The sequence below is a fragment of the Rhinoderma darwinii genome, chromosome 4 (assembly GCF_050947455.1).
Source record: "Rhinoderma darwinii isolate aRhiDar2 chromosome 4, aRhiDar2.hap1, whole genome shotgun sequence".
Classification (NCBI taxonomy): domain Eukaryota; kingdom Metazoa; phylum Chordata; class Amphibia; order Anura; family Rhinodermatidae; genus Rhinoderma; species Rhinoderma darwinii.
The window spans coordinates 134,760,950-134,882,845 of NC_134690.1; the positions used below are offsets into that span (position 1 = coordinate 134,760,950).

Here is a 121,896-nt window from a genome sequence, read left to right on the forward strand (position 1 = left end):
CTTCCTAGCGGGAAGCCATCTTTCCTGAGAGTCCTAAGAGACATCTCCTCGGGTGCGAAGGAAGATACTGAACAACATAGTGATGATGATGACTTGTTTTCCGCAAGTCAGCCAACAGAGTGTGTTGCGGCGGTGGTGGAGGTGGAAGTGGTGTCCGAGACGCATAGCTGCGGTAGTGGGGGTGTTGGTGGTGGTAGCCGTGGTGGCAGACGCAGTAATGAGGGGGGGCATGGAGCCCGCCACGATGTCACATCACATTCACAACACAGTGACAGAAGTGGCGGGGATGATGAGGAAGGCTATGATGATGATGTTGTTTTAGACAGGACGTGGGAACCAGATGACAAGGTGATGACGGCGTCAGAGGAGGAGGGTAGTAGTGGCGGCACTGGCCGTGATAAACAGCCAAGCCGAGGTAGGGGCAGAAGTCAATCTGCAAAACGTTGCAGCGGTAGGGTCAGCTCAGGAGCCGGTGACGGCGACACTGATGCTGGTGTAGGCTCCCGAAAAAAGCCTGCCAGACAAGAGGCAAGCTCGGGTGGTGGTGGTGGTGGACGTGGTACTACCTCTTTACGGTACTCTGCCGTGTGGCAATATTTCTGTACCTTCCCGGAGGACGAAAACATGGCACAGTGCCGTATCTGCAAGCAGAAAGTAAGGCGTGGGCAGGGCAGCAATGTAGGAACTACCGCTCTACATAAACACATGGAGCGGCATCACAAGGCCATGTGGGACAATCGACATGCCCCACCATCATCATGTACATCTAATGAAGACCCCTCTGCAGCTGCTGCTGCTGCTCCGAGTCCCTGTCATCTAAGTAGTAGCCAGGCCTTATCCACCATGTCGTTGTCATCATCATCATCACTGTCATCTAGTGCTCCTCCTACGTCCCGTCAGTTATCCATTACGGAATCGTTGTCCAATAAGCAACAATATATACCCAGTCATCCACTTGTCGTGCGGCTTAATTCACACCTGGCTAAGTTGTTGGTGGTGCAGTCGCTGCCGTTCCACCTGGTCGACTCCGCCGGCTTCAAGCAATTGATGGCGTGCGCTCAGCCTAGGTGGCGAATACCTAGCCGACATTACTTCTCCAAAACAGCTGTCCCTGCCTTGCACAAGCATTTGGAGGAAAAGGTGTGCCAGTCCTTGCAATTATCCGCGTGCAGCAGGGTACATGCCACCGTCGACACGTGGAGTAGCAACTATGGGCAGGGACAGTACATGTCTTTCACGGCCCACTGGGTCAATATTTTGCAGTCCGATGCACCACCGCAGCAATGCCAGGCATTACCACCTCCACGCTTGTATCTTTCTGGTTCAATTCCGGACACAGGCGCCTACCATCCTCCTCCTCCTACTCCTCCTCTTCCTCCTTGCCTTCCACCTTGGAGGTCTTCCCGTCCCCGACAAGACACAGCGTATCTTCCACTCCTCCTCCCTCCTCTTTTCATAGGTGCAAGGTGAAGCGCCACAACGCTGTCTTACACCTGCTGAGCCTGGGCGAGAAAAGCCACACAGGGCAGGAGCTGCTGCTGTGCATCAAGGAGGAAATCGCACGCTGGCTGTCTCCTCTGAAACTCACACTGGGCAATGTTGTCTCTGATAACGGCAAGAACGTTGTGGCTGCACTGCGTCTAGGTCACCTGACACACGCTCCTTGCATGGCACATGTGATCAATCTGGTCATAACACGCTTCTTAAAGTCATATGTTGGTTTGAAGGGTGTGCTGGCCATGTCCAGGAGGGTTTGCGTTCGCTTTAGACGTTCGTATGCATTTAAGCACGCCCTCCTGGACTTGCAGCGTCAAAACAATCTCCCAGAACACAGCCTGATTTGCGACGTTCCAACACGCTGGAATTCCACCCTGCACATGTTGGACCGTCTGTACGAACAGCGGAAAGCCGTGAATGATTTCCTGATGCAGCAGACGGGCAGCGTTTGGAGCCAGTGTAATTTCGAGCTCAGGCACTGGCAGCTGGTTAGAGACGCATGTCGCGTTTTGAGGCCCTTTGAAGAGGCTACACGATTTGTGAGCCGTGACGCTAGCGGAATGAACGATGTTATGCCGCTGATATTCATTATGGAGCAAACGCTCACAGCGATGATTCAGCAAAGGATGGAGGAAGGATCACATCTGGCTATGGATGTTGAGGAGGAGGAGGAGGAGGATGAGGATGAGGAAACAGGACCTGAAGAGGAGCTGGATTTGGAGATGGAATCACAGGAAGGGATATGGGACGAGGCAGCCGCACAACATGGCAGTGATGGTGGTGATGACGAGTCTGACGACGACCTTGATGATGGACCACCATGGCAGTATGGGGCGGAGATGGAACCAACCGGGCCCTCTGAAGCGCTGGCCAGGATGGCGAGCTGTATGCTTCGTTACTTGCGCGCTGATTGTCGTATTGTTAGCAATGCATGAAGCAAAGAGATGAGTACTGGATAGCCACACTTTTAGACCCTCGGTATAAAGCCAGAATGGGGGAGTTTTTTGCGCTTTCCGAGAGGGAGGCAAAATTGGCTTATTTGGCTTATTTGTCCTGTGACTGTCGTCCAGTCTCTTTTTTTAATGTGCTGCTGCTACTACTACTAGCACCCTTGCTGTCTGTGTTGGCTACCTCTACTACCACCAATACACCTCCACTGCCACCCGTCTGCTACAAGCAGGCCTGCCCCACCACAGGGCTTTGTCCTGTGACTGTTGTCCAGTCTCTTTTTTTAATGCGCTGCTACTACTACTACCAGTCTACCACCCTTGCTGTCTGTGTTGGCTACCTCTACTACCACATATATAATCTCCACTGCCGCCCGTCTGCTACAAGCAGGCCTGAGACTTGCCCCACCACAGGGCTTTGTCCTGTGACTGTCCAGTGTCGTTTAATGTGCTGCTAATACTCACCCTTGCCAATAAAAAGGGTCAATTTTTGGAGGGCTTGTGAAAAGCCATTGCTTGTTGGCTTGTTGCTTATACATCCATGTATGGAAGAACCCCGGCAGGCATCTGCCAAAAAAAAGGGTCAATTTTTGGAGGGCTTGTGAAAAGCCATTGCTTGTTGGCTTGTTGCTTTTACATCCATGTATGGAAGAACCCCGGCAGGCATCTGCCAATAAAAAGGGTCAATTTTTGGAGGGCTTGTCAAAAACCATTGCTTGTTGCTTTTACATCCATGTATGGAAGAACCCCCGGCAGGCATCTGCCAAAAAAAAGGGTCAATTTTTGGAGGGCTTGTGAAAAGCCATTGCTTGTTGCTTTTACATCCATGTATGGAAGAACCCCGGCAGGCATCTGCCAATAAAAGGGTAAATTTTTGGAGGGCTTGTCAAAAGCCATTGCTTGTTGCTTTTACATCCATGTATGGAAGAACCCCGGCAGGCATCTGCCAAAAAAAAAGGGTCAATTTTTGGAGGGCTTGTGAAAAGCCATTGCTTGTTGCTTTTACATCCATGTATGGAAGAACCCCGGCAGGCATCTGCCAATAAAAAGGGTCAATTTTTGGAGGGCTTATCAAAAGCCATTGCTTGTTGCTTTTACATCCATGTATGGAAGAACCCCGGCAGGCATCTGCCAAAAAAAAAGGTCAATTTTTGGAGGGCTTGTGAAAAGCGATTGCTTGTTGGCTTGTTGCTTTTACATCCATGTATGGAAGAACCCCGGCAGGCATCTGCCAATAAAAAGGGTCAATTTTTGGAGGGCTTGTGAAAAGCCATTGCTTGTTGCTTTTACATCCATATATGGACGAACCCCGGCAGGCATTTGCCAAAAAAAAAGGGTCAATTTTTGGAGGGCTTGTGAAAAGCCATTGCTTGTTGCTTTTACATCCATGTATGGAATAACCCCGGCAGGCATCTGCCAATAAAAAGGGTCAATTTTTGTAGGGCTTGTGAAAAGCCATTGCTTGTTGCTTTTACATCCATGTATGGAAGAACCCCGGCAGGCATCTGCCAATAAAAAGGGTACATTTTTGGAGGGCTTGTGAAAAGCCATTGCTTGTTGCTTTTACATCCATGTATGGAAGAACCCCAGCAGGCATCTGCCAAAAAAAGGTCAATTTTTGGAGGGCTTGTGAAAAGCCATTGCTTGTTGGCTTGTTGCTTTTACATCCATGTATGGAAGAACCCCGGCAGGCATCTGCCAATAAAAAGGGTCAATTTTTGGAGGGCTTGTCAAAAGCCATTGCTTGTTGCTTTTACATCCATGTATGGAAGAACCCCGGCAGGCATCTGCCAATAAAAAGGGTCAATTTTTGGAGGGCTTGTCAAAAGCCATTGCTTGTTGCTTTTACATCCATGTATGGAAGAACCCCGGCAGGCATCTGCCACCATAAAGGGTAAATTTTTTGAGGGCTTGTCAAAAGCCATTGCTTCTTCTTTTACCACCTTATATGTATGAACCCTGGCAGGCATCTGCCGCCAAATTTTTTTAATTGTTGTACCTTTTTTAACAATGCATTAAGCATACAACATGCACGAGTGCAGTGGTTTCTGTTAGTTATCACCGTCTCCCATCCGTTTTCCTATAGCCATACATGTTGGCGTAACTTTGACACTAACTTTGCCTTAAAGACAGCTCAAAAGTACTTGGATACACTCATGGGTGACCTAAGAGTGTTATGCAGGGCTTCTAGGGCTTTTAAACAGTGTCATACACGATTTTTAGGGGCTTTCTTGTATTACAGGTTCGGTCAGAACTAGTTCGGTCCGAATCGAACTTTTTCACGAAATTCGGCGAACCTGCCGAACCGAACTTTTCATAAGTTCGCTCATCTCTAATGCTGTTATTTTGTCTATGATCTACAAGCGCACCCAGATCCTTCTCAACAAGTGACTCCCCCAGTGTAGCTCCCCCTAGGACATATGATGCATGCAGGTTGTTGGTAGCCAGATGCATAACTTTACATTTATCTACATCAAACCTCATTTACCAAGTGGATGCCCAAACGCTCAGTGTGTCCAAATCAGCTTGCAATTTATGAACATCTTCCATGTACTGAACTATACTACATAGCTTAGTGTCATCTGCACAAATAGATACAATGCTATTATTCCTATCCTCTATATCAGGGGTCTCAAGCACGCGGCCCGCGGGCCGCATGCGGCCCCTGGGGCTGACATCTGCGGCCCGCGGGACACAGAGCCGCTAGTATCGGCTCTGCTCCGAGACTCTGGAATTCCCTGACATCGCTGTCCACATATGAACAGCGATGTCTGGGGCTTCCCCAGAGCCGGAGTCCTGGGCAGAGCGCTAGTACAGGCTCTGCTCCGGGACTCTGTGGAATTCCCTGACATCGCTGCCCATATATGGACAGTGTGTCAGGGTCTTGCCCAGAGCGGAGCAGAGCGCTGGTGTCGGCTCTGCTCCGGGACTCTGTGGAATTCCCTGACATCGCTGTCCACATATGAACAGCGATGTCTGGGGCTTCCCCAGAGCCGGAGTACCGAGCAGAGCGCTGGTGTCGGCTCTGCTCCGGGACTCTGTGGAATTCCCTGACATCGCTGCCCATATATGGACAGTGTGTCAGGGTCTTGCCCAGAGTGGAGCAGAGCGCTGGTGTCGGCTCTGCTGCTGGACTCTGTGGAATTCCCTGACATCGCTGTCCACATATGAACAGCGATGTCTGGGGCTTCCCCAGAGCCGGAATCCCGAGCAGAGCGCTGGTGTCGGCTCTGCTCCGGGACTCTGTGGAATTCCCTGACATATCTGCCCATATATGGACAGTGTGTCAGGGTCTTCCCCAGAGCGGAGTCCCGGGCAGAGCGCTATTATCGGCTCTGCTCCGGGACTCTGGGGAGCCTCTGACATCGCTGTCCATACATCGACAATGATGTCAGGGGCTTCCCCAGAGCAGGAGTCCCAGTGATGTCAGGAGCACAGCTGGAGTCCCGGGAGGAGGCTACTAATGCTCTGCCTGGGACTCCAGCTCTGGGGTTGCCCCTGACATCTCTGTCCATATATGGACAGTGATGTCAGGAGCAGAGCTGGAATCCCAGGCAGAGTGCCAGAAGCGGCTCTGCTCCGGGACTCCAGCTCTGGGCAAGCCCCTGACATCACTGTGGCAGCATCTGCAGAGGGCACTGTGGCAGCATCTACAGAGGGCACTGTGGGAGAATGTACAGAGGGCACTGTGGCAGAATGTACAGAGGGCACTGTGGCAGCCTCTACAGAGGGCACTGTGGCAGCCTCTACAGAGGGCACTGTGGCATTATCTACAAGTGGGTGTGTGGCAGTATCTGAAGAGGACACTGGCATTATCTAGGGGTGTGTTGAATTATCTACAGAGGGCAGTGTGGCCTTATCTACAGATGGCACTGTGGCCTTATCTACAGAGGGCACTGTGGCCTTATCTACAGAGGACACTGTGGCCTTATCTAGGGGTGTGTTGCATTATCTACAGAGGGCACTGTGGCCTTATCTACAGAGGTCAATGTGGCCTTATCTACAGAGGGCACTGTGGCCTTATCTAGGGGTGTGTTGCATTATCTACAGAGGGCACTGCGGCAGCATCCACAGAGGGCACTGCGGCAGCATCCACAGAGGGCACTGCGGCACTATCTAAAAAGGGGCTGCCCAATCTTGACATGTGTGCTAACTGAGCCGCCGGACTGCATTTAGCGACACTTAAACTGGAAAGCTGGATTGTTGAAATAAGCACGTGGAGAAATATCTCAAATTTTAAACCTAGCGCTATTATTATAGTAATGTAGTATTATTATTCTAGTAATATAGTGTTATAGTAGTTCAAATAACTAATTGATTAACAATAATTTTGTATTGTATCAAATTTGAAAGTAATGCGGCCCATCAACTTCCCATTTTTTCTATATGCGGCCCACTTACCCGGCCGAGTTTGAGACCCCTGCTCTATATCATGAATAAATAAGTTGAATAATAGTGGTCCCAGCACTGAACCCTGGGGTACACCACTTATAACCGGGGAGCATTCAGAGTAGGAATCATTGACCACAACTCTCTGGATACGGTCCTTGAGCCAATTCTCAATCCAATTGCAAACTATACTTTCTAAACCTATAGTCCTTAATTTACCCATTAGACGTCTGTGAGGGACAGTGTCAAATGCCTTTGCAAAGTCCAAAAACAGTATATCCACAGCGGCCACTCTGTCTAGGCTTCTACTCACCTCTTAATAAAAAGAAATCCGGTTGGTTTGACACTTCTGTCCTTCGCAAATCTGTGCTGGCTGTCACTTATAATACAATTTTTTTAATCACATACTCCTATATATAGCCCCTCAAACATTTTTACCATGATGGATATTAAGCTTACTGATCTATAATTACCCGAGGAAAACTTAAAGCCCTTTTTGAAAATAGGCACCATATTTGCCATTTGCCAGTCCTTTGGTACTATACCTGTCACTAGAGAATCTCTGAATATTATTAAGAGGGGAAAATAAATAACTGGACTAAACACTTTAAGAACTCTAGGGTGTAACAATTCTGGTTCCGGAGCCTGGTGCACATTATTTTATTTAACTTAGCTTGGACCATATCTACACTTAGCCAATTCAGTATATTAATTGATGTATTAACAGCACTGGCACCGGCTAAATCAGCTTCTCTTTCTTCTGTTGTATATACAGAGCTAAAGAACCCATTTAGTAACTCTGCCTTCTCTTGATCCCCTGTGACCAACTCCCCATTATCACTATTTAGGGGTCTTACATGTTCAGACCTTGGCTTTTTTGCATTTATATATAGTGCTTGAATAATTTTTGGGGATTTGTTTTGCAATCTTTGGCCACCTGCCTTTCATTTTGTATTTTTGCTGATTTTATTACTTTTTTGCAGATTTTATTAAACTCTTTGTAATTTACAAAGGCTACAGCTGTACCCTCAGATTAGTATTTTTCAAATGCCCTTTTTTTTGTCATGTATTGCCTTTATTACAGAAAGTGTAAGCCACATGAGGTTTCATTTTAGTCACTTAATACTTTTTACCTTTGGGAATAAATTTTGTACTATAAGTATCCAAAGTGGATTTTAACCCCTTCAGGACCCAGCCTGTTTTGGCCTTCAGGACACAGCTGATTTTTTTCAAATCGGACATATGTTCATTTATGTGGTAATAACATCAGAATGCTTTTACCTATCCAAGCGATTCTGATATTGTTTTCTCGTGACATGTTGTACTTTATGTTAATGAAAAAATTTGGTCGATAATTTCGGTATTTATTTCTGAAAAACACCAAAAAATAGCAAAAATTTACATTTTTCTAAATTTAAACATATCTGCTTGTAAAACAGATAGTAATACCACGCAAAATAGTTACTAGTTAATATTTCCCATATGTCTACTTTATGTTTGCATAGTTTTTTGAACGTTCTTTTATTTTTCTAGGATGTTACAAGGATTAAAACTTTAGCAGCAATTTCTCATATTTTAAAGAAAATTTCAAAAGGCCATTTTTTCAGGGACCAGTTCAGTTCTGAAGTGGCTTTGAGGGCCTTATATATTAGAAAATCCCCAGAAGTCACCCTATTTTGAAAACGACACCCCTCAAGGTATTCGAATCAGCATTCACAAAGTGTTTTAACCCTTTAGGCGTTTCACAGGAATTAAAGCAAAGTAGAGGTGAAATTTACAAATTCTATTTTTTTTGCCAAAATTCTTTTCTAATACACTTTTTTTTTTCATAACACAGAAGGTTTTACCCGAGAAATGCAACTCAAAATTCTATTCTGCAGTTTTTAGAAATATCCCACATGTGGCCCTAGTGCGCTAATGGACTGAAACACAGGCCTCAAAAGCAAAGGAGCACCCAGTGGATTTTGGGCCCCCTTTTTTTAGAATATATTTTAGGCACCATGTCAGGTTTGAAGAGGTCTTGCGGTGCCAAATCAGTGGAAACACCCCAAAAGTGACCCCATTTTCTAAACACTACACCTCTCAAGGAATTTATCTAGGGGTATAGTTAGCATTTTGACCACACAGGTTTTTCGTTAAATATATTGGAATTAGTCTGTAAAAATGAAAATCTACTTTTTCTGAAAAACCTAGAAATTTTTAATATTTACAAGGAATAACGAAGAAAATTCACCCCAACATTTGTAAAGCAATGTCTCCCAATTACGGCAATACCCCATATGTGGTAATAAACTGCTGATTGGACCCACAGCAGGGCTCAGAAGGGAAGGAGCGCCATTTGGATTTTGGAGCACAGATTTTGCTGGAATGGTTTTCGGTGCCATATCGCATTTGCAACGCCCTGGAGGGACCAAAACAGTGGAAACCCCCAAAGTTACCCCATTTTGGAAACACACCTCAAGGAATTTTTCTAGGTGTATAGTGAGCATTTAGACCCCACGGGTCTTTTGCAGAACTTATTCGAATTAGGCCGCGAAAATTAATATCACTATGTTTTTTCCACTAAAATGTTGAATTTTCTCATTTTCACAAGGTATAAAGGAGAAAAAAAACAACCAATTTTTGTAAAGCATTTTCTCCCGAGTACGGAAATACCCCACATCGGGTCATAATTTTTTTTTATTAGAAATGAATTAACCCTTTCAGGACTGACTAATTTTTTGCTTTCTTATTTTAATTTTTCACTCCCCACGTTCTTAGAGCCATAACTTTTTTATTTTTCCGTCAATAGAGCGGTGTGAGGGCTTATTTCTTGCGGGAGGAGCTGTCGTTTCTATTGACACCATTTAAAGTGGCATAAAATGTACTAGGAAACTGAAAAAAAAAATATTTGCAAGCTGATTTGGAAAAAAAATCTGATTCCACTTTTAGTTTTTACAGCTTTCGCCGTGCGGTAAAAATGAAAACTTTTCTTTATTCTGTGGCTCAAAACAATTACGGTGATACCAAATTTATATAGTTTTTTTTTCATATTATACTACTTTTACAAAGAAAAATCTAATTGTTGAAATAAAAATTGTCTTGTTTCACCACATTCTGAGAGCCGTAACTTTTTTATTTTTCGGTTGATTGAGCGGTGGGAGGTCTTATTTTTTGCTGGACGAGCTGTAGTTTTTATTGGTAATATTTTTTCGTACATAAAAAGTGATCAAAAAGTTGCATTTTTGTATATTGTTATTTTTACAGGCTTCTGTAACCGCACGATCGCTGTTCCTGTCCGTTAGTCTCGGGTGTCAGCTGTAATACACAGCTGACACCCGCAGCGTATGGAGCGGGCTCAGCATGTGAGCCCGCTCCATACATCAGCCCCCGCACCATGATGTGCTATTAAGTCATAGTGCGCAATGGGGTTAATGCACAGCAGATGGTGTGAATATTGCAATTTTCCACTGTTGTGCCATATTAGTGCATAATATGTCGTGCCCAGTTTGTGCCACTGAAGACAAATACCTCATAAAACGTTAAGCGGGTTCTCCCGGGTATGGTGATGCCATATATGTGGGCGCAAACTGCTGTTTCAGCACTCTGCAGGGCTCAGAAGGGAGGGAGCGCCATTTTGCTTTTGGAGCGCAGATTTTGCTTGGTAGTTTTTCTGTTTGGGGTTTCGCTGGTATTTCAGTTTATAATGTGGGGGCATATGTAGGCTGTGCGGGGTACATCAGGGCATAATAAGAGGGTATAATAATGCAGTAAATAAATAATAATTCATAGATATGTGGCCGGTGTCGCACTGATAGATGGCGTCCGATCTTATCCGATTTTGGAACACAGCACATTTTGCATCGCCATATTCAGAGAGCCAGAACTTCTTTATTTTTTCACCACCGGAGCTGTGTAGGGGCTTATTTGTCACTTTTAATTCAATTTTTTGAAAGCCGGGTGACCAAAAACAAGCAATTCTGACAATGTTTTTTTAGTTTATATTTTTGTGGCGTTGACCGTGTGCTATAAATGACCATTTTACTTTATTTGCGGGTCGGTACGATTATGGCGATACCATATGTATATAGGTTTCTTTATGTTTTGCAGCGTTTGCGCAATAAAATCACTTTTTTATCAAATAATTTATTTTCTGTGTCACCATATTCTGAGAGCCATAACTTTTTTATTTTTTAGTCAAAAAAGCTGTGTAAGGGCTTGTTTTTTGCGGGACAGGTTGTAGTTTTTATCGGTACTATTTTCGGGTAGATGCTACTTTTTGATCACTTTTTATTCTCTATTTTGGGAGGGGTGGTGACCAAAAAATAGCGATTCTGGTGTAGTTTTTTATTGATTTTTTTTGGGGGTGTTCATCGTGCGGGAAAATTAACATTATAGTTGGGGTCGTTATGAACGCGGCGATACCAAATATGTGTACTTTTTTTAATGTGTTCATTTTTTTCCTATAATGAAAGTCTTAATTATAGGGAAAAAAGCTTTTTTTGTTTATAGAACTTCTAACTTTTATTTTTACACTTTTTTTAAAAACATTTTGATTACTTTTCTTTTACTTTTTTTACTTGTCCCACTAAGGGACATTTAGACTTGCAGCTTTGATCGCTGCTAGAGTACATTACACTACCTACGTAGTGTAATATATTCTAACTGTCATTGTGACGTGACAGTCACACTGACAGGAAGCCTCGGAGGACCGGCCGGAGGCTTCTCCTCTGAGGCTTCCGTACATGGCAACCCAGAGGACATTGTATGGCCTCCGATTGCCACGACAAGCATCGGCAGTCCCCACAATCACTAATAATAATGCTGGTCTCCGTTTTATAAGGCTTCCATTGCTTTTTGGTAAGAATAGCAAAGCCTGCATCATGCTATTCCTACCTTTAAAAAAAAAACATGATGAAAAAGAATATGGCTGTGTTGCCACCTGCAGGTGGGTGCAAATACGACACACCAGTCGCAAGAAATATATAAAGTTTGGATTTCTTGCGACTGTCATATCAGTCGCAGAAACCTGCTGTATCGCGCTGCCTGTGATTGAAGCATAACAGACCGCGATATTTGTCCATGCAACCTGTGTTGCAGCCGAATTCGCGGTGTAACCCTAACCTAAGTGGTGCAAAGTTACAGTCACACTTGGGCAGTCTATCACATAACATGACCGCAATACTATAAGCTGAAATCGGTATTTCAAGGGAGGGGCCCGTACACATTTTCAATCTGGGGCCAGAAGCTTCAAGCTTTACCTCTGAAGTGAAGGCAGTCTTTATTTAAAGTGTAACTAAACTTTCAACATGTCATAGTGACATGTCAGAAGTTTTGATAGGTGGGGGTCCGAGCACTGAGACCCCCACTGATCGCTAAACCAAAGTGGCAGAAGCGCTCGGGTGAGCACTGAGCCGCTTGGTTTCAAATCTGCTTTTTTCTGAAAGCTGCTGTAGCGGTGTACGGGTCCCTAGACTTTCTATTGAGTCCGTACACCGTAACATCGACATTCCGAGAAAAGCAGATCAGAAACCAAGTGGCTCAGCGCTCACCCGAGCACTTCTGTGCCCGTTTTTGCGATCATTGGATTTCTTAGTGCTCGGACATGTCAGAAGTTTGTTAAAAGTTTAGTTACCCTTTAATATTGACTAAAAGAATTTCACTATAATGGTGTTAGTCTGTTAATGATTAGATAGGTATACTGGAGTTATGGTGGACCTTACACAGTAGGTATAGTCTTATTGTAGATTCTTATATTATTAGGGATATGATATCGTTATTAAAAGTACATTTATACGTAAGGATACCGTTCAAAGCGGTCATCTGCAAATTCTCCAAAAACGGTCTATATTAGCCTGTGTTCATATCTGCGCTACAATTTCTATTATTCAGTGAGAGCAACAGAATAACTGAAAAACGGAAGCACCAGAAATGTTGTATGATGGAAACCAATGGTGCCCAATGAAACACATTGACAAATCCTTTCATGGTTTCCATTCTTTTGCTGGATGTAATACCGCTGCATTCCACACTATTTTATCCAGCAAAAATGATGGAATCTGCGACGGGGGCTCCCAACGAATCCGACACATATGTGAACAAGGCCATATCAAGATTTTGTATTTATTTATGTGCAAAGAAATATACTTTAGGTTGTTTGTGTATTGAAGTATAGTGTAACAGATTGAATACAATATAAACATTCAACTCATTATTATTAATATAATCAGTATTCTGTTGACCCGTAGCATTTACAGTTTATAACTAAAGATAAAAGTCCAGGTGGAGGCGGTTTGAAAATTCCTCCCATGCTGTTTGCACCATCTGTCCACAAAGGACACCTTTTTTTATTTTGTTTTTAATATTTTTCTGTTCTTTTAATATTGGCAACACAAAAAGCAGTATGCCATTTGGTAGAAGATTTGTATAAAAAAAAATAAAAAAAATCATAATTAGCCCCTTGTATTCTCAACTCTGATATGATCTTCTTTAAATATATAAAGCCGTTTACAGTACTAGTGCTACCCTTAACGGTCTAGATTGGGACTTCAGGAAACAACGTTTTTCTTTATTATGATGATGATTATTATTACTATTTTATTTGTTTACGTTTTTGCCTCACCGCATCCCGAGAGCCGGAACACCCCCGGTCTCAAAAGGGTTGAAGTGTAAAAAAAAATTATTTTCCAAATAGATGTATAGTGCAAAAATGCCTTTAATTTATTATTTCAATTTTGGACAAAAAGTTGTCTAAACACTTCATGTGAACATCAGCACCACATGTATTAAAGACAGCTCTGCTATTTGTTACATTCATAAACCGCATGAGGCTCCATTAAATACTATTTTCAAAGAAACAATATTAAAGTAAATTATATTAAAAATAAATATCAACAGGTACATAATAAAGTGATGTTTGTAGAATCCCTACCTATGTGAAATTGTGATTTAGCAATACATATTTCCTGAAGCAGCATCCTCAAATAAAAAATAATAACCCAGTTGTAAATTCATTTTCTTTATACGTTATCAGACTTCATAGTAATAGTTCAGGCATGTATAAAATATGTTTGTGCCTACCACTTTTGTTTTATTAAAAAAAGACGCAAAATTTGTCAAAAGCGTTTCATATTTTCAAAATTGTCTCAGGGATTTATAAAAATTAAGTGTAAGTACTAGAATTTGGTGTAAGGGTATGTTCACACAACCAAGTTTCAGACGTAATTCGGGCGTTTTATGCCCGAATTACATCTGAAAAAACGGCTCCATTACACCGACAAACATCTGCCCTTTACTTTCAATGGGTTTTACGATGTACTGTGCCGACGACGCGTAAAAAAGACGGCTCGTCAGATGTAATTGGAGCCGTTTTTCATTGACTCCATTGAAAAACAACTCAAATTACGACCGTAAGGGACGCTGCGAAAAACGCGAGCAATTACATTTGAAATTCAGGAGCTGTTTCCGCCTGAAAACAGCTCCGTAATTTCAGACGTATTTTGCGCTGTCATGTGAACATACCCGAAGTATTAATTTACAAATGTATGTATGACCAGCCATAGACTGACAGTCTTTGCCATGCAAAATGTTGTACTTGCTTGGATGAATTTGGCCTATTGTATTATAAATGAGAAAAACATACACACTCTATAACTAGTTCGCAAGTAAGGCCTAGTAGAAACTAGGTATTTTATTCACCATTGACGGAGTTTTCCTTATAATAGGCCATCAATGTGTGATCGTTGGGCTAACCCCTAGTACCTCCACAGATCAGCAAAACTGTAATGTCCTATCACTTCATTTGAATGGGGCTGAGCTTCAGTACCAGACAAAGATGTAGCCACATCAGCGGCGCTGTATCGAGTACTACAATGGTTTCAGCATTCCAGCACGTCCCTCTAAGAAAAAAATTGGAATAAAAAAAAGGCAATCCTCCAAGACATGGTAGACCACCAAAATTATTAATTAGTATCAATCGCCTCTCAGAGAAAATCACTACATTCTGATGGGAGTTTTCACACATACACTTCATTTATAATATGTAAGGTCTTACTCCCAATTGGTTTTACCATCATGTTTTGTTTTTATATGTACTGTAACCAAAAAATGTAAAGTAACAAATCCATAAACCATTTATTTCTATGTGTATGAAATCCCTTTTCCAGAATCTGTGTTTGTCAGACTAAGGCTCCATGCACACGAACGTGTTAAACGTCCGTGGGACGGCCGTTGAAACAGCGGCCGTCCCACAGACCTATGTAATTCAATGTGGCCATTCACACAGCCGTTGTTTCAGCGGACCGTGTGAAGGGTCCGTGGGAAAATAGGACATGTCCTAATTTTTTTTAACGCATCTCTCCATAGACTCTCATCAATGGGGGATGCGTGACATCACGTCCCGCAGCGCTGAGCACGAATGCACCTCAGACCTAAAAAACTGCAGTTTTTCACGTCCGAGATGCGCAGCACTCGTGTGAATCAGGCCTAAGGGTTGATCCATACACAGTGTAAATAAACACTGCAGAATTTCCATCCTGAATTTCCATGCGAAAATTGAAATGCTGCAGATTGAGAATCCACAGCGCAGGTCGATGTCCTCAGGTGTTTTCTGCTTGATTTTTCTGCAGCGCCTGGATCCACTTTGCTGTTACTGTAATACACTGCAGTGTTTACGCTGTCTGTACCTACCCTAAGGGCACGTTCAGATGTGGTGGGTTTGCTGTGGACAGGCCGCAGTGGTAATCTGTAGCAGACTTTTTTCCTTTGATTTCTATAGCTTTTTAGGTAACTTAGTGTGGACGTTGCAAAAGCCAGCCTGGTGAACTATTGCAGAAAAAATTTATATAGATTGATTTATTCTGTTTTTAAAATTAAATGAACTGATTTGATGTACATATTATGTTAGCTTTTCAATCCCATTTTTAATTTTTCAGTTCCTTTTAATGGTAAAAATAAAATGATAGAAAATATACAATTTATGTGAATCAATAAAAAAATAAGTAAAAAAAATAGAGAGTACCCCAGAAATGCAAGTCTAAATTCATCTTAAATTAATTCTGCAAAATAAATGAAACAAGTCAAAGTAGTCAGGTTTATGTTTAATATACAGTATAACAGAAGACAGACATGGTTGTCACACTCGTCAAGGGCTCTGTACACCATTCAGAATGTGCTACTTTTCTATTATCCTTGTGGTTTTCTTGTTTCGCTTTATCTTGAGTTCTTGAAACTTTCTCTCATTTAGTTGTTTTGCTTCTACTTCACGTTCCAATATTTCTCTTGGGAAGAGGCTTCCCTCATCAAATACGGCTTTCAGGGCTACAATAGTGATAGAATCACATTTACATTATTCATGTGACTGGCAAGAACCCAAAAAGTCTTTATTAACACCAATGACTGCTCAACTGACCCAGTTTCACATTATTATCCGGTCTCTTATGAGAGACAAGGTGACATTTTTTATATGACCAATGGCAGAGGCAATCCAAAGTGAAGAACTTGTTTCCGTAAATACAGTACATGCCATTAGCGGGTTCCTGCCGTCTTTCCACACACACATTTCAGAGTATATTACAAATAAACTCTAATCTTCGGGATTATCCTTTTAGCAAGACATAGTTTGTCTTTGCTATAAATATACAAGGTGGATTTTCACTTTGTTCTAATAACAAGTGGAGATAAATATGGAATTTAAACCTCGCCCCATATCAACTCTATTCGCATCTCCTCCCGCACAAAATTTTAATACATTTCTATCCTCATCCAACTGTAGAGAGCCCGAAAGTTTTCCCTCTACCTCTATTCGGCAGCCAAGGACAATGAATCCAATTTACCAGTATTGTCACTGGAAACAGTTTTCAGGTCCCTATTCCTCCACTTGATAACTCGCAATACATTGGTGAATCCACCTCATCAGACTACAAACCTGGTATCCACAGAGAATGGAGTTTATTTTGGGTAGATCAGGGGCAGAGTGTCAGGACATCCTATTACTTTATTTGATAATGCTGGCAATGATGCCCATCAACATGGTAACAGGCTCTGCCAGTATTGTTTGGATAGAAGAGTCTGTAATAACTGGAGGGAATATGAAACTACCTGAAAAGCTACGGGGTAATATTATAGTGCTACCCAGGGGTGGACAGAGTAATCTGGGCCTCCAGACAATAGAGGTCGTAAGACACTTACCGGAAACAAAGCTGGGATACACTTGGGTTGTTAATTATTTAATTGAAAAGTCAATCATTTTATATATGAAGTATAACACAGTAAATGCTATATTATGGTTTAGGTATGATTACTTACTTTCAGTGAAGGTAGGGAATTGTACAATATTAGAAGTTTTTTCTTCTACATTCTCTCCAAAGTATTTGTCAGGATTTACAACGAAATCGGGTTTGCTCATTTCAGCAGTTTCCTGCAGAGAACCTATGCTTAACAAGCCGAACGTACCTGCCACGAGTCACACAGAACAATCATTAAACTTACTACGTACGGGTTTACCAAGCTTCATATTAATCACTACAGCAAATGTCCAATCAAATATACCCTATCACAGAAAAGATTTACATTCAATTTATTCTACTAAAATGAAATAATTACAAAATCATACAGGTACAGTGATAAATGAAGGTGTACCTCTTGTTTTACATTTGTGGTGAAGCTATAGGTGTTGTATAGATGGGGCCTGAACTCAAGTACTAACACTTGGGGTCCCTTATGCCAAACTGCCATAACTTGGAAAGGCCATCAATATCTGATCGGTTGGGGTCCGACTCTCAGCGCCCTCACCAATAAGTTGTAAGAACAGGCCACGGAACTGCAGCAAACCTAGCTTCCCCTTTATCGCTTACGCTGCTCCATACTGTCAAATGCCATCACACTTGTAGTGGTGGTTCACAGTATTATAGCCTTTTCCCATTCACTTGAACTGCTGAATCTGAGGGAAGGCCAAGAAATCTATTTAAGAGGTTATCCAGGATTAGCAAAGCATGGTTGCTTTCTTCCAAAAACACCATCACAGCTCTCCATGGGTTGTGTCTGGTTTCGCAGCTCTGCTCTATTGAAGTGAATAAGGGGTGAGCTGCAATACCATACACAACCTGCAGACAGGTGGGGCACTGTTGTTGGAAGAAGGCATCCACACCTGTCCACAGGTTCTAATCCTGGACAATCCCTTTAAAATTAGGCAAAGCGTATCTAGTTATGAAACTCTTTAATATGGCTGGTTTAGATTTAAATGTTTTTGCACCAAGGGTGCAGGGTTACTTTGTGGAATGTACTTACTTCAATAGGAGATAGAGGAACCAGTGCTGCAGATTTTAAAAAATCAACGCAGTCAGAACCCGGCTCCTCCACTCCACTGAAGCCCAAGTTGCATTCATTTCTCATATCTCCAATGTCGATTCCTCCCTCTCCCGTACATCCTGTATGTATATGGAACGCGGATAGCCTTAAATCACTTTTTCACCTAATTAGGTAAGCGATTATATTATGTTTCCTGTATGCATACAAACAGGAAGTGGGATGAGTTACATAACTTGGTGAGCTTTGCCTAAGGGCTTGTCCACATGTAGCGGAATTGCTGCGTATTTTCTGTCCGGAATTGTGAACGGTAATTATGCAGCAGAATACAGTAGCAGCAAAGTGGGTGAGATCTAACAAATCTCATCCACATGCGGCAAAAAATTTCCGCCCTGAAATTCATCTGCGGCGCGTTTTTTTTCGTACCGCAGTAGGTCTATTCCTGCGGCAGGAAGTGGACTGAATTGCTGCGATTTTCAGAGGAGATGTCACCATCTCGAAAACTTGACAAAAACGCAGCAAAATCCGCACCATTTTCTTCAGTAAAAAACACCGGAAATGGTGCGGTTTTTCCGCAGCGGAATGTCTGCTAGTTTTAGCAGAATTGCTGCAGAAATTTTCTGCAGCAATTCCGTTACGTGTAGACAAGCCCTAAGTTATAGTTTTTGCAAAATAAGATATGATTTAAGCATATATCAATCCACATAGAAACATAACACTTAAAATGCAAATAAACAATTCTAATGTCAAATGAAATAATTGCGATTTATACCGTATTTCTCCTCTATTTATAGGAAAAAAATACTGCACTCTTCTATGGTTTGTTAACACATTTTAGTGTAGCTGACAATATTGTCGCCTATACTTTATGCATACATTAGCAGCTTAGATTTGCACAAATACTACCGGAGTCTCATGAAACTGTTGATGTGAAATGTATTCTTTAAATATGTATCTAACTTTCCCTACATACTACAGTGTATGTATAAAACAAGTTCTGAGCTAGGTTTGACCTGTCACATACTTTAGTTCTATATCATATAATACTGTCTGCAATCATAAATATGTTGCACCACTAAAGACGGAGGCTATGTTCACACGCTAAAGTAAAAATGGCTGTAAAATACGGAGCTGTTTTCAAGGGAAAGCAGGCTCTGATTTCAGCCGTTTTTAATGTATCAAACGTTTTTTGATGCATTATTTTGTGCCGTTTTTGGAGCTGTTTTTCTATTGACACAATGAAAAAAGGCTCCAAAAACGTCTCAGGAAGTAACATGCACTTATTTTCTTGAGGTGTTTTCTTACGTGCCATTTTTTTTCAAACGGCCGCGTAAAAAAATAACGCCCTGTCTGAACGAAACATAATTTTTCCCATTGAAAATCAATAGGCAGATGTTTGGAAAGCGTTCAGCTTCCGTTTTTTCAGGTGTTTTTTGAGTCGAAAACAGCTGAAAACACAGCGTGTGAACATACCCTGATAATCCACGCCCTGTTACGTCACTTTGAAAATAAAAGGTGGTTTAGTTCTCATAGTCAGATTCAGGCCTCATTCAGACAAGCGTATTTTATCAGTATTCTGCATCCATTTTTTTCAAGCAAATCGGAAACACTGTAAAAATATACTAAAAACATTTCCAAAACTTCTCTATTTGGCATCCGTTTTAAAAAACGGATGCAGAATACTGATAAAATATGCCCGTCTGAATGAGACCTAAGGGCATGACCACACGTGGCGGATTTCCTCCGCAACTGTCCGCATCAATGCCGCACAGAACCTGCGTTGCAGATTCTGCTGCGGATCTGCACAAAATGTGCAGTAAATTGATGCGGACTAGCTGCTGCGGACTGCGGGAAAAGTGCTTCCCTTCTCCCTATCAGTGCAGGATAGAGAGAAGGGACAGCACTTTCCCTTGTGAAAGTCAAAGAAATTCATACTTACCGCCCGTTGTCTTGGTGACGCGTCCCTCCTTCGGCATCCAGCCCGATCTCCCTGGATGACGCGGCAGTCCATGTGACCGCTGCAGCCTGTTATTAGCCTGTGATTGGCTGCAGCCGTCACTTAGACTGAAACGTCATCCTGGGAGGCCGGACTGGAGACAGAAGCAGGGAGTTCTCGGTAAGTATGAACTTCATTTTTTTTTACAGATACATGTATTTTGGGATCGGTAGTCACTGTCCCGGGTGCAGAAACAGTTACTGCTGATCGCTTAACTCTTTCAGCACCCTGGACAGTGACTATTTACAGACGTCTCCTAGCAACGCTCCCGTCATTACGGGAGCCCCATTGACTTCCTCAGTCTGGCTGTAGACCTAGAAATACATAGGTCCAGCCAGAATGAAGAAATGTCAAGTTAAAAAAGCAAGACGGATCCGCAGCACACATAACATGTGCATGACAGCTGCGGACTTCATTGCGGAATTTAGAATCTCCATTGAAGTCAATGGAGAAATTCCGCCATGAGTCCGCCACTGCTCCGCAACAGACAGAGCATGCTGCGGACACCAAATTCCGCTCCGCAGCCTATGCTCCGCAGCGGAATTTTACGCCTCGTCTAAACGAACACTGCTAAATTAAAGTGTAAGTCAATGGACAAACGGCTCCGCTGCGGATTAACGCTGCGGAGTGTCCGCAGCGGAATTTAAGTGAAATTCCGCCACGTGTGAACCCAGCCTAAGGCTACATTCACACATGCGTTTTGATGCAGTTTTCAGAGCCAAACAAAAGATCCAAAAGGAAGGGAAGGAATGGCAGCGTTTGCAACAAATTCGGCGCAAAATCTGCATGTTTTACGGCATGCAGATTTTGATCTGGATTGGCCACTAACTATTGTAGATTTCATCCTTTGCAATGCAAAGGTTGAAATCTTCTGTAAAACATGTGGATTTGGCGGCGGTCTCACTGTAGACCAATTTGTTGCATAAAATTATACTTTTCCACTCCGTTGTATCCACTATTGGCTTTGGTTTAAAAACTGCATCAAGATTGAATTCAGCCTTAGAAGCCCTAACACGTAACGGAAATTCTGCATATTTTCCATCCGGAATTGCGGACGGAAAATACGCAGCGGAATACAGTACCAACAAAGTGAGATTTAACAAATCTCATCCACGCGCTGCATTAAATTTGTGTCCCCAAAATCACCGGCGGTGCTTAAAATCCGCACCATTTTCTGCGGTAAAAAAATGCAGGAAATGGTGCGGTTTTTCCACAGTGGAATGTCATCTAGTTTTAGCAGAAATGCGGCAGAAATTTTCTGCAGCAATTCCGTTACGTGTGGACAAGCCCTTAAAGGCTATGTTTACCTCTTCTATCTGCCCCCTACTTCTTGCTAACCTCCTGAATGTACAGTACAGTACATTAGCATAAAGATGGGAGCAGATGGAAGGGAGTATGACTGCAGGATTCGACTGCACAAGGTTTGTTTGTTGTCTGTTACTATAGAGCTGTACACACAAAACAATAGAAACATTTTAATTCAAACTTGTTGCAAAGTTGCTTCATGTTTCTTTAGATGCTTCGGAACGACAACAAAAAATTGGCTGCGAAGTTAGACATAGCCTTTAAACATTCTCATAAGATAAGTGTGAGGCACACCACCAACATTAGTTCTAAGGACCCTCTTGCATCAGTTAGAACGCTATGGCACTCTAGTACAGGTGCCCATATGTGGTTTCACTGACTGATTGAAGTACTTGTCTAGAAGGAACAGCCAAATAAGAAGTTTATATGGCTTGCAGCATGGGGCTGGATTCACAAGAGCATGTTCGGTCCGTAAAGGATGGAACGTATTTCGGCCGCAAAGTCCCGGGCCGAACACAGTGCAGGGAGCCGGGCTCCTAGCATCATAGTTATGTACGATGATAGGAGTCCCTGCCTCGCTGCGGGACCACTGTCCCGTACTATAATCATGTTTTCAGTACGGGACAGTAGTTCCATGGAGAGGCAGGGACTCCTAGCGTCGTACATAACTATGATGCTAGGAGCCCGGCTCCCTGCACTGTGTTCAGTCTGGGACTTGCGGCCGAAATACGTTCCGTCCTTTACGGATCGAACATGCTCGTGTGAATCCCACCTTATGAGGTTGCTCAGTACCACCTCAGTGGGAGATCCAACTCCACCAGCTCAACAATTTACCCTCTGCTTTCATTCTGTAAGGGCAAAGCCACACGTGGCGGAATTGCTCTTGAATTACGCTGCGGACACTCCGCAGCGTTAATCCGCAGCGGAGCCGTTTCTCCATTGACTTCCACTTCTATTTAGTAGGGTTCGTTTAGACGATGCGGAAAATTCCGCTGCGGAGCATAGGCTGCGGTGCGGAATTTGGTGTCCGCAGCATGCAATGGCTGTTGCGGAGTTGTGGCGGACTGGTTGCGGACTCATGGCGGAATTTCTCCATTGACTTCAATGGAGATTCTAAATTCCGCAATGAAGTCCGCAGCTGTCATGCACATGTTATGTGTGCTGCGGATGCGTCTTGCTTTTTTGACATGACATTTCTTCATTCTGGCTGGACCTATGTATTTCTAGGTCTACAGCCAGACTGAGGAAGTCAATGGGGCTCCCGTAATGACGGGAGCGTTGCTAGGAGACGTCAGTAAATAGTCACTGTCCAGGGTGCTGAAAGAGTTAAGCGATCGGCAGTAACTGTTTCTGCACCCTGGACAGTGACTACCGATCACAATATACATCAACCTGTAAAAATAATAGAAGTTCATACTTACCGAGAACTCCCTGCTTCTGTCTCCAGTCCGGCTTCCCAGGATGACGTTTCAGTCACAGTGACGGCTGCAGCCAATCACAGGCTGCAGCGGTCACATGGACTGCCGCGTCATCCAGGGAGGTCGGGCTGGATGCCGAAAGACGGACGCGTCACCAAGACAACGGCCGGTAAGTATGAAATTCTTTTACTTTCACTAGGGAAAGTGCTATCCCTTCTCTCTATCCTGCACTGATAGAGAGAAGGGAAGCACTTTTACCGCAGTCCGCAGCAGCTAGTCCGCATCAATTTACTGCACATTTTGGGCAGATCCGCCGCAGAATCTGCAACGCAGATTCTGTGCGGCATTGATGCGGACAGTTGCGGAGGAAATCCGCCACGTGTGGGCATGCCCTAAGAAGACCCATTTATCTTCTAGATTGGGTTCCATAAGACAATGGTATAAGTGCCTGCCTGAACTTTTTTCACAGTTGACTCTTGCCAGCTACTAAGATGAGTTGGTAACGTATAAACAGATGCTAAACATTTTTTTTTCTGTTACCTTCTCATCTAGAAAAGTTGTCAGAAGAGAAGACTAAATGTTTAGGTTTAGAATAGTGAAACGCTACCTTCCCATATGATTTACAGTTGAATACTGATGGCAGTCACATTAATATTCAGAAAGCGTGTGATATTTGTCCTTGCTAATCACAGTACTATATTTGTAAGGAGTGTTTTACATCGTGTTTCCAGATACCTACAGGTTTAATGAACAGTTTGCATTGGCACAAATCAAAAAACTTTCTTAAAGTAACATTGTGACTGGTGATATTTTATTTATGCTAAATGATGCTGCAGTAAAACTATCATAAATTTAATATGGACCCACCACAACAAATGTATCACAGCCACTGCACTTACCAATTGCATTTTGGATTGAATCCCCAATGAAGTTTGAATGTAACTTTTCTTTTAACCCATTTCTTCTGTATTTTCTGCCTAAGATTGTGTTTTCCCAAGGACTATTCCTAAATTAATAAAAAAAAGATTTTGCACTCAGTTAATTGAAAATGTGTCCATAATTCATATAGGTTCAATGCTCTGCACAAATAGCATGGGTCATACTGCGCGAAACAAGACATTGTAAAACCCATGTGACTACAACTGAATCTACTTTAGTGGGTATAATAAATGATGCCATTTTAGGCTGGATTCACGCAGCATTCATGCCCACTTCAGTTATTTTCTTCAGGGTGCTATCCGTTTTTTTAATGGATAGCACCCTGACACATTCATTTCTATGGGGCCATGCACAGTTCCGTTGTTTTAACGGAACTGTGTGGCCGTTTCCGACAAAAATAGGACAGGTCCTACTCCTGTCCGGTTTTGACGGAACAGTCTTGGCCATTTAATTCATTTGTTCCGTTGAAACAACGGACTGCACATGGAAGCCATCCGTGTGCGGTCCATGTTTCACGGATACATCATTAGCAGCAGTACGATGGGCAATGGATGTGTGCATGAGGCCTGAGGCTGGGTTCACACGACCACATTAACGTCCGTAATGGACGGACGTATTTCGGCCGGAAGTCCCGGACCGAACTCAGTGCAGGGAGCTGGGCTCCTAGCATCATAGTTATGTACAATGCTAGGAGTCCCTGCCTCTCCGTGGAACTACTGTCCCGTACTGAAAACATGATTACAGTACGGGACAGTTGTCCTGCAGAGAGGCAGGGACTCCTAGCATCGTACATAACTATGATGCTAGGAGCCCGGCTCCCTGCACTGAGTTCGGTCCGGGACTTCCGGCCGAAATACGTCCGTCCATTACGGACGTTAATGTGGTCGTGTGAACCCAGCCTTAGGGGGGATTCACACGAGCGTGTATTCGGTCCGTGCGGGCCGCGTGGTTTTCACGCGGCACGCATGGACCAATACAAGTCTATGGGGCAGTACAGACAGTCTGTGCTTTTTGCGCAGCGTTTGTCTGCTGCGCAAAAAGCGCGACAGGTTCAATAACTCTGCGTATTTCGCGCATCACGCACCCATTGAAGTCAATGGGTGCGTGAAAACCACGCAGGTTGCACGGAAGCACTTCCGTGCGAACCGACTGAAACAGCGCACCAGCTGTCAAAAGGATGAATGTAAACAGAAAAGCACCACGTGCTTTTCTGTTTCCGAACATCCAAACGGAGTGTCTTTGCGATGAGCGAAGCCGGACAAGCGAACCGAACTTCACCGGGTTCGGCCGAACTCGTTTTGGCCGAACCCGGCAAAAAAATTATCGGTACGCGACGTCAGGAGATAGTCACTGTCCATGGTGCTGAAAGAGTTAAACTGTTTCAGCACCATGGACAGTGACTTCCGATCCCAATATACATGAACCTGTAGGAAAAAAAACGAAGTTCTGACTTACCGATAACTCCCGGCTTCTTCCTCCAGTCTGACCTCCCGGGATGACAATTCAGTCCAAGTGACAGCTCCAGCCAAGCACAGGCTGCAGCGGTCACATGGACTGGCGCGTCATCCAGGGAGGTGGGGCCCGATGTCGAGAGGCGCGTCACCAAGGACGCGTCACCAAGGCAACGGCCGGGAAGTTCTCGGTAAGTACGAACTTTTTCTTTTTTTTCAACAGGTTTTTTGATATTGTGTTCGGCATTCACTGTCGAGGGTGCTGAAAGAGTTAGCTCTTTCAGCACCTTGGACAGTGACGGGCGTCGACTAGCCTCATCTCTATGATGGCGGCTGCGCGAAAATCACGCAGCCGCGCATCATACACGGATGACACACGCAGCTGTCAAATGTTTTTTGCGCGCGCAAAACGCCGCGTTGTTTGCGCGCGCAAAAACGCAACCTCCGTCTGTATCTGCCCTTACAGTGATGGTTTTCACTGCATGTTCTCGTTCTCCCAAAAATTCTGCAGCCAGATGCTACTTTAAGGCCTTATTCACACGAACGTGTATTACGTGCGTGAAAATCACGCCCGTCACACGGACCTATGTTAGTGAATGGGGCCGGTCAGACAGTCCGTGATTTTCATGCAGCGTATGTCCGCTGCGTAAAACTCACGACATGTCCTATACTTGGCCGTTTTTCACGCATCACGCACCCATTGAAGTCACGGCACACGGAAGCACTTCCGTGTGTCGCGCGTGATTCGCGCAACTGTAGATAAAGAAATGAAGAAAAAAATAAAAGCACTTTCATTTCTTTTTCTAAACTTCAAAACCGCGTGTCATAAGGATGGCATATGCGTGAAAATCACTCAGCCACGCAGCAGATACTGATGACACACGCCACTGCAACGCGCAAAAAACGCAGCATTTTTTGTGCACGCAAAACGCACACCTTTGTGTGAATAAGGCCTAAGGTGTATGGTTGAATATGAGAATGCCTACATACAGCTTTTTGGTGTGTGTTGTTTTGGTTTTTTTGTTTTGTTTTTTTTAAACGCAGCATGCTCTGGTATGTTTTTTTTTTCTTTTTTCACATAGGCTTCTCTATAGGACTTTAAAAATGCCATAACAAATGCATAAAAATGTTACAAAATAAAAAAACATATGTTAAAAAACATCAAAAATGCACGTAACATTTAAAAAATGTTGCAGTTTTTACATGCAGTTTAAAATGCTAAAGAAAAACCCTGTGTGAAGGAGGCCTTAGGCCAGGTTCCCACGGGTCGGGCATAAAAATCATGCAGCGTATCCGACCTAGGAACCACAGCACCTTCCGCCTGAAAAATCGCACCACATTGCGGCCTTTTGCGCGCACAAAAGGCACTTAACAGCTCCGTGTGTCATCACCATATGATGCGTGGCTGCGTGATTTTCGCGCAGCCGCCATCATTATGACCCTGTTTGTATGTTTGTAAACAGAAAAGCACGTGGTGCTTTTCTGTTTTCATTTATACTTTTTACTGCTCTTGTGCGAATCACGCGCGTCCGTGTGCTGCGCGTGATTTTCACGCACCCATTGACTTCAATTGGTGCGTGATGCGCGAGAAACGCAAAAATATAGGACATGTCATGCGTTTCACGCAGCGGACATACGCTGCGTGAAAATCACGGACTGTCTGCACGGCCCATAGACTAACATAGGTCCGTGCGAGGCGCGTGAAAATCACGCGCGTTGCACGGACGTATTACACGTTTGTGTAAATAAACCCTAAGGGTAAGTTCACACATAGTGTAAATACTGTGGATTTTCCACAACAGATTTAGTTGTGGAAAATCCACAACATAATACAGTAGCAGCAGAGTGGATGAGATTTGAACAAATCTCATCCACACGCTGCATAAATGATAAGCGGAAAAGAACGTTCAGAAATTTACCTGCGGTGCATTTTTTAATCCACAGCATGTCCATTGTATTTGTGTAATTGCCGTTTTGTCTGTTACGGGTTTACTCTTAAATTCAGTGGGAATGTAAAACCTGAAATAAATAGCAGGTGTTGCAATTTTTCTGGTGGAAAATATACGATTCCGCCGCAAAAAACGCAACTCAGGAAGAAAAAAAAAATCATATACTTTCCCAGAATTCTGAGCTTCTTTGTCCAGGCCTGCCTCCTGGGATGACGTTTCATACCATGTGATCGCTGCAGCCAATCACAGGCTGCAGTGGTCACATGGGATGAAACGTCATCCCAAGGCTGCGTCGGAGGGACATGTAGCCATGGTAAGTATAAGTTGGTGCAGTGTTTCAGAAACAACTTCTGGCCATTTGACCTCTCATGCCGTGGTCAATAGCGACCGCGGCATCTGAGCGGTTAGACAGAGGGGGTTCCCTCTGTCCCTTGATGGCCCCAGTGCGACATAATTGTGGGGTGCCGATGGGTTGCCTAGGTAGCTGGAGGCCTATTGAAGGCCTTCAGGTCTGCCATCAGTGCCCTATTATTAAGCCTTACCGGAGATCAGGCTTAAGTGTATGTGCACACACAAAATTAAAAACGTCTGAAAATACAGAGCGGTTTTCAAGGGAAAACAGCTCCTAATTTTCAGCTGTTTTTTAATCATACTGACGTATTTCGCCGTGTTTTTTACGGCCGTTTTTGGAGCTGTTTTTCTATAGAGTCTATGAAAAACTGCTCCAAAAACGGCTGAAGAAGTGACATGCACTTCTTTATCGTGGCCGTTTTTTTACAAGAACTGAATGCCGTTTTTCCCATTGAAATCAATGGGCAGATGTTTGGAGGCGTTCTGCTTCCGATTTTTCAGCCATTTTTCGGGACGTTTACGGCCCGAAAAATGGCTGAAAACACTCCGTGTGAACATCCCCTAATAGTAGATCACAGATAAAAGGAAATACATAAAACAAGTCAAAATATAAATGTTTTCCCCATTTTTAACAAAAAAATTATGTAATGATGAACACAAAAATAAAAACATAATTGGTATTGCCGCGTCTGTAAAAGTCTGAACTATTGAAATTTACAGTTATTAAACACGCTGGGTGAACACCATAGGAAAAAAAAAAAATTAAATGTATTAAAAAGTGACCAAAAAGTCGAATGTATCCAAAAATGGTACCGATTAAAACTACAACTCGACCAGCAAAAAACAATCCCTCAAATTACTCCATTGGTGGAAAAATGACAAAGTTAGAATATGGTGACACAAAAAAAATACTTTTTTGACAAAGAGTGATTACTTAGTAAAAGCTAAAAAAATATATATAAATTTGATATCGACGTAATCATATTGATCCGCAGAATAAAGTTAACATGTCGTTTTTACTGCACAGTGAACGCCGTAAAAACTAAACCGAAAAACAATGGAGAAATCGCTGTATTTTTCGAGTCTACCCTACAAAGACTTTTTTTTTAGCTTTTCAGTACATTGTATGGTACAATAAATAGTACCGTTAAAAATTGTACCGCAAAAAAACAAGCCCTCATATGGCTAAGTCGACAGAAAGTTAAAAAATATATGGCTTTTGGAACAAAAAAAGGAAAAAAATTAAAAATGACTGCGACGGAAATGGATTAAACTTGGACATGGACAGCATAAAACTAGACCAGGCAGGCAGATGATGCTCCAAATTCATCAGTGTTGCATGCTCTATGATAAATGTGACACACCTTGCTAGACACTTTCCCTTTCCTCACACCACCTCTTGGCTTACTTAAAGGGGTTGTCCAATTTCTGACAACTGTTTACCTATCCACCGGATGTTGTGGCACATAATGCTATGGACGGAGCCCGGAAGCATTTGGCTCTGTACATAGCATAGCGGCCGTGCTGCAGGTCTGCTCCTATTCACTATTCACTTGAAGTACTGCAGCTCGGTCGCTATTCCGTGGCCGGAGTTAACTGCTTCCGGCTTGTACGTCTGGTGTACGGAGGCACTGGACCAGCTAATCTGTGTAGGGCCCGGGTTTCGGATCCCCCCGCAGATCATGTCTAGTGAGTTACAAAAAGTGTCTAAAACTTATAATAAATCAGGCCCAAGGCATGTACAGTACACCAGTTGTTTTTTTACGCAAATTTAGTCCGAATTCCGCCACATTTAGCTTAGTAAATCTTCTTCAGTGTGCTTATGCTACCAGTGCTACAACTATGGTTGCCACCATGCCGTTAAACCACCTGCCCAGCCGGTGTTTACACGAGGAAGCTGGTAAAAGTAAAAAAAATTTAACAGCAATAGCAAGTGCCAGTATTTTTGCATATACCACTACTTCGCCAAGCCACCCGGCTGCTGAACATGTGCAAACTACCTTCCTGCACAGCCATGGGTCAGGAGGTCCGTGGAGGAGGTGACTAACTGAGTTATAGTCATTTTCTGACTGAGGTTCTCACCCAGTGGCAAACCACACCAGGAATCTGATGTTTTTGGGTGGAAAAGGTGGCAGCCCTAGGTACAACACAACAGTAGTGGCTTATTACAATTGGTCTTCCAAAAAATAGTGACAGTATCAGATTCTCTAGAGAATGCACCACGTATAACATTGTGTTCTACTGTACGACATAATATAAACATACGCTAAAAACAAGCAAGTAAATGTGAGCACACTGAGTAACTGACTGGTATAAAAGAGATGGTCCTGCCCACGTGGGCTTTACATTGTAAACCCTCATAAGCATACTGCTTAGTGCTCAGGCTCTGTTCACACCCCCTGATAAAGCTAGAACAGCGAAACGCGCGTTGGGGTGTTATTCTTCGTTACGTGGACCACGTGGATCGCAGGCTCACCATTACATTTATGGGTAAGATCTGATTTACTGGCTCCCTCTGGTTGTTTCCAGATTGGTAGTCTTTTCACCATTGGGTACATTCACGGTATATTCCCTTTGGATATATGGCACCGGGGTTTTCCTCGGAGTACTTTCTTTAGACTGCTAAGTGATACACTCATTATATGTGGAGACATGACTGTGTGATTTTGTAGCTTGATGGACAGCAGATTATATGGATAATGCACTATTGCAACTTACTTGCTGACGTCATGGTCTTTTGTATACTACTTTTGTCTATCACATATATGTCCCTTTGTTAAGGTGGAGCATGTATACCATGTCCCTTTGGTAAGGTATAGCATTTATACCATTCCTGCGATTCAATATAACTGTGGAGTGATCCATATATAACTTTCCTTTTTTTAGAAACCTCGCTTTGTTTTTACTACGTTTGTTATATGGTTATATATTTATATGCAATAAAATTTATTTTTTTCATTATGTGTAGCCTTGTGACTCTTGGTTCTCAATTTCTTTATATGATGTAGTGGAGTCCTGCTACTCTTTGATTCGACATTTTGGGGGTACTTTGTACATATATGTTGGTTGTACCTAACCGCTTACTCTCTCCTGTGAGACATTTATTCATATCTGTTCACACAGTGTAGTTTTGGTGCAGTTTTTGCATATGCTTGTTTTTTTATAGCTATAAGTAGGAGTGGATATTGAAGGAACAAGAGATGTAAGGGAATGTGTTTTTCCTCTGTTTTTTTAGGATCCAGTCCCAGTCTGAGCATCAAACTGCACTGATACTGTATTGTGTGAACACACTATTGCTCTCATTCCGCAGTTAAGCCTTGTTCACAAAATTACTTTTTGTATTAATTGTTTAGCCCAAACTGGGGACTAGTAAGTAACTAAACAGGCAGCATTATAAAAGAATAAATGAATGGCATGAAACATTGTTCAGCGAAGAAGTAAAAGATGATGGTGGCCTTACTTAAAGGGCAATTCCTCTTTATGTTCAGTGAAGAGCTGTAAACCATGACTGTCAGATTGTACTGCAGTTTCATTATGGGGAGAAGTCAAGGCCCCTGTCGTTTCTTGTATATTGTCTAACTCATTATCACCTTCAAGTATCACAGACCATTTCTCAATTCTCCAATGCTCTTCCTAAACAACAGAAGACATGTATAAATTAAATAAAGGAAACCTTTACCATGTTTGTATTGATTAGATTCTCAAGAGTATCACTAACAATTCTTCAAGTGGAAGGGTCAATGACTAACGGAGTTTACTGCTTGCATTACATCAGTAGTGTGAATGTATCCGAGGAGCTCGAGATGGCTAATGTGATTAAAAAGATTGAGAATGACTTGTACCTCACCCACAGAGCATTCCATCAATATAACAAGTTATATATAATATATAATGTTTCAAACTCACAAATATACTTGAACATCCTATTGTTCAGCAGTAAAACATTTACACCATCCATATGGAGAAGATATACGATCTGTTATACTAGTTAGCAGTCTTTTATTAGCGTGAATAAAAAACAAAGCCATTGCAAAACGTATGTTTTTGCAAATCTGCTTACGTTCCAATTTCCTAATACCCAAACAGGGCCATCTGTTGTCAGAGGCCAATAGCAAATTATAATTATAATGGAGTGACCATCAATGTATACAATAAAGGAATACAGCAGAAACCAACTGTCAGGACTTAAACCCAGAAACTCCTATGTCCCTAGCAGCTTCCCTTCCTGCTTGTAGTTGTTAGGAAACTTCCGTCCCTTTAAGATTACCATGACTACTAGTCTAGCTTCTGGGCGGTTCTGGTTTTAGTTGTTCAGCCTATCCCTTTTCTCTGTCTTTCTTCCTATAAGGTGTAAGGGTGGAGTACTTAAACCTGGGTTGCTTCTGTGTTCTTTGCTTGTGAATTTCCTGGTTTCCATGTGTTTGATCAAGCTTCTGACTATACCCTGTACTTTTGCCAATTTTGACTTCTTGGAACTGGACCTCGGCTCATAGTGACATGTCAGAAGTTTTGATCATGGGGGTCTGAGCACTGAGACCCCACCGATTCCTAAAATGAAGTGGAAGAGTCGCTTGTGTGAGCCGCTTCGTTTCTGATTTGCTTTTCTCGGAAAGTCGAGCTGTTGTTGTATGGGCCCATAGACTTTCTATTAAGCCCGTACACCAACTGGTCGGCTTTCTGAGAAAAGCTGATCGGAAACCAAGCAGCTCACCCGAGCACTACTGCCGCTTCATTTAAGCGATTGGTGGGGGTCTCAGTGACATGTCAGACGTTTTCTAAAGTTTAGTTACCCTTTAAAGAGGCTCTGTCACCAGATTATAAGTGCCCTATCTCCTACATAATGTGATCAGCGCTGTAATGTAGATAACAGCAGTGGTTTTCATTTTGAAAAATGATCATTTTTGAGCAAGTTATGAGCAATTTTAGATTTATGCTAATTAGTTTCTTAAAGACCAACTGGGCGTGTTTTTACTTTTGACCAAGTGTGTGTTGTAAAGAAGTGCATGAGGCTGACCAATCAATCAGCTTCATACACTTCTCATTGTTCCAGCCCAGCATGATCCACAGCACAGTGTGATTGTGCAGTGAAAGAAGCTGGGCTGGAACAATGAGAAGTGTATGAAGCTGATTGGTCACTGATTGGTCAGCCTCATACACTTCTTTACCTACATGTCTGTATTTCCCCTTCACATCATGTTTGTGCCCTACGCAAACTCCGAACGTACATGATAAATGTGTTCATAGGGCTCCATTAGCCTGACGGTGACGAAAAGAGTGTCCTTTTGTTTCTTCATTGGGCTGGTATACGTTAATATACTTTTTTTTTTAAGGATGGAGAAAAAAATAATTCTGCGCGGTATACTTTTTCTTTTAACATGGAAACCTATGTATACATTGGGAAGCCCCCAACACTACTGTCCATATAAGGACACTGATTTTAAGGGCTACTCCGGGTGGGGCCTGTATTTTCGGCCAGAGCGTTTTCGACGCTCTGGCCAGGGACTACGGCATTGTAATGCACTTGACATCAAGGGCTTCCCCAGGGTCAGAGTCCCTGGCCAGAGCACTTGCAATGCCATTAAAAAGCTCTTCTCATCACTGACCATTAATTGACATTGACAACAACTGCTTCCCCAGGACCGGAGTCCCTGGTCAGAGCGCTTTAAAAAATATGGCTGAGGAATCCAGTATTATAGCTCCCGATATCACTGTCCATATATGGACACTAACGTCAGGGGCTTCTCAAGGGCCAGAATCCCTTGCCAGAGTGTTGTCTACACTATAGCCGGAGACTCTGGCATCATAAAGCTCTTGGCATCACTGTCCATATATGGAAAGTAATGTCAAGGGATTCCCGAGGACCAGAGTTCCTGGTCACAGCGCTTGCGATGGTCTAGTCGGGAACTCCGGCATTGAAAGCTCTTGACGTCACTGTCCATATATTGACATTGATGTCAAGTACTTCCCCAGGACTGAAGTCCTTGGCCAGTGCGATTCCAAAACTTTCTTATATGGGCAGTGAAATCCAGGGCTTCTCTAGGAGCAGAATCCCCAATGTATAGGCAACGCTCTGGCTGGAGACTCCAACATCATAAAGCTCTCTACATCACTGTCAGTATATGGACAGTGACGTCAAGGGCTTCCCCGGGAACAACAGAGCTTCAGGTAGCGCTCTGCCCCAGAGGGTTTAGGCCACTTTTCCCATTGTATGGCTATACAGTGGGTTACGTTGCAGCCTTCCTATGGAGGTATATGTCGGGAGTCCTCCCAATGTATAACTCCGATGGAAAGCAAAAGCATGATGTGAAGGGGTCAATCTTCTTGCTTATTTAGGTGGCTATATGCATTAGATATATTTTGGCTGAACTTTCTGATTTCTAATGTGTACAGGAGTCTCCTGACTCTCCCCCAACAAAAGATATTGGGGTAAGGAAAGATTGAGCATGTTTGTTTTTTTTAACATGTCCAAAACTTTGATCTTGCTGGCTTATTCCCCTTTCTTCATTGAAACACATGCAGTTTCGGCCGAGCGTGCATGTTTGTGTTGGTCAGGAGGAATAGCTGTCAGTCGAATGAGCTCATTCGGCCAACAGCTATCTTAAGTGTATGGCCACCTTTTAGATCATTTTGTGATCCAGAAGACAGGAATCTAATGTTATTTTAAAGAGCAGGTGGATTAAGACATTTCTGGTAGACTGGCTTCGCTCTAGTACTATTGTTTTTGTAACTAGTACCGAGCCCTGTGATTATAAACAGGTCATTTCCCAATTGTGATGTTTCTTTGGTTAGTTTAAGACTGAGAGACTTAATTTTGATTAATTTCCATAAATGTGCTTACCTGTCCAAATATTCCAACTAGATTGCCAAGCTCATCACTGACAGATATGCTGCAGTCTGCAGATGCGGAAATGATGAGGAGACAGTGATTGTGTGTGCATGTCTCAAGGTGTGTGATGCAGTCACTGTGTGGCTGAAATGACTTAACCAATGGCGGGAGTTCCATAGTCTTCTTTTCACTGTAATCAATACAGTACTCCTATAGTTTACAAGTAATATGCAAATTTTAATATGCAAACATAGTACTGTATTAGGCAATTCTGAGGTACTCGAGGGGGGTCCCCTTTCAGGACCTTCATCTATTAACCAGAGTTAATAGAAGCTACAAAATTTGATTCTCCAGAGGACTCGTTACATCCATGAATTACACGGACTCTTTATTTCAATGTGATGGCTCTGCAGGGGAAATTAACAGTTGCTGCTGGGTTTCCCCTCCAGATTATTGATAATGGCTTGGGGTCCCAGTGGACAAACCCTTTAAGTAAGTGCAGACGTTTTTTAATATGCTCTATTGCAGCACTGGTAGTGGGTGTAGCAGCAGTCGTGAACCAAAAATCCGACCCCCAACCCAGAAGAAATTATTGTGGTGGTCGAGGGCAAGCCTGCACTTATATAACATAATGTGATAAATCCTCTGTAATACTTGTCATATGGAAAATCCTTTTCATACTTAAGGTGACTATTGTTGCAAATGGCAAATTAGGATTAATAATGTGGGACTTGTGTCCTCTTTAATAAAAAAGAAACAGCTGCTGTAGCCACAACAACCAATAGTATTCTAACTAGCAACTGGCAATATTCATCTGATTGGTTGCTTCAGATGACAACTTTATTTTACCTTTGTACCAGTTTTCATAAATATCCCCAACTGTGCTTGCAGAAGCTTGTGAGCTAAACTAGGCCTGGAAAGATCTATGGAAAGGACATGAACATCATGGTCGGTTTTTTTTCTGTTTTCCCAGAACATTTCACTAACGTCCAAGGTCAGCCAACATTACAAACTAAAACATCAGTCAATGTAACAAACGCTTCATCACCCGTCAGACCCCAAATACATTACAGAAGAGATTAAAGAAATTTAGTACAATAGGTTATACAAGATTACAAGCGACGTGATCTGAAAGTAAATGCATCAAATAAGCAACAACACAATCTTAAAACCCTATATAAAGAAAAATCCTGTTTAAAGATTTTAAAAACCTTTCCTCTTGAATTACCCCCCCCCCTCTAGAAAAAGAAACAAAAAACAGTAAATATAAGTCCTTGATTCTCCTTCTGTCAAGTTGCTAAAAATTCCATTCAGCCATTTCGATTATATATGGTACTGGAAAAGCTGGATGACAACCTATATTTCTTCCATTATAGCTTCCACTGTGTCAATCATCTTTCCTAAAGTCCTATTTATGCCTAGTTATGCAGCGATACTGCTCCAAAATCCTTTCAAATGTGTTGTTCCAAGAGACAAAGTAGCTCTTTAGCAAGTCCCAACCATTCCCAGTATCAGGTCAAGTATCCAGTTTATGGAACAGGGGGTTCAAATTACCTGTATGTCCCAAACCTTTATCCACCCATCAAGATCTCCCGTTATAAGGTAATTGTTTGCTTTGTCAATGGTCATAACTATGAAACTTGCACCTTCATGAGCTTGAAATTCTCCCATTAACTGGTTTCGAAATATGTTCCAAAATCTAACATAGCCAGATCCTCCACAAGACGCCAGGTTGGCACCACCTGAAATTAAGAAAACAACATTAATGCAATATGTTTGTTTTATGCACAAGTTGTCATTTTAGCAGGCTGGACCAGGCCATATGGTTGAGGTTTGACAGGACCTTCTCCTGTCATTTTTGATCATCATAGGACAGCATCGCTGGAATGACTGGAAGTAGAAAAGTTCCATAGATCTCAGAAGATGATATAGTGGAATCAGATCATGAGCTCCATTGGAAATAGAGTGAATGTAAAAAATTACCAAGAGAAGAGGTGGCCTTGTAGCCATTGCAACCGATAAGAGTTCAGATTTCATTTTGTAAGATGCACTGGCAATAATTAAATATGGGATGGGCAACAAGGCAACTTTTTCTCTGCCATAGAGCAAAGGTGAGGCGTTCTAGCTTTACGTTGTGATTTCCTGTGACATGGATTTAAAACTGTTGTCACTTTAATTTTTTTTCTCGAATTACTCAAATTCTTCAATATCACAGGCAGGCACAAGGACAGCTAAAGCAGCTATCTAATGTAAGGGCTCCATCATGCACTCCTCTGATGCTTTCTGGGCCCCTGTTGTTATGACATGGGGATAGGGGTATGATGCGTTGGATATGAAGGTTAAATAAAGTTTTACCAAAATTTTTAGTTCTTTTTAAATAAAAGGCAGGGCAACAGAGTCATCTGTAGAAATCTTATCATCCCAGTCACCCTGGTGACACATGAACCCGACCAATGCAGCTTTATAATATATTTTCTATCATTTCTGTTTTTTATAAGATACCTTATCATTGAACAGTGAGTGCTTGACATGCTTACATATATCATTCTAGTGTTTCTTTAAATCTACCAATTATACAGATGTGAAATAAAAGCTGCTCAGCCAGGCCTGTACAAATGAGATTAGTTGATGTGAGTGAGGTCATTGTACACTGCTGTGCTCTCTATTTGAAGTCACAGCGACTGAAGCAAGTAAAAAAAAAAAGTCTTCATTATTTCAGATCTAAAAAAAAACCAAAGATCTTAAAAGTACCTCTGACATGAATCCGTGTAATTAATACTGTATTCTTCAAAGTGAACTATTTCAAAGCAAATGAATTAGGAGATAAGGATTTAATTAATTAATTTATTTATTTTTGTAACAAAAATGAGGTAGGAAATAAAGTTGTGGTTAAAGCAGCAGTAGTACTGGGTCATATAATTCCCGCACTGCCTATACATTACTAGCAGTAAATGTATACATATACTGTAGTGTAATTAGTATTTTCTACCTCTGCATAATGTATGCATCTTTATCCTCTCATAATAGCCCTGTAATGTATGCAAAGCATTAAGTACTCATCTGCCTATCCAGGTGACAACCGTTTGAGTGCAAAACTTCTCACAGGAAGTTCGATTTCATATGTAAGGGACTGCCTTTGGTACACCGCCATGTTTTAGTTCACTGCTACCCGTGGAAGAGGAAGTCTGCAGATATTGCACAATAAGTCATGTAGCTTCATGATAAAAAAAGTGGGAAAATGTGCAGGAACATGGCATGGTCTATCTGCTAAATGTGAGGAAGAGGTTAAATTGCAATGTCCATGCACTACTGTCACTGTGTCTGTACAGTAAAGCACGGTGGCTGTATGGCTCCCTAATATGGAGTCATATTGCCTTCATATGGTGTCGAACAGGCTTCATCAGGTGCCATATGTACAAGGCTATTTAGTAGTGGTTTTGATCTGAGGATGGATGTCAAGACTGGACAACCCCTTTTAAGTGTGCAGTTTGTAAACATAAGGCTCATTTAGTAAAATCTGTGAAATTGTTTAAATAAAGCCAAAAGGGGGGAAATATAAATCATAGGGCCCCATAGCAAAAGTCAGAATTGCTTCCCCCCTAAAAAAAAAAGTGTTCTCAAAGTGCCAGCCAATCTACCCCTTATTATCATCCAGGTCACCCAATGCCACAATAGTGCTAGCCTCTTAATTTGCTAACATACCCCTCATAGTGCCAACCAGTTCTCTCCTGCCAGGAGCTTTAAGGCAGCCTTCGTCCCTGGAACCTCCTGCCCACACACACACAAAGAGCCCAAACTTAAACTTCAGCAACACAGTGAGTGTCTAAATCCAGTAACTCACTGTGTTGTCCACAGCCTAAAGCGACTCCTGTTTGTGCACTTAGATGTCCTACTCCTGGCCTACTGAAAACTCAACCTTGGCTGGTGAAGCAGAGGACCATGCACAGTCTCCAGCAGCTCCTAAATAACTATGGTAAGCCGTTGTGCCGGCCGATGGGCCACAAGACTCTTGTGGCACTTCTGGCAACAGCCGTGACTAACAGGCTATCTGGCTGTCTCTATCTCTCCTTGTTAGAGAGACAAAGCCATGCGGGAACAACACGACACAGAGGGTATTAAGATTTTATTATTCTGGGGCCGGCATTGTATGCAATTGTTGGGGTGGCATTGGAGGTACACCAATGAATGACACTACATCTGCCAAACTATATTCTGTGGACCCAGTAGCTGCTAGGCTTGCAAAGCCTTTATACTGTCCATCTGAACTGTAAACTTATTTGTTTGTATGTACTGTCAAGCCTATCTAGTACGACATTGATGGACTACACTTCCGATCAATACCAAACGCTGGGAAGGTATGCCATCAGTTATTTAGAAGTTAATTCAAAAGTGACAATACAAAGGGAAGGACGTGACAGATAGAGCCCAAATCGTCCAAACATTTCTTCAGTTGTCCCTGATATAGATCAAGACCTAATCATTCCTCATGATATAGATCAAGACCTTATCATTCCTCCATCACATCTAAGTAAGCCTCAAGCTTCCAATGCTATTAATATTAAAAGTATAGCCACATCTAGTCACATTTTTCTACAGTAGCTTTGTAACAACAACCTTCGGTATATACAAACTCAACGGAATGCACTTACCATTGCTATGATAATCAGGAGTGGCAAAATCCCTGACAAACTCTTACCCACATCTCCTTTCGTAGTCTATATACGAGATTTAAAAAAATCATTTAATTTTCGCTTTTCTCCTTTACACTAGAGCTCCAGAGACACGGGGAAGATACGTAAGATAAATATTCAGCTAGATTCAATATGTAGAGTATTATTCAAGAAGAGGAATGTGTGACAATAAAAGCTACCTGTTGCTGAGATATGTTTTCTTGCCCCCAGGAAGAACAATCTTGTTACAGTATTATTGCTGTCAGAGTCTGTGCTGCAGAAGCCGCTAGAAGAACGTGTATATCTTCCCGAAGTTGACGAGGAGATGCTTCTTTTTCCAGCACTCTGTATCTGAGAGTCTGTATAAAAAAATAATTAAGATAGACTAACAGCCATAAACTGATATGTAATATGGTATTGTTTTACACGCTACTGAATAGCATCTAAGCCCCCACCTATAATAACGCTTAAAGGGGTTTTCCAGGCAGATATAAATGAAGATACATGGCTATAAAATTGGAAATAAAAAACAACTTTTTAATATACTCACAGTATGGATTAATTCCAGAAATATTGCTTCCCGCTGCTTCTTCCTGGACATGATGAAGTGTCATCCATACTAGTGACACCAGACGACAAGTCACTTGACGTGTTATTTATAGTGATGTCACTGCATTGGGCAATAACTGACTGCCATCTACTGCAAATATTATATTGAATATAATGGAATCACGCCAACATGTCAGAAGCAAACCTAAAATGTGTGGCACCAGAACAAAGAAAACAACGACAACTCCTTGTACTGTTTTTACCATAGATACATTGGCCCGGATTTACTAAGACTTAGTCAAGAGCCGGAAAGGGAAATCTAAAGCAGCTCCGTGCTGCTGTAGACTTCTGCTATAATTTATGCCAGGTTCTGGCGTAAATTTGTCAGGCCGTGGTGGCCCACCCCTGTTTCCAAAACCACGCCATTTTTTCCTGTTCCAGGCGTGGCATATAAATAAAAATGTCAAATTTTTTAGCAAAACTTGACATTTTTGTCTTCGACACTAAAGTGGCGCAAATAGCTTTATAAGTGAGGGCCTTTGTTTTTGGAAAACCTGCAGTATATCACAAAAGTGCCATAAATGTGATTTCTATTGTAACACATTGAAGAGGAAATCAGAAGTTTGGAGAGGTACATGTCTGGGGCACAGTTGCCACTGTAAGAAGATGAGTAATGTGGTAGACAGATAGATAACCATTCAACAACAGAGTTACATAGTACGATGGAAAAAAAGACACATGTCCATCAAGTTCAACCAAGAGATGGGAAAAGGGAAGGTAAAAATTTCTACACATAGGAGCTAATATTTTTTTGTTCTAGGAAATTATCTAAGCCTTTTTTAAAGCCATCTACTGTCCCTGCTGTGACCAGCTCCTGCGGTAGGCTATTCCATAGATTCACAGTTCTCACAGTAAAGAAGGCTTGTCACCTCTGCAGGTAGAAACTTTCTTTTTCCAGACGGAGGGAGTGCCCCCTTGTTTTTTGAGGGGGTTTTACATGGAACAGGATTTCACCATATTTTTTGTATCTGCCATTCATATATTTATATAAATGAATCATGTCCCCCCTTAGTCGTCTTATTTCAAGGCTAAATAGGTTTAATTATTTTAATCTTTCCTCATAAGTTAGATTCTCCATGCCCCTTATTAGCCTCGTTGCTCTTCTTTGTATTTTTTCCAACTCCAGGGCATCCTTTCTATGAACTGGAGCCCAGAACTGAACTGCATATTCTAGATGAGACCGCACTAATGCTTTGTAAAGTGGTAATATTACATCCCTGTCCTGCGAGTCCATGCCTCTTTTAATACACGACAATATCTTGCTGGCCTTTGAAGCAGCTGATTGACATTGCATGCTGTTATTTAGATTATGATTTACAAGTAGATCCTTCTTAACAAGTGACTCCCCCAGTGTAGCTCCCCCTAGGACATATGATGCATGCAGGTTGTTGGTACCCAGGTGCATAACTTTACATTTATCTACATTAAACCTCATTTGCCAACAACAAGGACTCCAAACTGCTGGTCACCAGAAATTCTCTATAACAAGGTCACTAAATATAATAAACCAATTAACCGCTAGTGAAAGAAATTTCAACATAGTACCCACAAGACAATGAACAGTTATAATTTTAAACTTAATTTTTAAACTGCCACCATATACACCGTATTTCGGCTCATATTGGGGAGCTGGTGTAAATCATGTTTGAAACCAACACTGGTAAGATGGGTGTCATATCTTATGTTATATTGCTAGCCATGTAAATAATAGGTAAATGGGCACTGAAGAGTGCATGTCTCCAAATATCAGAGATGGAAAAGTGGGACAAATATGTAGCATACTAATGTCTCAACAATTTTTTTGTTGCCACAGGACTTAAAGTACAGAGCCTGCCACCTTGCCCCTTAACAGAGCATATCACATTGCCTCTATTACAGTGCCAGCCTGCAACTGTGCAGCTATAACAAATCCAGTATGCAAAAGTGCCCCATAATAGAGCCAGCTTGGAATAGTCAGCATGACAGAAATAACCTGCAACTATGCGCAAGGCATCCTGCAACAGTGCCCCATAACAGAACCAGCCAGCAACAGTGCCCCATCACAGAACCAGCCTGCAGCAGTGCCCCATAACAGAACCAGCCTGCAGCAGTGCCCCATAACAGAACCAGCCAGCAACAGTCGAGGGGGAAGGAAGAAGTCTGTGACAGTGGCTGAGGTCAAATACCTCTTTGGTCAAGGCACACTTGAGTGGTCATTATATTCTTCACCTGTTATATGCTGAAGATAAATTACTTTCCCAGGTTTCATTGCAATTTATTTTTATTTTCGTTTAGTACAGGTCTGAGTGAATGTCCACTATTCAACACTATTTTGTGTTTTTAATATAAATAGGATCAAAATTCTGTGCTGACTTAGCAGTCGACACTCCATTTTTCTAATACAAAGATCCAACAGTCTAGCAGCATACTATTCACCACTAGGCGGAGTTTATTGCATGAATTTATACATTTGAACTCAATTCTAAACTCCCCCTAGAGGTTTCTACAGGCAGCAAATATTTTATCATTTAAAGAGGCTCTGTCACCAGATTTTGCAACCCCTATCTGCTATTGCAGCAGATAGGCGCTGCAATGTAGATTACAGTAACGTTTTTATTTTTTAAAAACGAGCATTTTTGGCCAAGTTATGACCATTTTTGTATTTATGCAAATGAGGCTTGCAAAAGTCCAAGTGGGCGTGTTTAAAGTAAAAGTCCAACTGGGCGTGTATTATGTGCGTACATCGGGGCGTTTTTACTTCTTTTACTAGCTGGGCGTTCTGACGAGAAGTATCATCCACTTCTCTTCAGAACGCCCAGCTTCTGGCAGTGCAGACACAGCCGTGTTCTCGAGAGATCACGCTGTGACGTCACTCACTTCCTGCCCCAGGTCCTGCATCGTGTCGGACGAGCGAGGACACATCGGCACCAGAGGCTACAGTTGATTCTGCAGCAGCATCAGCGTTTGCAGGTAAGTAGCTACATCGACTTACCTGCAAATGCCGATGCTGCTGCAGAATCAAATGTAGCCTCTGGTGCCGATGTGTCCTCGCTCGTCTGACACGATGCAGGACCTGTGAGTGATGACACAGCGTGATCTCTCGAGAACACGCTGTGTCTGCACTGCCAGAAGCTGGGCGTTCTGAAGAGAAGTGGATGATACTTCTCGTCAGAACGCCCAGCTAGTAAAAGTAGTAAAAACGCCCCGATGTACGCACATAATACACGCCCAGTTGTACTTTTACTTTTAAACACGCCCAGTTGTACTTTTGCAAGCCTCATTTTTAATAAATACAAAAATGGTCATAACTTGGCCAAAAATGCTCGTTTTTTAAAAATAAAAACGTTACTGTAATCTACATTGCAGCGCCGATCTGCTGCAATAGCAGATAGGAGTTGCAAAATCTGGTGACAGAGCCTCTTTAACTCAATGACTAAAGGATTTGGAGTTCTGAACTGGAAAGACAGAGCTTTGACCCCTATAAATGTATAATAAATAATTAATTAGCATAGAACGTTGGAATTAAAATGGTGGCCATTCACTTTAAATCTAAAACTTTTCCCAGTGCATATATTTAGTAGCCACACATGTTGGAGTCTCCAACGCAGATGTTAACAGGCCCCAAGTCTTTCCTTTACACTTTTGCTTCCTTTGTTGCCCATTAGCTACAACAAAAACATTGAAAACTGCACCAAACTGTCCTCTGTGAGTCTAACAGTCATGTAAGCTTGATCCTTCTCTGCATAGACATACTGTAAAACATATTGTCTTGCCACCCAGGTGTAGCTTGACTTTCTGGGAATTGTTTGGACTAGGCTATTAGATACACTAACTAACATTTGCTGAAACTGGCGATTTTTACGACAGTAAAAAAAGTAGTTGGAGTGTTTTGCGTTAAATTTGTAAAAAGGCACACATCTCCCAATAAATTTGGTGCATTTTTACCTCCCAAAATGTGTGCCATTTCTACCAATTCTAACTAATAAATCTAGACTGATACGGTCATATATGCCGGGGCTAGGCAGACCAAGATTAGCTGTCATCGTGAAAAATACAAGAGTGCTATGTAAAACTAAATAAATACCATTATTTTCAGACGATTGGCAGCACAGAGTAAAAAATACTAAAAAAGTATAAAAATATCCAACCTTAGCCGATTATGGTTCGATTCATACAACTAATGCAAGTTGCATACTCTTCCGTTTCCTAGTTATATACTCCAAACACGTCATTATGAAGTTTATGGTGTGACATGTATATTTCTGATGTAGGTCATTTGCCTTCTGCTAAAACGTTTTATGCTTCATCCGAATGTCTGTTATTGTGACATTTAAACTAAAAAATAGATGAGTAAGAATCTGAAAACCTTTTTACTGTATATACACACTAAAAAATCAGAAACTCTAAAAAGGCAAAGACGATTTGTGTAAATATGGTGGAAAAAAATGTTACTTGATTACTTACCCCGAAAGTACCCTGGCCATTAAAGGAATATATTATAGCATCAGATACCCCTCAATATCCGGGAGGCCATCAGCAGACACAGAGGGGAATTTATGAACACTTGTGTTTCAGACCCCAGTCTTAATCTAAAGATCTCTGGAGTAAGATGCACACGACTCTTAATAAATTAGGCGCATCTCTGGACATCTGTGTGCCAGAATGTCAAATTTAGATGTAGATGTGCGCTGTAATTTACATCAGTTTCTGGCATAACTTATAATAAATTTGTTGAGCCGTGAAAGGCCATGCCCCTTCCACTAAGCCCGAACCATTTTTCTGTAACATGTCACAAGTGGAACAAATGCCTCAAAAGCCGAAATTTTTGGGCAAATTGCGACTTTTGAGGCATTTGCGACCTTTCTGTGGAAAAAATGTACATAGAAAAAATAATAAATTCCCCCCACAGTCTTTTTTTTTTACAAGAGGAAGAATAGAATGACCAATATTATCCTAACCGACTCATAGGGTCACTAGGTAATGATGGAGAATTTAATATTCCTAACATTGCCAATACTTTTTGTTTCACCACTTTAGCTCAGAAAGAGCAATTCTGATAACAAAAGGTGGAATAGAGGATTCCTGTATATATGCGAATATCCATTATGGAAGCCTAAGTTAACCTTTGGCTCAAGAAATGTGAACCCAGGGCTAGAACTAGTGGTAGATTGAGTAATCAGCTGCTTAGGGCGCCATTGAGAGTAAGAGGGGCAATTTAAATAGAGGCAGAGAAAAAAAATCTGTCTCTTTCTACCTTCACAAATATATCTTTGCAAAGACAAGACACAAAAGTATATACATATAGAATTGTTAAATGCACAGACATACCATGTACGCGCAGTATAACCTAGTGTGCATTTTACTATGTGAATAAGGGACAACAGCTGTCAGCAGAACGATCGCCATTCGGCAGCCCTAATGCTGAAAATGGGGTGGGGGAGTGGAGAGGGGGGCGCAATGTAAAACTCCTGCTCCGCCTATGCTTTAATGAGACACTCCAGATTTTTTTTTTTATTGTGGCCCCTGTTTGTAACGTACACCGGGAAAAAGGTAGGGCAGGCAATCCTATTGCCAGACGCTTTGTGGCAGAAACATCCTGGCCGCGATTATGTCACGTGACCACGCTGTGACCGGCTAATTCCTACAGCGTCTGCTGTGTGGACCGGAAACCACTTTCAAAATACATTCCTATGAGACGCTCCATGTGAGTCTCATGGGAATGCATAGTTAAAGTGACTTCCGGTCCACACAGCAGACACTGTAGGAATCGGCCGGTCACAGCGCGGTCACGTGACATAATTGCTGGAGTGTCTTTAAATGGTAAAACTAACAGAGCTAACATACAAATGGATGATTTTTCTCTATCAAATCTGGAAAAGATCCTGAAAACCCCCCCCCCCCCCAGTCATCCTATTGTTTCCAGTAACTTTGAATAAACAGACAGCTTTTTGCTTATGAGAGAGAGAGAGAGAGAGAGAGAGAGAGAGAGAGAGAGAAAAAAAAAAAAAAACTAATTTTATTATGAAACCAATGCACACAGGTTAAAAACATTTAAATAACGAAAAAGCTGAATGTCTGTAATAGAATACAAGACAGCACCACTGCCAGAACATAAGCGTCTCCAATAAGACGAGATAAAGAAGTCAAGTTACAAAATTACTAATCCCAAACTGCCTTTTGTTCAAGAAATCATGTGCACCTCAACATACGAGACCACTCAACTATAAACCAGACTGACAAGAATACACAACCTGGAAAGCCATATATACATGTAGATATAAATGTAGATCTATGTCCACTGTATAGTCAGAAGTACCTCATACAATAAGAAAGTGGACAGTGTGAAAGGTTGGTGGTCAAAAAGAGTAAATCTAATACGGCACAAACACTGAATAAGCTGTGGTGTAAAAGCCTGCCCCGCGCTTATTGCTGCCTCCAAGTGCAGATTCCTCAGGGGAAAGTAGTGTCAATTATCACCTATTGACATGTAGTATGCAAAAATAGAAAGCTCTCCTGGGTATGAAGGTGAAAAACCAAGGGTAGTTCACTTTAATCCATAAGCGACGTTTCGGCAGGTGCAACTGTCTTTCTCAAGTGCACCCATCCCTTTCTTTTTTTACATGGTGCTACTCTGGACTTTCTTTTACTACTCACAAGGTAGGTGATAATTTTCTGATCGCTGGGACCCCCACGCGTCGGGAGAATGGGGGTTCCCTAAACCTAGCCCCTTCTCAGTACTCAACCGCAGTGAGGAGGAGCTTGAATCATTCACTCATTCGCCCACTGCTCCATTTACTGTCTAAGAGAATGACAGAAAGGGTTTGTTCACACTGCCTATTTTCGGGCTGTAAACGCCCGAAAAACGGCCGAAACATCGGAAGCAGAACGCCTCCAAACATCTGCCCATTGATTTCAATGGGAAAAACGGCATTCTGTTCCGACGGGCCATTTTTTTATGCGGCGGTTATGAAAAACAGCCATGAAAAATAAATGCATGTCACTTCTTGGGACGTTTTTGGAGTGGTTTTTCATAGACTCTATTGAAAACCGCTCCAAAAACGGCCGTAAAAACCCAGCGAAAAACGCGAGTGGCTTAAAAAACTTCTGAAAATCAGGAGCTGTTTTCCCTTGAAAACAGCTCTGTATTTTCAGACGTTTTTGAGTTTGTGTGTGAAACATACCCAAACACTCAGCTGTTTCCATCATTCCAGCAGACTGATTGGAGCAGCAGTGCGCATGCTTTCCCACCACTCCATTCAATGCCCTTCTCTCAGCGATTAAGCAGTGAGGAGGAATGGGGATTCAGAACCCCCATTCTCACAATCAGTGGGGGACCCAGCATTGGGGCCCCCAGTGTTTAGAAAATGATCACCTATCCTGTGGATAGCTTATAATTTATGATTCTGAGAAAACCGCTTTAACCAACCTGGGGGCCCAGAGTTGGACGGCCTGACCTCCTTTTGTCAACGGCTTGTTAATCTAGAATTTTGCTTAGAGTAACTGCTTGTCCATTTCATGGCCACCAGCCATTAGTATGTATACCCTGTAAACCTTTGCTGGAATGGTCTCACTGTGATACTGGAGGTGGCTGTCTTATCTATATCAGTGGCTGCAACAAAATGTAGCATTGATATAGTGGGGAGCGCAGAGAAATTGACATGTACACATGGAAAATGGCTCCACCACTTTGCTTCGGAGAGCAGCTTTATTTATTTCCTGTTGATTTTAGAACGCCAACATATTTCTTTGTGATATACAGCGATTGTTATCATTCACTTCAGTCCTCAGTGAGACTTACAATCCAGTTGCCCTATCAATCATTCACATGCACAACATGACAAATTTCATAGGAAGCCAATTAACTAATCATATCAATAAGGGAGACTAGACATGGACCGCACATCCACTACATACTATGATCATTTGCGGCTAGGCAAAATTATTAAACATGAACAAGAGGTTCTTTGTAACATTTTTATCAAATTGTATGCAAGCCCACTTGCCACTTCACGGCGACCTCTTCAAAGTAGATCCCTACTCTATTGGCTGCAGCACCGCGTGGCGGTCACTGTCACTGCAGCACCGCTCCTGCAGAGGGAACAACCCAGAGGCCCAAAAGCACCCATGCCATAAGGCCAAGCCAAGCCTCCTTGGCTCTGGGCCACGTCCCCCCCACAAGTGCAGAACCACAGCAACAGACACCACCCCACAGTAGCACAACAAGTGAACAGATGGAAAAAGCTCACCTTACCATGCGCCCCCAGTGGACAACTGAGAGTACAAGCAGGAGAAATCATTTGGGCCAAAAGTGTGGAGTGCTGGTACCAAGTAAAACAAAATAAATGAGGGGGGAGTAGTGCTGCACATGTGGGGGGATGTGTCCCAGAGCCAAGGAGGCTTGGCACGGTCTGATAGCATGGGTGCTTTTGGACCACTGGGTTGTCCCTGTGCGGAGGCGGTGCTGCGGTGGCGGGGGCCGCCATGCGGTGCTGTAGCCGATAGAGTAGGGACCCACTTTAAAGAGGTCGCCGTGAAGTGGCAAGTGGGCTTATACAGTTTGATCAAAATGTTTACAAAGAACCTCATGTTCATGTTCCTAAATTATGCCTAGCGGCTCAGATCAACGTATATATTGTGGATGTGCGGTCCATGTCTAGTTTCTCACAATGTTGCAATTAACCAATCAGTTGTTTTTTTTTGAGTAGTGAATATTTGGCTTTTCCAGAAGATTCGAAAACAATCCCTCATTCTGCCTTATAGCGAGGAGAATAATCTAGAGTCAAGGTGCCATCCTTCAGGTGTAGTCTTTGCAGTTAGGCTACCATGTCCTCCTCCTTTTGGACAAGAAGCCATTCAGCCTCCTGTTCCAGTCCCTGCTGTGCTGTGGCCCCCTGACCTAACTTCATCTCTCTTTTGCAGAAACATAATGCTGCCAACATGCTGTCGGGTACTTGAAAGAAGACTTCTGCGAGGAGGTTAGGAAACCTACAATCAAACTAGAGGTGTCAGATACGTTTTTTGCAGTAGTCTCTGCAGCTTGGTTCTCTGGCTTTGCCATAGAGGTGAATTTCTTTCTCTTCATCCCTAGAATGACCTAGTGGACCATGAACATTTCTTGACCATGTCCATAGTTACTGCTCCAAGTCTGGACAAAGAGTGAAAAATCTAGGGCGCTTGGAGTACTGTGTTAGCAGATAGCTGGAGGTATACTGTTTATGAGCCAAAAGCCAGAATTCCATTGAAGGGAGTACATAACCTTTTTACTCTCCACAAGTCACTAAATGGCAAACATTAGTTACTACCCTGTACACTTGAAGAGGTTGACTAACATATTGGATCTTCATGTTGCCAACTCCTACTGTATCTCATAGGACAAAATAAATACAATAATTAATCTCTGGCTAAAAATTTTAAATGATAATCAGTGGGCAAAATCTAAAAAAATAAAAACAACATGATGACAACAAAGTGACTACCATGGATATCTGATGCCCTAGTCCTTAGCCTTGGTGGCCCTTTTTTCTTACAGATAATTTTCCATGAAATTTAACAAAAAAGTCTCTCGTGTCTGTGGTCGCTGACCACGAACTCCTTCCATCCAGTCGACGCCCTTCACTCCAAAGATGTCTGCACATATGACCGTCCTGTTCCACAGTGACCACCAGGGTGCGCTCGCGAGCTCAGTCCACACTTAAAAAGCCAGAGCGCACACATGTGGGAGATTGAGCTGATTTCTCCCAGAGCACCCTGAGCTATAAGAAGGTCCCAGCCCCATCCTCCCATGCCTGAGCGTTGTTGTCGTATCCTAAGTTTGTCTTGCAAATGGTGTGTTTCCTGCTCCCAGTGTTCCCTGTTCCTTTAACCTGTATCCTGATATAGTGCCGTGCTGAGCTGTAGCCGTGCTGTGCTGTATACCACGCCTGTCCTGCTACTCCATGCCTGTCGTTTACCTGCTGCCTAGTCCCAGCCAAGCCTGCCTTGCTACTGTCCGAGCTGCCACAGGTACCCTATATGAACTATAGACTCTGACTTGCACCCTGTTGGCCAGCTGCCATACCGCCAAGGCGGTACAGTCCAGTGGGTCCATGAACCCTACCTGACACTTCCTGACCCATTTCTCTGCACCTTTTGCCCTGCCCAGGTGCCGTTTATGTGCCATTTGCTCCTTTACAAATTTTGAGTGCAGTATAGCAGATGGGGCTGGATCACACTTCTGCAACTGCCATTACTCTCACTGCCCATAATCCACTGTGGCTGCTTTGGGAACCTGAGCCAATGCTGAGAATCTGCCACTGCAAATGACATCAGATGGGGCAGATGGAAATTGTCGAAGTACGAGCAGAGAGCCTTGTGCACGCTGACATGGGCCAGATAAAATGATTAAATGAGTCTTTACTGAAAAGCATACAGGTTGACAGATTTTTCCTAAAAATGGACAGTAGATTATTTGTTTACCAGGGAAATTCCTATTGGCAACAAGGAAAACAGAGAGGAATAAAGTGGGTAAAAAGGCAGAACTTCTCAATATACTAAATTATGAAGTGATCAATCAATACATGAAGAATTTAATGGTGTAAAATAAATTTAAATGATAGTGACCCTTTAATTATTATTTAATTATTTGCCCTCATTTTTTTATTTTTTAAAGAGCGGACGATTAATTAAAGCGAAATTAAACTACTATTTTTTCTTTATATTTTGTGGGGCCCTAACCAGTAGGAACACTTTTTCTTTTCATATAAAACAAGGCTCTGTTAACTGTATGTGTTGGAGACATATAGTGAACATATTAAATAACATTTAACCTCTCACCAAACACTCAGTAGAAGTTAATTGTTTAAATAAGTATGTTATTTCCTTGTACAAAGTTAATATTTTAATGAGCTGCTAGTAATGTAATAAAAGTGTCTATGTTAATCCTTAGCAAAATGGAAGTATCTCATCCATTTTAATAAGTACCAGGAAAGTTAATTATGTCGGTTTAATTGTGGAAACATATACACTGTATATGCAAGAAATATGCAAATCATTACAGCACCATCATCATAATTAATGTAGAAGGACTGTTATATTAATTATAATGTACTTGACCAGGTTCTTTATTCAATTAAGCTAGGAAGCAGGAAGCGGATATTGTGCCAGTGAAAAACCAGCTGCTTGATTGGAATTAGAAAAAACATCCATAAGTGAATATCGCAATTACAGTTTAGACAAACGTGAGCCACTTACGGAATTAAAATATCATTAAATGCTTAAACAGCCACAACAAAGTTCAGGGGGTGAGGGGAAGCAGGAGAAAGTTTGGAAACCTGAATATAGGAAATTGTGTCATTATTGAAAACTCTCAGAATGTCAAATTTCTCAAAACTAGAGATAAATATGAAAACCCTCATGCTCAGGTCCATATCACTGTTCATGGGAAGGGACAGTATTATAGTAGCTATCAAGCCAATGGTTTAATAGTCTTTAACCCCTTAAGGATGTGGCCTAGTTTGGTAATGATGCAGTGATTTTTGTCACATTACCTTAATGAGGGCTTTTTTCAGGCTGAGTTCTATTTTGTTAATGGCACCATTTTCTTAAATTTTTTCCAATAATAAAATATTTTATATATGAATAAAAAGTTATATTTTTTTTACTTTATAGAAAAAACAAAAAACGAAATGTCATTTGACTTTGCTATACATTTTGTTTTAGTCCAATTATGGGACTTGACCTTGCTATCCTTGATCGCTCAGATAATGCACTGCAATACTTCTGCATTGCAGCATATTATACCTGTTCATGTTATACGGTCAGACAGCCAATTAGATCCTGCCTCTGGCTCTGAGACATGGGAGACCTGGGGGCCAATGTTTGGCCTCCGGTTGCCATGGCAACCCATCGACTCATCGGGGCGCTCATAGACTTACAGAGGAAGCCCCTCAGAATCATTTCACCTGGGGTGCCCATGTCCAACATTGCTCTTAATTTGACTCAGCATTGTTAACCGTTACGTTATTTTTAATGTCAAAAGTTGCTTCTTCGGTATTTCTCTTTCTAAACCCTCCACTAAAGATGAACACTGAGAAACATTTCCACTGATTGATCTAGAAGTGAATCAGAAAATAAATATACCACCCAAGTGGACCCTGTAATATGTTGCAGTCGTACTACGTGTACAGGGGATAGGGTGGATCAGGACACAGGTCGAAAACACTACAAAACACTGAAGATGTCTTGAGTTGGAAGAAGTAGGCCAAGAGAACTCCCAAGACCTCTGCATCATAAGATTCCAGGTAAATAGATTTCTGTGGATGGGACATCAAATCTAAACTCAATGTTGTTTTTTTTTCTATAGTTACGCTGTAAACAGGATTATAATAAGCCACCGGTATCCACTGCATTATGTTCCAAACCTGTATCTGGTTTATTTATGGCCGTCATGTCTTCTCTCAAATATGTGTTATTTATTAGGTTTTTACCTGATTTTGACCTCAGTGTTTTAGAAGGACATGGATGAAGTTTTCTTGAGGCATTTTCTGTATTGTTGTTCCAAACTACCATTTCCCCATCATAGCTACCTGCAAAAAAAATGTAAACTACAATAAACATTCTCATGACTTGCATGGCAAGGATCTCAGTCAATAAGGTCCTGATGTTAAACAGTGGATAACTTTGTATTTCAAGAATTCTAATCCAATGACACAATGGACATGCTGCAGAGACAGGTCTTACTCCAGTTTCAGTGCTGGGGGAATAAATCACAGATATTCTAAACGTAACACTATCCATTAACCCCCGGAGGAAACTACAATAAGAGGAGATAAGCGTGGGGTGCCACATGGAAGCCCAAAATACAGGGATGTACTGACATTGTTACATAGCAGGAAAGAGGGTTTATGCCAGTCCAGAGCGCTGTGTTCTGCCGCTACCAGTCCTGTTGCGTGTATTCTCTGATCTAGGACAAGGTTTGTGTTTACTAATGTGACGGCGGTCGTTTTAATTAACCTAATGATTACCCCATAGACAAGACAGGCGTTCATATATAATTGAAGGTATTTATAAAATAACTAAAATAACTCCTCCACCAAATGTTACAGTAGGCACTATGCATTCATGCAGGTAGCGGTCGCCTGACGTCCGCTAAACTCAGATTCATCTATCAGTCTGCCAGAAAGTGAGACGTGATTCATCACTCCAGGGAACATCTTTCCACTGCTCCAGACGTTCTCTACACCACTCCAGCCAACGCCTGGCATCGTGAATGGTGATCTTAGGCTTGTGTGCAGCTGCTTGACCATGGAAACTCATTTAATGAAGCTCACAGTTCTTGTACTCCTCCAGGGCCATTTTTTAACTCTGTAGTGAGCAGCGTAACAAAGAATAGAGAATTTATACGCACCACTCGCTTCAACATTTGGCTACTCTACTCTGTGAGTATGCGTGGTATACCGTTTCCTTGTCTATGGAGATTGCATGGCTATGTGCTGGGTCTTATGCAACGGGTGTGGTTGAAACAGCTGAACTCAATAATTCGGAGGGATGTCCACATAGTTTTTGCTGTATAGTGAAACTCAGAAGGTTTACCTGCATTTCTATGTAAAATCAGAGATAACATGTGAAATGTTACTTATAAAACAGCTCGCACATCCTCATGCAATATTCTGAGTTCCCAGTGTCCATAATTTGGTACATAACAACCAATTAGCTTTCTCTCATTACTAACAGGTTTTCTGCTGATAGATACTGTATGTGTTTAGTTTCTGCAGATACTGTATATGAAGCAACTGTCTTGCATGGAAAATAATGTATTCTTGTGTCTGCAAAAACCTAAGTGTTGTTCGCTTTCATTTAATTTCCTAGGTAATTATATGCTGAAAGTGCCAGGAAATATTTTACCTTGTGTCATATATAAACAAATTCATTAGGTAAAAGCTGTAATTTCACTGAACAGCAGAGATGCATGAACATTTCTGATTTAAAGAAAGATTTTGTTATTGAACTTTTTTCTTTTTACTTTCTAAACTTGAAAGTAATATCAGAAAAAAATAACTGTATTACTGATCATAGTTCGGTATCAGGTACTGGAGATTTGCCACACTTCTTGGGATTTTTTTTATATGAGATAGAAACCCATGGAGCATCAGGTTCAGAATGAGGGCTGCACTATTAATAATTTAGGGCATATTTGTGTATAGCACCCCCCAGGCTACACAAACAGGATCTATGGACTTGCTGGATAAGTTATTTACATATGTAGTAGGCTTAAAGGCTATGTAAACATTTGAAGCCTTTAGACTGACGGCTTCAATGACAGCGGGTAATGCTGTTATCGATCACATCTAAGTTATGAAGTTAGTTTTGATCGATAACAGCTGGACCACTTACACTGAAGCTTGCAGTCCTGCTAACCCGGCAGATTGAGGTTTCAGCACAACGTACAGCTTCTATGTATTCAGGATACATAGAAGCTGTATCTGAAAATGTAAAAAATAATGTTAATAAACAATAAATTACAAAGTTGCACAACACTCTAAAATACACTGTTTTAGTAAAAAAATATTAAAAAGTAAATGCTTCAAAGGTTTACATATCCTTTAGAGAAAAATCACACCTTTGGATGAATTCGTTAAATGGTCACCAAACTTTCAACAAACTTTGTATAAAATCAATAGTACAAGCAAATATAAGAAACTTAGTTTTTAATGCCTTGCTCTCCATTTATCAGGCTCCTTACCTCCCCCACCCCTTCTAACTGTTCACTCACTCGAAATTTACTGTTTTTTCCATCTCCATAAGTGGAGAGAACCATCATCAAACTGATGGATCAGGTAACAGCTGCCCATAGAAGTATATGGAGAGGGTGGGGCAGGAGCAGATGGAGAGACAGGCAGGGAGAGACACACGGAGGTGCTGCAGCAGCTTTTAAGTGCTCTATCTCACCCCGAAGCTGTATTGACAGCTACACTTCTCCCTGCTGCTGTGTGATGCCCAGATTGCTGCTACCCTTTTTATAATATATATATATATATATATATATATATATATATATATATATATATATATATAACATAGAGAAAGGAGAGCAAGATTCTCCTCTTCTGTGTGCAATGTATAGAAGACATGATAGCAGTTAGGCTCCACCCACTAGTTAAGAGAAAACTGAGAATTAGAGATAGAGTCTGTAACGGGGAAAACTGCTAAAAATTCCATATATAAATCATATAATGTTCAGGTATTGTGTTATTCCTTATTTACACACATTTGACCACTTATTCTGAAAAGTCATCTGAAAAGTTATGTTTCAAAGCCAACAGGAGCTTTATAGCAATTGACTTCACAAACTGCTGTTGTGTTAAAATACATTGCCCTGTTGTTCTACCATGTGTTACGAAGTCCCCCAAACAAAATGGGGGTCATTTTTACCCGTGACCAAACTTTGTGGTGGCAAGAAGGCTGCACATAAGATATCATCATGGTGCTGTACTCCTCCTTTCCATTCTGAAGGCTGAACAAGATATTGGGTTAAGGTGTTCAATCGGAAAACTGTAATTATCCTTTAAAAAGAAAAATGCGGTAAGAATGTATTCCTTATATGATCAAAATTAGTACAGAGGGAAACAAATGCACTGATGACTACTTTGTTTTCTTCATGTCACAGACAGTCGCAAGGAATACCTTAGGCCAGTGCCTGGTCCCCATCTCAACTGCATAGGTGATTCAATTAGTATATGGCTGGGTTCACATGACCTATTTTCAGACGTAAACGAGGCGTATTATGCCTCATTTTACGTCTGAAAATAGGGCTACAATATGTCGGCAAACATCTGCCCATTCATTTGAATGGGTTTGCCGACGTACTGTGCAGACGACCTGTAATTTACGCGTCGTTTGACAGCTGTCAAACGACGACGCGTAAATTGACTGCCTCGGCAAAGAAGTGCAGGACACTTCTTTGCAACGTAATTTGAGCCGTTCTTCATTGAAGTCAATGAAGAGCAGCTCAAGATTTACGAGCGTCACAGACGCCTCGCATAATGCGAGGAGGAGCTTTTACGTCTGAAACGAGGCAGCTGTTTTCTCCTGAAAACAGTCTGTCTTTTCAGACGTAAAAGACAGTTCACGTGTGCACATACCCTATCAGTTACTACCACAGCAGCTCTCCACTATAGAAGAGCACTCCATATCGCAGCCTATGACTGGGACTTTGTAGCCAGTGGGATATTGTGCTTAAAGAACTTGTCTAACCTTAAAGGCTATGTACACCTTTGAAATCGTGTTTGTTTGTTTTTTTAAATAAAAATGTGTATCAATATGATTGGTGCAACTTTCGAAATACTTCTTATTAAAAATTATTGTTATTTTTTTAGATCCACCTGTATTTGAGATCCACCTGTTATCGATCACATCTAAGTTACTAACTTTGATGTGATCGATAACTGCTCGATCCTGAGTGTCAGACACATGCAGAACCCGCTGTCACTGAATCCGTCAGTGGCGCTGACCTGACGGATACAGGTTTAAGTGCACGATACAGCTGCTCTGTATACAGGATACAAAGCAGCTGTATCTCGAAAAGTTAAATATTTTTTAATAAAAAGTTTTTAGAAATTTGCTCCAATCACAATGATACCCCTTTTTTTTTAAAAAAAAATGATTTCAAAGTTGTACATAGAATTATTATAAAATTAAGAGTTATACAGCTTTCGAATATACTTTGTGTTCCAATTTATTAGAATGAGAACATTCTTGTTTTGCATACAGAGGCTAAAAACCCATCTTGACAAGGTTTTACTTTCAAACAGCGAGCGTTTTAGTTGGTTTTTTTTTTGTTTTGTTTTTTACAATGTTTCAATGTAGGCAATTTCTTGTGAGCTAAACATAGCAGCAAACTTTTCTCTGTCAAGGACTTGTGACTGAGGGTATGTTCATACGATGAGAGGCATTTACGTGTGAAAAGACAGACTGTTTACAGCTGCCTCGTTTCACACGTAAATTCTCCTCGTAATTTACGAGGTGTCTGAGACGCTCGTAAATTTTGAGCTGTGCTTCATTGAGTTCAATGAAGAACAGCTCGAATTACGTGGCAAAGAAGTGCCCTGCACTTCTTTGCCGAGGCAGTCCATTTACGCGTCGTCGTTTGACAGCTGTCAAACGACGACGTGTAAATTACAGGTTATCTGCACAGTACGTCGGCAAACCCATTCAAATGAATGGGCAGATGTTTGCCGACGTATTGCAGCCCTATTTTCAGACGTAAAACGAGGCATAATACGCCTCGTTTACATCTGAAAATAGGTTGTGTGAACCCAGCCTAAGGGGGGATTCACACGAACGTGTATTGGGTCCGTGCGGGCCGCGTGGTTTTCACGCGCCACGCACAGACCAATACAAGTCTATGGGGCAGTACAGACAGTCCGTGCTTTTTGCGCAGCGTTTGTCCGCTGCGCAAAAAGCGCGACATGCTCAATATCTCCGCGTATTTCGCGCATCACGCACCCAAAACCACGCAGGTCGCACGGAAGCACTTCCGTGCGAACCGACTGAAACAGCGCACCAGCTGTCAAAAGGATGAATGTAAACAGAAAAGCACCACGTGCTTTACTGTTTCCAAACATCCAAATGGAGTGTCTTTGAGATGAGCGAACCCGGACAACCGAACCGAACTTCACCGGGTTCGGCCGAACTAGTTTTGGCCGAACCCGGCAAAAAAATTTCCGGTACGCGACGTCAGGAGATAGTCACTGTCCAGGGTGCTGAAAGAGTTAAACTGTTTCAGCACCCTGGACAGTGACTTCCGATCCCAATATACATGAACGTGTAAAAAAAAAAAGAAATTCTGACTTACCGATAACTCCCAGCTTCTTCCTCCAGTCTGACCTCCCGGGATGACAATTCAGTCCAAGTGACAGCTGCAGCCAATCACAGGCCAAGCACAGGCTGCAGCCAATCACAGGCTGCAGCGGTCACATGGACTGCCGCGTCATCCAGGGAGGTGGGGCCAGATGTCAAGAGAGGCGCGTCACCAAGGCAACGGCCAGGAAGTTCTCGGTAAGTACGAACTTTTTCTTTTTTTTTTAACAGGTTTCTCGATATTGTGATCGGCATTCACTGTCGAGGGTGCTGAAAGAGTTACTGCCGATCAGTTAACTCTTTCAGCACCCTGGACAGTGACTGATGTCGACTAGACTCATCTCTATGATGGCGGCTGCGCGAAAATCACGCAGCCGCGCATCATACACGGATGACACACGCAGCTGTCAAGTGGTTTTTGCGCGCGCAAAACGCCGCGTTTTTTGCGCACGCAAAAACGCAACGTTCGTCTGAATCAGCCCTTACTCTTACCTACACTGATACATTGTAACAGCCTGCAGCTGTAGCTAGGAAATAGAGCAGGTCAGGAATGGTTTTTATGTAAACAAGAAAGTTTAGCAGAGATTGTGAAAATAGGGATGAACTGAAACATAAATTTATATTCAATTAATAGGCTTTGAATTGTCAGGTTTTTGATGGGCTTAGGGTTTTTATTACTGTGATTTTTTAAAAATCGCTGCATAAAATACAAAACGACCGCAAAGTGTGAACACACTCTAAGGCCTCATGCACATGCACGTGCCCGTAATCACTGCCCGTGATTGCGGGCACGGCCGGTCGCCGATAGCTGCGTACAGCCACCCGCATTTTCAACTCATGCTCCCATACAAAGTATGGGAGCACGGTCGGTAAAAAGCTAAATAAATGTCCTAACTTTTGCGGAGGCCTTCAACAGCCCGAACACCTTCCCGTAAATAAACGAGAAGGTATCCATGGTCAATAGAAGTGAATGGGTCCGTAATTGCGGACTGAAATTACGGATGATTTTTACGGTCTTGTGCATGGGACCTAAAAGAAAATTATTTCCTCAGCAGCGGGGTTCCTGTAGAATTGGTCCTAACAATTTCACAGATTGTAAATGAAGTGACTGATCTGTCATCCATTATTTCATTTACAATGCTCCTTTGTCCTATATTTAGTGTGCCCTCACACCTCCTTTTTGTGGCGATTTGCCTGGCATTTATTTCCGCGTTTTTGTTGGCAAAAAATGATGCCCTCAGATATTTGTGAAATGTTAAAAGGGAAATACTGAAGCACTACAAACATTGAGTTTTCTGTGGTGGTTTTTTTTCTTGCGTTTTTTTGGGGGTCAGTGGCATTGTTTTTAAATTGAAGCATGGGGTTGGTTTTTTCAGGCAGTTAGTGGAGTTCTCTCACAGTCCTCCGTTAGTTTTTATTGCCTAATCCCAAAAACTCATGTGTCAATGTATCTTATGTTTTTTTTATTGAAGTTTTTTGTGGCGTTTTTTTTCCTGAATAAATCATGTGTGGCAGAATCTTTGAATCCCATGAACTTTGAATGACATGAATTGCAATTTGAAAAATGCCACCTAGAAAAACACTTGTAAAAAGGCAGGTATTAAAATATGCTATTTAAAAAAAACACCGGAAAAAAACACAGAAAAAGCACACGTACAATAAAAAAAAGTTGCCATTTTTAAATGGGTTTGGTTTCAAAAAAAGAAAAACGCATGTGTGAAGGAAACCTAAAACAGTAAGTATTGATGTTATTAGGCAAATGTATTTGTCTCTGTGTCTTTATCAATGGAGTCAATTTGTTTAAATGAATTATATTTTACTGTTAAGTCAGTTCTATTAAATCATAAACTGGCACAATGTTACTGTTATTTTAAGTCTACCCGGTACAGAACACATACCTCTCCCATCCGACCACCAGTATACTTCTCTTCAGCACTAGGATCTGAGAAATTTCCACAGCTCTGTCTCTTCCAGCATTTAGTTTGTGGTGACAATGACCATTGAAATCCCATATCTTAAACAGAATACATTAATCATAGTTAGATGCATTTTTACTGTCCGCATGTAATAGGGCTGATTTATAAATGTACTTATGCCAGTTTTCCAACATAAATAGATAAACATTTTAGCTATGCGCCCAATTGATATATCTGGTCCATGCTGTGGGGGAGAGAGATATACTGGCGAACTGTACTTTCTATATATATGTTTTATTGGTAATATGATAAGTAGTTCTCACTTGAAGGGGTTGTCTGGAAACAGTACGGTTTTACATACTGATGACCTAGCCACAGACTAGGTCATCAGTATATGATCAATGGGGGTCCAACCAGGGGCAGCCGGAACAGCTGATCGGTGGGGGGTCCGAATGTCGGACCCCCACGATCATATACTGATGACCAGTAGCGTAGTTGGTGCGAGGAAAGGGGGGAGGTGGCCCCTGACCCACTGAGATGGTGGAGCCCACCTCAACCGCCCCCGCCATGACCGCCGCTCGCGCTGCCCCTGCCATGGCCCGCCACACAGGATGGCCTGCTGCTTGTCTGAGTGGGCGGCGGCCCAACTGAAACCAGTTGCCGCCACCCCCTCCTGCACTAATTGTACCTGCATCTATGGAATGCAAATACAATTACATGCATAAGCGCTGAATGGCTGGGCACGTTCCGTGCCCGACCATTAAGTGCCTAACAATAACGCTGATTGGCAGGGCCAGAATGACTTGCCCCGCCAATCAGCGCCTTTCAACGACGCTAGCAGCATGATGATGATATTGCGCCGCTTCCATTGTTCAAAGGCGCTGATTGGCGGAGGCAAGTCATTCTGCCCTGCCAATCAGCCCTTCAACGACGGGCGTCTTTCAGTCCCAGTAGACATGCTCAGAAGAGAGCAGGCCTGTATTGACACGGGATCGCGTGGGGACGGGATCAGGATGAGTATGTAAAGTTTTATTTTTTTTCACTTAAAAGTGTGAGTGCCATTATCTATGGGGGAGCTATATGTGGGGCATAATCTACAGGGGACACTATGTGGGTCAGTTACAGGGGGGGCTATATGTAGGGCACAATCTATATGGGCTATATGTGAGGCACTATATACAGGGGGTGCTATATGTGGGGCACTATCTACAGGAGGCTATATGTGGGTGTGGGGCACTATCTACAGGGGGGGCTATATGTAGGGCACGATCTACAGGGGGGCTATATGTAGGGCACGATCTACAGGGGGCTATATATAGGGCACGATCTACAGGGGGGCTATATGTGGGGTATGATCTACAGGAGGTAATATATGTGGGGCACTATCTACAGGGAGGCTATAAGAAGGGCGCTATCTACAGGGGGCTATATGTGGGGCACTATCTACAGGGGCTATATGTGGGGCACTATCTACAGGGGGCCGTATGTGGGTACTATCTATGGGGGCACTTTCTACAGGGAGCACTGTGTGTGTGGGACACAGTGTATGGTGCTATTATAATCAGGGACACAGTTTATGGTGCTATTATAATCAGGGACACAGTGTATCGTGCTATTATAATTGGGGACACAGGGTATGGTGCTATTATAATCAGGGACACTGTATGGTGCTATTATAATCAGGGACACAGTGGATTGGGCGATTATAATTAGAGGTGCAGTGTATGGCTCCTTTATATTTAGGGGCGTAGTGTGAATTTTATCTTTGTTTACAGGTGCAGAAATGTTTGAAAAGTGAGAAGCTGAAGACATCTGAACGGCAATCTGCAGAAATGGGCTGTGGCCGGGAGAAGTCGTCATAGAGGTCTGGACCGGATGGAGAACAAAAGAGAAAAAAGAACAACTATAATCTGAGATCGTCACTGGTGAGTCACTTAATATAAATGTTTATTCTGCTTCTAATCAGTACCGTAGTCACTGTATGATCTGCAGCGAGATGATGGGTGGTATGATTTTTTATTTTTTTTTAAACAGCAACTCCCAGCATATCGATACTATTGTTCGGGTCATGCTGGGTACAGTACCTATATGACAGGGGTAGCCTGGCTGGTATATACAGGGATGATGGGGTTTACATACAGGAATGATGGTTGTTATGTACAGGGATTATGGTTGTTATATAAAGGGATGATGGTTGTTATATGCAGGGATGATGGGTAGTCCAGCCATCATTCCTGCATTAACCCCCATCATCCCTGTATATACCAGCCATCATCCCTGTTTAGAACCCCCATCTAACCTGTATGTACTAGCCAGGCTGGTATATACAGAGATGATAGGGGTTACATATACAGGGATGATGGCTGGTATATACAGGGATTATGGGGGTTATACACAGTGATGATGGCTGGTATATTCAGGGAGGATGGGGGTTATAAACAGGGATGATGGCTGTATATAATCCCCATCAACCCTGAATATACCAGAGATGATGGCTGGTATATAATTAGAATTCGCATCTTCAGTTGTAAACATAAGTTATGGGGGGGGGCACTAGGTTTGGGCTCCCTCAGATATGTTTTACCCCCCCCCCCCCCGTGCTAAACCCCTAGCTACACCTCTGCTGATGACCTATTCTGTGGATAGGTCATCAGTATGAAAAACAATCCCATGCCCAGACAACTCCTATAATTTACAATATATTTACACATAAAAAGGAAAAAAACATTTTGATAACTGACACAATTACAGTTTTACTAAATATCTTAATTTGGAAGGATCACAGATAGCAGAAACCAAATTCTATATTTTATGTGAGTGGAGCACTTTAAAGAAGCTTTGTTGAAGTTCCCTGCACAGTGGGTTGTCGAGAGTGCCGCTGTGCAGAGAAAAACTGTGAAGGGGACACGTAAAGGGGAGCGTTAAATAAGCAATATGCTATCACTTTCAGAGATGGAAAAACCCCTTTAGGCCTCATTCAAACAGGGGTTTTGTCCAACATGTTAAACTGCATGAGAAAACGGCAATGAAAAAATGCATGTAAAAACACCAGATTTGTTGCAGTTTTTGCGGTAGTTTCTGGCTCTATTTTTGAGCCAAACCACAGGACTGGATACAAAAGTAAAAAGATGCATCAGTCTTTTCTTTATACCTTTCCTTCCGTTTGGATCCACTTCTGACTTTGGCTCAAAACACGCAGCCAAAAACAGAACCGAAAACAGCATCAAAACTGTGTGTAGAACTGTATGCAGGGATTATTAGCTACCATAAGTGATCCATGGAAGGACAACGGATGAACCGTATTGATGTGCGTAGGGAAAGCTAGTCAGTGTGGTCTGACTCCACAGAAGAGTGACTGTTGCACAAATTGTTGAAAAGTCACTGCTGGCTATAATAGAAAGGTGTCAGTACATACAGTATATGGTAGCTTGCTCTGTATGGGGCTGCGTAGCAACAGACTGGTCAGAGTGTCCATGCTGACCGCTGTCCACCGCTGAAAGTTCTTACAATCGGCACGTGAGCATCAGAACCGTATTATGGAGCAATAGAAGAAGGTTGTCTGGTCTGAAGAAACACATGTTTTTTTTTTAGATTATGTGAAGGGGGACAGTGTGTGCGCATCTCTTACCTGTGGATGAGATGGCAACAAGATGAACTATGGGAAGAAGACAAGCCGTCACAGGCAGTGTTATGCTCTGGTCAATGTTCTGCTGGGAAACCTTGGATACTGACATTTATGTGGATGTTACTATGTCACGTACCACCTACCTAAACATTGTGGCAGACCAAGTTTATCCCTCCATGGCAACGGTATTCTCTAATGATAGTGGCCTCTTTCAGTAGCATAAAATGCGCCATGCCACACTGCAAAAATTGTTCCGCATTGATTTGAGGAACATGACAAAGAGTTCAAAGTGTTGACTTGGACTCCAAATTCCCCAGATCTCAATCCGATCGAGCATCAAGTGCTGGAGAAACTAGATGTTAACCCCTTCAGGACCAGACCTATTTTAGGTGTATATATTTTATTTCTTAACTTTTATTAATTTTTTTAGGGAGGGAATTGAAACAAAACCCCAGGTATTTCTAGCATTGTTTTTCGCATTTCAAATTCACACCGTTCACTATGCGGTGTAAATAACATGTTAACTTCTTTTTTATGGGTCACTATGATTATGGTGATACAAAAATGTAAAGGTTTTTTTATGTTTTACTACATTTGCACAATTAAAACACTTTTAGACAAAAATTATTATTTTTTGCATCGCTGCTTTCCAAGAGCCGTAACTTTTTATTTTGTCTGTAGATGTAGCCATATGTGGGCTTGTTTGTTTTTTGTGGGACAAGACATAGTTTTTATCTGTATCATATTGGGGTACATGGGACTTATTAATTTTTATTTTATTTTGTGGGGTGGGGGGAATGGAAAAAATGTTCGCTGTTTTTGTGTGGTTTATTTTTACGGCGTTCACCTGGCGGTTTTAGTAATGTGGTATCGTTATTATTTGGGTAGTTATGGCGATACCATATGTGTATATATATATATTTTTAACAGTTTAGCAAATAAAACAACTTTTTATGGAAAAAAAATGTTTATTTAAATTTTTACCGTAATCTTTATTTCTTTTTTTTATAAACTTTATTTAACTGTTCTAATTTATTTTTTTGTGCGACTAGGGGACTTTACAATGCGATCTTTTGATTGCAGATCTAATGCTTTGGTACTCAGTATACTAAAGCATTATTTACTGTCAGTGTAAAACTGACAGGCAATCTATTAGGCCATGCCTCTGGAACGGCCTAATAGGCATATAGCCAGGGCAGGCCTGGGGCCTTTCTTAGGCCCCGACTTCCATGACAACTCGTTAGGGATCATGTTCCTGGGCCGCCGATTAGTGACAGAGGGAGCTCCCTCCCTTTGTCAAACCACTTAAATGCCACGGTCGCTATTGAACACGGAATTTAAAAAGTTAAACGTCAGGGATTAGAGGATTCTCCAAACCTAGCAATTGCAGCGGGAGCCCAGCTGTCATTCACAGCCGGGCTTCCACGGTGATCGTGCGGGCACAGAAGCTGTACCCGCATGATCTCAATCATGTACATGCACGGTGGAATTGGTGAACGGTTGCCTTTCTATGCCATGTACGTGATTCTGCGCAAGGGGTTAAAGATCTACTGTTAACATCTGGATGCCATATACCACAGGACACCTTCAGAGGTCTTGTGGAATTCATGCTTTGACGGGTCAGAACTGTTTTGGCAGCACGAGGAGGATTTATACAATATTAGGCAGTTGATTTTAATGCTATCGCTAGTCGGTGCCAACACTATATGGACAAATGTATTTGGATACACCTCTTTATCATTGAATTCAGGTGATTCATTCAGTACCATTACCACAGGTGTATAAACTGAAGCACCTGGCCATGCAGTCACCTTTACAAACATTTGTGAAAGAATGTGTCGTTCTAAAGAGCTCACTGACTTTGAGAATGGTATTGTAATAGGATGTCACTGTTGCAATAAGTCAGTTTGTGAAATGTCTTCCCTCCTAGATAATCCACGATCAACTGTGAATAGTAATATTGCAAAGTGGAAGTGTTTAGGAACCACAGCAACTCAGTCACAAAGTGGCAGACCACATAAAGTTACAGCGCGGGGTCAATGAGTGCTGGGGGCACATAGTGCATAAAAGTCGCCAACGCTCTGCTGACTCAATAACTCCAAACCTCTTGTGGCATTAAGATCCACCCAAAAACTGTGCCTCGGGAGCTTCATGGCATGGGTTTCCATGGCCGAGCAGCTGCATGCAAGTCTTAGGGTATGTTCACTCGCCTTATTTTTGGCCGTTTTTCAGGCTGAAAAATTGGAAGCGGAACACCTCCAAACATCTGCTCATTGATTTCAATGTGAAAAAGCGGTGTTCTGTTCCGACGGGCCATTTTTTTACGCGGCTGTTTTGAAAAACGGCCGTGTAAAAAAACGTCCATGAGAAAGAAGTGCATGTCACTTTCTGAGCCTTTTTTGGAGCCGTTTCTCATAGACACTATAGAAAAACAGCTAAAAAAACGGCCTTAAACGCTTCAAAAAACGCGAGTTCCCTTGAAAACAGCTCCGTATTTTCAAAAGTTATTTGCTAAGCATGTGAACATACCCTTATATCACCAAACACAATGCCAGCCATCGGATGAAGTGGTATAAAGCACACCGCCACTGGACTCTGGAGCAATGGAAACATGTTCTGTGGAGTGATGAATCACACTTCTCTATCTGGCAGTCTGATGGACGAGTCCGGGTTTGACGAATGCCAGGAGAACGTTAGCTGCCTTACTGCATTGTGCCAACTGTAAAGGGAAATCTTAATGCTTCAGCATACCAAGACATTTTGGACAATTGTAGCTCCCATCTTTGTGGGAACAGTTCGGGGAAGGCCCTTTTCTGTTCCAGCATGACTGTGCCCCAGTGCACAAAGCAAGGTCCATAAAGGCATGGTTGGATGAGTTTGGTGTGGAAGAAAGTGACTGGCCCGCACAGAGCCCTGACATTAACCCCATTGAACACCTTTGGGATGAACTGGAATGGAGATTATTGCAAGCCAGACTCTATCGTCCAACGTCAGTGTCTGACCCCACAAATGCTCTTCTGGATAAATGGGCAAAAATTCCCACACACACACACACGCTACAATATCTTGTAGAAAGCCTTCCCAGAAGAGTAGAAGCTGTTTAACTGCAAAGTAGGGACCAACTCCATATGAATGCGTATGGATTTAGAATGGGATGTCATAAAAGCTCCTGTAGGTATAATGTGTAGGTGTCCGAATACTTTTGTCCATATAGTGTATATGTTCAGCCAGTAATATATAGAATATTTACACACAAGTTTTGTTATTTTGTTCCTTCAGTTTTTCAGGTAGAGGAAAGTGTCATTTACCTATGGCATAAAATGTGATTTACTGTGCCATTTTACCTGCTGTGAAACCTTTTATTACATTGGTGTGGCCATTATTCAAAGGTGTATTTCCTCATGAGCCTTTTACACAACACAGATTGCTGCTTTGTGTGCGCCATTTACATTTAGAATGGTAAAACCCTAGTAGGCCTTTAGATTTCATTGGCTGTTTTGTTTCACTAAAGACCCAAGTTTGCAAAGTTCATTTTCTACCTTTTACAAACTCATTAAACTACAAGGGAGAGCCTGTGAATTAGTGGACTGACTTTTGGCCAGGATTAATTTCTAACAGTATGAAATGTTTCTTTTTTTTCCCCAAAATGCTATACTTCAGTTAGGGGCCGTTCACATATATCCATTGTCCCTTTGCGTATTGCAGAAAAGCCGGAGGGAAAGTGATGCTAGAACAAATCCCATAGCTTTCTATGGGATCTGTTCTGGCACTTGAGACATAAGTTGTGGCGCCGTACAGCGCTAGACCTCTACAGGAGCCGGATCCAAAAATGTTACCTGCAGCGTTTTTGAGTCTGGCTCCCAGGGAGGTCCGGCGCCGTATCCTATCTTAATTCACTGTTAGCCACATCCACCTTTCGCCAGCACCTGCCATGGGAATCCGCGGCCAGAGCATTGCCGACGCTCTGGCTGGGGAGCAGGAGGAGAATTTAGTGCCACCCATGCCCCCCTGTAGATAGCACCACCCCACCTGTAGATAGCGTCACTATAGCTCCCTATAGGAGCGGAATCCCCAGCCAGAGCCTTGCCAACACTGTGGCCGAGCATTCCGCTCCAAGAGGAGCCCCTGACGTCGCTGTCCATATGTGGACAGTGACGCCAGGGGCTACTCCTGGAGCGGAATCCCATGCCAGAGCATCGGCAACTCTCTGGCCAGTGATTCCGCTACTACAGGGTGACCCTGACGTCCTTGTTCATATATGGATTGTGACATCAGGATCTCCTCCTGGAGTGAATCCCCGGCCAGAGTGTTGCAGATGCTCTGGCCAGAGATTCCACTCCTAGAGGAAAACCCCTGATGTCCCTGTCCATATATGGACATTGACATCAGGGGCTCCTCCAGGAGGGGAGGTGGGTGGCGCTATCTACAGGGGGGAGTGGGTGGCGCTATATACAGGCAGATGTATGGCATTATCTACAGAGGGCACTGCGGCATTATCTACAGGGGGGTGTGGCACTATGTACAAAGAGCAGTGTGGTACTATCTACAGACGGCACTGTGGCATTATCTACAGAGGGCACTGTGGCATTATCTACAGAGCGCACTGTGGCATTATCTACAGAGGGCACTTTGGCATTATCTACAGGGGGTGTGTGGCACTATCTACAGAGAGCACTGCAGCATTATCTACAGGGTGTGTGTGGCACTATATACAGAAAGCAATGTGGCAATATATACAGAGGGCACTGTGGCACTACCTACAGAGGGCACTGTGGCATTAGCTACAGGGTGTGTGTGGCACTATATACAGAGAGAAGTGTGGCACTATATACAGAGGGCACTGTGGCATTATCTACAGGGGGTGTGTGGCACTATACACAGAGATAAAGAAAAAAGCACGGCGCCACATAGTGTAAGTAAATCCAAGGAGTAGCTGCAATGCCAGGGTAGGGAGACAGACAGGTGAGCCCTAATCTACCTGCCACTCAGTCCCTGCCTACTTGCAAACGGCCCGTCCTAGGCGACGGCGTACAACTGGGCGACGGTCCCTACACTCACCATGTGCACGACAGACAAACAACCAGGGTCTATATGGAGCAGAGGACAAAAGTACAAGCAGCAGCAGCAGAGCCAGGAAACAGACAGAATCACAGGCACTGGAGGAGCAGGAAGTGAAGGTATAAATAGACAGAGGGCGGGAGCTAGCTCCGTCTGGCCAGGCTGTGATAGGCTCTCCCACTCCTCAGCCTCCCAGACTGATTGGTAGAAGGAGGGGTCACTCGACCAGACTTAGGAGCAGGTGCAGACTGACTAACCACGGGCGTCGACACAGAAGCTGTGTCTGGCAGATCCTTTAGGGTATGTTCACACGTAGTCAACCAAAACGTCTGAAAATCCAGAGCTGTTTTCAAGGGAAAACAGACCCTGCTTTTCAGACGTTTTTTACCAACTCGCATTTTTACCAACTCATTTTTTTACCAACTCGTTTTTGGAGCTGTTTTCATTGGAGTCTATGAGAAAACAGCTCCAAAAACGTCTGAAAGAAGTGTCCTGCACTTCTTTTGACGAGGCTGTATTTTTACGAGTCGTCGTTTGACAGCTGTCAAACGACGACGCGTAAATAACAGGTCGTCTGCACAGTACGTCGGCAAACCCATTCAAATGAATGGGCAGATGTTTGCCGACGTATTGTAGCCATATTTTCAGACGTAAAACGAGGCATAATACGCCTCGTATACGTCTGAAATGTGGCCGTGTGAACATACCCTCACTGTAGTAGTCAGTAAATACAAATGAATGCTCACCACAGGGCAGAAGAATATTTGCGTTGGAATTGCAGTATGGAGTGAGTGCTGCTGCCGAGATCCCAACCGGTGAAGCCAAAGGCCACCGTAATGGAGACAATATATGTTGGAAGAAAAAAGGACCAAAGCCGGCGCTGCTACTCAATAAAAGTAAATAATTAATCAATGATATTGATGTTTTATTGCAATCAGGCCTTATCCTAGCCTGATTGCAATAAAACATCAATATCATTGATTAATTATTTACTTTTATTGAGTAGCAGCGCCGGCTTTGGTCCTTTTTTCTTCCAACATATATTGACTATACACAGAGGGCACTTTAGCATTATCTACAGAGGGCACTGTGGCATTATCTACACATGACATTCATTCGCTTTTAAAATGGACAGTGAAAAACGGATGCACAACGGGTCACAATCGGCCATCAAAAACGGAAACACGGACACAGAATGGATACAAAACAGATGCAAAACGGCCGTCAAAAAGGAGCCGAGATGGACGTTTTTAACGGCTGACACCTGTCGTGTGAATAGAAAGAAACAGCAATCCCAGCGTGGTGTGGGGTGGGTAGGAAATGCGGGGTGGGATTGGGTAGCTGTAAATGTGCCAAAAACTAGCTACTCCCTGAAGTTAGGGCTAGTGTTTAGTGTCTTTGCAGCTTCACAAGGCTGCTTCGAAGATCTGAGGTGAGGGGATTGGACAGCAGCTGCCTTCTGGGCTCTGCCTCTCGGCGCCGGCCAAGGCAATGCACCATATGACACATGTGACATTACAATGTGTATGTCAGACTTCAGTGTAGCGCTGAGGCCGGAGCAGAGAAGGAGATCCCTGACACGTCAGAAGTTTTGTGAAATGACAAGTACACAACATGTATTTACTCTATCGTGTATCCAAACTATCACACACTTTGCTTTACACGAGCGTGTGCGTTTTGCGCACGCAAAAAAACGCAGCATTTTGCATGCGCAAAAGGCACTTGACAGCTCCGTGTGTCATCAGTGTATGATGCGCGGCTGCGAGATTTTCGCGCAGCCGCCATCATAGAGATGAGGCTAGTCGACGTCAGTCACTGTCCAGGGTGCTGAAAGAGTTAACTGATCGGCAGTAACTCTTTCAGCACCCTCGACAGTGAATTCCGATCACAATATACAGCAACCTGTGAATAAAAAAAATGACGTTCATACTTACCAAGAACTTCCTGCTTCCTCCAGTCCGGTCTCCCAGCCGTTGCCTTGGTGACGCGTCCCTCTCTTGACATCCGGCCCCACCTCCCTGGATGACGCGGCAGTCCATTTGACCGCTGCAGCCTGTGATTGGCTGCAGCCTGTGCTTGGCCTGTGATTGGCTGCAGCTGTCACTTGGACCGAATTGTCATCCCGGGAGGTCAGACTGGAGGAAGAAGCCGGGAGTTATTGGTAAGTCAGAACTTTTTTTTTTTTTTACACGTTCATGTATATTGTGATCGGAAGTCACTGTCCAGGGTGCTGAACCAGTTTAACTCTTTCAGCACCCTGGACAGTCACTGTCTCCTGACGTCGCGTACCGGAATATTTTTTGCCGGGTTCGGTCAAAATAAGTTCGGCCAAAACGAGTTCGGCCGAACACGGTGAAGTTCGGTTCGCTCATCTCTAAGACACTCCGTTTGGATGTTTGTAAACAGAAAAGCACGTGGTGCTTTTCTGTTTACATTCAGAGTTTGACAGCTCTTGCGCGAATCACGCAGTTCGCACGGAAGTGCTTCCGTGCGACCTTCGTGGTTTTAACGCACCCATTGACTTCAATGGGTGCGTGATGCGCGAAAAACGCAGAAATTTAGAACATGTCGTGAGTTTTTTTCAGCGCACTCACGCTGAGCAAAACTCACGGACTGTTTGCATGCCCCCATAAACTTGTATAGGTCCATGCGACCCGCGTGAAAAGCACGTGCGTCGCATGGACGTATATCACGTTCGTGTTAATGAGGCCTTACTCTGATAAAATTGGCACATTTTCAGACCCTAACCGACCTTTTTGGTGGACCATTGTGGTAAAAACTGATGTTAAAAACGGATAGTAACAACTGATGACAACTAACGACAACCAATGACAACTGATGCTTTTGTAGTAAAAATTGTGAAAAAGCCTGATGGCAACTGATGAATTTTTGCATCAGTTTTGCATCAGTTGTAATTATTTTGGAGACAAAAAAAACTGATGTTGATGCAACAGATATATGTGAACGCACCCTTGGGGGAACATGATTAACTTATATAAATATATGAATGGCCCATACATGAAATATGGTGAAATCCTGCTCCATGTAAAACCCCCTCAAAAGACAAGGGGGCACTCCCGCCGTCTGGAGAAAAATAGGTTCAATCTGCAGAGGCGACAAGCCTTCTTTAGGGCTTATTCAGACGAACGTACAATACGTCCGTGCAACACGCGTGATTTTCACGCGCGTCGCATGGACCTATGTTAGTCAATGGGGCCGTTCAGACTGTCAGTGATTTTCACGCAACGTATGTCCGCTGCGTAAAACTCACGACATGTCCTATATTTGCCCGTTTTTCGTGCATCGCGCACCCATTGAAGTCAATGGGTGCATGAAAACCGCGCACGGCACACGGACGCACTTCCATGTGCCGCTCGTGATGCGCGCTACAGTAGTCAAAACTATGAATGAAAACTGTTATGTTTCTAAACATAAAAAGAGTGTCATAATGATGGCGGCTGCGCGAAAATCACGCAGCCACACATATATGCTGATGACACACAGAGCTTTTGTGGACCTTTTGCACGCGCAAAACGCACACGCTCGTGTGAATCCGGCTTACTGTGAGAACTGTGAATCTATGGAATAGTCTACTGCAGGAGCTGGTCACAGTAGCTACAGTAGATGGCTTTCAAAAAGGCTTCGATAATTTCCTAGAACGAAAAAATATTAGCTCCTATGTGAATGTGTAGAATTTTTGTTTCATCCCTTCCCTTCTCCCATCCCTTGGTTGAACTTAATGGGCGTGTGCCTTTTTTGAACCGTACTAACTATGTAACTATGTAGCCCGAGTCTAAGGGTATGTGCACACAATAACGACCGTTACATCTGAAGTTACGGAGCTGTTTTCAGGAGAAAACAGCTCCTGCATTTCAGACGTAATTGCACGTACTCGCGTTTTGCAAGTCGTCAATTATGGGCGTAATTTTGAGCTGTTCTTCATTGAATTCAATGAAAAACGGCTCAAATTACGTCCCAAGAAGTGTCCTGCACTTCTTTGACGAGGCAGTCATTTTACGAGTCGTCTTTTGACAGCGACGCGTAAAATGACAGGTCGTCGGCACAGTACATCGGCAAACCCATTCAAATGAATGGGCAGATATTTGCCAACGTATTGGAGCCGTATTTTCAGACATAAATCGAGGCATAAAACGCCTCGTTTACGTCTGAAAATAGGTTGTGTGAACCCAGCCTTAGTGTGCACCTGTGCATCGTCACAGTCCATTCCCCTATGATGAGCATCTGTGCTTGATAGGAGCTGTTGTCCGATGCTGCAGCCCATTACTTTACAGTGTGGTTGCCATGAGCTGTTAGGGTATGTGCACACGTAGTGACCAAAAACGTCTGAAAATACAGAGCTGTTTTTAAGGGAAAACAGCCCCTGATTTTCAGACGTTTTTTGAGCAACTCGCTTTTTTCGCGGCGTTATTCGCGCCGTTTTCGCTGCGTTTTTTACGTCCGTTTTTGGAGCTGTTTTCATTGGAGTCTATGAGAAAACAGCTCCAAAAACGTCCAAAGAAGTGTCCTGCACTTCTTTTGACGAGGCTGTATTTTTACGCGTCGTCGTTTGACAGCTGTCAAACGACGACGCGTAAATGACAAGTCGTCTGCACAGTACGTCGGCAAACCCATTCAAATGAATGGGCAGATGTTTGCCGACGTATTGTAGCCCTATTTTCAGACGTAAAACGAGGCATAATACGCCTCGTTTACGTCTGAAAATAGGTAGTGTGAACCCAGCCTAACATCCCTTTTAAAACTTTCTTGTGATAGTATAGCTGACTGAAAAGTTACATGTAGATTCTACCATTTGGGCTGCAGGATACTGATGCTGCCATGTTCTCAAAGTCTTATGCTTGACTTCAGGTACGGTGTATTTCAATTTCTTGACTCAATATTACCATTATTATTTTATTATCATTGAAGATAACCCTATAAATACACATCAGCTTCAGTAAGTGAGAGTGTAAATGCAATGTATGTTTATTAAAGGGGTCATCTGAGATTAGGAAAAATAATATGCGTTTTTTTTCCCAAAAATGTCAACACTCTTGGGCTGTCCATGTCCGTCCATGGTCTGTGTTTGATATTTCAGCTCATTGCTTTTCAGGTGAGTGCTGTTCCTGGAAAATAACCAGATCTTTTGTTGTTCTTCTTTTTTTAAACCTCAGGCGACCTCTTTAATTGTTATGCAGTTTATGGGCTTGTCCACACGTGACGGAATTGCTGCAGAGAATTTCTGCAGCAATTCCGTTGAAAGTAGCAGACTTTCCACTGCTGCAAAAAATTCACCATTTCATGCATTTTTGACTGCAGATAATGATGCGTATTTTGCTGCCTTTTTCACGATGCGAAATGCGAGATGGCGACATCTCCTCGGAAAAACGCAGCAATTCTGTCCACTTTCCGCAGCAGGATATTACATGCTGTGGTCCAAAAAATACGCACCGCAGGTCAATTTCTGCTCGGAATATTTACGCTGCGTGTGGATGAGATTTGTTAAATCTCACCCACTTCTGCTGCGTATTTTCTGTCCGCAATTCGCAGCAATTCCGCCACGTGTGGACGAGCCTATCTCTTGGTTACATGGCTTCAGTAGATATTAACACTAGAAGAACCAAACAATAATTAGAACTTAATGACAGGCCTGTTCTCACCTTTACTGTACCATCAGTGCTCCCTGTTAAAAGTCTCGTTTCACTTGCATCTAAGGCCATGGTGCTAATCTCTGCATTGCCATGACAGCCGGCAAACTGCTTGATTTTCCTTCCAGTGTCTATCATCCAGAAAGTAATTGTCGATCCTGTGTCTGAGCTGATTACCTAGAAAGTTAGGAATATTACAAGTGAATATAAATAGCACTTAATACTTTTTCCTTACTGGTATCCAAGGATAATGAACATTATCAGCTCACTTTCCCTTCATACTTTAAAAAAAAACGTCAACCTAAAAGTATGCTATATATGACTAGGATTTATAGGTATTAAAACAAGATTCATCATACCATAATATTATATGATTTACAACAACTCAAGCTTTATTTATGGTGACCCTTGTTTTTTGTTCTGTATCGTATCCACATAACTTGTACTGATTAGTTTGTGTCAAACCTTCATATCAGTGAAGGTGCCATAAGTCCGTCATGCGATGGATTCGGCACTCCGTCAGTTTCGTTGTTCCTGTTACCTAGCATAACAATGGCATTGACGATGCAGGTGTAAACTCAGCCTTACAAATCCCTCATCAGACCGCATATGGAATGTTGTGTACAGTTTTGGTCACCAGTTCACAAGAAAGACATACCGTAGTAGAGGTTGTACTAGTTCAGAGGTGGTCAACAATAGCAAAAATCAGGATTGGAAGAATGCAGTACCCCTGAAAGATTGTCAAAGTTAGAGCTATTTAGTTGAGAAAAAAGACGGCTGAGGGGGTGACCTAATACCTATGTATAAATATAACAAAGTTCAACACAGAAATCTCTCTCATGATCTATTTATACCTAACTATACTATAATCTATTTATATACTATTACTATACTATAATATACTATTTATATACTATGATCTATTTATACCTAACTGTAACTATAACAAACTGCATCCTATACGTCTAGTGGAAAGAAGTTTTCTACACCAACCTAGTAGGAGATTCTTTACTGTAATAGCAGTGAGACTATGGAACTCTCTGCCACAGAAAGTTGTCATGGTGAATTCACTAAAAGAGTACAAAAGGAACCCGGATGCCTTTCTTTAGTGTAACAATATTACAAGATATGGTTACTAGGCTTCTGGACATAATCTATTGATTTGCATACGGATCTTAAAACAGATTTTGGTGCCGATTTTACCCTATGCATTGCAAAGGGTGAAATACACAGTGAAAATCTGCTATAAAATCAACAACAGAACTGACATGCTGCAGATTAGAAAATCTTCAGCTTACCCTCGGAACAAACAAAATATAGGAGCTGTACTGTAGCATCTAGCTATCCTCAGAGGAATCTTGACAAAACGAAATTAGACCCCAATCCAAAAGAAGAGGCAGCACTCCAATAGTATAGAAAAATACAAAATTTCTTCACCGAACATACAGGCAACGTTTCACCTTCCCATTGAAGGCATTTTTCACGTCCGAGGTGCGCAACGCTCATGTAAATAAGGCCTTAGGCTGGGATCCCACGGGTCGGATACTCTGTGTAAAAACTGCGCAGCGTATCCGATCTGGAACAAGCCACACATACCGTCCGAGAAACCATACCACATTGCAACAGAAAAGCAACAAAACACAGCATAAATTGACATGCTGCCAATTTAAATTCCACACTGCAGGTCAATGTATAAATGTTTTCACTGCGTTTTTTTGCTGCAGCATGGGCATGAGATTTTCAAAATATCATCCACTTTGCTACTACTGTAAATGCTGCGGAATTTCCGCACAGAATTCCGTAGCGTAAATTCTGCAGCGTTTACGCTACTTGGAAACCGGGCCTTAGGGTATATTCCCACAGGCAGGATATGCTGCAGAATTTCCGCAATGGAATATCTGCAGCAGTATCACAAAAACACAGGTAAATCAGTCACAGAAATCTGAAGCAAATAGTGTGTTTTTGCTGTGCAAATTGCTGAGGAAATGTAATTTTGCTGCGGAAATAATTGCAGATTTTCTGCAGCGGTTTTACTTGCAGATTTAGTATGAAGTATTGATTGTAACAAACTTAATGTGCACGTGCGGATTTCATGCACTTTTTACAGAGTTTCCGGTGCATAAACACTGTGCAAACTGCAACAAAACTCAACTTGCGTATTTTAGTGCGGAATTTATGCTCCCCATTCAAGTTTATAGCTCAAACACGCAACATATCTGCTGCAGGATAAATTGACAATTGAATTTTGCAGAAATCTCATCCACTTTGCTGCTACTGTAACTGCTATGGAATTTCTGCACAGAATTCCGTTGCGGAAATTCCGCAACGTATCCTGCCTGTGGGAACATACCATTGAAGGGGTCATGAGTTATTAAAATTGATGGCCTATCCTTAGGATAGTCCATCAATATTAGATTTGTGGGGGTCCAACTGTCGGCTGTTTGAAGGGGCGGTCGCCTCTTCATTGTTTACATGGTTCTCTTCCTCGTTCCTACTTGCTTTCGCTGTTACATTTGTAGTGGCCTTGCAAGCTATTGCACCACTGTCCCATTCAAGTCAAGCACCACAACCCCTTCAAACAGCTGATCGGCGGAGGTGCCGACATTCAGAACCCACCAATCTAACGTTGATGGCCTATTCTAAGGATAGGCCATCAATTTTAATAACACAATAATCAAATAACGGAAAAATATCTGAATTAAACCACACTGTTCAGTAGGTTTAAACATTGTGATTTTTAATATTGAAAATGCGAGAATTATAAAATCCTTAAGACTCAGCGTTCCGTTTCTTTTCATAATTTCTTCCATCAACAAAGCAATTGAAATCCGTTTCTAAGGGTAAGGCCACACTGTGTCGTTGACGCGGTTTTGTTGCATTTGAAAACCGCATGCGGTCAACTGCATGCGTTTTATGTCTCTGTAATGCTGCAGTTCTGTTGCGTTTTTAAAGGAAATAATTGATGGACATAGTTTTCACCCGTGTTGAAGTTTGTTTGGTGCTTCCTGTATATAGTTCATTACAATGCATTGCAGAACGGTTAGCAAAAACGCAAGCAGTTCAGCAACAACTTTGGCAGCGCGGTCATTAACCGCATGCGGTCGGACATTATGAAGATGCAGTTAACAGCACAAAAAACACATTGTAATATAATAGCAGCAGTCTGTCAACAAACATCTCACCATTGACTTCTATTGAAGAATGACTTGCTGCGGTTTAAAAACGCAACATAAACGCAACGTGGGCGCACCGTGTGGCCTTACCCCAAGTTTGCTCCTTTTTAGTATGTTACACATATGCAGACAACCAGAAACATTTCCCAGACATTATCCCCCAACATTAATAATGGACAGAGTTAAACAAGTTAACTATTAATATTCAAGGTTCATGCGAAGCAAGCTTGAGAAAGATTTACTGATCTATTACATGGAAGGGGTAATAAGGCAGCTGTGAGGACATAGCAGTGACACGTGAACAACTGTGGTTTACTGACTGATGTGTCCCCATCCTAATGTAGACAGGCTTAACCGTTTTTATTATAAAAATAAAACATGTGCCCACTAATGCCGATGTGGAATTAAAATAAAAAAGAATCAAAGAAATATTACAAATAGTTCTTCCTTAAAAACCTAAGTACAGAACGTCTTTCTAACTTATATAGCTGCGGATGGACAAAATGAGAAACCTTATACAATAATTTTGCCATAGCACATAAAATTCTACAAAACATTTTTGCATTGCTTTTGGAATGGAGAGTGCTATGGATCACTTTAGATTAAAGTCAATCTCCAGGCAGGCATTAAAAAAGTATTATTTGTGTGCTCCGAGCATATTGCTGGTGTTCTCTTAAAACTTTGGAACTGAATTGTTAACAACTTACTGTAGGTCTATCATTTTAGATTTGCTAGATATTTGCTAGACCTGTTAGAGACTTTTCTCTTCCTTACACCATGTTATGATTGGCATACTTTACACCAATATTTTGCACCAAAAGAATGGTGCATAGCCTTAATCATGCGCATTTTATGACTTCTCTTAACCATGCCATTTTTAGACACATTTCAAGACTGTCAAGAGTGAGGTGTAAAAAGTCTCTAAAACACATAATAAATTTGCCGCACGGCATGTATGCCAGTTTTTTATGCAATTTGAGCTAGAATTCTGGCACATTTTGATATGAAAATCTACCGATTTTAAATGAACACTAACTTTTCAACTTAGCTAATCTAATAGTATACCTGATATAGATTCTGTGTGAAGTTACTGCCAGTTGGTGCCTACCTTCCCGTAATCTGCTTTCCAACCCCTGTTGTCAAGAATAGTCTGTCCCTGGTTACAGATGGACTGCAGAAGGTGGGGGTGTATTTCTTCACTGAATGTCCTTACAAGTCTTTGGAGAGGGGAGGGGGAGCAGGAGGGGGGAGCAGAGAGAGAGAGAGAGAGTAAGTCTATGGAGAGTGGATGGGAGACCAGGGGGAGGAAGCAGGAGCAGAGTGAGAATGACACAGGCTGCTGGTAAGATTTATATGTCACCACAGTGCTAGATTCTCAGCTGCACTGCTACACTGCTCATTACTGTATAATCTCCTCTATGCTGTGGCAGCATATATATATATATATATATATATATACACACATATTTGTGATATATATATATGTGTATGTATATGTGTATATATATTTGTGTGTGTGTGTGTGTGTGTGTGTCTGTGATAGAGTTAGGAGAGCAGAATTCTCCCCTTCTATGTGTGCAGTATATAGAAGACATGCTAGCCGTTATGCCCCACCCACTAGCTCAGAGAAAATGTGAATTAGAGCCTGCAGAGGGGAAAACTGCTAAAAAATGCAGAATACAAGTCACATAATGGCCAGAAACAGTGTTATTCCTCATGTAAACACATATGACCGCTTATTTTGAAAAGTCACCTGAAAAGTTAGGTACGCTATAACAATTTTATGTTAACTTAACTGTAGGATGTAGAAAATAGAATTTCTCTTTAACTTTATATGTACAACGGTTATGATAAATTTAGGACCCTTTTCTATAACCCATATATTTTGGTAGTTAAAAAGACAATAGGCTTAAATGTTTTAAACTAGTAAAGCAGTCATTAAGTTTCAGAAAAGTCCCTTTGTCACTACTTCAAATGAAAACAGCTTTCAAATCGTATATAAAAAAAGAATACAACCTAATTGAATTGCTGCACTGTGTGCAAAAACTTTATGGAATCATTCACTTGGATAATCACATAATCTGTAGTAAATTAAGACGCTAGTACAAAAATGTTTATCTTACTGCATTTGACATCAGTTTAATTATTTTGCTGGGCACAACATGAGTGAAGAACCACAATTTTAGATACTATTTTACTCTGGAGTAGTAAAAATGTAAAATGTTGCGTATATATTAAAACAGAATTCAGGAGAGATTTTCAAACACATGTTGAACAGCACGTACACCCGCTATAGCACTCATAAGCCTGATGAAGAACTAACTAGTTTGTAAGTCATACAACACGTTTATCTTATTTTACATGAGATTAATCTGGTTTCACTAAGAATAAAAAAGAAAACAACTGAAGAAAATATTAAAGAGCAATTCCACCTGCGAGGAAATCTATCATAAAATGACATCTTTTTAAAATCAAGTTTTTGTGCTTGTCTGGGATACCATAGGGCGTTTGATCGCATTTTACGGTTTGTTTGTTTGTTTGTTTTTGTTTTTTGCAGTTTTCTTGCGATTTTCATGTGCTTCTTACTTGCCGGGAAAAACGCATTGTAAAAACCGAACGCTTTTTTACCGCAAATTGTCGCTATTTTGCAATGCGTTTATAGGACGTGCGGCTATTGCAGGTGAAGCACATTGAAATCATGTACTACACCTGCACAGCTAAAAACCGCATTATATGAAAACTGAAATAAAAATGCCTTATTTTTTTTATTTTTTTGGGTGATGTTTATTTTTATTATTTTCCTATGTCAATATATGTATATAAAAGCTTCTAAAAGTATTGTGCCATGTCTTTACACTGGACACCAAGTGCTTACAAAAGACTGTCACTTATCAGCTTCTGCTTTATACACTGGAGACAGTTACCTTATATCACAGAGCATGCTCACAACACTCCCTTACGCTATGAATACTGTATTACAAATCCATACAACACAGTTCCGTAATACAGCAGTGTGCATGAGTCCTTAAAGGGGTTGTCCAGTTTAGAAAAAAACATTTTCATATAACCGATTTTGGAATTCTCAGTTCATAGAGGGAGATCTTCTGTTTAAGATCCTCATCTCTTGCTCAGAGTAGAAAATGGTTACTAAGAACCTCTCATGCTCTGGAGGAGCTGTCTTGAATTACACACAGTGCTCATTGATTTGAATGGGCACTGTGTAATGCTTAATTTCCCCTGTGGTGGCACTGCAGAGAAATTGAACACTTGCTGCCAGGTTTTCCTACAGATTACTGGTGATCGCTGTGGGACCCAGCAGGCAGACGCTTTGTAAATTGTTTATTCTTAAAAGACCTTTCTAACAAGAACGAATTTGTCCAAAGCAGACAACCCTTTAATCCAATATATACTATTGATGTAAGTGATCTTATTGTGATGTGCTAAATCGACTCTAATTTAATCTCACCACTAGATTTTAAGAACATTTGATTTATGGAGTTAAAATGTACCTGCGTGAATGTCGAGTTGTACAGCACACACGTCACTGGCTTCTCATGACTTGTATCTCTTTTACTGGCCTCCTTTTTCATCTCCAGTACTGACAAATGATTATTAAAGGACAGAAATAGACGTCCGTGGGGTTCATAGAAATAGAAGGACAATTGAAATTCCAGTGTTTTGGGGAAGATTCCAGCTATACGTTGTATGCAAACCTGATGATGAATGTCCCAGACCCTCAAAACCTGCAAGATATTATATACTGCAGTTGTAAATCACATGACTGTATTTCACAGAGCTGTAGTCTCATGAACATATACAATACTGAAGACGTGAGGATGGGAGGAAAAAAACGATTCAGTAAAACAGTAACAAAGCAAAATATTCTAATATAATGTGTGTATACACATATTGCCTACACATTACCTACTACTATTACGAGCCATTCTCACCTTGTCTTTAGAAAAGCTGAATAGCTGTTTGCGGCTTGCAATGAATTTGACAGTTATCACACTGGCCATGTTGCCTTGAAGTATTCCAGTGGGCTTGGAGACAACATATGGATTCCATAGACAAATCTTGTGATCAATTCCAGCAGTAGCTATGATTAAAAAAAAAATGATAAATTGAGTAATCTGATGGTAACAAAGGCTGTAGACTTCCCATCTATACTTGATGTTATGCATACATTCATTATCACTATCCCATAAACTAGTCTGCATTGTTGCCTATTTGTTAAAGCATGCAAAGTCGTTGGAGAATATTTACTAGGCAAAATGAGTCAGAATGCTATGCAAAATGTGCCAAACAAGTATTACATGATGTGACCTAAATTTATTTGACATTTGTATGCCTACTTCAACAGTTTTGAATAGGGTTGAGAGAAATGTGTGTGGCTAAGAGAAGTCTTAAAGTGCACTATATTTATTAAAGATGTGCAGGATTTGAAAGTGAAAAATGTTGGTGGACTAGTACAGCAGCCAAGATGTAGAATAAGGAGAAGAGTATCTAACATGCCTAGTGAGCTGCGCTAAATATTTTATGCCACATGCACAGTTTTTATAAATAGGGCACAATATGTGTAATTTTTGGCAACACCTAAATTCATCTTACAACACTATTGTTAAATCTCCCCATCTTCTGTTTTGTGTATTTGACAGTACAAATTTATACCTGTCTACAAAGTACAAAGCTATGGTCACCATATAAAAATTGGCAGGCATAAGTATGACAGGTCTATTTCACTACATATGAACTGCAATACATAAGAAAACAAGCACAAAATGATGTAATATGCAAACATTGAATATTTAAATAATTTCAAATTCTATTGCTATATATGCTATACTTCAAGGCTGGAAGCTCACGGTTTAACTGCATTTTTTGCTGCAAATCAAGACAAAACTGCACCATTTTGCTGTTTAAACCGCGACACGAGATCCCAGCCTAAATGTAAAGTTCTTAATGCACATTTTAAACAAATTGTGAGCGCATCTGCCATGAAATGGTTGCCTCATTCAGATGGATCCCTACACTAAGATTACTGTAAAAGGTAGGAGCTATTGAAGTTAGAGTCTGCCTGTGAGATACATTTCTATGCAGGTTTTATATGACTTGCTATAGGGATATTGTATCAGTTACAACTCCATTTTTACATCCTACTGGCTTGAACAGTTGCTGTTGTGGACAGTGATATGAATAGAGATCTGAATCTACATACTATCCCTATGATGATACTGTTCACCAGAGCCAAGGTGTAGAAGCTGTAACGCCAATGGGGTTGTGGATCCACTGGGCTACTCCACTGCAACGGAGTAGCTGCTGGCCAGACAGGTGTAATACAGTCACAGGTAGATGCTACTTTGGTGGCAGCTGGACACAGTCAGATAGCAGGTAGCGGATACAAGCTGGTGTCAGATCACTGGAAGCAGACTGGTGCCGGATTACTGGAAGCAGGCTGGTGCCGGATTACGGGAAGCAGGCTGGTGCCGGATTACTGGAAGCAGGCTGGTGCCGGATTACGGGAAGCAGGCTGGTGCCGGATTACTGGAAGCAGGCTGGTGCGGATTACTGGAAGCAGGTTGATGCCGGATTACTTGACTCAGGATACTGGATACAGGACTGGTTACAGACACAGGACTCAGGATACAGGATTGGTCATAGACACAGGATACAGGACTGGTCATGGACACAGAACTCAGGATACAGGACGTAGTATATAGGACTAGTCACGGACACAAGATTCAGAAAACGGGATATGAAACCTTTGGCTAACATTGGATTAGTAGCAACATTGCTCTGGCACTGAGATAGTGGGCAGATTTCCTTCAATAGACCAGGGTATCCAGGGATAGGCTGGGGACACTTCTACTGATGTGCACGCTGGCCCTTTAAGAGACCGTCAGAGCACGCGCACCCTACAAGCAGATTGGCTTACTGCCTGACAAAGCTCAGGGGTCATCGGCAACTTGGGGGAGACGGGCGCCAGTCAGCATAGTCCAGCTGGTGGCCACAGCCGCCAGCGGGAGGGGAATGTCGGCATTCCACGGCCACTGGCATAACAGAAGTGTTTTTATTCCCACACAAGGACAGCAGATCTTCTATTCTGTAGCTTCAAACATTGATAACTTGGCACAGGGCGGAGCTACAGTATTCAATTTTCAAAACAATCCTAATTGTAGGATTTCCCTTTAAAATTTAGAGATCTAGAAAAATGACAGATAGAACCTAGGTACACAATGCTTTACACAACTATGTGTGCAGTCGAGAACAGTACACATCAGTATACACATAAGTCAATGTCTGAGCATAATGCAGAATTACTAAACAGTAAAAGCGTACATAAATCCCACTAGTACCCAATGGAGAGGTCAGAGAGCAGCGAATATAAATCCTTGTAATGTACATAATGCATTACACACCATGCATGCAAAAGGCAAAGTAAACGACGAAATATTGCCGTTATATGGCAAATAGACAAGGCAAAGCTTGGTTTAAACATTTTCTCAAGAAGATTACAAAGGATCAAACGCTTTTCTGTGAGCCACCTTATATTCCAAAAACAATTGCAGCATCCCAGAAGATACCCTTCTGGTTCCCTGTTATTTGTATGTCATGCATTGTATGTGTTTTACATGTCTTTATTATTTTTCACACAGTGTGCTGTTCACCAGCTGAAGAGAAGGATGAAGGTATCAGTGGGGAGCCACTAGAGGGTGCATTGTACATCTAGCATTGTTTGAAAAGGGGGTGGAGCCTGGCTAGAGCCCTAGAGCCTCACTCTGACGCTGTCTCACAGTCTACACAGAGGAGTCGGGTCGTGTCTGTGAGGAGACAGACATGTCTGCTAGCTGCTCTGACACAGCAGATTAATACAATCCTTTCAACTGGCAACAGGTCTCAGCACCTGCAGCCCAATGCAAGAGGAGGAACAGTAAGGAGATTGTAACCAGCATATCATCTCTATCATCACCACAGCAAGTATTATTTAGCTGAAAAGCTGTCTGTCTGTTTCTGAGGAGAAGTCTATATAATATTGGGCCTCAGAACTCCTGCTGGCGCTGTTACCGGTTCTGCCGCACGCCTCAATTAATATAAGAAGTGTCTATCAAGTCACTCAACTACAACCCTCATCACTGAGAAAAGTGAGTTCATTTATTACACACGCTGCTGGAAAAGTGAATGATTTCTAGATATAGCTGGACAATTGAAACCCTCATTGGTCACCCACTGGTCCCTTCTTCCCCTCAACTGTTGAAGTGAACAGAAGATAACGTGCCTCCATTTTGGAAGACTGTATAAAGTTCTTCAGTAAACGTGAGTTATTCAAATCCCCTGTGTCGTCTGGTCCCTGCACTGCATAACATCAAGGGCACCCCACATACCACCTTGCCAGGCGCACACATACTACTACCACCATCACGGGAGTTGCTACGGGGGAAAAGACTATCACCACCATCATCCATAGTGCAGCCCCCCTGTCACTGTGCCAGCCCGAGAAGGAGCGAGGGAGGAGAGGTAGAGATTCCTACAGATACCTCAGGCCATACACCGTGCACTTCACTACTGCTCCCATCCTCCTGGGAAGCTCTTCCTCGTGGTTGCTGCATATAAACTTTGGCGTCACGAACAGGATACGTTTAAATCTCATGTGGGCCCCAAACCAGAGAGACTTTGTCCCAAAGCCCTGGTCCCCACCGTACAAAGCTGCAACCGCAGCTGCAAGAGACTATTTCAGCCCCAAAAGGGGTTAAAATCACTGTTTCCCGGCAGTTCCAGCCCAAAAGGGGTTAATCCGCCATTTTACCTCACAAACTGCTGCGTCTCAGTTCCATTTACCCGCTCCAGACAGGTTAACCTGCGGCGCCAGTCTAGCGCCACCATCTGGATGATTATAGGAACTCACAATATCCAGCACAGGCAAGAGGGAACGGCCGAAAACTGCTAGGCGCCGCCATCTTGGATGAGTGAAGCCTCTGCACAGCACCTCCACCGCGGATCCCCTGCAACCAGCAACTCTCCCAAAAACATCACAGGAGAGCAACGGAACAGCCCGGTAACAAAGTACAGCCCAGAGGGAAGAAACAGCATACCATCGGTGAGTCCCGATTCAATTGGCCATCAAGTTAACCCCTGCTGTACCACCACCGGTGCCCAATAAAAAGCCCGGGAGCATCCTGGACATCACTCCGGACCCAATAAAAAGTCCGGGAGCACCTTTAACAAGACCCCCGACTCAGTTAAAAGTCCGGGAGCGCCAATAATAGACATTGGAAAAATTTAAAGGGACAGTAACAATGTCGGACTCAAGTGACACGGAAGAGCCCGGTCTCAGCACGGTCACTACACCGGCCATGACAGAAAGAACAACACCTGCTGCAGCACCCTGCATCATGCCGCTGTCCATGCCCTACTATCATGGGGCCCCATGGCTGCCCCACTACAAAGGTGAACCACACACCTTAAAAGACTTTAGAAAAAAGATGCTTGCCATGTTCCGCCTCTACCCCATTCCAGAAGAACAGAAGGTAGAGATCTTAATGGGACAACTACAAGATGTGGCCCTAAAAGAAGTGGAGTCCTGGCCACGTATCCAAAAGAAGGCTGTGGATCAGATCCTGGTCCAGCTACGTACCACCTTTGAGCCCAAATCCATCTCTGAGCTCAGGATGAGGTTCATGGACAGAGTTCAGCAACCAGGTGAGACACTCCGAAATTTTGCTCTTTCCTTACAGGAGACCATGAGGGCCATGATACAAGCCGACCCCCATGAGGCTGAAAAAGCAGACAGAATCCTGAGGGAGCAGTTCATTGAAGGAGTCGCCTCAGATTCCATGAGTCATCAACTACAAATGATGTCCGTCCAGAACCCTGACAGCACCTTCCATGAGTTTAAAGAACTGGCCATAGAGGTACTAGAAAGAAGGCCCAGAAGAAGAACAGTCAGGGCTACCACCCCTCTTAAAGAGGCAGAAGAGGAACCTGCCCCAGTAGCACCACATCCAACACCTTGCAAGCCCATCACCTACCAGGCTACACAGGCTCAAATCACAGCTGGAGGAGATCAGTACCAAGATCAACTGAAACTTATTGCCAAAAGCCTGGAGCAAGTCTGCCAACGACTGGAGAATCTAGAAGCCAGCTCTCCAGTAAAATGTGAGCTGCCAACATCTAGAGACAGTTATCCAAATAGTCCTAGCAAGGGCTACCGCAATAGTCCCAACAAAACGTCGACAGATCGCTTTGATGAACATGGGAGACCTGCCTGCAGACACTGCCATAAGATAGGTCACCAAGAACGTCAATGCTGGGCGTTAAACGGACGTCTCCCGAGGCAGAGGACCATTCCTCGGGAGGAGAAATAATAGGTCCCAAAGATCTAAAATGGCTGCCACGGTTTGTCGGACCTCGTCCAGAAGTTACCATCCGCATCAATGGAGTACCATTTGCTGCCCTCCTGGATACGGGATCCCAAGTGACAACCATCCAGCAGGCCGCCTTTGAACAACACTGGAGTAGCGAGATCCTGATGCAACCTCCAGAAGCCTGGTTAGACGTCATCGCTACCAACGGCCAGTCCCTACCTCTGCACGGGTACTGGGAGCCTACTGTCCAAGTGGGAGGAGTGCACTTACCTCAGCAAGGAGTCCTCGTGATCAAAGTTAAAGATCAAGGACAACCCACAGTAATTCTGGGAATGAACATCCTAAAGCACTGCTATGGAGAAATGCTAGAGGCCCTACGACAATCCGTCCCCACGGCTTCCCAGGCTGCCCAGAAGGTAATACACAAGACCATCCGTGTACTGGCTGCCCAACAGCGATTCACCAACGCCAGAGGAGAGATCTGCAGAGCTCGCATCAAGGACCACCATCCAGTAACCCTAAAACCTGGCACAGAAACACTGCTATGGTGTCGGGCCCGTTCAGGCCTACAAGGACTTGACTACCAAGCCCTAGTGGAACCAATACCACTAGATGAACATCCAATGGTTATGGCTGCCCGAAGTTTAGTGACTGTGGTCGAAGGGAAAGTACCCATCCGTCTTCTCAACTTAGGAGACCATTCAGTAACCCTGAGGAAGTACTACCCTGTAGCACAGCTGTCCCAACTCAGTGTGCAAGACCTGGTGGACATTCCAACTGTCACCGCTAAACAGGCTGCACAGCAACTAAAGACGTCAGAAGAAGCACCAGTAACACCCTGGTGGGGAGAAATCCATGTGGGAACTGCAACAACACCTGCCTACCAGATCCAAGGAGTACTTGAAGTGGCTCAGGATAACCATGAAGCCTTCAGTAAGCATCCTCTGGACCATGGGAGAGCAAAAGACATTGAGCACACTATTCCCACTGGTACTCATCCTCCCATTAAGGAAAGACACAGGCCTATACCACCTGCCCTATACCAAGACGTGAAGCAGATGGTCCACGACATGAAAGAGGCTAAAGTCATCCAAGAAAGTCACAGCCCCTGGGCTGCACCACTAGTTCTTGTCAGGAAGAAAGATGGCAACCTTCGCTTCTGTGTGGATTACAGAAAAATTAATAACATTACCCACAAGGATGCCTATCCTCTTCCAAGGATTGAAGAATCTCTGACAGCCCTGGGATCAGCTGCCTACTTCTCTACACTGGATCTCACAAGTGGTTACTGGCAAGTACCAATGTCTCCAGCTGATAGGGAGAAGACAGCCTTCACCACCTCAATGGGCTTATTCGAGTTCAATTGCATGCCCTTCGGACTGTGCAATGCTCCTGGAACATTCCAAAGGCTGATGGAAAGATGCCTAGGTCACAGGAACTTTGAGACTGTGCTCCTATACCTGGATGACGTCATAGTCTACTCCAAGTCCTATGAAGATCATCTCAAGCATCTAGCTGAAGTGTTCCAGGTCCTAACCAAAAATGGCTTAAAAATCAAACCCTCCAAGTGTCACCTCCTCCAACCTCAAGTCCAGTACTTGGGACATATAGTGAGCGCAGAAGGCATAAAGCCAGATCCTGAGAAGATAGCTGCTGTCCACAGTTGGCCTACACCTACCACTGTGAAGGAAGTAAGAAGCTTTCTCGGATTTGCCGGGTACTACCGGAGATTCATTCCTCATTTTGCCCGCATCGCTGAACCGCTACAAGAACTCTTGAGGGGGCACCCTAAAGAACACTTGAAGAGGAGAATTCCCATTAACTGGAAAGAAGAACAAGAAATTGCCTTCCAGTTACTGAAAAGATTATTGACTGAACCACCCATTCTGGGCTACCCAGATTACAGCCTGCCCTTCCATCTTTACACAGATGCAAGCAACCAAGGACTTGGTGCAGTGCTGGCCCAACAACAAGGAGACAAAGAAAGAGTGATCGCCTATGCAAGTAGAGCACTCAAAGGAGCTGAAAGAAACGATCAGAACTATAGTTCCTTCAAGCTGGAGTTCCTTGCATTGGTCTGGGCCGTCACAGAGAAGTTTAAGGACTACCTTGCCGCTTCTTCCTTCACTGTCTTCACAGATAACAACCCGCTAGCACACCTGAACACCGCAAGGCTGGGAGCCTTAGAACAGAGATGGGCTTCACGATTAGCAAATTACAACTTCGTGGTCAAATACAGAACAGGCAAGTCCAACATCAATGCGGATGCCTTGTCCCGCCTGCCTACAGGAGAAGACCCGGAGAATCCTGATGATGACAACCACAAAGAGGAAGTAGAGATGCCTGCATTCTACAACCGCTTTGCAGATCCTGATGCTATCAACAACAAAACCCAGGTACATTGTTCTTCCCAACAGGCCAAGAAGCAGTCACCAGAACAAGAACAATGGGCCCTGTTGCAAGCTGAGAGCAGAGTGATTGGAGATATCCTAGACTACCTGGATACCAAAAAAATACCCATTAGAATCCGCCGAGGCAACACAGACCCAGAACTACTTCGCCTTTGGAGACAAAGGAAACGTCTCTTTGAAGAGAATGGTCTGCTGCTGAGGAGAGTGCTGGATCCCATCACCAGTAATCGGCTGCACCAAATTGTCATCCCAAGGAGAGATGCCAAAGTTGTCCTTGAGGCATACCACAACAAGTCTGGACACTTTGGAGTTCAAAAGACAGAAGCTACAATTCGCAGAAGATTCTATTGGATCGGAATTAGAGGTGATGTCGAGAAATGGTGTCAAGAATGTACTGCTTGTGCCTTAGCCAGAGGAGAGAAGCCAAACCAAAAGGCCCCTCTGCATCCTATCGTGAGTCATCGACCGCTGGAGATCGTGGCCATCGACCATGTGAAAATGGAGCCAAGTAGAACAGGATACACCTATGCCATGACCATCATCGACCATTACACCAAATTCACAGTCGCAGTACCAGTAAAGGACTTGACAGCAAAGACCACCGCTGCAGTCTTCCTAAAAACTTTCCTTCTACCCTATGGCTGTCCTGAGAAGATCTTGACAGATAGAGGTTCTGCATTTGAATCCCAACTATTTCAGGAACTTTGTCAGCTGTACAACTGTAAGAAACTAAGAACAACCGCTTACCATCCCCAAGGAAATGGGTTGTGTGAGAAGATGAACCAGATTCTGATTGAGATGCTCAGAACTTTACCGCCTCATCAGAGAGCTGTCTGGCCAAATCATTTGCCTGAGTTGGTGTACATCTACAACAACACTATGCAAGCCTCCACAGGTTACACCCCATACTTCCTATTGTTCGGAAGACAAGGAAAGCTGCCTTCAGACATTTCATTGAATGTGTCCGTTCCAGATGACTTGAACCCTCTACCAACCACAGAGTGGGTGAGTGAACACCAAAGACGCATGGCTGATGCAAATGAAATTGTTGAAGCTAGGATGGAAGAAGCGAGAAAGAAGCAACAGCATGATTATGACCAACATGCTAATGCTAAACCCTTTCAAGTTGGAGACCTTGTCTGGTTGAAAAACTTTCAAAGAACCAGCAAATTGGACACTAAGTGGGAAAGAATCCCTTATACCATCAAGGCTGTCCCATACCAAGGAACAGATATCTATGAGATCCAAAGAGATGGTAAACAACCGCAAATTGTCCACCGTAACAGGCTTAAACTGTGCCTACTAGATCAACAGTTGCCTACCATTGAACAGGAAATATCAATTGAAGAACCAGTTGCAATTGATCTACCAGAAGTAACTGAAGCTATTGAAGCAACAACTACTGAGTCCTCAACTCAAGAGCAACACTTGGACATAAAGAACCCACTGAGTTGGTGGTTTACCCCAATTTTGTCATTCCTTGCACCTGATCCTACACCTACAGTGTCTACAACTCACACAGAGGACAGATCACATCATGTACCTGCTGTTGTTGTACCTGAACCTGTCAGGAGATCAGAGAGAACCACTAAAGGAGTGAAACCAGTTCGCTATAGGGATTGAATATAATTGCAAGTAGGGAACAAGAAAGACTCTTATGTTCTAGAGCCCCTTCTTCATTTCTTCATTTATTCCTATCCAAGTTAGGCCGAAGCCTACCAACCCTTGTTACGTTCAAGAGGGAATATCCCCATAGACTCTGACGTACCAGAGCCCCTCATATCCTAAGTGCCATAAACTGTTGGACACTGCCGCTCATCTTGACTTGAGACTTCTGCCCCTCCTCTTCCAACTGTTACAGAAGAACTCTTCGCCCCTATTCCCCCTTCGAGAGTCAAGAATACAGGAATACAATGTTATTAAGATGTTTGCATTTCATGTTAACCCTTTTTACATCTTTTAGGCTGTTCATATCCAAGAAAACGACGAGGACGTCTTGTCTTAAGTCCGGGAGTTATGCAGCATCCCAGAAGATACCCTTCTGGTTCCCTGTTATTTGTATGTCATGCATTGTATGTGTTTTACATGTCTTTATTATTTTTCACACAGTGTGATGTTCACCAGCTGAAGAGAAGGATGAAGGTATCAGTGGGGAGCCACTAGAGGGTGCATTGTACATCTAGCATTGTTTGAAAAGGGGGTGGAGCCTGGCTAGAGCCCTAGAGCCTCACTCTGACGCTGTCTCACAGTCTACACAGAGGAGTCGGGTCGTGTCTGTGAGGAGACAGACATGTCTGCTAGCTGCTCTGACACAGCAGATTAATACAATCCTTTCAACTGGCAACAGGTCTCAGCACCTGCAGCCCAATGCAAGAGGAGGAACAGTAAGGAGATTGTAACCAGCATATCATCTCTATCATCACCACAGCAAGTATTATTTAGCTGAAAAGCTGTCTGTCTGTTTCTGAGGAGAAGTCTATATAATATTGGGCCTCAGAACTCCTGCTGGCGCTGTTACCGGTTCTGCCGCACGCCTCAATTAATATAAGAAGTGTCTATCAAGTCACTCAACTACAACCCTCATCACTGAGAAAAGTGAGTTCATTTATTACACACGCTGCTGGAAAAGTGAATGATTTCTAGATATAGCTGGACAATTGAAACCCTCATTGGTCACCCACTGGTCCCTTCTTCCCCTCAACTGTTGAAGTGGACAGAAGATAACGTGCCTCCATTTTGGAAGACTGTATAAAGTTCTTCAGTAAACGTGAGTTATTCAAATCCCCTGTGTCGTCTGGTCCCTGCACTGCATAACATCAAGGGCACCCCACATACCACCTTGCCAGGCGCACACATACTACTACCACCATCACGGGAGTTGCTACGGGGGAAAAGACTATCACCACCATCATCCATAGTGCAGCCCCCCTGTCACTGTGCCAGCCCGAGAAGGAGCGAGGGAGGAGAGGTAGAGATTCCTACAGATACCTCAGGCCATACACCGTGCACTTCACTACTGCTCCCATCCTCCTGGGAAGCTCTTCCTCGTGGTTGCTGCACAATGAAGCCCTGTAATTAACGCCTAAGCCACAATGAGCTTTGAATGCTAAAGGTTGCAAACATTGAAGCCCAGCATCAGCATTTATAAGGACATTATCTCTGCCCAAACAAAACACATTCATGGAAATATTCTCACATTGCTTGGTCAAAATAATAGGAGAACATGGACACTGCAAGAGTGCACCCAAGCGGGATGCTGACCTGCGGCAGCTATTCATTATATTAGTATATACTGTATATGGCCAGCTATAAATCAGGAAAGAACACAATGCTGCTCCAGAGCAGCAGGCAGATAACACATTCAGGCTATATGTATTTATTCATCATTTTTGGCTCAGTACAGAGTGTAGGGTATGAAAGGGTGTTAAAATATTATCCCAATGAACAAATAACAATGGATAAATCTCTTCGAATTTCTATATAGTTGTAGATGCACCAGAAGTCTAGTGTTATCTTTTGGTTTTAATAGCTCCCCCATTGCAGAAACTTCTTTATAGAAAGCTCCCACATAGAAGTGTACTGATAATGATATACAAGTTAATTCCATGCAGTTGCTCTGCAGACTCATAAGGGCAGGTTCAGACATGGCGGAATTGCTGTGGAATTCCGCTGCAGACAGTCCGCAGTGGAATTCTCCAGGGAACGTTTTTTACATTTGTTTCAATACATTTTTAGGAAAGTTAGTTCAGACGTTGCGGAAAACTCCACTGCGGACCATAGGCGGAATTTTCCCTCCGCAGCATGCACTGTCTGTTGCGGAGAAGAAGCGGAATTTCACTTCGCAATTCAGCCTTTGCAATGCAAAAACTGAAATCTGTGGCAAGTCCGCTGTGATATCTGCAACGTCTGAATTACCTGTCCAATATGCAAATATTGGTGCAGAGTCGTTGCGTAATTGCCCCAAATCTGCACCATTTGCAGCAGAAAACCTCTCCCACGTCTGAACGTGCCCTAAGTAGGCACAGTCCGCATGTGGCACATCAGGTCATTATCAGTCCAATCCTGTGGCTAAAAGAAGCAATTCCCTAATGTATTCTATCTTTAACATAAATATGAAGAGGCATACAATAATATCTGAAACAGAAGGTTTTAAAACTTCAATTTGTCTATCTTTAGTCTCTCATCAATATTCGGTATCTTTGGGGTCTGGATTTACGCTATTGGTCCGCCAACATTGTGACACTACCTGATCCTCACATACAGCGGGAAGGGAGCTGACAGATAAGGAGAGCAGGAGGAAAAGACACAATTGCAGACTGGACATAAAGCTACTGTGTATTAGCCGTGACAGAAATGGGGCTGGCTTATCTAATGAACTGAGCAAGGCAGCCAGCCCTTCATCACATCACCAACACACAGAGAGGTGGGCGGGAGCTCCCTTAATCCTGAAGCTGTGTCGGCACATCACAACTAAGGGGAACCGCTCCACTTGCGGGGCCACATCACAGGACAGGGAAATCTGGACATCCTTGCCGTTTTGAAAGTGAAAGTATATTAGTAAATGTCTCCATTTTACATTTCCTAACCAATTAGGAACATTTTCTGTTGTCTGACAACTCCTTTAATTAAAGTGCACCTCCACTTTTGGGGGAACTTTAGTAAAATATTAGGTCATTTCATCATAGAAAACGACAGCTGGGGGGATTTAAATCCCCCTTTCCTCATTCTCAATACAACTCAACCTAGATCCAGGCTATAAACTGTTTTATATGCCAACCTGTATAAACATATGCAGACATAGACTGTCATAAACAGTGATATGTAGTATGCCGTTGGTCTCTAATGGGGCCCATACTAATTGACCATAATAGTTATTTGGATTTTTTAGCAAATTAGGTTGGATATGTTGGATTTTTGGGCTGTTCCTCATGCATAATCCCATAAAAATTGTATATTGTCTAATTACTATGGATGTCTGTGTCGCAAAAGTTTTTGGGATTGACCACACAAATGTTCTGAGATATGTTCATACGCTGTCCATCTTAAAGGCAATCAAATGAAAATTCAACTCTTTATGTCTGCCTGTTCTAGGTTCAGATTACTCCCGCTTGAGGCAGAACCAATTAGGCTATAAAAAGTACATTAGATAAAGGGGCATAATGCAATTACTTAGTATTTTAGCAAAAGTGAAGGTTCACTTTGTGACAGGACACTTTTTAAAAAAACATTTTTTTTAAAGATAGAGCATTGTTGGTTTTTTTCCAAATTAAAATACATACTAAAACATGTAACTGTTTTTCTCATCAGTTTTTTTTCTAATTGTGTGTGTGTGTATGTATGTATATATATATATATATATATATATATATATATATATATATATATATATATATACAGTGAAGGAAATAAGTATTTGATCCCTTGCTGATTTTGTAAGTTTGCCCACTGTCACAGACATGAACAGTCTAGAATTTTTTAGGCTAGGTTAATTTTACCAGTGAGAGATGGATTATATAAAAAAAAAAAAACTGAAAATCACATTGTCAAAATTATATATATTTATTTGCATTGTGCACAGAGAAATAAGTATTTGATCCCCTACCAACCATTAAGAGTTCAGCCTCCTCCAGACCAGTTACACGCTCCAAATCAACTTGGTGCCTGCATTAAAGACAGCTGTCTTACATGGTCACCTGTATAAAAGACTCCTGTCCACAGACTCAATTAATCAGTCTGTCTCTAACCTCTACAACATGGGCAAGACCAAAGAGCTTTCTAAGGATGTCAGGGACAAGATCATAGACCTGCACAAGGCTGGAATGGGCTACAAAACCATAAGTAAGACGCTGGGTGAGAAGGAGACAACTGTTGGTGCAATAGTAAGAAAATGGAAGACATACAAAATGACTGTCAATCGACATCGATCTGGGGCTCCATGCAAAATCTCACCTCGTGGGGTATCCTTGATCCTGAGGTCAGCCGAAACATACACGGGGGGAACTTGTTAATGATCTCAAGGCAGCCGGGACCACAGTCACCAAGAAAACCATTGGTAACACATTATGCCGTAATGGATTAAAATCCTGCAGTGCCCGCAAGGTCCCCCTGCTCAAGAAGGCACATGTACAGGCCCGTCTGAAGTTTGCAAATGAACGTCTGGAGGATTCTGAGAGTGATTGGGAGAAGGTGTTGTGGTCAGATGAGACTAAAATTGAGCTCTTTGGCATTAACTCAACTCGCCGTGTTTGGAGGAAGAGAAATGCTGCCTATGACCCAAAGAACACTGTCCCCACTGTCAAGCATGGAGGTGGAAACATTATGTTTTGGGGGTGTTTCTCTGCTAAGGGCACAGGACTACTTCACCGCATCAATGGGAGAATGGATGGAGCCATGTACTGTCAAATCCTGAGTGACAACCTCCTTCCCTCCACCAGGACATTAAAAATGGCTCGTGGCTGGGTCTTCCAGCACGACAATGACCCGAAACATACAGCCAAGGCAACTAGCCAGTCTCCAGACCTTAATCCCATCGAAAACTTATGGAGGGAGCTGAAGATCCGAGTTGCCAAGCGACAGCCTCGAAATCTTAATGATTTACAGATGATCTGCAAAGAGGAGTGGGCCAAAATTCCATCTAACTTGTGTGCAAATTTCATCATCAACTACAAAAAATGTCTGACTGCTGTGCTTGCCAACAAGGGTTTTGCCACCAAGTATTAAGTCTGGTTTGCCAAAGGGATCAAATACTTATTTCTCTGTGCACAATGCAAATAAATATATATAATTTTGACAATGTGATTTTTTTTTTTTTTTTTTAATATAATCTATCTCTCACTGGTAAAATTAACCTAGCCTAAAAATTCTAGACTGTTCATGTCTTTGACAGTGGGCAAACTTACAAAATCAGCAAGGGATCAAATACTTATTTCCTTCACTGTATATTTATTTACTTGTTTATTTATACATACAGGTGTTACACCTTTCATTATAAACCTGCATGTGATGATTATGAGATGACTGCTGAAAAGTGATGTATTGTGTCAGTATATTGTGAGGTATCAATGGCCAGCGTGAAAACTGTAATATGGTAAGTGACAATGAAAATGAAAAAAAACAATACCAATTTATTTATTTTTTTTAATTATGTTTAACATATAATATTGAATTTTCTAACAATAGATTCCATTTAAAATATACAAAAGTGAAGTGGGGTGCTAGGATAAAGTAATATGCCTACATTTACTCAACTTTCTTGTGCGGATGCAAACTATGTAATTATAGGACTGGGATATGTAATTCTGTTATTATGTATGTTGCACAGCTTTGTTTTCCATCATCTCAGCAGTCAATTCTTTTTAGAGTATATGTGGCCATAAATCTTATCAGCTGTCTTTCCAATGCTTTTAGTGAAATCAAACCTCTTAGTCCCATGTATAGCCAAAATATATAGCTGCATCTAGCTCGCTAGAAATGTCAAGCACACCTTGTACATGCTAATCATTATAGTTACATCCAGACCACAGGCACCTCAGTTTTGCCTAGAGTAAGGCGTATATAATGAAGTTTAAATAAAATGTAGTTGCTATAGCAACAATCTGAGAATTCTTGCGCCGTTGTAAGAATTTGTTTTTTATCCAAATTTGATTACATTTTTATAGACGTCATAAACTTACAGAAATGGTTTTCAATTCTATTTGCATGGACAAATTTTAATCATATTAAAGTTGACTAGATAAATGTGTACCCTAGAGCCGCTGTCAGGGCAGTAATGACGTCACAGGACGAAATAATCCTGTCAAAATTTGTGGCCTCTGTTCTATTGCATGTTTCACCACATATTTAATTTAGTAGAGAACAGAGATGTAGACTCTCTATGGCACCTACAATTTCTACAGTCTTAGTGAGAATATGGATCTGCTCTGTGTAGTGGAGGCAATGAAGGATCACTACTTAACCCCTTAAGATCTGGCCTATTCTGGACCTTAGAGGGGTATTCCCATCTTTGACATTTATGGCCTATCCACAGAATATGTCATAAATGTCCGATAGGTGCAAGTCCCACACATATTCCTAGAATGGACTCCACTGACCCCTGCCCTACAAGGTTAGCTGGATTTTACGGAAACAGCTGAACATATTCTGCTACGGTGTTTCTGGAACTCTAATAGAAGCGTATAGAAGTTAAAAAAAAGAATACTACATTGAGCAATGTTGTTTCTGTAGCTCCCAAGTTCCACAAACAGCATGGCTTGCTGCGCTATGCTGGTTTTGTCACTTCCATAAACTTCTATGAGAGTTCCGGAAACAGCGTAGCAAAAAAATGCTTGGCTGTTTCCAGAAAATCAGGCCACCTCATCAATCAGTTGCCGGAGTTCAGCGACAGAAGGTAGGACGCATTGGGCGCTATTCTAGAAATAGGTGCAGGTCCCAGAGGTGGGAATTTTTGTGGCATAGCCTGTGGACATAAATTGAAGAGAGTAACTGCAGCACTCAGGATAATCCAACGAAAATGTGTTTTAGGCCTCATTTACACGAACGTGATATACGTCCGTGCGACGCGCGTGCTTTTCACGCGGGTCGCACGGACCTATACAAGTCTATGGGGGCATGCAGACAGTCTGTGAGTTTTGCTCAGCGTGAGTGCGCTGAAAAAAACTCACGACATGTTCTAAATTTCTGAGTTTTTCGCGCATCACGCACCCATTGAAGTCAATGGGTGCGTGAAAACCACGAAGGTCGCACGGAAGCACTTCCGTGCGAACTGCGTGATTCGCGCAAGAGCTGTCAAACTCTGAATGTAAACAGAAAAGCACCACGTGCTTTTCTGTTTACAAACATCCAAACGGAGTGTCTTAGAGATGAGCGAACCGAACTTCACCGGGTTCGGCCGAACTCGTTTTGACCGAACACGGCAAAAAATGTTCCGGTACGCGACGTCAGGAGACAGTCACTGTCCAGGGTGCTGAAAGAGTTAAACTGGTTCAGCACCCTGGACAGTGACTTCTGATCACAATATACAAGACGTGTAAAAAAAAAAAAGAAGTTCTGACTTACCGATAACTCCCAGTCTGACCTCCCGGGATGACAATTCAGTCCAAGTGACAGCTGCAGCCAATCACAGGCCAAGCACAGGCTGCAGCCAATCACAGGCTGCAGCAGTCACATGGACTGCCGCGTCATCCAGGGAGGTGGGGCCGGATGTCAAGAGAGGGACGCGTCACCAAGGCAACGGCCGGGAGACCGGACTGGAGGAAGCAGGAACTTCTTGGTAAGTATGAACGTCTTTTTTTTATTCACAGGTTGCTGTATATTGTGATCGGAATTCACTGTCCAGGGTGCTGAAAGAGTTACTGCCGATCAGTTAACTCTTTCAGCACCCTGGACAGTGACTGACGTCGACTAGCCTCATCTCTATGATGGCGGCTGCGCGAAAATCACGCAGCCGCGCATCATACACGGATGACACACGGAGCTGTCAAGTGCCTTTTGCGCACGCAAAACGCTGCGTTTTTTTGCGTGCGCAGAACGCACACGCTTGTGTAAATGAGGCCTAATTCACCAAGCATAAAAACACTTGCAACGTTTCAACCCAACACGGGTCTTTATCTAGCATTAAGCTTTTATCATGCTTGATAAAGACCTGAGTTGGGTTGAAATGTTGCAAGTGTTTTTATGCTTGGTGAATAAAACACATTTTCGTTGGATTATCCTGAGGGCTGCAGTTTCTCTGCTTTAATTTGTGTACATTTGTTTCCCTTGGACCGGGTATTCTCTGCTGCATGCACCACCCATGATTGGGGAGTTGTTTTTTCCTACTGGTGAGAATTGACCTGGTTGTGCTGCTGATCTCTTGAACATATCCTGTGGATATGCTATATGTGTCTGAGATGGGAATACCTCTTTAAGGATCAAACATTTTTGGAATTTTATCGTACCATTCCAAAAGTCATAATTTTTTATTTCCCCATCAAGCTGTATAAGGGCTTGATGTTTGTGGGCCAAGTTGTATTTTTCAATGGACACATTTTGGGGTACATATAATTTGTAATAAGCTTCTATACATTGTTGGGAGCGATAATAAAATAAACAGCAATTCCGACATTTTTTAGGGTTTTTTTCTGCTGTTTACCACGCAGTAAAAATATTAGATTTACTTTATTCTATAGGTCGGTATTTTTAGTACTTTTTAGCACTTTTGCACAGTAAAATCTGGATAAAATTCATTATTGTGTCACAACATTTCGAGACCCATATTTTTTTTATTTTTCCATTTACAGTTTTCCATTGGAATGGCTTGGTTTTTTTTGCGGGAAAGGCTGTAGTTTTTATTGGTAAAATTGTTGGTGTACATATGAATTATTGATTCATTTTTTCATACTTTTTTTGAGGAATGCAAAACAGCAACTCTACCATTGTTTTTTTGTGTTCTTTTCTTCACTTTTTACCGTGCAGTAAAAATAACAAGTTAAGTTTATTCTACGTGTCGTTAGAATTGCAGTGGTACCAAATATGTATTTTTTCTATGGCGAACTATTTTTAGCTGATGGACTAACATAGGGAACTCCCTCCCTCTGTCAAACATCTCAGATGCCTCGGTCACTATTGACCTTGACATCGAAGGGCTTAAATGGCCCGGATTGGAGTTACACAACCGTTCAAAAGTTTGGGGTCACCCAGACAATTTTGTGTTTCCCATGAAAACTCACACTTATATTTATCACATGAACTTGCAAAATGACTAGAAAATATAGTCAAGACATTGACAAGGTTAGAAATAATGATTTTTATTTGAAACAATAATTTTCTCCTTCAAACTTTGCTTTCATCAAAGAATGCTCCATTTGCAGCAATTACAGCATTGCAGAACTTTGGCATTCTAGCTGTTAATTTGCTGAGGTAATCGGGCGAAATTTCACCCCATGCTTCCAGAAGGCCCTCCCACAAGTTGGATTGGCTTGATGGGCACTTCTTGCGTACCATACGGTCAAGCTGCTCCCACAACAGCTCTATGGGGTTGAGATCTGGTGACTGCGCTGGCCACTCCATTACAGATAGAATACCAGCTGCCTGCTTCTTCCCTAAATAGTTCTTGCATAATTTGGAGGTGTGCTTTGGGTCATTGTCCTGTTGTAGGATGAAATTGGCTCCAATCAAGCGCTGTCCACAGGGTATGGCATGGCGTTGCAAAATGGAGTGATAGCCTTCCTTATTCAAAATCCCTTTTACCTTGTACAAATCTCCCACTTTACCAGCACCAAAGCAGCCCCAGACCATCACATTACCTCCACCATGCTTGACAGATGGCGTCAGGCACTCTTCCAGCATCTTTTCAGTTGTTCTGCGTCTCACAAATGTTCTTCTGTGTGATCCAAACACCTCAAACTTCGATTCGTCTGTCCATAACACTTTTTTCCAATCATCCTCTGTCCAATGTCTGTGTGCTTTTGCCCATATTAATCTTTTCCTTTTATTAGCCAGTCTCAGATATGGCTTTTTCTTTGCCACTCTGCCCTGAAGGCCAGCATCCCGGAGTCGCTTCTTCACTGTAGACGTTGACACTGGCGTTTTGCAGGTACTATTTAATGAAGCTGCCAGTTGAGGACCTGTGAGGCGTCGATTTCTCAAACTAGAGACTCTAATGTACTTGTCTTGTTGCTTAGTTGTGCAGCGGGGCCTCCCACTTCTCTTTCTACTCTAGTTAGAGCCTGTTTCTGCTGTCCTCTGTAGGGAGTAGTACACACCGTTGTAGGAAATCTTCAGTTTCTTGGCAATTTCTTGCATGTAATAGCCTTCATTTCTAAGAACAAGTATAGACTGTCGAGTTTCACATGAAAGCTCTCTTTTTCTAGCCATTTTTAGGGTTTAACCTTACCCACAAATGTAATGCTCCAGATTCTCAACTAGCTCAAAGGAAGGTCAGTTTTATAGCTCCTCTAAACAGCAAAACTGTTTACAGCGGTGCTAACATAATTGCACAAGGGTTTTCAAGTGTTTTCTAATCATCCATTAGCCTTCTAACACAGTTAGCAAACACAATGTACCATTAGAACACTGGAGTGATGGTTGCTGGAAATCGGCCTCTATACACCTATGTAGATATTGCATTAAAAACCAGACGTTTGCAGCTAGAATAGTAATTTAGCACATTAACAATGTATTGAGTGTATTTCTGATTAATTTAATGTTATCTTCATTGAAAAAAACTGTGCTTTTCTTTCAAAAATAAGGAAATTTCTAAGTGACCCTAAACTTTTGAACGGTAGTGTATATCCGATCCTGGGCATTATGGCAGGAGCCCAGCTGTGAATCACTGCCGGGCTCCCGCTCTTGTGCCTGCATGATCACCATGATGTACATGTATGGCATGGTGCTTAAAAAAGGCATTCCATGACGTGCATGTACGTCAGGGTACAATAAGTGGTTAAATAAGTTGTCAAACTAAGAAACCATATTTTCATTTGAGTGCTTTCTAGATGTGGAGCTTATCACAAGGAGTTCTAAAATGGAAGTCGAATGGTGACACACCTAGAAAAGTAAACTATTAGGCCCAGTTCGCAATGAGTTTTTTGCAGGCAGAAAACAATCTGCCTCAAAATTCCAGATTTTGACCTGCCTGCGCTTTTTTGCAGCACTTTTCGCCCACTGCCATTGAAGCTAATGCAAGAACCGCGGACAAAGAATGCAGTGAAATATGCTCGGAAACGAGTGGTGCAGCTTCTTTCTGCCTCCAAGAAAGGACATGCCGCTTTTTTTCCCTGCGAATAGCTAAAGGCCACCCAGAAAAAGAACAAAAAACGCCTGTGCCTCCCTTTGAAATCAATGGGGGGCGATATAGACCGTTTTTTGGCGCTGATTCCGACTTGGTTTCCGCGTCAAACTCTGTGCCAAAAAACTGTGTGAACTAGGCCTTATACTCTCTGCAGTTGCAATCCACTCTTGCATCATGTGGTACCTTCTTTTTCTGAGTGTACTCATTGCACTGCATTGCATCTGATTAATGATACATTATTGCACATATTCATTTAAAAGTATCTTTTCCTGCAATTTACTAATATACTTTAGTTATAGAAAGGCTATTCTGAAGAGCGAGGCCTGCCTGAATACACACGATTTTGAGCTGCCTGCTTTTAAAATGTGTTACATGCAGATTTTGTCACGTATTCTGCCATGGTTTTGCCTTGGATATCATCCTTTGCATTGCAAAGGGTTAAATCTGCTGGGAAAATCTGCAGCATGCCCTAAACTCTGAACAGTTTTTTTTTTAAATTTCATCCACATGTATGTGCTTTTCTAAAATATATTTTTTATGTTTTCTAAGGTGAGATGAGCGCTTTAAATTATTTGCCGATAGCCTGAGACTGCACTACTGAGAGACTAGAGTTGCCTGCTTTCGAGAAGATTTTTCAAGGATATGTCAGCATGGTGAACCCCACAGATAATGACAGAGCGTAAAAGGCAGCCACAAAATAGAAACCTCATATTCATTGTCTCCTCATTCCAATCTCTACACACAGTGACTATGAGCAGCCACTTTTCTTTTCCTCTCGCAGCTCTAGTCTATGTAGTCTATGTACTGAGCACCAGCACACCACCATGGTGCCTAATGGCCAAACAAACTCTTGACTGTGTGAACGTATTGCCTGCTCTGCCAGGAGTCCAGGAGACATCTGGTAGGGTATGCAAGTATGTGGGAGATTCAGATAACATGTACCCTTCTGATTGCGGTGTTGTCATGGAGGCCTTATATGACTTCAAATGAACGTTTATATCATTATCTACATCCAATTTTCTTCATACTCTGCACCTGCCACCCCCCCCCTCTCCAATGACTTCTAAGGATTAGAACTTCTGATTCAGAGTGAGTGATTGATGCAGGAGGCAGCGAGAAGATGAGAAGTGCCTGAAAAGTTGTGAAAGAGGCATTTTTCTCTAATAATATATATTGGAAATTGTTTTATATTCACTTATACTATTGTTTGTTGAAAGGTTAGTGACCATTTAAGCGATCATATCACAGAATACAAGATATTATAAACAGTTTTCACATATTTAATGCACACTTAGGGCATGACCAGACGTGGCGGAATTGCTCTGCAAATCCGCAGCATACACGGTTCTCCAAAGCTTTCCACACCTTTTTCGTTAGGTTCGTTTACACGTTGCAGACAATTCCGCTGCGGAGCATAGGCTGCGGTGCGGAATTTGGTGTCCGCAGCATACATTGGTTGTTGCGGACGTGTAGCGGACTTGTTGCGGACTCATTGCGGAATTTCTCCATTGACTTCAATGGAGAGTCAAAATTCCGCAATGAAGTCCGCAGATGTTATGTGTGCTGCGGAGCGTATTTGTTTTACGAACATGATCTTTCTTCATTCTGGCTGGACCTATGTATTTCTAGGTCTACAGCCAGACTGAAGCCCCATGCACACTAATGTAAAAACGCCCGTAATCACGGAAGTCAATGGGGCTCCCGTAATTACGGGTGACTATGTGTGTGCACCCGTAATTACGGGAGCGTTGCTAGGCGACATCAGTAAATAGTCACTGTCCAGGGTGCTGAAAGAGTTAAGCGATCGGCAGTAACTGTTTCAGCACCCTGGACAGTGACTTCCGATCACAATATACATCAACCTGTAAAAAAAATAGAAGTTCATACTTACCGAGAACTCCCTGCTTCTTCCTCCAGTCCGGCCTCCCGGGATGACGTTTCAGTCCAAGTGACGGCTGCAGCCAATCACAGGCTGCAGCAGTCACATGGACTGCCGCGTCATCCAGGGAGGTCGGGCTGGATGTCAAGAGAGGGACGCGTCACCAAGGCAACGGCCGGGTAAGTATGAATTTCCTTAACTTTTACTAGGGAAAGGGCTGTCCCTTCTCTCTATCATGCACTGATAGAGAGAAGGGAAAGTACTTTCACCTCAATACGCAACGGCTAGTCCGCATCAATTTAATGCCCATTTTAGGCAGAGCCGCAACAGAATCTGCAACGCAGATTATGTGCGGCATTGATGCGGACAGTGGCGGAAGAAATACGCCACGTCTGGTCATGCCCTAATGGGCATTTTATAAATGTCCACTGTGGTCCCTAAACTCTACTGAAAGCATTTAGCAATTGTAATGGTAGGGGACATTCTATAGATAGGAAGATTTATAACAAAAAGTGTTACATTGTTATTTAATAATTCTGCCATAAAAATGAATAACTTTTCCCATATTCAGTTTGTCAGAGATGATACATACCAATTATATTTAGTCCCGAATCATAGTCAAAGCCATTAATTCCTTTAGTAATGTTCAGAGAGGTTGTCCTCAAATGGGGTTTGCCTTTTTCTCTCCAGGCCAAAATCACGGTGTTATTGTCACTTGTAGTACACGACAGAAATGCCTCTAAATGAGCGCTGTAAGTAACTGATGTCGAATACAGAAATATCCTCATTAGTTTAGCGCAAGATGCTATTTGATGTTACATCAATGTTAAAAAAATGTCAGACAAAATCAAAAATTATTTTTATTACCATGACGGATTGAAAATGTTGAAATAGTACTACAGTCACATTAAGGTCAATTAAAGAGCGGTTATATTTTTAATCAAACTATTCCTACTGAACCAAAATATTTCTTGAAACTATGTGTAGAAAAGTGCTGTCGCGTTCTGTGACTTTATTATACCATAATGTATGAAACATGTCTTTTTTTAAATGTACTGGAAATAGGAATATCAATCAGAAGGTTTTAGGTCAAAAGAGACAGGAGATTTCAGGTACACCTCTCTGAGCAATTAGATTACAATATTTCTGCAATGATAAGAGAGAAGTATTGTCAGATTCTAAGGAGAATAATGTTACTTGAAGCAATTCAAGCAAAACCAAAACCTATCCAGTAACCTTCCAGCAGCTAAATGCGATGTGATATTGTTCACCAAAAGGAGTAAAATATTGGAACATTAAAATGGCTCGAGGACTTTAAGTATTCAATCTTATTTTTATTAAATTGCCAATTGTTTCATGAAAAGTTCAATGTAGCAGTAGGCAACCTTAGCCTACTAAATATCTAAACCGTGCATCATCCTGTGACGGCTTCAGACTTGGAATAGCACTGGCTTTGTAGTCATAAAATGTAGTCTAGCATCTTTGTAATATACAGGGTGGGCCATTTATATGGATACACCTAAATAAAATGGGAATGGTTGGTGATATTAACTTCCTGTTTGTGGCACATTAGTATATGGAAGGGGGGACACTTTTCAAGCTGGGTGTTGACCATGGTGGCCATTTTGAAGTCGGCCATTTTGTATCCAACTTTAGTTTTTTCAATGGGAAGAGGGTCATGTGACGCATTAAACTTATCGAGAATTTCACAAGAAAAACAATGGTGTCCTTGGTTTTAACGTTACTTTATTTTTTCATGAGTTATTTACAAGTTTCTGACCACTTATAAAATGTGTTCAAAGTGCTGCCCATTGTGTTGGATTGTCAATGCAACCCTCTTCTCCCACTCTTCACACACTGATGTGGTAGCTAGTTGAGTCATTTAGCACATTAACAATGTATAGAGTGTATTTCTGATTAATTTAATGTTCTCTTCATTGAAAAAAACTGTGCTTTTCTTTCAAAAATAAGGAAATTTCTAAGTGACCCTAAACTTTTGAACGGTAGTGTAGGTACACTTGATCTTCACTATGATTTTTCTGTATAGGTATTATATTATTTATGTATTTATTTATTTATATTTATTTAGGAAGAGTGTCCTTAGTTTATGCATAAGAAGAAGTATAAATTTTGGAGTAGTGCGCAGCAAGTCTTATTGCACAATGAAGCATATTGTAGTAGCTCATCGACAAAGCCTTTCAGAGCCACTTCACCTAATGTCAAATTAATATTGCATGTTCACAACTCAAGGCCTTGCATTGTTGATTGTATTCATGTATAAAGGTAATTTACGTGGAGATGCTCTTTAAAGAGCATTTCCCTATAAAAAAAACATGTATATATATATATATTTTTTTTTATATATATATATATATATATACACATACATACATATATATATATATATATATATATATATATATATATATATATATATATATATATATATATATACTTATAAGGACTAAAATGGAAAGATGTTGTGAGCTTTGGAACCTGTTACACAAACTCAGAAATAGCTTTATAGAATTTTGAAAGACTTTACCCATAAAGACAATTCAGGGGCTTTCTTATGGAAATGGCTTGTCTGGTTTGGAAAAACTATTTTCAAATACCCTTTTAGGAAATTCTGAGTTAATAAAAGGGAATCCCCTGTTCAGGACCCTCATCTCGTCAGTCTACCCTACAAAGATTCCAAAGAGTGTCCCTATCAGACTCATTGATTTCAATAGTACCACTCTGACAGGACTATTGATTTCAATAGTCCCATGTAATGCTTCATTTCCCCTGTGGTGGTGGTGCTGCAGGGGAATTGAACACTTACTGCTGAATGCCCCCGCAGATTACAACTGATCACTGGAGTTGGTCACCCTGGGTGCATGAATATGTGATTCATGCAAGACATTCAACCAGGAAAACTCAAAATAATGGTGGACCTCACAGGTGCCTTAGAGGAGCCATAATCTACTAGTCCAGGCAATGTAATATAGGTGTCTATGGCTGCATGGAAGAATGTGGCCAATTTAAGAATAGCCTTATTCACATTCTTGGCTGTATTAAGGGGAATGAGTTCCTTGAGTTTGGCGCTAATCAGATCATCCCATCCTTTTAGAGAGAAGCAATGTGATAATTTTTTTTACTAAGCAGTAGTACATTACCTTCTCGCACCCAATTGTTTTCATGGAGTCCGTGTTTTTCAATAGAGCAACATTTATGAAATCCACAAATCAATTCTTTCCAGGTAATGTACAGAGTAGTCTGTTGATCCTCTGTAGAATTAGCCGGCCGCTCAAACAAGGAGATCATAGCTGCTGAGAAACAGATAGCCTGGACCTATAGACACAAGAAGCCACGTTACCACAATCACAGGCAATACATTCTAATAAAGCTGGCCATGCACTTAAGATTAGGCTATGCCACATTGCGGCTGATTAATTATACGTTGGATCATTCGTACAAATGGTCCAGCCATCAATATGCCAGTCTAAACTGGTAGAACAGGGGCATAATTATTAGTATTATTGGGAGCTCTGGTGACAGATTTTTCTTCATGCTATATGTTGGCGACAGAGTTTTCATGTAACTGGCCGATCATGCCACAGATGCATAGTATCAGCTGAAAAATTCAACATGATATCAGCCATTGTGAACGTTCTCATAAAATTTGAACAAAAATAATCTTCTGAAGTGATCGAAATCTTTCATTTCGGACGACTTTCATCTAATGCGTACAACCAACTTTAGCTTTTAACATGAAAACGAGACATGGGCAACATTTATTGACTAAAAAATCAACTGTATTGCTAACTCCACCTGCCCATTAACATCTCCAAATGTAAGTATAGCATCATTGCCATCATCTGGGTTGTTCCAGTAATCCATGCATATTGGCGTGGCAGGTAATCCTCGCAGTTTATACTGGCAAAACAAGTCCTGCTTTGAATTGAGATCATAGAAACATATTTCCTTACTGGTGAAAGCAACTGCAACCTACGGAATGAAGAACAGTAAAAATTAAAATATGGAACTATAATATGAAGATAAATGTAGGGTTTGTGCATGGTCTCGGATGCCACTCCAAATATTAAGGCCTCATACAGAAAATGAAAGTTGGACTCCCCAAAAGGTTTAATCACATGGCGGTCAGGTGTAGGCTGAGAATTGTCATATAGCCCCGTAACTGCCACGTTATATGTTCCTTTACTTCAGTGATCTTTTTTCATTTGAAGGAGTTGAATATGAAGGAAATTTAATATATCTTAACTATATGCATATATTATATATATATATATATATATATATATATATATATATATATATATATACACTACCGTTCAAAAGTTTGGGTTCACCCAGACGATTTTGTGTTTTCCATGAAAACTCACACTTATATTTATCAAATGAGTTGCAAAATGACTAGAAAATATAGTCAAGACATTGACAAGGTTAGAAATAATGATTTTTATTTGAAATAATAATTTTCTCCTTCAAACTTTGCTTTCGTTAAAGAATGCTCCATTTGCAGCAATTACAGCATTGCAGACCTTTGGCATTCTAGCTGTTAATTTGCTGAGGTAATCGGGAGAAATTTCACCCCATGCTTCCAGAAGCCCCTCCCACAAGTTGGATTGGCTTGATGGGCACTTCTTGCGTACCATACGGTCAAGCTGCTCCCACAACAGCTCTATGGGGTTGAGATCTGGTGACTGCGCTGGCCACTCCATTACAGATAGAATACCAGCTGCCTGCTTCTTCCCTAAATAGTTCTTGCATAATTTGGAGGTGTGCTTTGGGTCATTGTCCTGTTGTAGGATGAAATTGGCTCCAATCAAGCGCTGTCCACAGGGTATGGCATGGCGTTGCAAAATGGAGTGATAGCCTTCCTTATTCAAAATCCCTTTTACCTTGTACAAATCTCCCACTTTACCAGCACCAAAGCAACCCCAGACCATCACATTACCTCCACCATGCTTGACAGATGGCGTCAGGCACTCTTCCAGCATCTTTTCAGTTGTTCTGCATCTCACAAATGTTCTTTGTGTGATCCAAACACCTCAAACTTTGATTCGTCTGTCCATAACACTTTTTTCCAATCTTCCTCTGTCCAATGTCTGTGTGCTTTTGCCCATATTAATCTTTTCCTTTTATTAGCCAGTCTCAGATATGGCTTTTTCTTTGCTACTCTGCCCTGAAGGCCAGCATCCCGGAGTCGCCTCTTCACTGTAGGCGTTGACACTGGCGTTTTGCGGGTACTATTTAATGAAGCTGCCAGTTGAGGACCTGTGAGGCGTCTATTTCTCAAACTAGAGACTCTAATGTACTTGTCTTGTTGCTCAGTTGTGCAGCGGGGCCTCCCACTTCTCTTTCTACTCTGGTTCGAGCCTGTGTGTGCTGTCCTCTGAAGGGAGTAGTACACACCGTTGTAGGAAATCTTCCGTTTCTTGGCAATTTCTCGCATGGAATAGCCTTCATTTCTAAGAACAAGAATAGACTGTCGAGTTTCACATGAAAGCTCTCTTTTTCTAGCCATTTTGAGAGTTTAATCGAACCCACAAATGTAATGCTCCAGATTCTCATCTAGCTCAAAGGAAGGTCAGTTTTATAGCTCCTCTAAAGAGCAAAACTGTTTACAGCGGTGCTAACATAATTGCACAAGGGTTTTCAAGTGTTTTCTAATCATCCATTAGCCTTCTAACACAGTTAGCAAACACAATGTACCATTAGAACACTGGAGTGATAGTTGCTGGAAATTGGCCTCTATACACCTATGTAGATATTGCATTAAAAAACAGACGTTTGCAGCTAGAATAGTCATTTAGCACATTAACAATGTATAGAGTGTATTTCTGATTAATTTAATGTTATCTTCATTGAAAAAAACTGTGCTTTTCTTTCAAAAATAAGGAAATTTCTAAGTGACCCTAAACTTTTGAACGGTAGTGTATATATATATATATATATATATATATATATATATATATATATATATATATATATATTATAGGGGCTGTGTTTTTCTTACTTTTTACACAGCTATATAGTTCTCTCTACCGGCAGGGCTTAACACATATGGATTTCTATGTCACCCATTGGGTTTACCTTATGCAGTGAGCTCTCCCTAGTGGTGGCTGTAGGCTGTCAGAAGTTTATCAATTGTATTACAGTGAGCAGGAGATTTCAATATCCAAGGAAAACTGAGCTTTGATCCCCTTAAAGTTATATGATGCAGTTCCTAGGTAGAAAGCTGTCGGTGCCCTAATGCTCTGGGTCCTTGGGCAGTGCCAGATTGCTCAAATGCACAGTTCTCCCCTGACTGTGGTGTATTATTTTATCCTATTTTGGTAAAAAATATGACCATTAGCAAACCTTGCGTTATAAGTGTAAATCTTGTATATCTTGGGTGCAGGGAACTATTTTAGGCCCATTTGTAGAGGAACAAGAGGAACTCTCATTATCCACTAGATTCTCTAGCATGGACTATCATTCCCACCATCCCAAAGGTAACTGATTGCCATTTCCAATAAAGGGGAAAGAGCATTAACGTTATGACAACATAATCCATCACTTTCGAATGCTAACGAGCGAGCATGCATGATAATCGCTGAATGTAAATAGGTGCAGCGACTGAACGACTAGCGATGAAACGCTCTTTGTTCATGTTGAAAATAGTTTATGCAACATTTTTATCGTTGGTCATTATGTCATTGGGGTATGTAAAGATGAAAAGTTTGATCCATAGACAACATATGAAATTATTAAAGAGGCGCACTCACCAAATTTTCTTCTAATATACTACAGGTGTCAATGACATTCAATTAATTTAAAACGACAATTCAGCTGATAACTTATTGTGTGAATGCTTATCTGTAATCACCGTTAAATCGCTTACAGCAATTGTAGAGGTGATTGCTAATACAAATATCTTCTCGTATAAATGGACCTTTAGTGTTAGTTTTTGTTCCATCACATTCCTTTTGTTTTTGATGGTCAGAATAGCGTACAGTAACATACTACCCTATTTCTCTGACAGCCCTGGTTTCGTTGTGAACATATGTTATTCTGACTTATCTGGTCCCTGATATTGGAAGTGAAAGGAACCCCACTGGACCACTTTCGTAATTCCCAGAGTTTTATGGAGCGGCATCATGCAACCTTAACTGGCAGTCTATACAGACCTTATCTTAATGCACATGTGCTTATAAAAAGGAATGGGCAATTCATACTAGTGATCGTGTGGTGCCCGTCCCCCCACAGTAGTTTAACTCTGTAAATAGTTGATAAATGGAAATTGTGGGGGGAAACCCTTTTACGTGTACGGTCAGTTGGGTGATTTATGTGACTTTATGCTGTGGTAGTATTTGGATCAGAAGTTTTCCCGCTCTTTTACAGCTAGGTGACTGAACAAATAAACCATGAGTTCAGGTAACTAGTTGCTCTTTGCTTACTTCACTTATGGGTATTCCATAACCTATGAAAAAGTATAATAGATGTGTTGTTTTTGTATTTCAATTTATCCTTTTCAGTGACATTGCTCGTTTATTTAGCCTTTTCTACATAGACTGTCAATTTCATTTATTGATTATGTCCCCGTACCTAAGCCGTGCCAGCACAGGGCACATGCTTCACATTGTGCAGAGCCTACCTGACAGAAAAAATGAATAAAGCCCACAATGTAACCCTCCGCCCTTTCCTTATTGATATATGCATTACTTATATTTACATCCATATTTACCTTGTTTACATTGGCCAGAAACACCAAGCTGGTAGCCCATAAATCTTTCAGCTTGACGGTATCTGTGCTGATCCGCAGGCTTCTTTGTAGTTTTAAATTCTCTCCCCAGACTCCCAGTAATCCATCTTTGCTCAAAGTTACGTAGCGGCAAGAACCTTTCAAATAAACTACTTTTTGGATGTTTTCCTTGTGAATTAATGGAAGGCTGCGAATATCCTTCCACTGGGGAATTACTGATGATTTCACTCGTTCATCTTTCTCGTAAAGCTCAAGCAGCATGAAGGATGTTAATTTGTCCCAATCAATGAAACCTTCACGACTCACATCTATCTTATCAAATAAATCGCCGTATTCTTCTTTCATACCGTGCCCCACGGCTGCATATGTTCTCTCCATGAATTCCTCCTTGCTCATGCATTCTGGTGGATTTAGCTCTGGGGACTGGGAGAAGACATATACATGATAACTTTTCATAGCTATTACAATATTGTGACAAATTAGGAAAATGTGATTACATCAAAATATTTTACATTTCTGTAGCCATTACTAGAGGTTGGCGAACTGCAGTTTCTCAAAGTTGGCCAATTGAATGTCAAAATCGGAATATTGATTTTTCCATTTTTAGTGATGGCTAAAGAACTGTCCATCAATGTAGGAAATGTAAATTGTAAAGTTAGCAGATCTATTTGCTCATCTGTATTGAAGAGACCTGTAACCATGTTCTTTTTATGTCCTAAATTAAAAAAGTTATGGAAAGTCTAATATAGTTCATAGTTATAATATCTTCTCCGACAGTCAATCATTTTAATTCATGCCGTCGTCAGGCCTAGGTTTGTGTAGTGCTGTGAACATTTCACATTCTCAGCTCAGTGCAGGTTTATTTGTGGGCTGGAGTGACATATTTAAAGTGGAACTCTTTTTATAGGTGGTGGGGCTACGGATTTCTCATACAGACATCCAACTCCCTTGCTTTCCTTCACACCGCCATGTGCTCTATTAGGGCATAAGTACATCATAGTGCCCCCCACTGGACTAATCCGTCATTGAGAGAGGAGATTTGCTACAGAGAGTGGCTATTGCTCTGGTGGGCCCGGCATTCTGGGTAATACCACATTTACCATACAGTGTTGCAGCAAGGGAAAAATCCAGGCACTCACAGCTTCTTAGCAGCTGAACATTAAGGGCTTGTCCACGCACAACGGAATTGTTGCAGAAAATTTAGGAGATGGTGACATCTTCTCTGAAAAACGCAGTAATTCTGGACACTTTCCGTAGCAGGAATTGACATGCTGCGGTCCGAAAAATACACACTGCAGGTCAATTGTGGCTCGGAAATTTTATGCAGCATGTGGATGAGATTGTTTAAATCTCATCAACTATGCTGCTACTGTATTCTGCTGCGTTTTTTCTGGCCGAAATCTCGTGTGGACGAGCTCATCTAGAAGGTGCAGATATTTTCTGCACGTAAATTGACCTGTGATGCATATTTTCAAATCCGCATTTCAATTTATCCTGCGTTTTTGCTCGCAAATTGTATCTAACTAGCTTTTCAGAAAAACACACCCAAAACTGCAGCTAAAACTCCACCTATTTCGGCAGTAAAATTTAAAAAACGCACCTAAAAAGGCATGAAAAGACGCACCATTAGGTGGGGTTTTTGTTGAAAAATTACATACGTATACCTGCGGTTTTGATGCAGATTTTCTGCATCAAATTGCGCAACTTGTGCTTTCAGCCTAAGGGTTTCAGCAGCTGGACCCTTGCAACCAACTGATGGCCTCAGTTGTTACGGTTAAATAACAAGTTTTTATCGAATGAATTGTTGTTTGGCAGGATAATACAGCAACAATCCCGTCCAGGTGTGTTTTTAATTTCCGCATAGAGCTAAGAGATAAACATTTGTTCTTGATGTTTTTCCCTGGAACTGTCATTTTTTGGTTTACTTTAAAGGATTACAAAAATAGGTCATCATTTTCCTAGAAACAGCACCACACTTGCCCATAGGATGTGACTAGTATGGGCCCAGCCCATTACCTTGAACTGACTTGCTACACTTTTCCTTTTTGCCAGCTCTCATACTTCTTAGCCATTGTTCTACCTAATGGAAACTTTGTAGTTATGTTGACTATTAGATTTAGGTCTAAACTAAAAGAAAGTAATTGATGCAATGGCGGAAGACCACGCAGCTGCTACGGGTCCTGTAAGTCGGGGGTGCCCAAGAACTAATGCCCCCCACCCCATCAATCTTATGCAATGCCCAGCCCTGTTATGTCTTTCAACCCTCTGTGTGTCATGCTCTGTTGCCTGTCTCTCTATTTAGTGATTATCACAAAGACCAGTCGAGTCTTGTGACCTTTCTGGAGCACTCCATCGAAGTCGTGCTACTCATGCTTCCTTATGGCGCTGGTACTCTCAGCTCCAGCCACAAGGCTGGCGTCCGCAGCAATCAGGAAGATTAGCGCCGAGGAGGCACTTTAGGCGGACAACACAGTGGGCGACTCTATTTAATCAATGTGTTTCTGATGTTTGTTTTTTCTTGGGCACTTTGTGAGTGTGTGTGTCCCCGAGTTGAAGGGGCAGGGGACCTGAAGCTGCATTAAAGGAGGGAACTTGCCGGCATTATATGGGAAACATGTGTTGCAAATAAAGGAGGCTTTTTGTGGCTACAGCTAATATGGTATGGGGGGAAACTGTATGAGACTAGTGGCGTGGCTAGCACACTGAGGGGCAAATTATGCAATGAAGGGGGCTAATTGTGGCTTTTACTATTGGGGAATGGAGAAAATTGTCTGGCAGTAAGGGGTTATTGTGGCTAAACACCGTTGGGCCAGATGGGAAACGGGACGACACTAATGCGGTGGCATGGCTGGCAATATGATGGTAACATATTGGAAAAAAGAGGGCAAACTGAGGCTGGCACTACTGGGACAAAAGTTTTTTATGTTTTTGGGTTGGCCCAATTCTGACTTTTGCCACGGGGCCTATGATTTTAATGTACGCCAGTCAACAAAGTATCTAAATTCTGTAATGGGTAAACTGGGGCATGAGTAGTGAGTGTCTACCGATGTAATGGATCAAACACACATATAATCTGTTGTAATTTGTTGTTGACCTCAATTCTATGCACCATCTGGATGGGGACTATAGCACTGAACCCCTGATTCATGAATAAAATGCCAGAATTACAACACTGCCACAACTACTGTGACACTTAAACAGCTAAGGCAGTAGACAAGGATGTGTGGGGGAGGAACGTCAATTTTTCTAACAATGAAAAGTTATACGTCAACTGCTTCTAAATAACCAAGTAGTCGAATATTAAAAACTATAAAAGGGACTTAAGGAACTATGTTTTTTATTTTATTTTCAGAGAAATGTTCTTTAAAGTTTTTCTTTGGTCAAATTTAGTCATTTTACAGCATACCTGTACTTTAACCCATATTTCACAGTATAAATTTACTGGAGAAACATTATTTACTTATTGTGAAAGTCATTCAAATAATGTTTAAATTAATTCATTTTGTGCAGCGGCCATCTTGCCTCGAGTTTTCATCTTGTTTTTTTTGTAATGAATAAAAGTCTTTACTCCTTTAAGGCAGGTTTTTATGTTTCTATGTTGAGCTAGCTTTCACCTTGGTTCCCATACGAGGCTTGGAAGGAAGGAACAGGGAGTGAGATGGGAGGAGGGAGACACATTCACATAGGCAATATGGGTATGTCTCCCCCATCTTAATAGAACAATCAATTGTATGCTTGCCAAGAAAGATAAGGCACCTGCAAACCCCCATGTGTGAAGAATTATAATAATGCATTTGGAATGTATCGTATGTCTGTAATTGGCTGATTGAAATATTGTCACATTGCCTCTGATTGGTTAACCTCAAGCCTACACCCCTTTTGAATGATATTATTGTAATGGAGTTTGGCAATAAAATGTAGAGGAGTATTTTGAGCATACCAGCAGCGTCTGTGTGTTATTGCTCCTCCGATATATCGATAAAACATGATTGGAAACTGGATAAATCACTGGAGGGCGGGTATCGGTTGACATACCCATTACAGATTTCAGTCTAATATATTTTGGCCCGTGATTGCGTCAACGCTTATATATCAAATTATTTACGGCAGGCAAAAGATGCTGTTTCAAGGAACGCTTCAATAATGATCACTGCATGTAAACATGACCATATACTGGAGGATAATTCTGAAGTGAAGATTTCAAATTGATTTAGCTTTTGGAGTGTTCACTTTCTTGTCTCTGCTGGCAATCAGATTTTTGGGAAAACGTGGAAACTTAATCCTCTGGTCTGGAAATTTATCAGACATTTATATACATTTATGATGTTAATTGACAAATGTTCAGCTACTGAATCAGATCTATGGATGGAAAAACCTAAAGGCTATGAAAACCCATGATGGCATATATTTTATAAAATGTATTGTATGTATTTTCTGATACTAAGCACTTTTCTAATATACTTTTAATTTATTATGCTTTATTTCAGCGCTGCAGCGTCTACTGTATGTATCCTCTTTACGCATAAACCGCAGAACAATGTTGTTAGCCAAATCTGTCAGTGAGCTGGACTGACGGCTCTACTGACAGCGGCTCCTGTGTGCCTTTGACACCTCTTCTTGATCAACTTAGATTTCATCAGTATAAGGGTATGTTCACACGCAGAGTCAAAAACATCTCAGAATACGGAGCGGTTTTCAAGAGAAAACAGCTCCTGATTTTCAGACGTTTTTTGTGCCACTCGCGATTTTTGCTGCGTTTTTTTATGGCCGTTTTTGGAGCTTTTTTCAATATAGTCTATGGAAAACGGCTCCAAAAACGTCCCAAGAAGTGTTCTGCACTTCTTTTTCGTGCCCATTTTTTTACGCGTAGAAAAACGCTCCGTCGGAACAGAACGCCGTTTTCCCATTGAAATCAATGGGCAGATGTTTGGAGGCGTTCTGCTTCCGATTTTTCAGCCATTTTTCAGGCATTTACGACCATGTGAACATACCTTTAGGGTTAGATAAGGTATCAGAGCCGCTGTCAGTCTTTAAAATGTATTCCATTTGTAACAAGTTATCACCTATGCACTCGATAGGTGATAAATGATAGATCAGCGGGGATCCGACCACTGTGAGCATATGCCCTGCCACTCCATTCACAGTCTACGGGAACTGACTGAAATTGCTAAGTTCTGTGCTCGGCAGTTTTCCTCAGTGCCATAGACTTTGATGAAGCGGTGCAATGTGCATGCTCGTCCACTGCTCTATTCAACTCCTCCCATTAAGCGGTCTCACTGCCATGGAGAATGGGGGTCCCTGTTCTGGCAATCAGTGGCGGCCCAGCAGTCGTTCTCCCACCGATCGAACAGTTATCCCCTATCCATTGGATAGGTATAAACTGCTAAAAATGCTCTACCACCGGAATACCCCTTTAAGCTGGCCATACACTAATGATTTCAGTCATACACTATCTCTTGATCTTGGTCAGCCCCTTTTTTATGACACCAAATATCATTTTAGATGCCAACTAAATGCAGATGTCTATCAAAAACTTGCATGATGGATATTTTCGGTCGCAGTTCAGTCATAGTTCTTGTCATATTTGAGAAATCTGCCATAAAGAATGACAGATCTGCAGCAATATGAATGTACCACTATATTGTCCTGAACTGATAAATCTGAGACCTATTTGCAATTTATTTGGATTTTGTCATTGTAATAGAAGGCATTGTTGTCCATAGTGACAATCCAACCAGGTCGTCTATAAACGACTACTCATTCATTGCTAGCTTTAAGGCCCTTTTACACCAGTCGATAAGCGGCCATCATTGATCGGCGCTCGCTTGCTCCTGTCACACGGATGGGGACGAGCGGTCTTATCATGCGGTATTATCATGTCGGCAGCGCGTCTCCCTGTTTACACAGGGAGATGTGCTGCCGACAGCGATAATATTTCACTTTTTTAAAACAATACGACCAGCAGATGATCGAGCGTTTACTCGTTCATCTGCTGATCGTTCCCCGGTTTACACAGGGCAATTATCGGCAACGAGCGTTATATTAACGCTCGTCTGCCCAATAATCATCCTGTGTAAAACTCCCTTTAGTGCCTATGACAAAATTCTTTGGCATTCATAGGTAAATAGCTGGACCAGCGAAGAGCAAATGTAAAGTGCATGACATATGAAAACTTTAAAGGACTCTTGTGGTCAGTCATTTTTAAGGAATAACAGCAATATATTCCTTGTTTATCTATTATTTGTTCTTACCTTAAACAGATTTTGAATTTTGGTAAAATCCTTTATGCTAAGCTTGTTTTCAATTGATTCCCCTAGATGTCTGCCACCGTCTGAACTTTCTTCACTTGCCAGAGCTGCTGCAGGAGAGCTGGGATGTCGTTCAATAACAGGAGGATTTTGGTTGTTCATCTCTTCCTCCTAATCAAATCCTCTGAGCTTTAGCATTAGTCCTGAATTATAAAAAGCACCACAAATATAAGCAGCACAATTATTAAAAGGCCATACGTTTGATAAAATTGGTCAGAGACCAAGGCGTTACATAGCTCAGTAAACAGGTAAAGTCATGTTTGACAGTTGTCTTCAGTCCCTTGATTTTCTGGGTGTACAGGAATGTTTTTGTCTTCATTTCCCGGCTTCTTGTTACTTAGCAACTTTACACAAAGCAGGACAACGCTGTCCCGTAACTGCACAAACACAAGCAGGGCTGGAATATATTGCTCTAAGCATTGATCTGGACAGAGGACTGAAGGAAACTAAGGTTCTATTTTAAGAGTAATAGACTGTAAGTAGTATAATGTGCCCCCTGTAAGAATATCAGAAGTCACAAAAAAGTCCCATTACCATATGAAAGCACGAGAGCGTGGGCGCTTATAATTTATAGAAGAGGTTAACATTATTACTTATAATACACACCGCAGCTGCTGCAAAATCTCTTTTGAAGATTAAGGCGGAGATTCCTATCCACCATTGATTGATGTGAAACACTCTCATCATTTTCACAAAGAATGATTGCAGCAGCTGAGTTGTGTACTATGTACTTTTTATACGAGATGTAGTTCCAATATTTTGAGGTGCACAGCTTGTCGCACATAATTATAATTGGTATATTTCCAAAAGCATACAGTTGGCACTCTACATATAGGTTCTACATACCCTGGTTCCATCTGGTTTCTCAAGGGTTACTTTTTTGCATTGCTGATAGCTACAGGTGTCTAACAGAATCACACCGCCCATTTCACAGTCCAAGAGTATAAACCAGAGAGGCACACATCGCATAAGAATATCTGCCATGAATAAGAACACAGTCCGTGTGCGAAACGCGTAGGCCTGGGCACTTGCCCTCTTTGAAACCACCCTGTTACTGCGTTCATTTATATTTTATTCATTTTTCTATGCAAATAAAAGTGGGAACATCGATTCCCTTTTAAACCACGAAACAGCGCTTGATCAATTCTTTCTTCTTGTGTACTGTTGTTTAGCAGCAATTGGGACACGACTGTATAATACACATTTCAGCTGCTCAAGAAACGCTTTAAAAATGAAAAAAATAAAAACAGAGAAAGCAATACATGTCAAACACTGGCTGACACTAGAGAATGAACTTTCTGCAAAAATTATGTGACAGACTGCATCTGCAGGAAGAGATATGTAGTGTCTATGTAGTACCACTCATCTCTGTATACTCCTCAGGTTCTGACATCAGAATGTGATGATTACACAAATATTAACAGTCATGTCATTGACCATGATTATAGTAAGGAGAGGACTTACTATAGGTGGATATAACTGATCCACGGCTTTTCAGCACGGTATACACAGCGATAATAAACATACTGTGGATTTTAAAATCTAGCTCAATCCTGATTCTGCTCGGACTCCAACTGATCAAAACTTCTGACATGTCAAAAGTTTTTTAAAAGTTTAATTACCCTTTGGGCTCGTCCACTCGTAACGGAATTGCTGCAGAAAATTTCTGCAGCAGTTCCTCAGAAACTAGCTGAAATTCCGCTGCAGAAAACCCGCACCATTTTCTGCGTTTTTTTTACTGCAGAAAATGGTGCGGATTTTGCGTCGTTTTTCTCAATGTTGGGAGATGGTGAAATTTTCTCTGAAAGACGCAGCAATTCAGTCCACTTTCTGCAGCAGGAATTGGCATGCTTCGGTACGAAAAATACAACACCACAGGTGAATTTCTGTTTGGAAACTTTACGCAGCGAGTGGATGAGATTTGTTGAATCTCACCAACTTTGCTGCTACTGTATTCTGCTGCGGATTTTCCGTCTGAAATTCCGGATGCAAAATACACAGCAATTCCGCTACGTGTGGACGAACCCTTAAGCTGAAAACAGATTCCGGTTTAAAATTTTGACAGAATCTTCAACGTTTGAACATAGCCTTATAGATTGCATTGTATAATCTATTATAAGGCAATATACTGTGTAACAATCTTTATTTTTTTTTAGACCCAAATTATCATTGTAACCTTGATTGCGCAATACCCATATCTAAATTAGAGGCAGGGGCAGACTGGGCCGGTGGGCATGTTCCCCACGGGCCGGTCCACCAGTAGAAGTTTAGGGCCGTGGCTGCCAACTACCGCTATAGCAGCCATAGCGGCTGCTACAAGGCATGGGGCATGAGTGGAATTGTGACACCCGACACAGCAGGGCTCAGAAGGTCTGGAGCGCCATTTGGATTTTGGTGCGCAGATTTTGCTGGAATGGTTTTTGGGTGCCATGTCGCGTTTGAAACACCCAAGAGGGACCAAAACAGTGGAATCGTCCCAAAAGTGACCCCATTTTGGAAACTACACCCCTCAAGGAATTTTTCTAGGTGTATAGTGAGCATTTTGACCAGACAGGTTTTATGCTGAATTTATTGGAATTATGCTGTGAAAATGAAAATATATTTTTTTTCCTGAAAAACATAGAAGTTTTAAATTTTTACAAGGAATAAAGGAGAAAAAGCACCCCAACATTTGTAAAGCAAATTCTCCCGATTACAAAAATACCCCATATGTAGTAATAAATTGCTGTTCGGACCCACTGCAGGGATTAGAATGTGAGGAGTGCAATTTGGATTTTGGACAGATGTTTTTTGGGTGCCATGTCACATTTGCAGAGACCATAATGTACCAGTACAGTGGAAACCTCAAAGAAGTGACCCCATTTTGGAAACTACACCCTCAAGGAATTTATTCATAGTTGTAGTTGCTAGTTTGAGCCTAAATTTTGTCGGAGGAATTAATGCATAGCTGGTGTAAAAATAAAAAATAAATTTTCTCTCTCAAATGCGTCATTTATAGGACATTTTTCTTCGTATCCAGTACATGAAACTAAGGAAATGTACCCCAATGTTTATTTCACTGCTTCTCTTGTTCAAAATTACCCCCACTTAGGCCAAAATCTTATCTTTGTCAACATTGTAGGGCTCAAAAGCAAAGGAATACCCTGTAGTTTTCAGAATACAGCTTCCACTTACAGAAGATTTAAGCTGGCAGAACAATGTAACCCCTCCAGAAGTGACCACATTTATAAATCAGATCCTGAAAGTATTCATCTAGGGGTATAGTGATTATGTTTACCATGTATTTTAGCTGGAATTATGGGAGAGCATAAAACTGAAGTGCCGTGTGGCTTTTTGGGTTTAGTGAGATAAATTCCAGGCACAATGTTCTGAAGTGACAGAGCAGAAAACACCGTCCTCCAGTATTCATCTAGGGGTATAATGAAATTGTTTGTTTCATTTGAGGTATAATTCCAATTTTATTTTCTTTACAAATTCTTTTATTTATCAATTTTCAAACAAACATAACACGTTAATGCCAAAAGAATATGCGACCATATAAGACTTCGGCACGCAGGCCGGTATGTGCGGTCATCCTGCATGGTAGATGTACAAACTGGGTATTGTCATACAATAATTGGGGTTAACCCCTTGCATCCTGAACCTGCAGACATGCACAGAGGCCTACTGTGAAGCATCTCTTAGAGGGAAGCATGAAAAAGGAAAGGAGAAAAGAGGAACGACAGAAAAGGGATAGGAAGGAACGAAATCAGGGAGCCCCACACCCCCTTCACTCTTAGAGCAAAAAAGCATGGAATGGGCTACACGGGCCGGTTTCCCCCTCCCAAATGAAGCGGTGGAGTAAGGACAAGAGGGCTCGGAAGAAAGTGTGGGGAATGTGGATCGGTAGGGCTTGGAAGAAGTACAGTATCCGTGGGAGAATGTTCATTTTGAAGATTGCACATCTGCCGAACCACGTGAAGGTACCCTTCGTCCAGGAATCCAAATCGCTCTTTATACGTTGAAGGAGGGGAGGATAGTTAACTGCATAAAGGCGAGAGAGATCCCTGGAGAGTTGGACCCCCAAGTATTGAAGCGAGTCTCTGGCCCACTTAAAGGAGAAGGACCCCGACAGGTCATCCTCTAGGGACTGCGGCAGCGATATATTGAGAGCCTTAGACTTCTTATAGTTAATTTTGAAATTTGACAGTTTCGAGTATCTACTCATCTCCGCCATGAGGTTGGGCAAGGAGATCCTGGGCGCAGTGAGGAAGAACAGAAGGTCGTCCGCATACGCAGCCACTTTATGGGATCTTCCACCCACTGATACACCCGCTATATCTGGGTTAGAACGAACCCGACAGAGGAAGGGCTCCAGGCATAAAATAAAAATCAAGGGAGACAGGGGGCATCCCTGCCGCGTGCCATTGGAGATCGAGAGCGGGGAAGAGAAGGTACCGTTAACCTTAACCCTGGCAGAAGGGGATGAGTAGAGGCTTGAGATCCATTGCATCATGTGGGAACCCAGCCCGATGTGCCGCAAAGTGGCCGACATGAAGTCCCAATCCACCCTGTCA

General features: G+C 42.1%; 1 protein-coding gene across 1 annotated transcript; it reads right to left on the minus strand.

The window, feature by feature from the left end:
- Positions 1 to 15,946: 15,946 nt before the first annotated feature.
- On the minus strand, positions 15,947 to 117,449 carry WDR49 (WD repeat domain 49). The gene is made up of 18 exons (XM_075864031.1): positions 117,284 to 117,449; positions 111,015 to 111,455; positions 107,096 to 107,272; positions 106,441 to 106,615; positions 103,875 to 104,042; positions 80,812 to 80,960; positions 80,371 to 80,604; positions 73,701 to 73,865; positions 59,343 to 59,458; positions 55,018 to 55,148; positions 52,074 to 52,172; positions 39,222 to 39,380; positions 35,906 to 36,093; positions 34,364 to 34,561; positions 30,986 to 31,158; positions 23,735 to 23,841; positions 17,118 to 17,264; positions 15,947 to 16,130 (listed from the first exon to the last, which is right to left on the minus strand). The coding sequence occupies exons 1-18, from the start codon at positions 117,440 to 117,442 to the stop codon at positions 15,985 to 15,987; spliced, it is 3,132 nt and encodes a 1,043-aa protein (XP_075720146.1). The 5' UTR covers positions 117,443 to 117,449; the 3' UTR covers positions 15,947 to 15,984.
- Positions 117,450 to 121,896: the final 4,447 nt, after the last annotated feature.

Bases quoted from the DNA above. Each gene is read 5' to 3' on its own strand.
- WDR49 (XM_075864031.1), bottom strand. From the start codon at position 117,442: ATGAACAACCAAAATCCTCCTGTTATTGAACGACATCCCAGCTCTCCT. The intron at 59,459-73,700 runs GTGAGAACAGGC...ATTCTGTTTAAG, and splicing joins GCACTGATGGTACAGTAAAG to ATATGGGATTTCAATGGTCA. The intron at 34,562-35,905 runs GTAATTTGAACC...TGTAAACTATAG, and splicing joins TAAAGGTTTGGGACATACAG to GAGTACTGTATTGATTACAG.